The sequence below is a fragment of the Nyctereutes procyonoides genome, unplaced genomic scaffold (assembly GCF_905146905.1).
Source record: "Nyctereutes procyonoides isolate TBG_1078 unplaced genomic scaffold, NYPRO_anot_genome, whole genome shotgun sequence".
Taxonomy (NCBI): Eukaryota; Metazoa; Chordata; class Mammalia; order Carnivora; family Canidae; genus Nyctereutes; species Nyctereutes procyonoides.
The window spans coordinates 10,656,845-10,792,065 of record NW_026575025.1 but is presented as its reverse complement, the minus strand read 5'-3'; the positions used below and the strand labels follow the sequence as shown (position 1 = coordinate 10,792,065).

At 50.8% G+C, this 135,221-nt stretch overlaps 11 protein-coding genes, 1 long non-coding RNA gene and 1 pseudogene across 26 annotated transcripts; 7 read left to right on the top strand and 6 right to left on the bottom strand.

Annotated features, from left to right (window-relative positions):
- Positions 1–18,300: 18,300 nt before the first annotated feature.
- Positions 18,301–20,949, bottom strand: LOC129503108 (histone H2B type 2-K1-like). Its single transcript, XM_055315053.1, has one exon. It carries the CDS (start codon positions 19,372–19,374, stop codon positions 19,012–19,014), a length of 363 nt encoding a protein of 120 aa, XP_055171028.1. The 5' UTR covers positions 19,375–20,949; the 3' UTR covers positions 18,301–19,011.
- Positions 20,950–21,031: 82 nt separating this feature from the next.
- AP5B1 (adaptor related protein complex 5 subunit beta 1) lies at positions 21,032–25,484 on the bottom strand. 2 transcript variants are annotated; one of them, XM_055315051.1, is made up of 3 exons: positions 25,375–25,484; positions 23,729–23,896; positions 21,032–23,625 (listed from the first exon to the last, which is right to left on the bottom strand). In XM_055315051.1, the coding sequence occupies exons 1-3, from the start codon at positions 25,384–25,386 to the stop codon at positions 21,145–21,147; spliced, it is 2,661 nt and encodes an 886-aa protein (XP_055171026.1). In that variant the 5' UTR covers positions 25,387–25,484; the 3' UTR covers positions 21,032–21,144. The 2 variants fall into 2 exon arrangements, with proteins under 2 accessions (XP_055171026.1, XP_055171027.1); XM_055315052.1 differs by lacking the exon at positions 25,375–25,484 and adding an exon at positions 24,239–24,456.
- Positions 25,485–32,202: 6,718 nt separating this feature from the next.
- Positions 32,203–44,282, top strand: OVOL1 (ovo like transcriptional repressor 1). The gene is made up of 4 exons (XM_055314247.1): positions 32,203–32,622; positions 39,455–39,672; positions 41,826–42,015; positions 42,235–44,282. The coding sequence occupies exons 1-4, from the start codon at positions 32,523–32,525 to the stop codon at positions 42,528–42,530; spliced, it is 804 nt and encodes a 267-aa protein (XP_055170222.1). The 5' UTR covers positions 32,203–32,522; the 3' UTR covers positions 42,531–44,282.
- Positions 44,283–51,883: 7,601 nt separating this feature from the next.
- Positions 51,884–61,275, top strand: LOC129503134 (uncharacterized). Of its 3 annotated transcripts, none has more exons than XR_008663121.1 (3): positions 51,884–53,926; positions 58,515–58,919; positions 59,204–61,275. It is a non-coding gene; the product is annotated as an uncharacterized LOC129503134 (long non-coding RNA). The 3 variants fall into 3 exon arrangements; XR_008663120.1 differs by having other exon boundaries at positions 51,884–58,663; positions 58,784–58,919; XR_008663119.1 differs by having other exon boundaries at positions 51,884–58,919; positions 59,204–59,495; positions 59,901–61,275.
- Positions 61,276–74,276: 13,001 nt separating this feature from the next.
- Positions 74,277–89,831, top strand: SNX32 (sorting nexin 32). 8 transcript variants are annotated; one of them, XM_055314601.1, is made up of 13 exons: positions 74,277–74,673; positions 84,472–84,576; positions 85,015–85,101; positions 85,247–85,368; positions 85,553–85,676; positions 85,834–85,938; positions 86,131–86,236; positions 86,389–86,464; positions 86,712–86,751; positions 87,510–87,596; positions 87,711–87,870; positions 87,953–88,038; positions 88,336–88,720. In XM_055314601.1, the coding sequence occupies exons 1-13, from the start codon at positions 74,641–74,643 to the stop codon at positions 88,387–88,389; spliced, it is 1,185 nt and encodes a 394-aa protein (XP_055170576.1). In that variant the 5' UTR covers positions 74,277–74,640; the 3' UTR covers positions 88,390–88,720. The 8 variants fall into 8 exon arrangements, with proteins under 8 accessions (XP_055170576.1, XP_055170534.1, XP_055170567.1 ...); XM_055314559.1 differs by having other exon boundaries at positions 84,991–85,101; XM_055314592.1 differs by having other exon boundaries at positions 84,469–84,576.
- Positions 89,828–93,271, bottom strand: CFL1 (cofilin 1). Its single transcript, XM_055314613.1, has 4 exons — positions 93,129–93,271; positions 90,908–91,215; positions 90,564–90,640; positions 89,828–90,348 (listed from the first exon to the last, which is right to left on the bottom strand). The coding sequence occupies exons 1-4, from the start codon at positions 93,129–93,131 to the stop codon at positions 90,236–90,238; spliced, it is 501 nt and encodes a 166-aa protein (XP_055170588.1). The 5' UTR covers positions 93,132–93,271; the 3' UTR covers positions 89,828–90,235.
- A 2,139-nt stretch (positions 93,272–95,410) lies between these two features.
- MUS81 (MUS81 structure-specific endonuclease subunit) lies at positions 95,411–100,916 on the top strand. Of its 3 annotated transcripts, XM_055314957.1 has the most exons (16): positions 95,411–95,800; positions 95,890–96,019; positions 96,252–96,337; positions 96,875–96,973; positions 97,084–97,152; positions 97,315–97,400; positions 97,940–98,080; positions 98,266–98,361; positions 98,451–98,572; positions 98,669–98,766; positions 99,336–99,452; positions 99,551–99,646; positions 99,810–99,938; positions 100,018–100,121; positions 100,576–100,659; positions 100,753–100,916. In XM_055314957.1, exons 1-16 carry the CDS (start codon positions 95,666–95,668, stop codon positions 100,817–100,819), a joined length of 1,659 nt encoding a protein of 552 aa, XP_055170932.1. In that variant the 5' UTR covers positions 95,411–95,665; the 3' UTR covers positions 100,820–100,916. The 3 variants fall into 3 exon arrangements, with proteins under 3 accessions (XP_055170932.1, XP_055170934.1, XP_055170933.1); XM_055314959.1 differs by lacking the exon at positions 97,940–98,080; XM_055314958.1 differs by lacking the exon at positions 100,576–100,659.
- Positions 100,917–101,591: 675 nt separating this feature from the next.
- Positions 101,592–107,851, bottom strand: EFEMP2 (EGF containing fibulin extracellular matrix protein 2). Of its 2 annotated transcripts, none has more exons than XM_055314960.1 (11): positions 107,692–107,851; positions 107,245–107,363; positions 106,963–107,011; positions 106,112–106,318; positions 105,383–105,505; positions 105,036–105,152; positions 104,772–104,891; positions 103,444–103,563; positions 103,230–103,356; positions 102,778–102,973; positions 101,592–101,895 (listed from the first exon to the last, which is right to left on the bottom strand). In XM_055314960.1, the coding sequence occupies exons 2-11, from the start codon at positions 107,353–107,355 to the stop codon at positions 101,734–101,736; spliced, it is 1,332 nt and encodes a 443-aa protein (XP_055170935.1). In that variant the 5' UTR covers positions 107,356–107,363; positions 107,692–107,851; the 3' UTR covers positions 101,592–101,733. The 2 variants fall into 2 exon arrangements, with proteins under 2 accessions (XP_055170935.1, XP_055170936.1); XM_055314961.1 differs by lacking the exon at positions 107,692–107,851 and adding an exon at positions 107,487–107,630.
- A 3,400-nt stretch (positions 107,852–111,251) lies between these two features.
- Positions 111,252–115,461, top strand: CTSW (cathepsin W). Its single transcript, XM_055315215.1, has 10 exons — positions 111,252–111,478; positions 111,754–111,838; positions 112,880–112,993; positions 113,854–114,008; positions 114,103–114,199; positions 114,297–114,377; positions 114,477–114,602; positions 114,806–114,870; positions 114,951–115,154; positions 115,235–115,461. The coding sequence occupies exons 1-10, from the start codon at positions 111,392–111,394 to the stop codon at positions 115,343–115,345; spliced, it is 1,125 nt and encodes a 374-aa protein (XP_055171190.1). The 5' UTR covers positions 111,252–111,391; the 3' UTR covers positions 115,346–115,461.
- LOC129503226 (40S ribosomal protein S15a-like) lies at positions 113,076–113,684 on the top strand (annotated as a pseudogene).
- Positions 115,462–115,610: 149 nt separating the features above from the next.
- FIBP (FGF1 intracellular binding protein) lies at positions 115,611–119,721 on the bottom strand. Of its 2 annotated transcripts, none has more exons than XM_055315213.1 (10): positions 119,512–119,721; positions 119,115–119,313; positions 118,781–118,907; positions 117,832–117,932; positions 117,185–117,339; positions 116,763–116,871; positions 116,623–116,686; positions 116,275–116,361; positions 116,090–116,187; positions 115,611–115,752 (listed from the first exon to the last, which is right to left on the bottom strand). In XM_055315213.1, exons 1-10 carry the CDS (start codon positions 119,594–119,596, stop codon positions 115,683–115,685), a joined length of 1,095 nt encoding a protein of 364 aa, XP_055171188.1. In that variant the 5' UTR covers positions 119,597–119,721; the 3' UTR covers positions 115,611–115,682. The 2 variants fall into 2 exon arrangements, with proteins under 2 accessions (XP_055171188.1, XP_055171189.1); XM_055315214.1 differs by having other exon boundaries at positions 117,206–117,339; positions 119,512–119,720.
- Positions 119,722–121,065: 1,344 nt separating this feature from the next.
- Positions 121,066–122,511, top strand: CCDC85B (coiled-coil domain containing 85B). Its single transcript, XM_055315217.1, has one exon. The coding sequence runs from the start codon at positions 121,660–121,662 to the stop codon at positions 122,266–122,268; it is 609 nt and encodes a 202-aa protein (XP_055171192.1). The 5' UTR covers positions 121,066–121,659; the 3' UTR covers positions 122,269–122,511.
- A 127-nt stretch (positions 122,512–122,638) lies between these two features.
- FOSL1 (FOS like 1, AP-1 transcription factor subunit) lies at positions 122,639–129,675 on the bottom strand. Its single transcript, XM_055315216.1, has 4 exons — positions 129,306–129,675; positions 126,887–127,084; positions 124,620–124,727; positions 122,639–124,190 (listed from the first exon to the last, which is right to left on the bottom strand). The coding sequence occupies exons 1-4, from the start codon at positions 129,393–129,395 to the stop codon at positions 123,780–123,782; spliced, it is 807 nt and encodes a 268-aa protein (XP_055171191.1). The 5' UTR covers positions 129,396–129,675; the 3' UTR covers positions 122,639–123,779.
- Between the last annotated feature and the right edge of the window lie 5,546 nt (positions 129,676–135,221).

Sequence of the window (135,221 nt, the reverse complement as noted above, 5' to 3'; positions counted from 1 at the left end):
CATTCAGTCCAAGAACAGATTTCTATTCTTTTAAATTCATTAAGGTGTATTTTATGGCCCCAAATGTGATCTTTCCTGGTGAATATTCCATGTGCAATTGAGAAGAACATGTATTCTGCTGCTGTTGGATGCAATACTCTATCATCTATAAATATTCTATAATCTACAGAAGTATTATATAATTAAATCCAGTTGATTAGGGATGCCGGGGTGGCTCAGTATGATCATCTGCCTTTGGCTTGGGGCGTGATCCCGGGGTTCTGGAATGGAGTCCCACATCAGGCTCCCTGCGAGGAGCCTGCTTCTCCCTCTGCCTATGTCTCTGCCTCTCCCTCTCTGTGTGTGTCTATCATGAATAAATAAATACAATCTTAAAAAAAAAAAATCCAGTTGAGGGCAGCCCGGGTGGCTCAGCGGTTTAGCGCCACCTTCAGCCCAGGGTGTGTGTGGCCCTGGAGACCCAGATCCAGTCCCACGTCGGGCTCCCTGCATGGAGCCTGCTTCTCTCTCTCTCTCTCTCTCTCTCTCTCTCTCTCTCTCTCATGAATAAATAAAATCTTTAAAAAGTCCATTTGATTAATGGTACTGTTCAGTTCAACTACATAATTACTGATTTTCTGCTTGCTGGTCTGGCAGTTACAAAAGGGTATTGAAGTCTCCCACAAGCAGTGCATTTGTCTATCTCTCCTTTCAGTTTTGTCAAGTTTTTGCCTCACATGCCTCATCAGGGGCAGAGGAGAGGGAGAGAGAAACCCAAGCAGACTCCACACACAGCATGGATCCTGATGCAAGGCTCGATCTCACGACCCTGAAATCATGACCTGAGCTGAAATCAAGACCAGACCCTTAACTATCTTTGCCACCTAGGTGCTCCTGCCTCATATGTTTAGATGTTCTGTGGTTGGGTACATCGAATACACATTAAAGAGTGTTAGGTCTTCGTGGAAAATTGGCTCCTTTATCATTCTATAATGCCCCTCTTTATCCCTTATGAACGTCCTTGTTCTGAAGCCTGCTTTGTCTGAAATTAACATAGCTAGTCCAGCTCTCTTTGGATCAGTGTCAGCATGGTGTATCTGTCTTACTCTCCCTGTGTCTTTATATTTGAAGTGGGTCTCTTGTAGACAGCATATAGTTGGGTCTTTTTTTTTTTTAATTCATGCTGACAGTCTCTGTCTTTAAATTGGTGTACTCACGATGAAAGTGATTATTATTGATACAGTTGGATTAATATGAACCATGTTTTTACTATTTTATTTGTGGCACTTTAAAAAAATATTCCTCTTTCTGCCTTATCAGCCTTTATTTTATATTTATATTTATATTTTTTAAAAATTTTTATTTATTCATTCATGAGAGACACGCAGAGAGACAGAGGCAGAGACATAAGCTGAGGGAGAAGCAGGCTCCACGCAGGGAACCTGATGCGGGACTCCATCCCGGGACTCCAGAATCACTACCTGAGCCGAAGGCAGATGCTCAACCGCTGAGCCACCCAGGTGTCCCTAATCAACTGGATTTTTTAAAGATTTTATTCTTTGAGGCTACTGCATGACACAGTCAATTGGCTGTCAGATTTTTTCTTTCAGCTCAGATTGTGGACCCAGGGTTGTGGCATCAAACCCTGCATTGGGCTCCATACTGAGCACTGAGTATGCTCGGGTTTCTCTCTCCCTCTCCCGCTGCGCTTCCCCTCATGCACGCGCTCTCTCTCTCTCAAATAAATAAATAAATCTAATATATATATATATATATATATATATATATATATATATATATATAGTAATCTCTGTACCCATTGTGGGGCTTGAATTTACAACCCCAAGATCAAGTCACATGTTCTACTGATTGAGCCAGCCAGAAGCCCCTGCCTTCTCGGTCTTTTTTTTATTTATTTTATTTATTTATGATAGTCACAGAGAGAGAGAGAGAGAGAGAGAGAGAGAGAGAGAGAGAGAGGCAGAGACACAGGCAGAGGGAGAAGCATGCTCCATGCAGGGAGCCCGATGTGGGATTCAATCCCGGGTCTCCAGGATCGCTCCCTGGGCCAAAGGCAGGCGCCAAACTGCTGTGCCACCCAGGGATCCTGTCTTCTTGGTCTTTAATTGGCATTTTATATGACTCCACTTTCTCTCCCCTTTTAGTGTATCAATTACACTTTAAAAATATTTTTAGTAGTCACCTTTGAGTTTGCAATATATGTTTATAATTAATCTAAGTCTGCTTTCAAGTAACACTATACCACTTCTAGGGAAGTGCAGATACCTTGATCAGAGTATTCCCAGTTTCAGTTTGTAACATTCCCTTGTTACCCTGCTGTCATGAATGTTACATTGCTGTCTTGAGTTAATTGTTCATGACCCCAAGGGTCCCACTTCTGCTTTGCAGTCAAGTCTCTTAGTTACTATATATTTGACCTCATGGGTAGGTCCCCAATGACCAACTAAGTAAGGAATAAAAGTTCAAGATGGGCTTTTAGATGGTGTGCATCCTAAGTACCAACTGGACATAGAATGCTGTATCATTACAGACCACTGGTAGGAGTCCAGAAGGAGAAGTGGACATCTAGTTATCCACCTGGCCTAGAAAGAGGGTGGCCAGCAGCGTGGCTCTACATCAAGATTTCTCCACCTTGGGGGATCCCTGGGTGGCGCAGTGGTTTGGCGCCTGCCTTTGGCCCAGGGCGCGATCCTGGAGACCCGGGATCGAATCTCACGTCGGGCTCCCGGTGCATGGAGCCTGCTTCTCCCTCTGCCTATGTCTCTGCCTTGTCTCTGCCTCTCTCTCTCTCTGTATGACTATCATAAATAAATAATTTTAAAAAAATTAAAAAAAAAAAGATTTCTCCACCTTGGGATCCCTGGGTGGCGCAGCGGTTTAGCGCCTGCCTTTGGCCCAGGGCGCGATCCTGGAGACCCAGGATCAAATCCCATGTCGGGCTCCCGGTGCATGGAGCCTGCTTCTCCCTCTGCCTATGTCTCTGCCTCTCTCCCTCACTGTGTGCCTATCATAAATAAATAAAAATTAAAAAAAATAAAGTTGAAAAAAAAAAGATTTCTCCACCTTGACAGTACTGACATTTGGGGCTGGATAATTCTTGTTGTGGGAGCTGTCCTTTACATTGTAGGATGTTTAGCAACATCCCTGGCCTCTATATGCTAGATGCCATAGCAGTGCCCCTCCCCAAGTCCCCTACAGTTATGACAACCAAAAATGTCTCCCTCTATTGCTAGATGTCTCTTAGAAAATGAGACCACCCCCAGTTGATAACCACTGCTCTGCAGTGATTCATGGTGGAAGCTTAAGTTTAGGCAGATGTTCTGGGATATGGAAAGAATGTGATGAGAAAATTGGTGACTCAGATTACTATGTTGTACACCTGAAACTAATATAGTATTGTATGTCAGTAATACCTCAATACAATTTTGAAAAAAGAAACTTAGTGGCGCGCCTGGATGGCACAGTGTCAGCATACAAATCTTGTTGTCAGCTCAGGTCTGTGTGATCTCTGGGTCTTGAGATCAAGCCCCTATTGGGCTCCACACTCAGTGGGGAGTCCGCTTGGATTTATCTCTCCCTCATTCTCTGTCTCTCCCTGCTGTGTGCTCTCTCTCTCACTGAAATAAGTAAATAAGTCTTAAAAAGAAGGAGGAGGAGGAGGAGGAGGAGGAGGAGGAGGAGGAGGAGAAACTTAGTGGCAAAGAGGCCTAATAAAGAGGTATGTGCATAGACTTCTTGGAATGGGGTCTGAGTGTAATGTTTTATCTCCTGTACAAGGGCACCTTGTACAGGTGTGAAGTGACACATTAATTTCCCATTCATGCCTATTCTTGCCCAAAAGACTCATGAAAAAAGTCGTTATGGGTCAGGGATAGAGGCTGCATAATGAGCTCAACAACATGGATTTCTCTCCAGCAAAGCTGATCTTACCACTGCCACAAATAAATGCCCCACAGTCCACAAGGAGAGACCTGCACTGAACTCCTGATATAGCAGAATATGTTCCAAGAGGTTAGCCAAACCCTCAGTTTCAGTTTGATTACATTGGATTGCCTCTATTATGAAGGGGGCAGAAATTCCTCTCCAGAATTTGCTTACTCTGGAGATGGCTTTTCTTTCCTTGACCGGAGTGCCCCAACCAGTATTTTAATTGGCTATATCCCCCACAGCACCGCTTTCAAGCATGGAACCTCTTTTGGCTGGAAAAGAAGTGAGGCAATGGGACCAAACAGGTCTTCCTGCAAGCCGTCTCAGGACAGCAGGCTTTATAGAACAGGGGAACTTCCTGAAAAACAGTTACTCCGCCCACTGGGAGACAATCTGTTGCTAGTTTCAAGCAGCTGCCCTATAGGATATGGTATGTCCTTATCCTAATGTATCTGTGAATTTCAATCTAGAGTGGTGACTGAGTGACGACTTGGAGAGGTCAGTGCCATTGAAAGAAAATTCAATGTTACTTACAGTTCCCCTGAAAACAAGAGTCTTGGCATGTCACACAGGGCCTCACGGGGAAGCACCAGATTTGGTCGGAGGTGGAGAGGAGTGAAGGGAAGGCATAGGCCATTGCCTTGTTCAGGGCTTCTGTGGGAAAGTCAGGCAGGGCAGAGTAAACAGTTTAGGGGGATCCCTGGGTGGTGCAGCGGTTTGGCGCCTGCCTTTGGCCCAGGGCGCGATCCTGGAGACCCGGGATCGAGTCCCACGTCGGGCTCCCGGTGCATGGAGCCTGCTTCTCCCTCTGCCTGTGTGTCTGCCTCTCTCTCTCTCTCTCTCTCTGTGTGTGTGTGTGTGAGTATCATAAAAAAAAAAAAAAACAGTTTAGGATGGGCTAGTTTGAATAATTCTGGTGGACTTTGGGGCATAGGGACTGTCCCCAGGTATCTGGTACCTGGCCCTGGGCTGATTCAGGGCAAGGGAATATTGGCTTGGTATTTGAGAAATAAATAGAGGAGGTGGTTTTCAGAGTATGGGCTCTGGATTATAGGAGAAATGTAAACAAATTTGGCTGTTAGTTCAGTCCTGTAATTAACAGATGTCAAATAGACAAATACAGAATTTAAGAAAACAGAGAACCGTGCTCTGAATCAAGGACCTATGTGTGGTGTGGTGGGTTTTTTTTTTTTTCCACTTTTGATCAGAATATGAGAATCTGGGAACCAAGGGATAAAAGTAGGCTTCTCTTATATATAATGATTATCTCACAGTTTTTTTTTAATCTCAGTTTTTTAAAACTTTTATTTGAACTGGTTTTAGACTTACAGAATACAGAGAACTCGAAAGAGTTCCCAAATACTCTTCACTTGGCTTCTCTTAATGTTGACATTTTTTTTAAATTTTTTTAAAATTTTTTTTATTTATTTATGATAGTCACACACACAGAGAGAGAGAGAGAGAGAGAGAGAGGCAGAGACACAGGCAGAGGGAGAAGCAGGCTCCATGCACCAGGAGCCCGACGTGGGATTCGATCCCGGGTCTCCAGGATCGCGCCCTGGGCCAAAGGCAGGCGCCAAACCGCTGCGCCACCCAGGGATCCCTTAATGTTGACATTTTATGGAACCAGGGTGCAATGATCAAAATGAGGAAATTAGCACTGATACAATACTAAGAACTAATTTGCAGACAATATTCAAATTTTGCCAACTTTCCCATCAATGTACATTTTCTGGTCCAGGATCTGACCTAAGATTCCACATTACACCTAATTATCATGCTTTCTAAGCCTCTACTATATGTGGCAGTTCCTTAATCATTTTTTTTTTTCTTGTATGACCATGACACTTCTGAAGAGCACTGGCCAGTTATTTTGTAGAATATCCCTGTTTGGGTTTGCCTGATGTTTTCTCCCAACTGAATTGAAGATATTTAATTTTGGCAAAAATATCACAGAAGTGCTCCTATGCCCTTCTCTACCAACACATATCACTGCATTTTTTAAAAAAGATTTTATTTGGAAATAATCTCTACACCCAATGTGGAGCTCGAACCCACAACCCTGAGATCAAGAGTTGAACTCTCCTCAGACTGAGCCAGCCAGGCACCCCATCATTACCCTTATTACCAGTATGTTAACTCCAATCACTTGGTGAAGGTGGTGACTGCAGAGTCCTCTCCTTTAGAGTTACTATGTTTTATAAATAATAAGTGTCTTATATGGAAGTATTTTGAGACTATGCAAATAATCTGTCCCTTATCACACTTTTCCCACTATGTAAGAATTCTCTGATGATTGCCTGAAACTATTACTACTATGGTGTTTGCCTGGTGGTGATTTTCTATTTCAGACATTCCTTCTACATTGATTAATTGGAATTCTAGAGCTGTCCATTCTCATTTATTCATTCAGTTACTTATATCAACATGGGCTCAAGGATATTTACTCATTCTAATGGTTTTAATCTATTGTTATTATTTTCTTACTTAACTCATTCCAGAGAGAAGGAGAAGCAGAGTCCTCATTGAGCATGGAGCCTAACTCAAGGCTCTATCTCAGGACCCGGAGATCATGACCTGAGCCAAAGTCAGCTGCTTAGCCCATTGAGCCACCCAGGCACCCACCTTTGCACGTTTTTTTTATTGGGTTGTTTGTCTCTTTGTTGTTGAATTGTAATAGAACTTTAAAAAATATATTTTATTTATTTATTTGACAGAGAGGGAGAGAGAGGGAGGGAGGGAGGGAGGGAGCGGGAGCACAAGCGGGGGTGGGGGGGGGCAGAGAGAGAAGGAGAAACAGACTCCCCACCGAGCAGGGAGCTAGACACAGGGCTCCATCCCAGGATCCCAGGATCATGACCTGAGCCAAACACTTAACCAACTGAGTCACTCAGGCGCCCCATAATATAATTCTTAATATATGTTGCTATTATAACCTTATCAGATACATGATTTGCAAATATTTTCTGTTCTGTGGGTTATCTTTTCACTTTCCTGATAGTGTCTCTATCAATTGATGCACAAGTTTTAGAATTTTCAGTGAAGTTCAATTTACCTATGTTCCTGCTTATGTTTTTTAGTATCATATCTAAGAAACCATTGCCAAGGGACACCTGGGTGGCTCACACCTGGCCTTTGGCTCAGGGTGTGATCCCGGAGTCTCTGGATGGAGTCTCGCATCGGACTCCCCGCAGGCAGCCTGCTTCTCCCTCTGCCTCTCTTATGAATAAATAAATAAAATCCTTAAAAAATAATATTCAGTCTTTCAATCCATAAACGTGGATTGCCTTCCCATTATTTACATCTTCGTTCATTTCTTTCAGAAATGTGTTATATTTTCAATGTGCAACTCCTGCATTTTCTTTATCAGATTTATTTTGAAGTATTTTATTCTTTCTGATGCTACCATAAATGGAATTTTTTCTTAATTCCCTTTATGGAGTTCAACAGACATCCTTGAGATCTACTATACTGATTATTATGTTGTTTATGTCTTATTTTCATTCCTTATTTTTGGCCCTCTTCTTCATTTGTCTTACACCAAGTGTGATGAATTAAAATCTCCTGTAATTAGTGTATTTCCATCTATATTTATTTGCATCCTCTGTAGTTTTTATATCTTAAAAGTGTTTACTGGGTTGTCTGTCTGGCTCAGTTAGAAGAGTGTGTGAATTTGATTTTAGGTTTGTGAGTTTAAGCCCCACATTGGGTGGAGAGATTACTTAAAAAAAGAAAGTTTGCTGTGCTATTTGGTGCATAAATATTGACAAATGTCACAGCTTGATTGTAAATTATGGCTTATAATGTTTAAAATGTTTAAAAGTGCCTCTTTTGTCATGTCTAATACTTTGCAACTTGAATTCTACTTTGTTTTATATCAGGGGCATTACTTCTGATTTTTTATTGTTTCCATGTGCCTGTATACCTTTGTTCGTCCTCTTATCTTTATTTATTTATTTGTTTGTTTGTTTATTTATTTTAAAGATTTTATTTATTTATTCATGAGAAACACTGAAAGAGAGAGGCAGAGACACAGGCAGAGAGAGAAGCAGGCTCCATGCAGACAGCCTGATGTGGGACTCGATCCCGGGACCCCAGGATCACACCCTGGGCCAAAGGCAAGCACTAAACCACTGAGCCACCGAGGGATCCCCCGTGCTCTTATCTTTAGTTTCTCTGAATCATGTTGCTCTAAGTGTTTCTCTATAGATAACATGTTAACTTGCTATTTGAACCAAGTTAAGAACTTTTTAAGAATAGGTGAGTTAAGCCTTACATTTACATTTCTCAATATAATAGGCATGTTTGGTCTTAACTCTCTGTCATAATATTGTATATTATGTTTGTTATATTTGATTTTTTTTAATTTTTTTTATGATAGTCACACACACACAGAGAGAGAGAGAGAGAGAGAGAGAGAGAGGCAGAGACACAGGCACAGGGAGAAGCAGGCTCCATGCACCGGGAGCCCGACGTGGGATTCGATCCCGGGTCTCCAGGATCGCGCCCTGGGCCAAAGGCAGGCGCCAAACCGCTGCGCCACCCATGGATCCCCTCGCCAAGATTTTTTAAAACTCAAATTAGCATATGGTGTAGTATTAGTTTCAGGAGTAGAGTCTAGTGACTCATCACTTACATATAACTCCAGTGCTCATCACAAGTGCCCTCCTTTAATTCCCATCACCTTTAGCCCATCCCCCACCTATCTCCCCTCCAGCAACCTTCAGTTTATTTTCTACAGTTAAGAGTCTCTTGGGATTTGCCTCACTCTCTGTTTTTATCTTATTTTTCTTTCCCTTCCCCTGTGTTCATCTCTTTTGTTTCTTAAATTCCACATACGAGTGAAATTATATGGTATTTGACTTTCTCTGACTGACTTATTTCGCTTAGAATAACGTATTCTGGGCAGCCCCAGTGGCTCAGCGGTTTAGCGCCGCCTTCAGTCCAGGGCATGATCTTGGAGACCCAGGATCAGTCCACGTCAGGCTCCCTGCATGGAGCCTGCTTCTCCCTCTGCCTCTCTCTCTCTCTGTCTCTCATGAATAAATAAATAAAATCTTAAAAAAAAGGGAGTATTCTAGTTTCATCCACATCATGGATTTTTTTTCCTATACAAAAATCTTTAACATTTAAAAGAATCACATGTTCATCCTGATAGTTTTACCAGGCTTGGCCACCCAAGCCTGCTTTTGTGCCACCCAGTAAGTTACACACAAACATAGGTACTTGGAAGGTTATCACCTACCTGTTGCACTGATGTGGTCAAGGTGAAGTGGTCAATCTCCCCACAGTCACACCCCAACTTGCAAATGGCAATAGTTCATTTTTTAATGGCTGAGTAATATTTCATTGTATATATCCACCACATCTTCTTTATCCACTCCTCAGCCAGTGGACATTTCAGCTCTTTCCATACTTTGGCTATTATTGATAATGCTGCTATAAACATTGGGGTGCAGGTGCCTCTTCACATCAGTATTTATGTATCCTTTGGATAAATACCTGGAAGTGGAATTGCTGGGTCATAGGGTAGTTCCATTTTTAAAAAATTTATTTATTTATTTATTTATTTGAGAGAGAGTAGGAGGAGGGGCAAAGGGAGAGGGAGAGAGAGAATCTCAAGCAAACTCCCTGCTAAGCATGGAGTCTGATGTGGGGCTCAATTTCACAACCCTAAGATCATGACTTGAGCCAAAATCAAGAGTCGGACACTTAACTAACTGAGCCACCCAGGCACCCTGGATAGTTGTATTTTTAACTTTTTGGGGAACCACCATTCTGTTTTTCACAGTGACTGCACCAGCTTTCATTCTCACAAACAGTGCAGGAAGGTTCCTCTTTCTCCACATCCTTGCCAACATCTATTGTTTCCTGAGTTGTTAGTTTCAGCCATTCTAACTGGTAGGAGGTGGTATCTTATTGTGGTTTTGATTTGTATTTCCCTGATGCCAAGCGATGTGGAGCATTTTTTTATATGTCTGTTGGCCATCTGTATGTCTTCTTTTTTTAAAAAAAGATTTTATTTATTTATTCACGAGGGACACACACAGAGAGAGAGGCAGAGACATAGGCAGAGGGAGAAGCAGGCTTCCTGCGGGGAGCCCAATGTGGGACTTGATCCCAGGACCCTGGGATCATGACCTGAGCGGAAGGCAGATGCTCAACCACGGAACCATCGAGTTGCCCCATCTGTATGTCTTCTTTGGAGAAATGTCTTTTCATGTCTTCTGCCCATTTCTTAAGTGGACTATTTATTTTTTGGATGTTGAGTTTGATAAGTTCTTTACAGATTTTGTATACTAGCCATTTATCTGATGGTCATTTGCAAATGTATTCTCCCATTCTGTTGGTTGCCTTTTAGTCTTGTTGATTATTTCCATAACTGTGCAGAAGCTTTTTATCTTTTTAAATTTTATTTATTTATTTATTTATTTATTTATTTATTTATTTATTTATTTATTCATGAGAGACACACAGAGAGAGAGAGAGGCAGAGACAGAGGCAGAGGGAGAAGCAGGTTCCATGCAGGGAGCCTGATGCAGAACTTGATCCCAGGACTCCAGAATCACACCCTGGGCTAAAGGCAGGCACTAAAGTGCCAACCCACCCAGGGTTCCCCTTTTTATCTTGATGAAGTTCCAGTAGTTCAATTTTGCCTTTGTTTCCCTTGTCTCTGGAGATGTGTCTAGTAAAAAGTTGCTATGGCCAAGGTCAAAGAGGTTGCTGCCTGTGTTCTCCTCTAGGATTTTGACAGATTCCTCATATTTAGGTCTTTCATCCATTTTTAATTTATTTTAGTGTATGGTATAAGAAAGTGGTCCAGTTTCATTCTTTTGCATGTTTCTGTCCAATTTTCCCAACACCATTTGTTGAAGAGACTGTCCTTTATCCATTGAACATTCTTTCCTACTTTGTCAAAGATTACTTGACCTTACAGTTCTGGGGCCATTTCTGAGTTGTCTATTCTGTTCCACTGATCTATGTGTCTGCTTTTGTGCCAGTACCATACTGTCTTGATGACTGAAACTTTGTAATACAGCTTAAAGTATAGGATTATGATGCCTTCAGCTTTGGTTTTCTTTTTCAACATCACTTTGGCTATTCAGGATCTTTTCTGGTTCTGAAATTTCTCTATGATCTGTATATTCTTTGGTATATTTTTAAAAATATTTTATTTATTTATTCATGAGGGACAGAGAGAGAGAGAGAGAGAGAGGCAGAGACAGAGGCAGAGGGAGAAGCAGGCTCCATGCAGGGAGCCCGACGTGGGACTCGATCCCAGGACTCCAGGATCACGCCCTGGGCCAAAGAAGGCGCTAAACTGCTGAGCCACCCAGGGATCCCCTGATATATTTTTAAAAGAACTTATTTATATATTTATTTAGAGAGTGAAAGTGCAATTGGGGGGAAGGGGTAGAGGCAGAGGGGGAGAGAAAATCTCAAGTAGACTCCACACTGAGCATGGAGCCCACCGTGAAGCTTGCTCTCATGACCTTGAGATCATGACCTGAGCTGAAATCAAGAATTGAATGCTCAACCAACTGAGCCACCCAGGAACCTCTTCTTTGATCTTTATTTTATGGGCAGCCCCAGTGGCGCAGCAGTTTAGTGCTGCCTGCAGCCCAGGGCGTGATCCTGGAGACCCTGGATCGAGTCCTGCGTTGGGCTTTCTGCATGGAGCCTGCTTCTCTCTCTGCCTCTCTCTCTCTTTCTGCATCTGTATGAGTAAATAAATAAAAATCTTTAAAAAACAAAAATATTGTCTAATCTTTATTTTATAAGATAAATAGGAAGGCTTATATTTTTGTTCTAGTGTTTAGTGTTATATTTATACCTTTTTAAAAACCTTCAGTTTCAAAACTCTATGTGGCTTATCTGTTTTGAAAATGGTTTTGAGGGCAGCCCCAGTGGCGCAGCGGTTTAGCGCTGCCTGCAGCCCAGGATGTGATCCTGGAGACCCGGGATCGAGTCCCGCGTCGGGCTCTCTGCATGGAGCCTGCTTCTCCCTCTGCCTGTGTCTCTGCCTCTCTCTCTCACTCTCTCTCTCTCTGCATCTCTATGAATAAATAAATAAAAAATCTTAAAAAAAAAGAAAATGGTTTTGAAATTGAGGATTTTTAAAGGTATAAATAGAAAAGCAAACACTACAACAAAAATATAAGCCTTCCTATTTATCGGTCAGGGTCCAACCAGGAGAGAAATCACACAGTAATTTGAATAGGAGAAGTTTAATATAAAGAATTATCAACTTTAACAGGGGACTGAAGTACCAAGGCATTGCCCAGTAATAGGAAAAGAGAACTGCAAAGAGCATAGAAGAGTACAGAAATACCAGATATAAGAAGTAGCTCTCCTCACCCCCCATTTACGGCAACGCCGTACCTGGAGGAGCACCTCCCTTCCTAACCACAAGTCTGAGATCCAGATCCAGTTGGACAAAGCATGCCTGTGGTTCACAGTGTGAAGAGAAGTTTCTGTGGGCTGTGCTGGTAGAATTTTCTGGAAAACCATTCTGTAGGGGGCCAGGGAAGGCTGTTTATGGGGAGAGGTCTCACTGCAGATACTCTGCTGCAAAACTGTCCAAGGAAAGGTGCTGGGAAGCTGCTGGCTGCTGGCGGCTGCTGACTGTCATGCACTATAGGAGGCTGGTGCTGGCAAAACCTTGGGTGCTAGAGCTGCTTGATGCCTGGAGCCTTGGGTACTGGAGAAGCTTCAGGAGATTACCTAGTGAGTCCATCAAAGGTGGAAGGAAAACTCCCTTCAGCAGTGGCTCCTCTGCGCCCTCTGCTGACAAAGCTTAGTAATGAGCCAGAAGCAAAGCCCAATATTTAAAGGGCCCAGGTTTATTTTCACAGAGCAGCAAGAGTGAATCGAGAGCTGAGAGTCACTCATACAACCTTTAGCGAGCTTTACCCTATTTTCCTCCCTTCCTCTCTTCTTCTCCCATGCTTTTATTTATTTTTTTTTTAATTTTTTTATTTATTTACGATAGTCACAGAGAGAAAGAGAGAGAGGCAGAGACATAGGCAGAGGGAGAAGCAGGCTCCATGCACCGGGAGCCCGACGTGGGACTTGATCCTGGGTCTCCAGGATCGCGCCCTGGGCCAAAGGCAGGCGCCAAACCGCTGCGCCACCCAGGGATCCCTCCCATGCTTTTAATTACATTAATTATCGCAATATATAATATTTCTACTTATTTACCCTCATGCCACCTTTGTTTTAGCCTTAGGCCTTTTTTTTTTTTTAAGATTTTATTTCTTTATTCATGAGAGACAGAGAGAGAGAGAGAGGCAGAGACAGAGGCAGAGGGAAAAGCAGGCTCCATGCAGGGAGCCCGATGCAGGACTCGATCCTGGGACTCCAGGATCATACCCTGAGCCAAAGGCAGATACTCAACTGCTCAGCCACCCTGGCATTGAGCTATTTGTATAGTGCAGAGAAGTCTACCCCAGGATTGCCTAGACATTACCACTCTAGGTGTCTCTGGGCCTTCTCTTCCCATATTATCCTGTAGGGTCATCTCCTGGTGGGCCTTCCCATCCCATTCTGAGGGGAAGGTTTGCCCCTTGGCAAACATGACCCTAGAGATACTGAGGTCAGGGCAAAGGCGGGCAGGCCCCCAGGGGCAGGTGGGGTGCCATGGGTGTGGATTAAGGGCCATTGGGTGGTGTTGGCCATTGGGTGGGACATCCAACTGTGTCCCATCCTGAGGGTCTGAGAGAGGAGAGAAATGCCTATGAGAAGGTTCCCAGGAGAAGAGGAGATGGGGAAAGCATCTGGAATTATGAGTCCTCTGTTACTGACTGTGGCATGAACAGCTCACACAACAGCCCCAGGCTTCCCTATTTTTTTTTTAAGATTTAATTTATTTATTCATGAGAGACACGGGGAGAGAGAGAGAGAGAGAGAGAGAGAGAGAGAGAGAGAGGGGAGAGGGAGAAGCAGGCTCCATGCAGGGAGCCCGACGTGGGACTTGATCCCAGGTCTCCAGATTGACGCCCTGGGCCGAAGGCAGTGCCAAACCGCTGAGCCACCGGGCTGCCCACCTTAGGTCCTTTATATATATATTCTTCAGCTCTTGGTTGGATGAAGTGCATTTTCTATCAGATTGGCTCATCGGTGCAGAATTACAGAATTACTTGTTAAAAAACAGAAAACTGTTTCGTATGACCTTGATACTTGAAGGACAACTTTTTGAATATAAAATCCTTGGTTCACACTTTAGAAAATAGAATGTTAAAAAAAAAATGCTGTCCCATTGCTGTATTGTATGTCGGTTGGCTTTTTAAAATCTGATGCCATTATTTATTTTGCCTTTGTAAGTTATTTGTTCTTTCTTCCTGAAGATCTTGAGTTGTTTGTTTGAGAGAGAGAGAGGTCGCGGGAGCCAGCATGGGAGGGGGCAGAGGGAGAGAAAGAGAATTTTAAGCAGGCGCCATGCCCAGTCCAGAGCCTGACCTCACCGAGATCATGACCTGAGTTGAAATCAAGAGTTGGATGCTTAACCAATTGAGCCACCCAGGCATCCCTTTGAGAATTCTTTTTTTTTTTCTTTTTTTGAGAATTCTTTTTAAAAAATATTTTGAAATTGGGATGCCTGGGTGGCTCAGCGGTTAAGCATCTGCCTTCAGCTCAGGGTGTGATCCTGGGGTCCTGGGATTGAGTCATTGTCGGTCCCCCCCCCCCACCGCATTGGGGTCCCAGCAGGGAGCCTGCTTCTCCCTCCTCTGCCTGTGTCTCTCATGAATGAATAAATAAAATCTTTAAAAAATATTTTGAAATCTAATAGTTTTATGAGGATATGTCTCAACATTGGTTGTTATGGGTTAATTTTTCAAGGTTCCCAGCAGTTCCTTTCAATTTGCAAATCTGTTGCTCTTGGAAAGTTTTCTTATATGTTAAATATCAGCTCTGGTTCGTTGGTTCGTTGTTTGGTTTTTCTTCTGGGACTCCAATAATACAAATAGAATTTCTTCTTTGACAATCTTCTGCTACTATTATTTTGTTCTGACTTCTACTTCTTTGTCTCATTTTTATTCTCTTCATTGTTTTTCTGTCTTTCTTCAGTGCCCCTTATTATACATTTATTTGAGTCCATTTTCCCTTGGGCATCTTATAATGTAATCTGTATTTCTAGATAATAGTCTGTTTCTTCCGTTTCTCTCCTGAGTTCAATCAACCTCCTTCATTCTTTCCTAGGTCTTATCTATTTCTATTTAAAAATTTTCTCATCGTAGATTTTGTATATCTTCAAACAAACACTTGTTTTGAGTATATTTAGTTATGTTTAGAGTGCTGTGTTCAGCTTTTTTCTGCTTTGAGGCTGTTTATTCGGGGGTGTGGTAAAATTTCCTTGGTTGGTACATAATGAAATACATTTTTTGATATTTTGCAATAACTCCATATGAACTTGCTAATCTTTTCTTGCTCATTTCTGTGGTGCTGGGTGTTTTATCCTTACTCTACTGATCCCTCTTCTGCCAACACTGCAAAGTCCAGATGCTTTCATGGATTTGTTTGGAGAGTGGGGAAAGAGTTGTGTGTCCTTTGATTTGGTCCTTTGTCTTGCAGAGCCATGACATTTCTCCATTTGCTTCCCCTTTGACAGCCAAATATCTAAGACACTTCTCTCTTCCTTTTTGCCTGGTGCTCTCCCCAAATCTGTGTGTTTCAAAGACCACTGCTCAAATCACCGTGTACTTTGAAATCCATCCCTTGTAGTCAAAGCTCTGACCTCTCCAGACATGTTTTCACATTTTCAGACTTCAGGTGGACTCCGTCTTTCTATGAGGTCTTCCATCAAGCATAGGCCATCACTAGCTCCCCTCTTCTCTTCTGGTTTCTCTGCCAGTCTGCCCAGGGCCCTGCAGGGTGAGGCTGGGCAAGGATGTGGGAGATGGTGCGCTGTCACTTGTTTTCTGTTTGTTTTTACTTACTGGTACTTTTAAGTTTGAGCATTGTATCTTCAAGTTATACTAAGGGTTACTTGGTTTTATGTAAATGTATCTTGCTCTTCTCTTTAATCCATATTATTTTGGGGATGGGGAGAGATGGGAACCTGCACTGCTACCATTATTGTATCAAGCAATCTGAAGTCTCTCTCAAAATATCTGCTTCTCATCCCTCCAGCTCTGGCCCTTGTTAGTTTGGAGTCCTTGGTACCCAAGCATGAATGCTGATGGACACAGCAGTAGTTCTTTTGAACTGGAAGGGAAGACCGCTACCTTGTCGTTTTGCCCTCTTTGTGCCTTGGAAACAACAGCTCCAGAAGGATGATTGGTCCTGGTGATCAGTGAAGAAACTGTTGCTGCCACACAATGGAAGCAGAATCCCAGGACTGCCAGACCCAGTGATAACATTCACTCAACAAACTAAAGACACTCAATACAAGCAGACTTACCAAGGACTCACGTCTCTCAGGGATGAAGGCCACTTTACTAGATAAAGAGCCTTGAAGGTTAAAAAAAAATAGAGTGGATTGTAGGAGAAACAAGTTATAAATATGTCTAGGACTGAGAGATAAAATACAAGATGCCCAATTACATCTGAATTTCTTAGAAACTCTTTTCTTTTGGAAAAAGTTTGTCCTAATGTTTGGGACATACTGATAGTAAAAAATTATTTGTTGTTTCTTTGAAGTTAACGGGACATGCTGTACAATATTCTTATTTGCTAAAGCTGGAAGCCCCCATTATGGCCTTGTAGCTCATTCCACCATACTTTCTTCCTTGCAAGTAAAATATAGCTTAACCAATAAAGAATTCCCATGCCTTTCCCCAGTGTCATATAAAGTGCGTTATTGATGATTGCCTTCATAATCCAGTGTTTGTTACAGTAGATTGAGATGGGATTGTGACTCAACTATCCAGCACCTCCACATCAATGAACACTTCCACAACTGTCATGCCAGGGCGAGAGAGGGCCAGGAGGCTGAGTGCTAGCAGTGAGTGTTCTGCCCCAGAATCAACACTCTACATTCCATTAGCCAGAGCTGATCTCCTGGCCAGGCCTAACCTCAGGGAGGTGGGGAAGGGTATAGATGTACCTGCAAGTGGAGAACCAGTAACTGGTGAGCATTGGTGACATCCAGATGGGTGGCCAGTGGCTGATGGAATTTGGGGTTCTTCCCTCTTGGCAAAGAAGTCTTGGTTGTAAGAGGGGTTGGTGGAGGAGCATGTTGCTGTTGCTATGACCTTCAAGAAGTTTAAATATGAGCAGGGGTACATGGACACCGAGCATGCAAAGGGGTGGACTGTAGTGGATGTCATGGGCTGGCTCACTCATGTCTGTCCCTACCCTCCTAGGCATGCTGACAGGAGGCGAAACTAAACACTTGAATTATTTGGATATCTCTTAATCAAATTTAAGTTCATGCATGCCTTAGGATTCAATAATTCTGCTCCTAGTGTGTACCCCAGGGGAAGTGTCACACAGACACATGAGGGGGGAAATTTGTTTGCCATTTACTGAATTTTTTTTGAAGTTAATTTCTAACTTCTTTCACTGATAAATGAAGAAAAATATTGCACCTTTTGAAATACACCAAATGGATTGAGTACGTAATTAAAAAACATTTTTCCCGTCAGTCATTGTCTTATATGCTTAGCATAGATGTCCAGCTTAATAGTGTATGATAACAGTGTTCCTAGAACACAACTGAAGACCTGGTGAATCGAAGAAATGTGAGAGGTGGTGCTAGGAGATAGATGTCTATGGAATGATGCACATCCTCTTTTAAGTTGGGAGGATGGAGACCTGCTTCATGAAGAAGCTGGGGGTGGGGGTGGGGAGAACATTTAACAACACGGGGACCAGTCAGGGGAATCCCCTTATTTCTGTTTTGCATATGAGGAACCCTAGAGTAGCTCGTTAAGGCTCTCTGGTTTAATAAAAAAAATCATGGAGTCTTATGAAGACTCTTATGAAGTGTTAATAGGGATATTATCCACTTATTTTGGTCGTAGTTTCCAATTTTTAAAAATATTTAGGTAATCTTCTCCCCCTTCCCCAAATCCTAATTCTTGTAGATTCATTAGTCTTGAACCAATGCTTTCTCATGCCTCAATTCTTTGTTTTGTTTTTGTTTTTGTTTGTTTTTAAGATTTATTTATTCATTCATTCAGAGAGAGCGAGGAGAGAGGCAGAGGGAGAAGCAGGCTCCACGCAGGAAGCCCGATATGGGACTTGATCCCGGGTCTCCAGGATCACACCCCGGGCTGCAGGCGGCGCTAAACCGCTGCGCCACCAGGGCTGCCCTCAATTCTTTGTATATGCATTCTTTTCAGATGTATTAAACAAAAAACCCTTCAAAAAAAAAAACAGAAGTCGCACAGTCTCCTCTTGCTCAATTCCTTTATTCATCAGTTGGTTGAGACTAAAATGGAATCGACAGGGATCAAGCTTTTCTAATACTTAGAAGTGTTCTTATGACTCCAGGACAGCCTTCTTTGCCTGCAGACATGTGTGGCATAATTTTTAAATGAATTTAAATTATTTTACTTGGCATTCTGAGGATGTAATTTTACAGGACCTCCGGAGATATGTGGAGACACCCGGGGGTGTCACAAATCTAAGATTATAAATCATGGCTGTGAACAAAGAAGTCTGTTACGTTAGTCCAGACATCTTAGGGGAACTCAAAAATGTTTACACTTCAACTCCCAATAAAAGCCCAGGCTTGCCTTTCCAAATCCTGCATCTCAAATAAACTTTCCCTCTTCTGGTTTTTATACAAAAAAAAAAAAACAAAAACAAAAACTTGTCCATTTAAGCTTCATGCATAATTGGTGATATGCCCCCTGGAAGCACTAAAATTTGCTTTCATTTGCTTCTGGACTGGCCGAGAAGGGAGGAGATGGTTATTTAAAAGAGAATTCCCTATTTATTTGAAAAAAAAAAAAAACAGTGAATATATTAATGTGAAATAAACCCTGTTTGCACCTTTATTTGTTTGCTGAAAATGTGAAGTAGTTAAAATGAAGTGACTGGGGGGGGGGAGGTGGCTATGAAGACATACAGTACGATGTGGTTTGTTTTTGTTTTTGTTTTTGAGCAGCTCACTCTTTATTAATGGAAGGCCCTGGGTCACTTGGAGCTGGTGTACTTGGTGACGGCCTTGGTGCCCTCAGATACAGCATGCTTGGCCAGCTCTCCGGGCAGCAGCAGACGCACCGCTGTCTGGACCTCCCGGGATGTCAGTGTGGTCCGGCCCGAGTACTGGGCCAGCCGGGCAGCCTCGCCAGCCAGCCGTTCAAACACATAGTTCACAAATGAGTTCATGATGCTCATGGCCTTGGAAGAGATGCCGATGTCCGGGTGCACCTGCTTTAGCACCTTGTAGATATACACCGAGTAGGTTTCCTTGCGCCAGCTACGCTTTCTGGACTTCTTATCGCCAGAACCCCTGCGGCCCCCGGACTGCGGCTGCTGCCCATGCTCAGTGCCCATCCTCCTGCTCCTCCTAATATGAGGTCCACTGTGGCATATTTGTGGTGGGGGTGGGAGAGTCAGAGGCCATCTGGGGCCCTTACACAGCTCCTTTACCTCAAACTTACACTAAGGATTAACACTACCTCCTACATCTGAGGACATTTTCCAGACTTCCCTGTGCTTGAGGTCTGTGGGAGACATATGGCCCACTCACTGGATGCCCTCTGAATGATGTGGGCAGAGGAAACCAGGCCGGGGCCATTTGGCAGCTTTGGGAGCTCAGCCCTTCTGTAGCAGTGCCAGCACGCTCAGGTTTCGTGGGTGTCAAGGGGCGGTACTGGCAGGCTCACCCACGTTCCGGGGTCCAGGCCCAACATCTGGGCACTGAGAGGAACTGGACTGCAAGCAGGGTGGTCTGTTCTGGAACTTGGCAGTGCCGAGGCTGGCTCCCAGAGGCACCCCTTCTCTGGCCTTCCCAGACACCTTGGAAGTAGTCAATTATCTTAAATCCCTGTCTGCTGCAAACAGCTGGACAAGCTTGTTTCCTAGAACCAACCCCTTCCTGATTCACATGTGCCTCAGATCACATGAGTTACTGCCATACCTCAGCCCTTTGACAGACCTCCTGACCTGACCTGCACCAGCCCTGCTTGTCCCAGGCCTTACTTCCTGTTCCCATCCTGCCACCATCAAGAGGGGAAGGAATGGCCTCCAGGAACCTGTGGGCTGGGAGTCCGAGGCAGGGCCCACAGAACAGACCCTTCACCAGTAGAACAATTAGGCCCCAGCCCTTGGTCCTTTTCTGCCCAGCACTGCCAATGGCTGCTCCTGCAAGCTCCCGAGGGCTGGCCTAGGGCAGGGAGGCCTGGGGACTCGGTGGACCAGAGGTGGCCCTCTGGTCCGTACAGGTTGCGCTTTGACGATGTGGCAATAGAAACCTGGTCCGAGATGACAAAATACGATTGCTAACCAGCTGGGTGACCACAGGAAAATCATTCAACCCCTCTGGCCTACAGATTTCTTCATCTGTGGGGCCCTGCTAGCTGTTGCAAGCACGAAGAAAGGCAGTGAATGTGGAAAATACCAGCTCAGTGCCTGGCAGCAGAGTCGGCCTCAAAATACTTGAGCCCAAACTATCTGACATGTTTGGAAAGAGGATGAGGGGGACTCGTTTCTCACCAGGAAGATTCTTAGGTCTGCAGGTTGTGTTGGGGTGAGGAAATGTCAGCTCAGAGTTAGCCCACATCATGGGGCTACTCTCTCTTAGCTCCCAAACTCTACTGATGGGCCCTCCTAGATCTGGGTCCCGTCAACACAGTGTGGGGAGCCCCCACCAAGGAAAGGGGCTGCTGCCGTCCTAGCCAGCCTGAGCTCCTTGGGGCAGGGACCCTACAAGCCTCTGGAACTGAAAAGCACTGGCCACTTGGTGAAGAGGCCCAAGTCCAGGAGGCTCGAGTTCCTAAGCTACTGCAGGGCTTTGGGCCAAGGCCCGACTCTCTCAGGGAGGCAGAAATAAGGATATTTTTTCTCCTACCTGCTAGGCAGGAAGAAACTCTGGAACCCTGCAGTAGGGGGGTATGGAGGTTCCTAGTCTAGAAGTATTCCTGGAGCCTCTCCTCCCCCACCCCAGTGTGCATGCCCCCAACCAGGGCTCAAAAGAAAAGAAACCAGTGAATGTCATCAGTGAACTTAAGTTGTTTTTTTAGGAAAGAAGCCACAGGACTGTGTCCTGGGCCTCTGTGCCCTCCTTGGGCAAGCCCCTCTGAGGACCTGAGCTGGCATCCATGTTCAGACAGCGGCTGACAGCCCACGGAGGTAGTCCCCAGCTAAGGGCAGCACAGCCCAGTCATCTGTCCGCAGGGCCACCGGCACCCCGTCCACCTGGGCCGCCTCCAGTCGCAGCAGCAGTCTTGAGTTGGGGGGCAGGTGGATGGCCACATGGTAGCTGGTGGGGGGCTGAGCCACCACCACAAAGGGCTCCAGGTGGTGGGACACCAAGGCCTCCAGCCCCCGTGGCCCAAGAGGGCACCAGAGGCTACTCTCAGCGCCCTTGGGCAGGCAGGAATCCCAGAGCTCCTCAAAGAAGCCCTGCTTGTCCCCCTCAGGGGACTGAGGGAAAGGCAGAAAAAGGTCAGCAAAGGTCACAAGCAGAGGTGGCAGGTGGGCGTGGCGTGTGAGGCCGCTGGGTGTGGTGTACAGGGCACGCACATCCAGATGCGTGGGTGCCGGGCGCCGGGGCTGCAGAGGCAAGAGCAGGGGACGGCAAGGGCGGCCAGGGTACAGGCAGGGCACATGGACAGCCTCCAGGGGTGCGTAGAGCTGTCCTTCCACACGGAAGCGTAGCTCCAGAGAGTACACTGGCTCTAGCACTTCCACCTGGAGCTGTAGCACGGGGACTGGGCCCTCGGCTCTGCGGGGCCCCACGCTTAGCCGAATTGGGGCTGGGGCCTCCTGCACCATCAGTGCAGCAGCAAAGCCCTGGTTCTCAGCCACCAATGAGGAGGCCGCAGGTGCGGCCAGCGAGGGGCCCAGGGCCACCCCCAGCTTGGGCCCCGCAAGGTGGGCCAGGAGGATGTAGTAGAGGCGTGCACGGTCCCGCCCGTCAGGGTCCTCCAACTGCCTGGCCAATGCCTGCAGCAAATCGGCCAAGCCTTTCCCAACACCCGCCCGCAGCAAGGCCCGGCACACCTGTAGCAGGGCCTGCTGGAGGTCCCAGTCCGTGCAGCGAGCAGCCGCAGCTCGCAGGAAGCCTAGGGTGGCACTCTGAGCATTCCCATCTGCCACTTTTGCCAGTATCTGCAGGTGCCAACAAAGAGCCTCGTCCTTGCCTGGCCTGGCCACCACCTCCTGCCGTAATACCACTCTCAGGGGCTCCCCCAGCTCAGGGCCCACCCTGTCCAAGAGATCCACAAAATGGGGAGCCAGCGCAGGCCGGGACTGGTACAGCTGGGCCAGTCCACGGGTCAAGGGTGTCAGCACAGCAGGCTGCATGGCTAGGCAGCGAACAACCAGGTATGAGGCCTGGAAGCAGAGAGTGGCCAAGGCCCGAGGGCCCCCATCCAGGGCTGCCCTCTGCCGCAGGCCAGCCAGTAGCTCCTCCAGGTAATGCTGGGGGCTCCAATCTTGGGCTTTCTCCTCCTTTTCTTCATCGTCCGCACAGAGCAGGCAAAGCAGATGCAAGCGGGCCAGGAGGGCCATCGGGTTATGCAGGAGGCTGGGCAGGAGGCCACGGCATAGCCGGGGCCCGAGCAGCAGTGGAGCGGCCTCCTCACCTGTGGGGCCTAGAGGCCAGTTCTCCGGGAAGCTCAGCAGGCAGTGCAGGTAGAAGAGATGGGCGGACAGGGGCAGGGCTGGGTGCTGGGCAGCCAAGGTGAGCCGACGGAGCAGCAAGGCCTCGTCCTGGGCCGTGAACAGTGCTTCACCAAAGGCTGCCTTGAGTGCCAGAATGGCATGCAGCAGTGTCAACTGTGCCGTGCCCAGCAGCCGTACCAGCTGTGGCTTGAAGAGCACTGGAGGCTGTCCCCGAAGACCCCGCAGAGCCCAGCCCAGCAGCCACAGGAGCTGGGCCTGAGCCACAGGAGTGAGCAGGTAGGAGGTGTCCAGGAGCTGGGCCACAGCAGCGCGCAGCTCCCGGGCCTCCTCAGGACTGGGCTCCAGTACAGCAAGGCCACATTCCTGCACCTCAGTGGCCGGCCAGCCAGGTGCCTGGGGCTGCAGGTGGGCAGCCCCCTCCTCAGCTAATGCCCAGTTCCAGGGAATGCCCACAGTGGGAGCATCCCCGGCCATGAGCAGGCCCTGTAGGCCAGCCCTGGCTCTGGCCTGTATCACCAAGGCGTTGCGCAGGGCAAGCGCCAGCAGCAGGCTGAGCGGCTGGACCGGGCCTTCCTGCCCGAGCAGGCCCCGTAGCAGCCCCAGGCGGCCACCCAGCAGCCCAGGCTTGCAGCTCTCCAGCTCCCGCAGGCACTCACACGCTGTGGCCTGCAGGGAGCGCTGCTCCGAGGCGGGGCCAAAGCCTCGTCCCAGATCGCTGCCGGAGGCCAAGCCAAGAAGCAGGGGCAGGAGCCGGAGGGAGGCTGCAGAGGTGGGGCCCAGCGCATCTCCTGCCGCCAAGGCTGTGGTGGCCGCCAGCAGCAGGGGTCGCCGCAGGGCCGAGGGCCGTGGGGGCAGAAGGACCAGGGTGTCCAACAGGGAGGTGGCGGCTGCCTCGGCCGCAGCGGTGTCCGGCCAGAGCTGGGCTGGGTACTCCAGGCTCAGGGCCAGCAAGGAAACCTGGGGATGGGAGATTTGGGTGGGAATCACGGAAATGAGGCTCAGGGCGCGGTGGACGGAGCTGACCAGATGGGCCAGGGCAGGGGGTGCACGCAGAGCCTACCTTGGTCTGTTCGCTCAGCTTCTCACTCCTCAGTTCGCTCAGCAGGTCACAACCCAGATCTTCACCCTCGGGACCGGCCATGAAGGCGGACGGGCTGGCCCGGAAGGCGCCCAGCCGCTGGGCCCAGGTTTCCCGGCCCCGGGGTCCCATGGTCCCGCACCCAGATCCCTGCAAAGAAGCGAGGGAAGGTCAGGCCCGTGGCCGCCAGAGGGCGCCCGAGCACCTGCGCGCACCCCGAAGGGGCCACCGACACCCCAGGGCCGCTTCTCGAATCCCAGCTGCCCCCTGCCACGCGCAGACGCCAGGGGAACCCCGCGCCTGAACCCCAAGACGAAGCCGAGAGGTTTCGGGGGCGACTCCAGGGCGGGCAGCCAAGGGTCCCCGCGGGGCAGGGCCGCCGGCGCGGGGTGCGTGCCGAGAGCTCATTAGGCCGCCCGCCCGCTGCCGGCACCGAAACCACAGCGCCGCCCCGGCCCCCGGCGCCCGCGGTAACGGGCCCGTCGCTCTCACCGCGTCTGACTCAGCCGCCGCGGGCGCTCGGGCCGGCCGGCTCCTTCCGGGCGGCGGCGCGCGGCGGGGCGGGGCGCGCGGCGCGTGGGCGGCAGGGGCGGGGCCGTAACGGGGCCGCCTCCCCCTCCCGCCCCGCCAACAGGTGCCGACTCGCCGGTTTCGCTGGGGCTGAGTAACTGTCCCGCTGCGCGCAGCGCCCCTTCCCCGAAACTGCCGCAGGCCCGGGCAGAGGTGGTGGGGCTGGGTGGGCCCGCGCTCCCGGCTGCCGGGGTCGCTGCCGGGGTCGCTGCCGGGGTCGCTGCCGGGGTCGCGTCCGCGCGCGCCCTGCGATCCCAGGGCCTTCCACGGCTCGGCGCCCGCCAGGCCCGCGAGGATGACAACCAGCGCGCCCCCATCCCCGCGGGCGTCCGGGCGCAGCGCAGCGCACCCTGCGGGGGGAGTAGGGTGCGGGTCTTTGGGGCTCCCGGGGTGCCCGCTGCGGGGTGTGCCAGGTGCGGTCCCAGGGCGCCCGCAGGAAGTGCTGCTCCAGCCCGGGCAGAACCGGTCGGGCGGGCGCCTCAGGGTTTGGCTTCGCTTCTCTGACGCCAGCCCCCGTCCCCCACCGGCTGGGCTTGGGGGCGCGGAGCCGGCGGCGCCGGGGTCACGGCGGCGGAAGCTGGTGGCCTTTGCCTTAGGCCGCACCAGCAGCCGACGGTCGGCAAGGGTTGCGGCGGCCGCGCCAGGGTACAGCTGGGAGGGCAGCTGGGCAGGGCAAGGCCGTAATCCTGGATGAAGGCGGGAAGCAACGGGATGCAGACGGGATGCAGACGTGCAGAGTGGCAGGGCCCGGGAGGTCACGGGGCTCACGCCTGCGGAGCCCAGACCTGGAAACCGCGACCTCACCACTGAGGACCTAGGGCCAAGCAGGGAGGGCATCGACCCAGCATTCTTGAATTCCGGAGGGCTGGATCGGAGCTGTTTGGGGACCCTAAGGGGGACTTGCCTGGGGCTCCCCAAGCAGCGTCTCCTGAGCTCTGGACTGCGCCGCAGATGCCCCATTGACAGGCTTCCAGGACCCAGAACTGCGGGCGTGCAGGCCACACGGGCTACAGTAACACCTTTGGCTATAATTAGGCGGCTTTGAAGATGAAACAGACCTGAGCCTCCATGTTAGCGTTGCCAACCAGTTTCTCTCCTTTCTCCAGGCTTCGCGGGCCCCTCCCTACCCCATCCTGTTGTCCTCCAGATAGGAGGTGGTAGGGAGTGGTGGGGCAGAGAGAGCTGGAAATGAGGCTGTCTGGGTGCCCACAGTGCTGAGGATGCCAGGGGGATGGAGACAGGGATCCACCCCGAGGGACAAGTCCAGCTGGAAAGCCCAGTCCCAATTCCTCTGGGCCCTGGCTCCATAGTTGACTCACAGGCGGCAGCCCCAAACCACTTCCCTCTAGGTGCCTCAGTTTCCCCATCTATAAAATGGGAGTGATGACTCCCGCCCAAGGGACTTTGGGGTGGGGCAGCCTGGCTAATTAAACCTAAGATGAAAGAGGCCAGGATGAGAGCAGCCCTGGGAGGGAAGGCAGCTTGAGGGTAACAAGGAGCCTGTCTGGTTTCCCTGTCTGAGGCCCAGAGGGTGCTGATAACTACACACCCCTAGCCCTCACCACTCACAGGGAGGGAGGAATGATTATTAAACCTCTTTTACAGCTGAGGAGACAGGCTTCAAAGGGTCAGGAAATCTTCCATTGGCTTTGGCCCTCATTCAGCCTCTGACAAGTCGCCAGCCTTTCTGAGCCTTGGCTCCTTGGGGTCAGGGGTCTGGAGGGAGGGAACCTGTGTTTGGTTCCCAATGTGGTGGTGGGTGCATCCACATGGACTTCCAGGCTCAGAGCAACCTGGTGTACCCCAGGGATGGGTACCATGCACAGATGAGGCAACAAAGGTCCAGAGAAATGCAGTCACTTGCCCAGTCAAAGAGCTCCTAACTTCAACAAACAGCCCCCCAATGCCCCTGACTGGGCCGTCCTTCTTGCACCAGCTACCCTCATCCCTCTTGGGTGTCCAGGTACTGGGATAGGCCTTTCCCTTACCTGCCTGCCCCCATGTCCCTGTGCTGTTCTCCTGTGGGAGGGTGGCACTGGTCTGTCTCCAGCACAGGCCAGACAGAGTTAAGCTCAGCCCACCAGCACTGAGGGCATGAAGACTCCCTGAATCTGCAGTCAGTGAGCCTGCCCAGGAAAGTGACCTCCCAGCCCGAGAGGGCCCAAGTATGGGCTGCAGCCAGGTGGCTGAGCAGGGACCTCCCCACTCCATGTTCACACCTCATTTCTTCTCTTTCTGCTGAGTTTCCAGCTTCCCCAGTGTAGCCCAGCTCTGAGGAGGATACCAGACACCAGGCTTGAAAAAAAGGAAAATCAGTTTCCGGAGGGGTCTTGAGCCTCAGTTTTCTCATTTGTAAAATGGGGACATAACCAACCCATCTTCCCAGCACTGGTTGCTCACTGGAGATATAGGGATGGTTTAAAATGAACACATCAATAGGCAAGTCTAGAGAGAGAAAGCAGTCATGGATGCCAGGGGCGAGAGGAAGGGAGGGATGGGGAATGACTGCTGTGTACGGAGTTTCTTTTGGGTGATGAGAATGTTCTGGAAGACGGTGGTGATGGCTTCATGACTCCGTGAAGATATCGAACCCTTTAAATTGTATACCTTAAAAAGGTGAATTTTATAGTATGTGAATTATATCTAAATAAAGCTATTAAAATGGTGTTAAAAATAAAAATAAAACAAAATGGTGTTAAAAGAAAGAGGTCCTTTGTATACAGGATTTACACTGGGTGGGGGGGAGGGGGACAGGGGACAACAGACAACAAACAGGACCAACCAAAATTTCACAGACTAAAAGATGCTGCAAGGACAACAGAATAGGGTAATGGGCTAGAGGTGGCTGGGGACAAGGATTTAGCTGGGGTGCTCAGAGAGGCCTCTCAGAAGAAGGGACACTTGCCTGGAACCTGAATGACAAGAGGTAACCAGTTATCAAGTGGGGGAAAGCATTCTGTGTGGAAGCCACAATGGAGGAGAGGCCTGAGCAGGGCCAGGCTTTGTCAGGCTGGGTGGATGATGGGCAAGCGGCATGGCTACAACGCACAAACCAGCAGAAAGGGAGAGGAGTGCAGCCAGGAACTCAGTGGGGACCAGAGCGCACCAGGCCTCCAAGACCCTATTCCACCTGCCAGGGAGCCACTGCAGGGCTTCAGCTGAGGGGAGACAGCTGACTGGGAGTGTGGGAAGGGGGCTAAGGTTGCTCAGGAGGCTGCCTTGCAGCCAGGTGAAATGTGACGGGTCTTGGACCAGGGCAGCAGCTGCAGGGATGGAGGTGTGGGCAGAGGCCGGATGATTTGGGTGCTCCCAGGAGTTGGCAGTGGGTTGATGTGGAGGGTAAGGGAAGACGGGGACAGATGACTCTGGTCTTTGGCCCTGAGTACTTGGAAGCTGATGGTTCCAGTCTCTGCGAGGAGGATGGAATAAAGTCTGGTGGCCACTGTGGAGAGCCTCACCTGGCTCCTTGGCCTCCTCCAGCAGGAACCTTTGGCTTCTCCCTGCACTGACCCAGAGGCTCCAGATGGCCCTGGAAACTTCCTCCTCTGGCTACTGCCCCCCAGCTGCGCCTAAGGAGCCTTCTGCCCACCCTGACAGCGGGAGGGTTGGGAGGCCCAGAAGCCGAACTTAGCAAAGGTGGAGGAGTTGGTGTCCTCAGAGCACTCATGGTTTCTCAGGGGCTTTGCAGCTCCCGGAGGCAGTTGTTAAACAGGGCTGGAAGGGCCACTGTTAGAGCCACTCAGAGGCCTTGGTGGCCAGGGCACAATCAGCCTGCTTTAAGGCTGAATCCATTTTCAAAGGCTGCTAGACTTCCGGGCAAAAGCAAATCAACATCTCTGGACTGCTCTGAGGAACAGAGCTGGAACTAGGAGCCTGACTTTACAGATGCTTAAACTGAGGCCCTGATAGGTTAGATGGCTTGGCTTGAGTCCCCAGAGACTAAAAGTATGGGGCAGCCTTGCTTGTCCTCCCAGCACATCTCATGCCCAGAAGAACTTCTGCCTTCAGCCTCTCTAGCCTCCCTGCCACCCAGCCCCTGCTCCACCTTCACCCCCTCAGGGTTCCCCTACTAAGCTTTCTCTGAGAACAGGAAGGGGTTATTCCAAGCCTTCTCCATCTAACTTCTGCCCCAGCTCTCTCTGGGCTTCTCAGGCCAGAGTGCAGCACCACGGGTGGGAGTCGGCCACCACTCTTGGGGAGCGTGGTCCTGGCTCACTTGCTGGAGTTCCCTGTCCACTATGCCAACAAGAGAGGTCCACACAGAACACCTAGAATCAGAGCTCGTGGCTCTGTCTGCAGATGGCCCAGGCTACCATCACCTCCTGCTTGGACAGTTGCAGTAGCCTCCTTGCTGGTCTCTCTACTACTCTGTTCTACCAGAGCCGACCCCAAGGCTTCCCACCACACTGAGCCTCACATGACATGGCACACGGCCTCTTCAACCTCAGTTCCCACACCCTCCTATCTCCTCCCAATATCACCACCTCGTCTTTTGGTTCATCCCACATGCACAAGGCTCACTCTCACTCTGGCTCCTACCTTTTGTTCAGATCTCAGCATCCCCACCTGTCACCATCCCATCACCGAAGTCATGGATCACACTAAGAGTTTCCTTTTTTTTTTTTTTTTTAAGATTTTATTTATCTGACACACACAGAAAGAGGGCATGTTGCATAAGCAGGGGGAGCAGCAGGCAGAGGGAGAGGGAGAAGCAGATTCCCCACTGATCAGGGAGCTCCATGCAGGGCTCAACCCCAGGACCCTGGTATCATGACCTGAGCTGAAGCCAGATGCCTGACCAACTGAGCCACTTAGGTGCCCCTAAGAGTTTCCTTCTTTCTCTTTCTGCCTTGCATCACAGAATCATCAGTGCCAGGCAAATGGTAGGCTTTCGATATTTGTTGACAGAATTAAGGACCTAATGAATGATGTCTGACACTGTATGAACAGAGCAGAAGGTGCCTGCCCTCATCCATGAGGCTCACAGGTTAGCTTGGTGTTTATCCAAGTTCATGCACATTGTCTCGTTCCAGAGCTGCTAGTGAACCACAGACTACACACCAGCAGTCTATGGGGCAAATCTGACCCATAATGGTATTTTGACTCACCCACGGCCAAGTCCCGGGAGCTCCAAATCATCCAGCCTCTGCCCACACCTCCATTCCCGCAGATGCCGCCCTGGTCCAAGGCTTGTCACGTTTCACCTGGTCACAAGACAGCTTCCTTCCATGTTTGTTTGTTTTGATTTGAGCCAACTTTTAAAAATTGGTAGATTTCAGGGACGCCTGGGTGGCTCATTGGTTAAAACTTGGTAGATTTCACATACAAATCTGGATTTTTGGCTTCTTTTTGAAAATGGACAGATGTGGCCACATTGGGTTCCTGTGCTCAAATGACATGATTGTCACTGCCCCTTTAGATAGACACATTCTCCACCATCCCCACTACTCTCTATCTCTTCCTGACAGCCAGTGTCAGTTGCCTTTTATCACCAGCCCTGCCCCGTTGCTTTCCTTATAATAAATTTACTCTGTATCCATGCCTCTACCAAACAGTCAGAACAGAAAAGGCTGAATGGGTCACATGAGTCAAGAAAAAGAGATATTCATTCATGCAACAAATATTTATCGATAATCCACTAGTGCCAGGTATAGCTGTAGATACTGGAGACACAGCCTCTGGACAGCATGAGACTATCCCTCTCTCTGAACATTGTGTAACATTCTTTCCACAATTGGAGACATTTGAGTTGTTTCTCACCCACCTACTCCCCCAACAAGAAAGACTGCTTCTTGTGCAAGGTCATCTGTGAAGACTTAATTTCCACTAAGCACCCACTGTGTAACACGCCCCTGTCAGGGTCTGGTATAACTGAAACGTTCAATAAATATTTGTTGAATTGATTAACCAAATTTACCTTCTAGACAGACTGTTGGTCAATGTTGTTTCTCCAGGATTTATTCAAAATTCAAAAGGTAAGTACATAGTAGGTGCTCACTTCATGCCAGCTGAATAAAAGGGTGCAGGTAAGAATGGAGAACCGAGGGGATCCTGGGTGGCTTGGCGGTTTAGTGCCTGCCTTCAGCCCGGGGCGTGATCCTGGAGTCCCCGGGTAGAGTCCCACATCGGGCTTCCTGCATGGAGCCTGCCTCTCTCTCTCTCTCTCTCATGAGTAAATAAATAAAATCTTTAAGGAAAAAAAAATGGAGAACCGATAAAATACATTTGGGCCGCAGGAAGGTAGAGCCCTGGGAGAGGAAGAGGCAAGCAGCGCCACCGCCACCACTGTCACTGGAGCCCACAGTGACCCCAGGAGGTAGGTGACAGGATTCTTAGGTGCTAGACTAGGAAACAGGTTGGAGAGGAAAGCCCCTTAGCTAAACTCACAGGCCCCAGGAGGGAGTGTAGGAGGAGGCCCAACTGCCCCGGAAGTGCAGACTTTGCCCACCCACCCAGGGGGTGGTCCTGTGAGACCCCTGGGGGGGGGGGATGGCAAAGGCCTGCCCCAAAATCGGTCACCAGCCTTCTGCTCCTCTTTGACTCCTGACTTTGGAATTTTGTGAATTTTGTGAATAGGACTCATTTGCTCTTAATCGGTTCCAGGAAACATCTAACAGGTGGGAAAGGTATCTGTGTGGTGGAGATCCCGAAATGTTTATTTTATATGTGGGAAGGAGGAGAGCTAAAAAGAGGAAGGGGTCCCATTCCAGACTTCAGTAGGCCAGCTGGTAAGAGAAGCCCAGATGCCAAAGTGTCACAGTAATTTGGAAGGCAACAAGCCCTCCGACTGAGGTTGGGCCTCCCTCCAGCTAAGCCTGGGGGCTGGGCAGAGCATGCTGAAGGTCTGGGGGTAAGGGGGAGGGTGTGTGTGTACCAGGCTGAACCTCAGCCAAAGGTGGGCTGTGGGGGGGAGTTGCGGGGGGGGGGGGGAGCAGACGGGAGCCCTCTGCCTGCAGTGGCTCCAACCGGGCAAAGGAGGTTGGGCCTGACTTCAGAGCGCCTCGGCCTCGCCCGCACTTGAAATCTGGACTTTCGGAGCCAGGATGAGGGTGTTTGCGGATGTGTAGGACTAAGGCACTGCGGTCTTTCGGATCTCAGTGGACTCAGGTTTAAATGCCCCTTCCTCCACGAAGCCTTCCACACTTCCCTGGTCAGAGAGCGGCTCTGGGCAGTGATCAGGGATCAGCTCTCCGCTTTGTACTGTGGCCGCCTTGTCCCCGCGGGCCCGCCCACCGGCCTACGCGCCCCTGGAGCCTCGCGTGCCTTCCCGCACGGAGCCAGAGCCCAGGAAATACTTCTGGGCTGAACCACGAATTGCTCAGCCGGGCCTTCGGGATCCGGGCCGCCCGGGCCCAGGCCCGGTTCAACGAGTGTGGGCGGGCCGCCGGCTCCCGCCCGAGGGCTCCGCGCCTCCCCAGGCGCCCGGGACCCGCAGAATCGGGCCGGGTCCCGTCGGGCGAGTTTCATTTCATCACCTGCAGAGCGTGCGAGCGCGGGTGCACATAACGTTGCACCTGCCCCTCCTCGGTTCTCTGAAACTCCGAAGCTTCCGTTTGCGAACGCTACCGCTCCGGGTTGGGAGGTCCCGGGAGGGCGGTGGCCCGGCCGGCGGGGCAGCCGGGTGCTGGGTACCCCGCGCCCGCACCCACTCCCCCGTCCCCGCCCTCGCCCGGCCACCCCGCCCAGGCCGCGAGGCCACCTCACCCGCAGCGGAATGGAAACCGGTTCGACAGGTAACAAATAGGTGGGTTGTCACCGTTATTTCCCAACGCATGCGCCGTCGCTCCCCCGGACGCTCCAAGCTAATTAGCTCAGATCACCCCCCCACCCCGCCCCAGCCACCAACACACACCGCCGCGAGCCAATAAAGCGTGAACCCGTCCGTCCGGCTCGCACTTTAAGACTTCCCGAGCGGCCGCGGGGGACGCCAGTCGAGCCGGGAGACGCTTACCTGCCGCCTCCCCGCCGCCCGGTGCACCTGGCTGCAAGGCCTCGGCTCGCAGGGCGGGCGGCGACGGCCCCGCGGGGTTGCCAACCGGCGCGCGCCGTCCCGGGCACGGTCTCCCCGCAGAACGTGCGGGCACTTCGGCGACTCCTTCCCTGATCCGCACGCTCCCCTCCCCCGCCCCAGTCGGCCCGGGAAAGGTGGGACCGCTCCCGGCTCCAGTTACGGAAGCGGACGGTTCCGGGCCAGGAGGATTCGAAAATGCCGCGCGCGTTTCTGGTGAAGAAGCCGTGCGTCTCCACGTGCAAGAGGAACTGGAGCGAGCTCCCCGACGAGGAGCGCGGCGAGATCTACGTGCCAGGTGAGGCCAAGCCCGCGGCCGCGAGCCCTCCACTGCCTGGTCTGCGGCGCGGGAGGGGCGGGGGGCCGGTCCAGGCGGCGGGAGCGCAGAGCGCGGCGGCGCGAGTCAGGCGGCGAGCGCGGCCGGGGCGCCCGATTTAATGTTTAAGCGGCCGCGGCCCCGTTAGCCCGCGGCGCTGGAGGAGGGGAGCGGAGGGCCGGGCGGCGGAAGAGGCGCCGGGTGGGGGGCGGGGGCCGCCGGGAGGGGGCGAGAGCGGTTCCCAGGCCCCGCGGCGGGGCTGGGGGCAGGCGGGTCCGTGGCGCACCGGCCCGCGCGGTGCCGCCCTCCCCTGCACCGGCCGGAGCCGCGGCGCAGGGGAGGCAACGGGGTGTGTCACCGCTCAGGCGACCCTCCACTCTCACGTCGTAAATCCAGAAATCTGGGACTTTTATGAGGCGGGAGGAGGGCACTGGAGCGATGCCACTTGGGGGGGAGGCAGGGAGCGAGCTAAAGTTTCGGCCTCAATTGGTGCAAAATGTAAGAGAAGACTCATTTAAGTCACCTTCACTGATCTCTCCATTTTCCCACATTCTGGTGGCCAGAAGGTCGTGTTGGGGGGGAGGGGTGCCCGGCCAGCCGCCCCACAGAGTGCGCTGAGATAGTGGGGAAGGCGCCCGGCTCTACCCCGGCTTGTCCAGAGGACCGAGGTGGGATCAGGTCTCACCACTGTTAGAAACGCGCCTACTTGCGGAGGACGTGGTTGCAGAGGACACAGTTGAGTGGAAAGTGTTTTTAAGGAGCCCGGCCCACAGCCTGGGGACCAGGCCCCCGGGGCGGCTGGTGCACCCAGCTTGTTTTTGGAGGACGCCTTGACAGCGCCCGAGTCACCTTTGAATGAGTAACCCGAGTTGTTTCCCTCTCCAGTGGCATCTTTCCCTTTTTGTGCCTTCTGTCCCCCACCAACCAGAAAATCTTGAGTCAGGAGAAAGCCAGCTTCCCTCGGAACTCCCCCTCCCCTCGCCTTGGGGGTGGGGCGGGGGCTGCGCTGCACACCCTGCCCAGCGCCTCCAAGGGTGGGGGGGGGGAGGTTGTAATTAACCAACCGACTTTGACCCTTGATCCGCAGGCTCCGTGGCACCGCCCCAGGCCTTGTAGAAAAGTGGTGAAATGAGGGCAGTGAGGGGCCCTGTAAGGGCCCTTGCCTCAGTTTCTCCCCTGAATAAATTGGTGGAGACAGTGGATGTAGTGGTGAGATCTCTGTGGCCTGATCCGCCAGGATCCAATGGCCTGTGGAGCTGATGGGATGTTTCACAGCTTAACTTTATCTCAGGCGCCTTGGCGCTGCCTCTACAGCCTCCTTAAAACAAGGGGAAACTGAGACCAAAAGGCAGGTGAGCTGCCTGCTTACCTGAGGTGGATTAGGGTGTGGGCACAGGATTCTGTTTGTAGTTTCCTGCCTGACCAAGTTCCCTGGCAGGAGGGTTGGGGCTGATGGGTGTTCTACCTCCAGAAGCACCAGGAGAGGAGTGAGCCCCCCTCGGCTCCAGTCTCCTCCCTCACCTGTGTTTGTCTTGCTGCTTAGCTACTCCTTCGGATCTGATAAACTGAACTTGCACTGTGTGAAAGGTGAGCCGAGCCTTGCGGGAGACTCCGTGTGCTGTTATTTTTAGTTTTATTTCACATCCCAATCAGTAACAGATCATGTGTTGACTCTTACAAAGGACAAAGAAATTCCGTTTGTTCAAATCATTGACTTCCTTGCATCCCAACACAGTTCTGGTGGCAGCAGCTAGTGGGAGTGGTGGGGGAAGCCTACCCCCCAGGGGCTGTCTCATCAGGTGACCCAGAGGAGGGCTTCTGGGTGGTCTGTGCCCCCAGCTGCTGCTGTCCAAGTGACCGGAGCGGAGCGGAGCCGTGCCGGCCTCTCACTCCACAGGATGGGCCGGATGTCGGGGTTGGGGACAGCGGCGCAGGTGAGAATCTGCCCCCTCGTCATTCTGCAGAGGGATAGTCCTACGGAGTGAAGCAAAAGGTAGAAGACAAAGCACTAATTTAACCTCTCAAAGCCATGTGGCCCACTGGAGAGTTTTCCCACAGGTTTTGGAAGTGAGAAAGGGAATGTTCTCGGGCCACGCTTGGGTGCCTCAGATGGCTGGAGAGTGGGGAGTGTGTTTTGTGGTGGCTTGTCCCCTGACTGAGCCATTCCATCACTAGCCGACCATGACCCCAGGAGCTGGCTGGGCACGTTTCCTTCACCCCACCTCACAGACTCAGCACGTTGTGACCGGCTAAGCATTGACCTTGTTCCCACTGGGAGAAGCCCTGGGGGAGCTGGGGAACAGAGAAGCATTAGCAGTCTGACCTCCCTGGCAGGGCCCTCTGAGACCCTTAAAGCATCTGAGAGGCCCTGGAAGGAGACATTTTTACCGACTGAAGCTCAGGGCTCCAGTCTGATCAGCACTCCAGCCTCTCTCCCTGGGGCACAATTCAAGAAGTTCCCACCCCCAGGGCAGAACCTTTTCCTGGCCTCACTCTCCTTCCAAAGCCAAGGGAAAAGCCCAGAAGTGGGCACATGGGGCTGAAAGGTCATAGTGGAAGGGAGATTGCAGGCTATCCTGGGATATCCCATCTGGGCCCAAGAGCCTGGCCTGAGCCCTGCACTCCCCGCCCCTCATCTCCCAAGGCATTTCTCCTTTGTTATGTCAATATTAATGTGCAGGGAGTAATGCTGGCTTCTTGGGGAGGGGCCTAAGCACCTGGGCCCAGGGGCTAAATTCCATCTTTTGGACTGAAGGGGAGGCTGAAGAAACAGAGATGAAGCCCCACGCTCCCAAGCCCTTGGCTGAGCCACCACCAAAAGCCAGTAAGGTACTTGAGGGTAGAGGAGCCTGGGAGCAGCCTGGAAGCAGAAATGATGCACTTCCAGATGTGGACATCCCAGGGCCTCTTCCAGGCCCCCTGGCATTGGGGCCTCTGTAGCCTGTCCTCCCACTTCACGACCACCTGTCCACCCCGGGGAGGCAGCCAGGCCAAGGTATGGGACACTGGAGCTGCTCAGCCCGGCTCTGATTAGGCAGTGCAGGAGCAGGAGCTACTCTTGGGCCAGGCCGAGGTGGGACAGGCTCCTCAGTCAGCTCTGGGCCGCAGAGCACAGGTGTGCAGGTGGGAGGGAGTCGGTGCTGCTGCGGAGGATGAGGACTCCCCTGAGGGTCGCTCTTCTCATTCCTGGGAAGTGCTAGCAGCAAAGGACATGTCTGCCATACTCTCCAGGGAGCAAGGCTGGGAGCACAGAAAGCCAGACCATGGATGGGGACAGAAGAACAACTTGGGCCTGGGCAGTGGCCTGGATGGGGCTTCTGCCTATCCCATAGGGCTCTGTCCCAGAAGCTGCCAAGTGGTTCGCTCCAGACCGGGGTGCCCCTGGATGGACTCCCTGCAGACCATTGGTCCCAGAAAGAAAGCAGGAGAGGGCAAGCCCTCCGGGCACTGGGCAAGGCTAGAGCCAAGCATGGCCACTGCGGATGTCCACCTTCAGCAGGTCTGGGGTTGCACAGGGGTGCCCAGCCCTGTGCTGGCCGGAAACAGACACAAATGGAAGGGCAGGCTGCGGCTGGTCAGGGCCACCCGCTCTGGCACGAGGCTGAGGGCTGAGGAGCACGGCGTCGACTTCACATGGACCCACAGTGAAAGGCAGTCAGGAAAGGGAGACAAAGATGGCCTGAAAGAGAAACTTGGCATCCGCAGCACGGAAGCAACAGGCTGAGAAACAGGCCCGTTGTGTTTCCAGGGCTGCCCGCCTCCACCAGTCGGCTGGCACTAGCTGCCTTTCAGGTGTTGCTGGGTGACCTGCTGGGGCCAGGGAGGCAGGCGCAGGGGACCCCTGCCTTTCCTGATAAGGCGGCAAGGCCATCTAACAGCAGCGTGGGTCTCCACTGTGGCCCCCCCATTCAGAGCTGAGTTACACATACCCCCCACCAGGTCAGCACCAGCACCACCCCCATGTGGTCAGAGGTTAGGCGTCCTCCTGTCTGCTTCACCTGCTCCCCCTAGAGAGCCGGCACCAGGCCTTGTGCCCAGCCCTGACCTGAGGCCCTGCCTGGGGTAGCGGCCCTTGGGGAGAAAGCTGCCCTGGGCCCAGGCCTGCGTGTCCTCCAGTAGAGGTGAGCTGGACTGCCAGAAGGGGAACCCGGGAACCCCTGAGGGAGTAGGGAGAGGGCCAGGCTGGCGTGGCCTGGCCCTGTTCCACAGCCGTGGGCAGGTGATGAGTAGCCACAGCCACCCGCCTGGCCGGAAACATCTAATTAGGGGACAGAGAGCAGCACCAGCAGGACCCAACCAGTTCTGCTTCCTGCCTCCTACCACCCAGTGATACCCGGTGACAGGAGCGGCATGCCGAAGAGCAATCCCCCGTGCGTGCAGTGGCAGCAGGGGCATGCTCACGGGGTGGCAGGAAGACAGGTTTGGCGGGGTGGATGGGATGAGGCAAATATCCCCACCTTGGCACCCTGTGGCTGCCCATGCAACCTCACCCACCCCTGGCTCAGGGTAGAGGCAGCTCAGAGGCCAGACTGGGCAGGTCCCCGGCTCCTTGGCACCATCATGTCCAGGTTCCTGTGGAAGGGGAGAGCCAGGCGCAGGAAATAGGTCTTCTCTCAGACTGGCCTGGATCCTCAGAACCCTCACCGGGAACACAGCCACCCTTCAGTGGAGCATGGGAGCAAAGAGTGACAACTCATTTTGAGCACAAACTGGTTAGCCCTCACCTGCTGCCACTCTTCCCTCTGCTGCTCCCTGTGCTGGTGGTATGGCCAGGCTCCAGCTTTCAGGAGCTTCACTTACGCTACCCGAGCCTGAAAGACAGAAGAGGGTAGAGGTTTTTGTGTGTCCCGACCTGGATTGACAAATGGAAATTGTCACTCAGCTTTGAATTCTTGTCCAAGATCTCCAGTAGCTGGTAAACTGGCATCAGAAGCTGCCAACACTCTGACACACCCCTGCCCTCTCCCAGCCCCCGGCCTGTATGCACAGACAGCCGTCACTGCGGGAAGGCCAGAGGGACCCCGAGAGCTTGGGCCTGACGTCCAGCCTCCCAGGGTTTGGAGAAAGGCACCAAGCCAGCTCCAGCTCCAAGGCCGGGCCAGGGCCAGGCACTGGTGAATCAACTCCCAGAATGAGGTGGCTCATTAAAGTCCCCCGGACAGACGGACGCCAGTGCCAGCAGAACGGGTTCTGGGCGGCAGGCAGGCACATTCTTCCCTTGTCAGACCTTTGTTGTGTTTTGAGGGGGCGAGAGCCAGGGCCTCTCCCCAAAGGAAACTTCGAAACTTAGGTGCTTTCATATTCATGCTTCTTCCATTAGTAGTTCCTTCTGCCTCCAGCCTCACCTGGGGGGTCCCAGGAGCAGTCCTGGGGCCGCCCTTCCCTGGGTTCCAGACTCGGAGGCACAGGGTGCACAGGGCCTAGTTCACAGGTCTGAGACCTGTCTTCGGCCTCCTGAAGCACATTCATTCTTTCCTAGTCCCCTCTTGATTTTTCCTTTCAAAGCTTGAAAAATGTTCCTTTCTTATGGGTTTTAAGTATGGCTGACCCCTGAACAACAACACAAGTCCGCACACAGGTCCACTTACACGTGGGTTTTTTTTTTTTTTTGATAAATAAAGCATAATACTGTAAATGTACTTTCTTTTAGGATTTTCTTAATATATTTTCTAGCTTACTTTATTGTAATAATACACAGAACATGCAAAATATGTGTTATTCGACTGTTTCTGTCCTTGATAAGGCTTCTGGGTAACAGTAGGCTCTGAGTAGTTAAGTCTGGGGGGAGTCAAAAGTTATATTCGGATTTTTGACCTTGGCGGGGGGTGGTCAGCACCCTAACCCCAGCCTTGTTAAAGGGTCAACTGTATAGAGTTTAGCCTTTTGGGAAGAAAAATACCAATAAATTAAAACATTAGCTAGTTTGCCCAGCTTTGGTCAGCTTTGAGACCTCTCCCCTCTGTGTCACTCAGGCAGCTCTTCCTCTTCTCTACTCTGCAACTGGGACCAGGCTTTTCTGGCCCCGTTTAGTGTGAGGTGTCTGGTGTCTGTCGTGGGGAGCGGCTGCGTCAAGGGGCTGCCAGGTATCGGTGCTTTGGAGGGCGGAGGTTGGGAGCCCAGCCCTCACTGTGCCACATCGAGCAAGCGGTCCCTGCTGTGGGGGAGGGTTGCATAATAGCTGGGCACAATGCCCAGGAGACTGTTACACCGCATCCACCTGCTGCTCCCTGACCTCCTCCCTGCTCCACCTCACCTGGCCTGTTTGGCTGCCAAGCTTGGCCAGTGGGAGTGGGGAGCCTAGAACCCTGATGAGCTGCAGCCAAAGACGCCAGCCAGTGTGGAGGACCACCCAGTCCCCCTAAGGCCAGCAGCTAAATCGGCCTGAAGAAGCAGCCTAGGCTGGCGTAGGCCACCAGGGACCCTTCAGGAGCAGGGATGAATCCCTGGGCACAGGGCCTCCAATGCTGCCCCTTGTCTGTGCAGAAGCATGGATGAGGCCTGGAATCCAGAGGGACTGGCCCAGGTGGGGCAGGCAGACAGCTCCGGAGGGATAATTGGCAGGGCAGGTTCAGTCCTCCCAGTTCCGCTAAGACACAAATTACTCAGCGGGCAGGCCTGTGGGCTGTGGTGCTTGGCGGGCGTCACCTGTAATTACCTTAATGGGGCAGGAGGGAGGGGCAGCACATATGGGTGGGGGGCAGTCCTCTCTGCCATGTGCCTGCAAAGGGCGTGAAGGCTCCGGGGTCCAGGCAGCCCACTGAGTCCTGTTCTCCCCCCACCTAGCCCCTCACCTGGCTGTTTCTTTTCTCTGTAGTCAGTCTGGGCTTCTGTCCGCCTCAGCCCTACCAGGAGCCAGAGCCGTCAGTGGCTGAACCCTCAACTTGCCCCCTGGTTTTGGACATGAGCCTCCGGGACTCCAGCTATGGTGTGGCCCCTGGGCCCTGTGTGGTAGCCCAGCTGCCCTCTGAAGACATCAGTCGTTTGGCAGAGCCCCAGAGCAGAGACCATGGCTTCCTGCGAACCAAGATGAAGGTACTGAGCCTCATATTGTTTCTGGGGACTAGGAGCGTGTCTCTAGACCTGTGTCCAGCCCACAAGACCAGGCACAATGAGACCTAGGCAGAGGGCTAGCCTTGGATCGAGGTCCAGGCTTCTGCAGAGAAGTGACCCCAGCAGGGCACAGATAGGGGTAGAAAATAAGAGAAGTGGCTCTAAAGCAACAATGTCCTGCATTGGGAAGAAGCAGCAGGGTTCCAGAGACATTTCACCCTTTGGAGTCTATTTTAGGTCTTGTTTCCATTTGTTTCTGGCCTTAAGGGGAGCCACCTCTTTGCAAGTCCTAGAAAAGCAGGAGACATGAGCCCAGCTCAGCACCTTCTCCTGGGTTCCCATCCGTGCTGTATCCAGAGTGAATTCTGGAGTCCACTTGGGGTTAACCACCCATTGAGGCACATGCCTGGTGGTCTCCACCTAACCCAGGTGTGCCACTTCCAGCTGCATGGCATCTGAGGCTCTCGCATCTAGGGCAAAGTCTGGGGAGCTACCCACTGTATTCAGCCTCAGCAGTGGGAACAGTCCTGAGTGTCTGAGGCAAAGGAAACTTCCTGCTCTCGAGGAGCGTGCAGACAGCAAGGCTGTCCCTGGCTAGGCCTGCATTCCTAAAAGGTCTAGGATCTGGAAGCACCTGGCAGCAGTGATCTAGTGGAAGAGTTCTTGTAGTGCTCTTCTGTGTGCCAAAGGCCTGAAGAAAGCTGGCAGTGAACGCTGTTCCTTCCTCTCTGCCCTGTGTAGGCCAAGCATGTGTGGTAACTAGAGGGGAACCACTCAGACATGTGCTCATTGGTTGGCCGGAGAGCCAGCACATGCCCTTGATCCCCTGTGGCCTTCCTCTCATCCCTTAGACCCTGGTCCATAGGGAGGGCCTGGAGAGAGAGCAGAGGGCCCAGGATGGCAGATGTGCCTGAGGAGTGAGTCCTGACTCGAAAGGTCTTGACTAGTCAGCAACAAGGGGCATTCCCCAGGGGCCAGAAGCAGTAGAGGAGGAGGGGTGGTGTGACCTAGGAAGCCTAGGGAGCTCAAGAGGAGTTTCCAGGGATCCCTGCGTGGCGCAGCGGTTTGGCGCCTGCCTTTGGCCCAGGGCGTGATCCTGGAGACCCGGGATCGAATCCCACATCGGGCTCCCGGTGCATGGAGCCTGCTTCTCCCTCTGCCTGTGTCTCTGCCTCTCTCTCTCTCTCTCTGTGACTATCATAAATAAATTAAAAAATTAAAAAAAAAAGAGGAGTTTCCAGCAACAGGGCCACCCACAGAGCACCGGCAGCCTCTGGACGTTAATGGACATGGAGGGTCAGGACCATGTCTCCCTGTGTCGGCCAAACACCTGGCACTCTGAGCAGCGTCCTTCCTGAGGGGCAGAGGGTGGCCAGGATTTTCTTCCAAATGATCCAGGGCCAGGGGGAGGTTGGGAGAGAAAGATAAAACAAGATTGGCCCTTTAGGGGGTCTCAGTACTCGTGGTACTCATCTCTACATCTGAAAAGATTGGAGATTTTATGTAGTTAGAAAAGAAACGGAAGAAGGTATTTATAAGCAAGATGGTGGTGAGGATGGCAAGGGTCCTCACATCCTACCCTGTCACGCCTGGCTCAAGAAAAAGCAAGGGGCTGAGCTGGCCTGCACCGGGACTCCAGGCTCAGAGCACTGGCCTTGGCCTAGGAGGGCTGCCACAGAGGCCATGTCCCGGGCATCCCCCCTGTCCTACTGCATAGAATGAGAACAGACAGGGCGACAGCAGCAAGCTCATGTCCCGGGCATCCCCCCTGTCCTACTGCATAGAATGAGAACAGACAGGGCGACAGCAGCAAGCTCACTGCTCACTCAGTGAAGCGAGCCCTTTCTAACAGGTGATGTGACCCCGGCTGTTTCTACAGGTATAGTCAGTTGCCCATCTCTAGAGATTGTAAAGGAGCTGGCTGGCAGCCTTGAAAGGGGATTTGGGGACCACAGGAGGCTGGACGATGGACCCAAAGGTTCCTTCCAGCCCCAGTACCGCTGATCTGTGAGCCTGCAGTGCAGAGGTGTGGCCTCTGCAGGGCAAGCTCGGTTCTCCCCGGGGGGCTGGGGGCTGGGGTCTGTATACTCCCAGGATGCCCACCTGCAGCCACAGCTCCTCCTCCTCACTTGCAGGTGACCCTGGGGGATGGGCCCAGTGGAGACCTCTTCACCTGCCACATTTGCCAGAAGGCCTTCACCTACCAGCGCATGCTCAATCGCCACATGAAGTGTCACAATGATGTCAAGAGGCACCTGTGCACCTACTGTGGGAAGGGCTTCAATGACACATTCGACCTGAAGAGACACGTCCGCACCCACACCGGTAAGAGGGGCTCCAGCCTGGCTTCGTTAACAGGCAGCCTCAAGAGGCACCTTGGAGCTCAGGGCACAAGCCCTCCTCAGCTCATCAGTTCTGTCACTTAGGGAGCTGGACACAGGACACGGGAAAGGCCTCCTTCGTTCTTCTTTCCCCCTAGTCAGGAGGCCTGGCCTTTCAGTGTCAAGTCCCTGACACCCAGCCCCCTCCTCCTCCTCCCTGCAGGCGTGCGGCCCTACAAATGCAGCCTGTGTGACAAGGCCTTCACGCAGCGTTGCTCTCTGGAGTCACACCTCAAGAAGATCCACGGCGTGCAGCAGAAGTACGCGTACAAGGAGCGGCGGGCCAAGCTGTACGTGTGTGAAGAGTGTGGCTGTACATCCGAGAGCCAGGAGGGCCATGTCCTCCACCTGAAGGAGCACCACCCCGACAGCCCACTGCTGCGTAAGACCTCCAAGAAGGTGGCTGTGGCCTTGCAGAATACTGTCACCTCTCTGTTACAGAGCAACCACCATCTCTAAGTGGCCTGGCCCGGCCTGGCCCGATCCCCCCTCCTGCTGCCCCTCGCGGGATGTGGTGACCAGGACTGGAGCCCCAGGCACACTTGCTCACTCAGCCCCCGTGCTGAACTCTGCTCACGTTTGCATTTTTGTCTCGTGGGCAGGGGCCTCTCCAAGCCTGGGCCGATGTGTGTGAGTGTGTGGCAGGAGCTGGGCCCAGGCTGCCTTCAGTTTGAGGTGGCACACCTACAGAGACAGGCCTCCCTTCCCAGAGGAGGTACATGAGGATGCTCCTGTGGCCATCTTCCTCTGGAGCCCAGGGGTGGCGACCGCTGGTGCCCTGTGGACATCAGAGGAAAGGGCAGCCCAGCAAACCTAGGTGCTGGGGGAGCTGGCCCCTGCCTGCGCAGCGGTGTGTCTCACGTTCAGGGCTGCTGGGGCAGGGTCCACCCTTCCGACAGGGAGACACACATGGATGAGTGCGTGCACACAGGAGGCCTTTCCATACATCACCTCATTTTTAGGAAATCGACTACAAGGTGCCAAGAAGTCTTATTTCCTTTTTTTAAAGATGACAAATGTACAGATATTAATATATTTTTGGTGCCAATGGTGGCTACTTTTAAGAGAGGATGGAGCTGGCTTTTCTCCCTCTCCATGCAGTTCTATTTATCCTGGACATTTCATACTTTCTCTGTGCCTTGACTCTGGGGAGTAGGGGGGCTGCCCTGAGCCACCCCTACCCTTCATACCTCCTGAGATATTTAACTGAAGACCCTCCTCCAGCCCTGCCTGAGGGATATGCTGTGCTTTCTCTCCTTCCCCTTCCACTGGGGTCCATGCCACAGTGGCTCTTCCTTGACCCTCAGGGCTGCCTCCCTCCCACATCCTTTCAAGGCATGCCTGGGGGTTACCAAGAGCTTGCTTGCCTCCTAATAACAGACCTTTTGTGGAGCAACTCACCATTGTGGAGGCCAAGAGTTTGTCCAGCTGCAGCTGCAGGAGAAAGCCCATAGGGTGATGAGTCTGATACGTCCAGAGTCCACCATTTGAGACACTGAGAGGACAGGGCCAGGCTGCAAGGCCTGTCCTTTTCCTTCTTGAGTGGAAAACCCTAGGGCCGCAGCAAAAAATTGGGACAGAATAATAACCAGACCCATCAGAAGCCTCTCAGGAGGACGGTATTAGAGGGCTGACAAGTTCTATTTGTAGCCTATCTATCTGCGGACTGTTTTTCAAACAGCTAGGCTGGGTTGTGAGCCTTCAAGGAGAGCCACCCCGGGACTGGTTGGCTCCATCTGAGGAAATCGGCCAGGCTCTACTGGCTTGGCTGTATTTTCTGCTAAAAACAGGAAAGGGGTGTGGGTCAAAAGGGAGAGAGGGGCAGGGCTGGAGGCAGCCGGCTGAAGAATGAGAAGGTAAACTCTCAAAAGAGGTCCACAGGACACAGTGGGCTGGACTGGGCAGTGGAGCTGAGCCCGAGGCAGAACCAGCCCAGAGGCTGCTGCTGAGGAGGAATCGGGTCGCTTTCTCGGACAGCCCTCTGACGGTGTATAGATTGTTTTGGAAGACTCCTGTCTTATTTTACTTTAGAGTGTCTGGGAGCTGCTGTATTCTGGAAGTTCTATAACATTATCTGGAGGCTCTGTTTCGTTTACATTTCTGTATCCCTGTGTTATTGCAATCTGAGGGGGTTCTAACGCTCTGTGTTGTCTATTTTATTTTATAACTTTCCCCTCAACTATTAAAATCAAAGAATTATTGTTTTCTGCATTTCTGCTTTTTTGTCTCATAGACCTCTTTTTCCACCTGCAGGGAAATTAATCAAAACAGTTGTTGCATTCTAGTCAAAGCTTTACCCTTGTACGGTTACCAGTGAGCCTTGAGTCAAGACAAGAATCTGACCAGCAGAGATGAAGCAGCCTGCCCGTGGTCTCGGCAGTGAATGCCTGCTGACCCTTGGGCCATAGCTTTGCTGTGGCCATGGCAGCAGGGCCTCCCCTGAGCTTGCTTCATTGGCCCGAAGCTCTCATACCCAGACGTGGCTCTCTACCAGGCCAATGTAGTCACTTGGGCTCCAGTTTTAGTTTCTCTTCCTACCATCCTGCCAGGGCCATAGAAGGAAGACTGTGATTCCAAATGAGGACACAAAGATCTCATCACTTCCAAGTCAGACACCTAGCTCTAGGGATGGCCACATTTGCAGAGCACTTGTTCTGTGCCAGGGCACACTTGTTCACCCACATTAGCTCACTTGATCTTTCAGCCACCGTCTGGAAGATGCTGCCATCATTGCTGGCAGAGAGATATTAGGTAGTAGGCCCAAGGCCTCCTGACTGACTGGTGGAACTGGGATGTGAACCAGACAGCCTGGCTCGGGGACTATGCTCCAAGCACCTTGTGCTCTGTTGCTACAGAGACCAGGGGGCAGCATGTACCTCTAGGCAATTCAAACTAGACAAGAATTTAGAGATTTACTGGCCTTCACTATCACCTACCTAGGATCACCTGGGGAGATCTGATCACTCTGGGTACTGTGATACCCAAGGCTCAGCTCACTGTTCTTCCAATGTGCCCCTTCCAGATGGATGAGGAAGAGGTGGTTGCCAGGCTTGGGATGTGAGGTTCCAGGAGGTGTGAAAAGGGTTAGTGCCCCAGTGCTGTGAAGAGAAAGGAAAACACGAGTCTGACCTGTAAGGCTCCCTGTGAGAAGCCCAGATGATTGAAAAGGGCCACTACTCCTCCTTATGACTTGAAATAGGCAGGCATAGAGGATTTTTATCTCTAGTAGCCTCTCAATATGACAAGCCAACCAAATCCTATTTTTACCTGTCCCTAGGTGAGCAGAAACCATTGTTGGGAGCCCAAATGATTAACTGCTGTATAAATAGGAGGAGCTAGGAACCACAGAGAAGCTTCTAGAAAGGCGGGGGGGGGGGGAAGCAGGGGAATGTTCCTGGGGCTCCCTGGGAGCTTTTACTCTCTCTCCCACTCTTTAGAAGGACTCCAGCATGGGCCACCTCTCCAAGGAGCCCTTCTCTAGCAGCATCAGGCCAGACAGTGCCATTTCAAGGGCCCACGATGATCTCCAGCCCCTATAGCATGGGTGCCATGAGAGAAAAAGGAAAAGTAGAGATGCCTCCACTGACTGGGAAAATGCACCTGGGCCAGGCAGGGAGAAGAGAGGAATGGAAGTCAATATATAACCAAGGACACACCAGTGACCACACTACAACTGCGGTGGAACCCAAAAAGGAGTCTTTTGCATCTGAAAGAGTAAAGACTTCTTGGAAAAAGTGGAGCCCAAGCTGAGCCGGGTGAGAAAAACGGGGGATCTGAATAGAACAGAGCAGGGGGAAGGTGTTTTGGGGAGGAAGAGTGGGATCAGGCCCAGAGAGGAGGTATGGGCCGGGGGTCTCACTATTTCCATCAGCCATCTGGATGCTTGCTTGGTTCCCTCAGCACACCAGAGGCATGGTTTGAACCCTGCCCAGGTGCCAGTCAGAGCTGATGAGACAAGATTCTGACAAGAGAGCTGGTATCACCTCCTTGCATGGTGGGCTGGTCACCAGTCAATGGCTTTGAGCCCCAGCCCTGTCTCATGCTGTCCGCATGGCCTTGGGCAAATGACCTCACTTTCTGGTTACTTCAGCTATAAAATGAGATGGATTCCCGAGTTTGAAAGTCCCTCTCTGGTATCAAGACTTTAGGTCTCTAGGCCCCCATCTTGAGAAGGCCTTTGAAGAGACTCACTAACGCCTTGCAGGGGAGATGGGGAGGGGCCGAAGGCTGAGAAGCTGCTTGTGGGTGGCAAAGACCAACTACAGGGCTCCTGGCTTGAAGCAGAGGGAAAGGCTTAGCCCAGGTCATTCCCGCTGGTATAACCTGGGCCCAGAGGTGAGGATTAGACAGGAGCAGAGCCCACTGTGGGGAGTAGAAGACTCTAAGCTCCAGCATGGCTTACCCATGGGACGGCTACATGGGGGTGGGGGCGTGGAGGGGAGCCCAGGGCACTGTCACTAGAGAGCTAGGGCTGGAAAACCATATGTTGGCAATTTCTTTCTTTCAAAGATTTTATTTATTTACTTGAGAGACACAAAGAGAGAGGGAGAGGGCAGCCCCAGTGGCTCAGCAGTTTAACGCCGCCTTCAGCCCAGGGCGTGACCCTGGAGACCTGGGATCCAGTCCCGCATCGGACTCCCTGCATGGAGCCTGCTTCTTCCTCTGCCTGTGTCTCTACCTCTCTTTCTCTCTGTGTCTCTCATGAATAAATAAATAAAATCTTTAAAAAAAGAGAGAGAGAGAGAGAAAATGAGTGGAGTGAGGGGCAGGGGGAGAAGCAGAGTCCCCCACTGAGCAGGGAGCCTGATGCAGGACTCGATTCTGGAACTCTGGGATCTTGACCTGAGCCAAAGGCAGGTGCTCAACCAACTGAGCCACCCAGGTGCCCTGTTAGCAATTTCTAACAGGACTCTGTCATGGAACTAAAAGCTGGACAAAACAACCTTCAAGACTCTTTCTACTCACCTTTCTAAAATGTCAGGCCAAAGTGCAGTGGTTATGACTCCCAGGCCAGTTTACCATTCCCAACAAAGCAGAGCCAGAGTGAAATGTTACTGAACAGAACAAAATGGGAAAGACAACCCTGGAAAGAGACCAGCTGGGGGGCTGGATGGAGACCTGGATTTGCCAGGGGAAGCAGACCCCTTCTCCCTGCCTCTGGCCCTGGCCACATTGCCCTCGGGACCTGACCCAGGGTGTTCCACCCTCTTCATGTCCAGACCAATGCACCCTCCTCTGCTCCTTATGCCAGCCCCTTCCTGAGTTTCTAGAGCCTGCTTTTTTTTTTAAGATTTTATTTATTTATTCATGAGAGACACACACAGAGAGAGAGAGAGAGAGAGAGAGAGAGAGAGGCAGAGACACAGGCAGAGACAGAAACAGGCTCCATGCAGGGACCCTGATGTGGGACTCAATCCCGGGCCTCCAGGATCACACCCTGGGCCGAAGGCAGTCACCTAACTGCTGAGCCACCCAGGGATCCCTCTAGAGTCTGTTTTGATATTCCATCCCTCATCCTGCAGGCTAGCACCTGCTAGCCTTTTTGAGTTCCTGTAGCTAGGAGGTCCACTCCTCTTAGTGCTCCCCCTGAGACCACCCTACTTGTCTGGCAACTCTCCTCCTGGGTGGTGGGCTTGATGATGGCACGTGGTGCTCATGCCCTGCCCCCCACCCCCACCCCGAGGGGCCAGTGCTGGCAAGGAGGCCAGCAGATGTGCAGATTTGGGTCCTGGGCCAGGGCAGTGCATTGAGAATGAGATCTTCCGGGTTCTGTTTCCTGAATATAAAAGCTGGGTATCAAGTGACTGATTTCTTCTATTCCTCACTTATTCCTCACTTATTCTCTCTATATCAACTGGGTGAGAACTTCTACTTTGATCAATCTTTCAGAGTAGAGTAAAGCGCAGATTAGGTTTTCTTACAACGTGCTCACAGGAGAGAGGCAGGCAGCCAGTTGTGATGTATGTGACCTGCCTCAGTAGCAAATGGAGGGCACCACCAGCCCTCAGACTTCTCCTCAGACTTCAGACCCTAGGGTCAGTGCCCTCAACCCCTATGAAGAAGAAATCTGAGCCAGCAAGTGCTACCAGGTGAGCTATTCTGTGCCCAGGCTGCCAGGCCACATTGCCCACTGGCATCAATTGGTTCATCACTCCTGGGAGAAGGACCACGGCATTCTGGGTGGAAGACCAAACTGAGGGAGGCTCCCCAGGGCTCCGGTGTTACTCACTGCTAACCCCAGAACTCTCGAAGCGAGTTTGCTTCAGGCATACACGTCAACAGTCCTGTAATAGCAGCTAATCACTGCTTCCACTGAGTGAGCTCCTACTATGCACCAGGCAGCAACGAGCTTCGCTTCCATCTGACATCATCACTAATCCCCACAACGACCCTAGGAGGTAGCTATTACTGTTCTATTTTTAGACAAAGAAATTGAGGCTCAGGGGGAATAAATATCTTGCTCAAGGTCATGTGGATGGTGAGCGATGAGGCCAGGCTCCACCTGAGGTCTGCTGGACTTCTAGTTGAGCTCTTTCTTGTCTCTCTGATTCTCAATGATTATGAAATGGGAGATCCTTTCCTTTCAGTTCTTTATTCCTTCTCTGGATCCTGAGCACCTACTTTGTGTCAAGCACTGTGCTGATCCATTGGCTTTGCTAGGATGAGTGAGGCATGGGACCTGGGCTCCCGGGGTCAGCTTCTGCTGGGGGAAACGGAACTGGCAGGTAGGTCCGTGTAGGGGGAAGTGACAGGTGCAGGAGTGCGTGAGCACTGAGGACAGCAGGAAAGGAGCCAGGCTGCCCGAGGGTCTCATCCTCAAGCAGAGATCTCTGAAGCTCCCCAATGTCACCCACATCAGTAGGTTGAGAAAAGGGAAGGAGGGAGGAAACCTGACACAGTTGAGCACCCACCTACCACCCGTCTGGTGTACTAGGCACCAGCCCCAAGGCCAGCACTGTTGCTGTCTGTCCAGATGAGGAAAGTAAACCCTAAAGAGGTCATGTGCTGTCAAGGTCACCATGGCCACTGGACACCTGGCTAGAACCCCCAGCTTCCCATGCCGAGCATCACACTGTCTTCCCAGAAAGTGTGTGGAAATGTAAAATGAAGGAGGTCTGGAAACTCCTAAGCCCAGCTGCAGGGGGAAAAAGCCCAAGTCCTCTGCAGAGACCACAGAGGCCAAGGGTGTGAGAATCCAGCTCCTACCACAGACATGCCAGGTGTCTTGTTCCCGTTCAAGTCACAGCCACAGCCATCTCCCAAACATGCCAAACCAGGAGAAAGGGTTGGAGGGGAGACACTCAGGGGAGTGAGAGCAGGTCAGGGCGGTCCAAACCCAAGGGAGCTCTGATGTGAACTCCCAACATCTGCCCGCCCCCGTGTGTACCCTGACCTCCTCCCTACAGCCCCAGTTTTCCAAGGTACTGATCTCAGCAGAGAAGAAACTCCTCCTGTCCTCACCACCTGGGCTTGTCCTGATCAGCCGGCTCCTGCCTAGGGCCTCCCCCGCCTCTGCTCTCTCTGCTCTGGGTGGAGGGGGTACTCCAGGTAATAGGCCTGGGCCCCTCCTCCTCCCCAAGCAGGAGGCTGTGTGGCAGGACACCAGGAGAACTGGTAGGACTTGCGTCCCTGTTGCCAGAGGCACAAACAAACCTGCCAGCGGTAATAACAGGGCAAAGGAGCGGACCGCCTGGGACTCTGGAGGAGGACTGCAGGCTCCCTGCCAGGGCACCCCTGCCATGAGGGCCTTGCTCAGAAGCAAGAGGGGTCCTTGGAGAGTGGGTTTCTCTTCATTCTTGCCACAGCAGACCTACTAATACTTCCTCTCCCGCAAGACGATCCTCTTCTAGTACTAATACTCCCTAAGTGCTCTCTGTCACCATTTTCCCTGGGGGTTCTGAGAGGCCCGAGTCAGAGTTTTCGGAAGCAGTAAGCAACAGCGGAGGTGGGGGGGTTCACCACGACCCCCCAGCCAGAGGCCTGGGTAAGAGGAGGAGGCAGTAAGGTTTTGGAGGTCAGGGCAGGAGGTATGGGAGCCACCCTTACTGGTCCTACGCAGAGGAATGGCGGTGTGAGTGTGGGGGGGTGCTTGTGGGGATGAGCACAAGAAGAGGAGCCCTTTACCAAATATACTTTGGAAGGAACTTGTTAAAGAAAAAGTAGAGGAAAAAGAGCAAAGCCTCCATGGTCTGGTTGGGATTGTCAGGGAAAGTCAGTATGTACTCAAATTCAAAGTGGTGCATTGAAATATGATGTAAATGAGTTTTTAGCAGATACAATTTCAGCCTCAATATAAAGAGTTCTTACAAATCAGTAAAAAAGTAAAAAAATAAATAAATACACACCATTGAAACCTGTAAATAGTATGGATGGGCTATTCATGAATGAGCTTCAAATGATAAAAATCATATGAAAAAATTCAACTTCATTCATAATCAAAGAAATGAAAATTAAAATTAGATCCAGGAGTCTATCATAAAACTGGTCATAATAATGAAAAAATAGGAACAATCTAAATATATAACTCTAGAGTACCATTAAGAACTATAATGAGGGATCCCTGGGTGGCGCAGCGGTTTGGCGCCTGCCTTTGGCCTAGGGCGCGATCCTGGAGACCCGGGATCGAATCCCACGTCGGGCTCCCGGTGCGTGGAGCCTGCTTCTCCCTCTGCCTGTGTCTCTGCCTCTCTCTCTCTCTCTCTCTCTCTGTGACTATCATAAATAAATAAAAATTAAAAGAAAAAAAATTTAAAAAAGAACTATAATGAAATATTACATATCCATAAATATGTTATAAAAATATTTACTAACAGGAAAATGTTTGCAGTATATTAAGTTTAAAAAGCAGATTCCAAAACAGTGTTATGGGTAGGAGCATTTTACATTTTGGTAAACACAAGTCCACGTGTACATCATAAAATTTACAGAAGACTAAACAAAGCGTTCATAGTACTAAGTCATTACTCAAGGGTAGAATTATGATTTTATTGTCTTGTTTATTTTTCTATATTTTTTACTTTTCCTATGATGATCCCATTTTGATTTTGCAATGAAAATTTTTTGGAGGGATCCCTGGGTGGCGCAGCGGTTTGGCGCCTGCCTTTGGCCCAGAGCGCGATCCTGGAGACCTGGGATCGAGTCCCACATCGGGCTTCCGGTGCATGGAGCCTGCTTCTCCCTCTGCCTGTGTCTCTGCCTCTCTCTCTCTCTCTGTGACTATCCTAAGTAAATAAAAAATTAAAAAAAATTTTTTTTGGAAAAAAAATTTTTTGGTAACTTTAAAAGAGTCTTTGACAGAGGAAATGTATGAATCATTATGTTTGTATGAACTCTTCTCCAAGAAGTGGCAAGTCTCTCCCACCTGGTGATTGTGGAAATAGGGGTAGGATATGAATGGGTTTGAGGATGGCTGATGTTGGAGGTCACTCAGGCTGCAGAACTGGGGGGGGGGGGTGTTCTTTTTGATAGGAATTGCAATTTTGATGTTAACTCTGAAATCTCTAGGGGCCCAAGACCTTGTAGAGAGAGGCCAGAGGATTTGTAGTTAGAGAATGAGAAGGGATCTTAGGTCTACCAGTTGTCACTGAGGAAGATACTTTATCTTTCTGAGACTCAACGTCTATGAAGTGGAAGTAACAGTAACACAGGATTATTGTGTGGATTAAATAAGATAATTATTTGCTTTGTGAGGTATAAATCCCTAAACAAATGTTAGATGTTGTCCTTTTTTTTTTTTTTTTTTAGATGTTCTTAATAACATCCATCTCTCCCTCAATCTCAGCAGGAAAGCAGGCCAACTGCAAACCGGTCAAGTTCACGTGGGCTGTTGAGAATCCTGGATATGCAGGAGGTGAGGGCCAATTTTCCCTGTGTCTTAGGCAAACTGATGTCCTGGTCCATGGTAATAGAATACAAAAACAAAAAGAAGATAAACTTATTCTGAGCTCAGAGGAAGGTGTTTGGAGATCTTCTGACTACCCTCTAAGGAAAGAATACATAGCCTGTGATAAGAAATTCTTGGCTAGCATTGTGCTGGGCACTGGCAAAGAAGAGAAGCAGCCCAAAGTGGAGAGGTCTGTGACTCCCTTTACCTGTACTTGTTTACTCATGTTTTGGCAAGATGCTTGGGGGCTGAGTTGGGTGGACCAAGGATGCCACAGCTTGTCATCTAAGGAGACTGGGAGAGGCTGGGTGGTGATTCTGGTTAGATGAGTCCCCACCCTGCACGAGACGAGGGAAGTCATGGCTTCTGGGTGGAGGTGGTAGGCACGCTCATGAATCATAAACCCCTCTCATTCATAACTGAGTAGCTGGTACTTCTAGTGCCATGCATGTTTTTTACGCAGTATGGTGCTAAACATACACCCTCAAAGAGCACCACTTTCTTCATCCCACTAGATGAAAGGGATTTATTGATCAGATGACAAGCTTTCCAAGGGCTGATCACATTTGGTGACTCCATCTTGCCCGCACCACTCCAAGGCCTTAAGATGAGGAGCAGGATCTTCACTCTTCCTTTCTTGCTTCTTCTAGAATGCCCCTCCTACCTTTCCTTCTGTTTTTTTTTTTTTAAAGATTCTATTTATTTATCCACGAGAGACAGAATGAGAGAGAGAGGCAGAGAGACACAGGCAGAGGGAGGAGCAGGCCTCATGCAGGGAGCCCGACGTGGGATTCGATCCCGGGTCTCCAGGATCACGCCCTGGGCCAAAGGTGGCGCTAAATTGCTGAGCCACCTGGCCTGCCCTTTCCTTCTGTTTACCTCTTCTTCTTTGGAGTTGGTTTCATTGCTCTTCCTCTCCTTGTTTGTCAGGTTTCCCTCTCCTTCCTCCCATGGCCGCCTTATGTGGTTCTGGATCCAGGTGGCATCTTCTTCTGTGCTCTTCATGTCAGAAGCACCCACCACTTGAGCCACCCCGTCCTGGGGTATTCTGAGCTAGAGCCCATTGGTCCATGAGGTGAGGCTGCCCCTCCTGCAGGGCTTACTGAAGTTTGCGTTCACGAGCTTTTTTTTTTTACCCCTTGCTTTACCTAGTCCTCTCCTCAGTGACCCAACAAGCCTTTTCAAATCTTTCTGTAACTAAGTTTTTCTCTTTTTTTAAAAAATTTTTATTTATTTATGATAGTCAGAGAGAGAGAGAGAGAGAGAGAGGAGAGAGAGAGAGAGAGGCAGAGACATAGGCAGAGGGAGAAGCAGACTCCATGCACCGAGAGCCCGACGTGGGATTCGATCCAGGGTCTCCAGGATCACACCCTGGGCCAAAGGCAGGCACTAAACCACTGTGCCACCCAGGGATCCCCTAAGTTTTTCTCTTAATCCTCCTGCCAACTCTGCTCCTCTGCTCCCCAGGCCCCTGTCTCTTCTGTGGGGCCCTCTGATCTATCTGTACCTTGCTGGTGTTTACATGTCCTAGGCTGAACGTGTGTTCTAGTCAGTGGGGGGGAAGAGTGAAGGACGGCCATGTGTTCCTGTCCAGCTGGGCTTTTCTGTCCAGCTGGGCTTTTCCTGTCCAGCTCCCTTCCACTCTGGGCTTTTCTAGGCTCTTCTGTATTCCCGCTATCCAGCCAAGAGCCAGGATGGGAGTGTTCTCTGTCTCTTTTATTCCTTAGAACCTCACCCCACTGTTTTTTTTTTCCAGTCTAAATCTCATTTCGAAATCTCCTACCCAAAGGGTTTCCCAATGCCTCCCAGTTTTGAATCAACCTGCTGTTTACAGCACACCCAGATCAGGAATAGAGACGTCAGGGGGGACCAGATCTGATACTACGCCCTGAAGACACTCATGTGCCTGAATTCGTCATTGGACTGGTGGCACCTGGACAAACAAATCTATTTCCTCCTATCTCCCAAGAAGGTAAGAAACCAAGTAGGCTCCAAGCTGAGAACAAGGACTGGCCAGAAGGCAAATACCAACTTGGCCATATTCCTCCCCTGGGGAAGGTGTTTGAGGAAGGGCTGTCACTGCAAGTCCAGCCTGCACCAGGGGAGATCCTCTCTAAGCAGCCCACAGAATTCTCTGTCCCCCGACTGAAGTGCCCAGGCCCTCCCTGAGGGCCGTTTCTTAAGAATATGCATCCTACTTCCCCACTCACTTAATGGGGTGGATTCCTAGCCCTCAAGAACCTGAGCCAGGAGCAGCCTCTAGAACACAGAGAAGTAGGTCAGTGGTGTTTTTTGAACAAGCAAAGTGGGTTGTTCCCTACATACCCAGGGTACCAACCACTTGCCTCAGTAACCTGACAGCTCTCTGTCACCAGCAAGGAGGGCCCACCTGTGGTCTTTATTCTCCAAAAGAAGCTGAAGGATCAGCTTGGGGTGGAAATGGCAACCTGGATCTCTGCATCATCTTCTAGCCAACAAAACATCTCAACTTGACCTTTTTTATTTTATTTTTTTTAATTTAATTTTATTTTATGATAGTCACAGAGAGAGAGAGAGAGAGAGGCAGAGACACAGGCAGAGGGAGAAGCAGGCTCCATGCACCGGGAGCCCGATATGGGATTCGATCCCGGGTCTCCAGGATCGCGCCCTGGGCCAAAGGCAGGCGCCAAACCGCTGCGCCACCCAGGGATCCCTCAACTTGACTTTAAAAAAAAAAAATCGATTCAAAGCCTCAATTCTTTTTTTTTTTAATATTTATTTATTTATTTTAGAGAGACAGCATGAGCAGTGGGGAGGAGTAGGGGAGAGGGAGGAAACAGACTCTCTGCTGAGGAGGGAGCCTCACATGGGGCTCTATCCCAGGACGCTGAGATCATGACCTGAGATCATAACCTGAGCCAAAACCAAGCGTCCAATGCTCAACCACCTGAGCCACCCAGTTGCCCCCTCAAAGCCCCAATTCTGCATATAATTCCCTTTCATCTAAATGAACAGAGTGGAATATGGACATCAAACCAGCCTCTGAGGGCTCTTGTCACCCTCTATCTGAGATAAATGCTGCAGACAAGAACTAAGCCTTTCTGCTCCCATCATTTGAGGAGAGAAAACACCATCTGATGCCATAGCAAGCTCCTATTCTTGGCACTTGGTGTCACTCTTGCTTCACCTTGCCTCAGCTCGAAGCCTTCCACTGACTGGTGGCAACCACCACAGAGGGGCAGAACTCTCTCCTCCCTCTCCCTTCCCCACGGACGCACACACATGTACACATTTACAAAAGTCTGGGCAGGAGTCCAGCTCTCCTGAGGAAGGGCAAGTGTCCTGGCAGAAGGATGACAGGAGTGCCACATGGTGAAGGGTAGGAAGAAGGACCTCATCTTCCCTGAGAAGGCTGGGGTGGAACCTAGACTCCTGGAATTGTTGGTTGTTGACCTTGCCAATGTTTTCTTAAAACTCAAAATTGCTCAGAAGACAATCTAATAGCACAAACTTGCACATATAAACACTAAGAGTCACTTGATATCAAACTGGCAAATTTTGGTGACAGAAGCACAGAGATGACCCATCTATAGCTTGCTGTCTCTCTCCTTTTCAAGACCTTGGCTACTAAACCTTTGTCAATCCCCAAGGCAGAGTTGATACATTTGTTTCTGCTGAGAACACCTTTTGGCAACTAAATAAATGCCATATTTCCTTTTAGTTAATCTTTTAATTAGCAAAATCGAACTTCTCCACTTGCACATTCCATGGCCTCTGTTCCATTGTCTCAATCTCTCTTAACCTCTGCTGTTTCGCTTTCCTCCCTCCACCACTGCCAGGCTCCTCTCAACAAGAGTTATGTGCTCCCACTGGCTCTAGGCTCACTCCAGAGTCTCCTCTTGCAACACCCCCCCAACACACACACACACACACACACACACACACACACACACACACACAGTCTCTAGAAGATCCCTTTGTCCTTGAGGCTCTCCCATGGATGGATAGCCCTTAGAAGGAGAGTGGTTCCTCCTTCTCTGGGTCACACAGATCTAATATTCTTCTTACAAGAAATCTAACTCCTTTATGACCCATGAAGGAAGGTGATTCAGGGTAAAGGAGAGGCTGGAGCGTCCCTAAAGAGCACAGGCTAGTGAAGATCCACTACCCAAGAAGAGCCAGTCTGGAAAGGGCCACCTGCCCAAGCCAAAACTGAACTTCCACAACACTCCTATCTGCAGCAGGTCACACCATTATCGGCCTAAGAAGACAACAATAACTAGCTTACAGGGCTTGCAGTTACTTTGCTATTCCCTAATCCCAGGCTAACTGGCTGTTCTGAGCAAAAGCTCTCAGGGAAGGTAGGACTTCACTGTGCCCTCCCAGAAGAGTTCTGACATCTCAAGACACAAGGGAGCAGGGCTCACCATTTACCTGCTGCCTTTTATTTGAAAACATCTTGTGAGAGTGCATCCTAGGTTCCCAGGTTCCACCCAGATCATTCCACCTAGAGTCTACCTTTTAGTAGTTCCTGGAATAGGGGCAGGTAATATCTAGCCTGGCAAGTCACACTGGAGGTGACTGAAGGCCCCACGAGGAGGAGACACAGTGCCTGAACTACCATTTATCCTATTTCTAGAGATAAGAGTGTTGATGCCAAGGTCAGGAATGAGCAGCTCCCACCAATAGTACTATGTGGTGCTGAGACCTAGCCCCTCTTGCTTTTTCTTGGGCAGCACCCCCAGGGTAGCAGATGGAAGCCCTAGACTGTGGGGAATGTGAAGTGATCCAAGGGTAGTAGTGAGTCAGGTTGCACTCTTGGAGTAATTCAAAACACTTTATCACTTTTATTCCATGGATCTTATTCATATCCAAGGAAAGAAAGAAGGAAGGAAAAGGGTAGAGCCTTCTCATTTCATCAAAACAAAGTGAATGGGGCACCTACAGGTGGCTCAGTTGGTTGAGCATCTTACTCTTAGTTTCAGCTCAGGTCCTGATCTCAGGGTCATGGGATTGAGCCCCATGATGGGCTTCATGCTGGGTATGGAGCCTACTTTTCAAAAAATTAAATTTAATTAAAAAAAAAAGAAGTACATACAAACCTAAAAATGTGGACACTGGCCCTTGGTCATAGCAAATGAGACAGCTGATTGTGTGTGTGTGTGTGGGGGGGTCCTCTACTCTGGCGGTCTCTGGTAATCTGACAGTGCAGACTGACTTCAAAAGAAGGCTGAACTTGACCCCCTGTGTTAGAAAGCATACCAAAGCACAAATACTCCCTGCCCTGCGTTCCTCAAACTTTGTAAATAACAGAGACGCTTGCTAGAGTAATTAGAACAAAAATTCAGCTAAGTGGTTTGAGAAGGTGTGGCTGGAGCATTCTATGTGTTTTTTCTAAAGCCGGACATGTAGACAGTCCAAAATACAAGTTTAATGAGCTTATAAATTTGGAGTGACTCTTCATATCTTGTAGTGAGGTCAGGGGTTCAACTACTTCACTCTTGACATCAAAGAGGCTGGTATAGGTTGCTCAGTCCTGAAAATTTCCTCCAGAATTTTCTCCAAGGACGTCTTCCCCAGAGCTTCTTCATCCACCCATACAAGCAACTAACCTAAAGGATTCGGTCCCCAGGGTTTTGTAGAGGGAGATAACTCCTGGTGTTCAAAGGTGCTCTGTGACGTTTGATCCTTGGTCTGACTCTAGGTATCCGAAATACTGCTTAAATGGCCCCAAGATCCTTTGGAGACTTAGATGTTTCTCATAAGAGATGGTACCCATCCTGGTTAACTCCTACAAATTCACAACATCCTCTAATGCTCTAGTTCAAAGTATTTTAATTTCAGTAATCATTGTTTGCTACAGTGCTTTCTGGCCTTTTCTGCCTACAGTATTTCTAAACATTAATTTAATTGAACTTGAAAGAGATTGTGCATAATGTGCCACAATGTGGCAGACGAATCATATAAACAGTGTCCTGCTGACAAGGTAGGTCTAACACAGGAACAACCCTGTCAGCACTGCTGGCCCACATAGGACTACAAATCCAAAACAGCCATGGGTGCTCCCAAGAGGCACACATGGGTGACATCATTCATCTGGGGATGGCTACCCTGACTGAATCCAAGATGCTTGCCCTTTCCAGTCAGTTTGTTTTTTCAGAACCAATATTTGGGATGCTGCTTCAATATTTTACTCTATTTCTGATCCATGCCTGCCTGGAGGCTGAGATAAAATAAGCCTGAAGCTGAATACTTTGTCACCAATTTTCCAGAGCCCTAGGACAGCACTGCTAATATCCAGGGCTAACATGACCTTGCTAACCCACACCAGAGAACTATCTATTAATTAAACAGACAGCTAACCTTATAATTAGGTCAACTACATGTATTCCAACCCAAGCCCTTGATTCCACTCCTTTCTCTCCGAGATTATTTAGAGGAAATATCTCACTGATAACACAGAAATGTTCTCCTCACACCTCAAAATGGACTCCTTAGTCCACAGCCACCCCCAATGTCCCACAACTTCTGACATCTACCCCAATACATTAAGCCTCCTCCGTGAGTTTTGTATTTTTCAGATTCCATCATTCTCCTGAGTTTTCTGTGATCCTGAGGATATCACCAAGACAAAGGGAAAGCCTCAATCCTGTGGGTGCTAGTTGGATGAGTAAAAACCTTAAGACAAGGGAATCTTGGAAAAATCTTCATAACATCCTAAGAATTCATGGTACATAAGTCCCTGTTGCTACCCTGCCAGCCCCCACCAGTTGGAGACACAGACCCACCCTTCCCTGGGCTAATTTAGCTCCACCAGCTAGGCACCTACATCTGTGCTCTCTCCCAACAGAATCAGCACCCAACCAGTTACCTCCCAGGGCTCCTCAAGGAGAATCACCAAATAGAAGTCCTTTCTAGGGGGTGACAGCGCCATTCGGGAAGTCTAGCCTCCTCCTGAGAGTGCAACCCCAACACCTCTGCCTTTGGTAGGTACATGGGGAGGAATCAGGAAAGAGGGATGTGTCTTGGAATGTTGCAACCCAGGTTCAAATGAGTAACTGCACCCAGGGGACAGGGAGAGGGCCTGAGCAGGGAAGGAGGTTCCTGAGACACCGTGGCACAGGTCTGAGCTGGAGGCCGTGCTAGAAACTGAATGATGAAACAGAAACACCGTCATAGTGGTGATCAAAATCCCAGATTAGCTTGGATTTCTTTCTTCTCCCTTTTTATTTTCTTAAAATTTATATCCATATGAATTGTTTTCCTCTAGGCACGTGAAACTTGCACTTTTCCTCTTCAGTACCCTTCCAGAGGCGAGAGAAATGGGAAGCACCAGGTTCTGATGCTATGCCAGATTAGGTCACAAGTGGATGATCTTTTTCCTTACGTGCATCAAATCTAACCAATAAGTGTGCTGGTCTGACGTTCATGGTGTGTTGTGACCCAGTAAGCCCAGCAGCAAGGAGCTATGGAAGACACAGTCAGGAGGTTTTGTGGGACCAATCAGGCCAGTGTGGCTATTCCTGGCTTTCTGCACCTGCCCTTCAAAGAGTCTGCACAAGGTCAGATTTTTCTAAAGGGAAGCCTCAGCCCTTACTGACTCGCTGGGTAATCAGACCCTTTATTTCCATGTACAACTCATCTTCCACTGGTAACAGCTTGTGATAGTATCCAGTTTTTCCGTCCTCCCTCCTACTGAAGTGCTCCGGAAGACCTTCCCATTTAAATAAGTCTAAGCATGAATCTCTGCTGAAGATTCATTCTGTAAAATGAGGAAGTCATCCCAAATTTGTTTGCCTCAGCTGGCATAATCATTTTTTCTAGAATTGGTCTCCATTGTGTATCCCATATTCTTTTCATCTTTGATATTTTTTTAATTACCAAAAAAGAGGTTTGCTACCTAAACTGCAAAAATGGTTGGTAACCAATTTGTCTTTCTGCATCAAAATCTTTTTTTTTTTTTTAAGATTTTATCCATTTATTCATGAGAGAGAGAGGCACAGACACAGGCAGAGGGAGGAGTAGGCTCCATGCAGGGAGCCCGACGTGGGACTCGATCCCGGGTCTCCAGGATCACGCCCTGGATCGAAGGCAGGCACTAAACTGCTCAGCCACCCAGGGATCCCCTGCATCAAAATCTTTAATGTCCTACAAATACAGGTAATTATTACCAAAGGACCTGCATTGTAGGTTAAAAAGGAATCAGTGGTATCCCCACCAGTGCAGGGAGTTCTGGGGATCCCAGCTCTGCTTCACTGCCTGGGTAAGGTCATTGCTAAGGAGATAACGCCTGTCACTGCTCACAGACCTGTCTGGTGACCACATTTTCAGAAGTGAGAAGTGGTGGCAGTCTGATGCATGACTGGCAAAGGGCCAGTTTATCTTCTCTCTCAGAAACTGAGATTGTCCCAGAAAACTGAGGCCACATGGCTGCCCATAGGATAGCTCTGAAAAAGTCATTCTCTGCTGCATTCAGCGTAGGGCCTCACTTGGGGCCTCTAAATCATCTTGTCCCTCAGTGCTCGACTCAGCCCACTCTCCTTGGACACCTGGTGTTTATAAGATTGATTAAAGCAGACATTCAAATATTCCTTCAAACTGCCCTATCCACAATTTTCATTTCCCTTTTATCCCACCAAACCAGTCCCCTTTTAAAAAGAGAGAGGTTAGCAGTACATGACCAAAACTGTGTCTATTCATTCCCGGGCAGGAGATGTTACTGCTCTGTATCAGACTGGCTCTTTCAAGATTAAAAAGTAATTATTCTAAAAGAAGAGTGTATGGTTAAAATTAAACCATAGACCCAAAGCTATCAGAACCTGGACTTTGGACAAATGCCAAAGAGGACAGTCATAGGCATCTTGCTGAGAATACGGGGAAGAGATCCACTAAGAGGAAGAGATCTCAAACAAATGGCCATATTAAAAAACTAAGTAAAAAGTTAGAACCTGTTCAACCACCCTACTTCAGTTAGAAGGCACTTTTTAACAACATTAGGAAAGCGAAACTAGCTGTGGGTGGGGTGGAAATGCTGCCAGGTCACCTTGCCTAAAGAAATCCGACGATTGCGCCTACATGACAGACGTGCAGTGTTGGCACCGCCATGGCACTGCTGGACCACGTGGCTAACGAGGACCAGGCTAGCAGTTTTTGTGGCTCCCTGCTCCAGCGGGCTGTACCTAGGTTTTGGTGATCACTAGCTCATCACTCAAGGTGACTTGGGTTCCCAGCTGTGATTTGTTATTTCATAGTGTGATTAAGAAACAATCATCTAGGAAAACACAGATGTACGCATCAGTGTGCAAGAAAGGCCTGAGGGTGCTGAGAGCTTCCTGGGTCATGAGTCAGGGTGGGGGTGGGGTGGGGTAGGGGGAGAGAAGTGGGGGGGGGTTGCTGCAGGAGGGCAGGACCCAGGAAGTCTGGTGAGGCAACTCCAAGGCCAGCCTAGCAGCGCCTTCTCCTGGAAGGCTGGGAGCACACCAAGTAGGCTGGGTGGATACAAACCAACCCTGTCTTCTTCCAACCATTACTGACCCCTACTGGGCAAAATGCTTTTCAGCTTTACCAGACAGGGCTAAAGCAAAATAAAATCCCCACCAGGTGGCATGTGGCAAGGCACAGTGTTCCAAGTCTCCATTTCCACATCATAAAATGGGAGCAGTGTTAACAATAGCTAAAAAATAAATAAATAAAAATAAAAAATTAAAAAAAACAATAGCTATCCTTGCATATCTCAATAGATTGATATCAGGAGGAAATGAATGAAGGTACCACTGCTTTTACCTTAACCTACCTCCCGGCTCTTTGCCCTAATATAAACCAGATCACTTCCCTGAGGTGATCTTTCTTTCCATTGTCTCTGAACTAAGGGCACAATTATAAAAACAATATGGTCACATTAGCCTAAGCATTACTAGCTAGTGGCATCTCACTGCTGGTAGCTTTAATAATTCCACAAATATTGGGGCTCCTGGGTGGCTCATTTGATTTCAGTCAGGTCATGATCTCAGGAACCTGAGATTGAGCCCGGCATCAGGTTCTGAGCTCAATGTGGAGTCTGCTTGCCCTTCTCCATCCCCCCTGCTTGCTCTTACACACTTGTTCTTTCTCTCTCTCTCAAATAATAAATAAAATATTTTTAAATTTTTTAAAAATTCCACAAATGTTTTAAACACAATTTTCAAAGCATTTTTTCATTTAAGCATCTAATTTAATTTCCTAGTAATTGTACCCTCAATGTCTAAATCCCCACTAGATTTTGAGTCCCCTAAATGCAAGAACCTGTATGTCCTTTGTCACTGTTGTAGCCTCAGTAGTACCTACCTAGCATACCTACTGCATTGTAGATGCTCCATAAATATCTGTTGAATAAACACACGGATGAGTCATAGGAACCGGTGAACACCAGCCAGAAACAGGAAGGACAAAGTCAGATATTGGTGGTGGTGGTGGGGGGGATCTTTTCTCAAGAGTGGTAACATAAATATGAAAAACATAAGAGCGGGGTGATGAAAAAGTTTGAAACTAGATAGGGGTGGTAGTTGCACAAGAGTGTGAATGTATTAAATATCACTGGATTGTACACTTTAAAATGGATAATTATATGTTATATAAATTTCATCACAATAATAGAAAAATGAAAGGGCAGAGTTGTAATATAATAATTATAATCCTGATGATTTAGACACTCTACAAAAAATGTGATAAAGTCAATACAAAGAGAACTTTGACACAGTGCTTGATGGTTGATATAATTATTTCTATAAATGATTTCATCTGTTCCTCCCAACAAGCCCATGGACTTGCAGACGAGAAAACAGTGGAGTCCAGGAGTTCAGTTGGTGACTTCTTATTATTTCTCAAATAGGCCAGGCCACTCGCCACTTGAAGGATCTGTCCCCTGCTCACCTCTGCCCCCACTCCAAACCACACCCCCCACCCCAGGGAAGGACTTCCTTCAAACTACTCTTCTTCATCTTTTGGGCTCTGCTACAAGAGTCACCTCATCAGAAAGGCCTTCCTAGCCACCCTATCTCAAATAGCAGGCCCCCCACCCCCGCCTTGGATCATTCTCTCTCCCTATCCTGCTTGGTTTTTCTTCAAAATTCTTAGCTCAAATTACATATTGACACACTTTTCCTGTCTCCTTCTGTCACAGCATAAGCTCCAAGAGAACAGGGATATTTATGAGTTTTGTCCTCTGTTTAATCCTGACATCTGGCATGGTGCCTAACAAATAATAGATGTCTAATACATATCTGTTAAATGAATAAGTAGAATTTTACCATGCATTTGGCTGATCTTTGGGGGAGCCTGAGGTTTTTAAGCCACACTACAAAAATGAGATTATAATGTGACTGAGAGAAAATACCAGTCTATCTAGTACTGTAACAAAGTGCCACCTTGTTCACAAATGAATCCCATGGTGTTAAATACCTAGTACTGGGCACTTGTCTATATGATATAAATAAGAAACAATGGATGCTGAGTGTTACAGACAAGAATGAACTTAAGAACTGTCCCCAACACACACTGGGGTCCCACCCTGGGTGTGTATGTTGGGGGCAGGGAGTGTCTGAGGAGGAGGGAAAGGAGGAAGGATATTGTGCTGGGTAGGGGTCAAAGTCCAAGGAACAGCAGTGTGGCCTGACAAGTCCAGTATAACTGTGTACAAATGGCTCCACAGACTGAATTGATATGCAGTATGATTCTTGTACAGTTATGTCTAGGTCCCAGGGAAAAGCTTGCAGGGCTGGCTTATTGAGCGTTGGGTCATTGTGGTTTGATTACACAGATGACCCTTTAAGATGGACAGTGAACCTCTGAGACCCAATGGCCATCCCAGATTGGTACCTCAGTGGCCTCTGAAAAGTTCATTCCCAGCAGCAACAGCTGCCTTTCCCTAGTTCCTGAATCAGGTGGCCAGGCATGAAGGAAATTTGTCTGGTAACACACAAAGAACAGGGATTAGGAGTCAAACTCCTGCGGGTGCCTGGGTGGCTCAGTGGTTGAGTGTCTGCCTTTGGCTAGGTCATGATCCTGGGTTCCTGTGATCAAGTTCTGCATCAGGTTCCCCATAGGGAGCCTGCTTCTCCCTCTGCCTATGTCTCTGCCTCACTCTCTGAGTCTCTCATGAATAAATAAATAAAATCTTAAAAAAAAAGAGGGAGTCAAACTCCTGAAGCTCTGCTGTCAGCTCTTTTTTTTACACTTGTTTGAAGCTGTGTCTCTAAGTGTAGTTTACAAATGGAAGACAAACACACAAGCATAAAGTCCGTCATTTGTCCAACCATGACCACCATGTCATGACCACTGTCACTGGGTTACTACATCCTAGACATAACAAAATATTTAATATGGAAAAATACCTGTTTGCCAACCTGTGACTCATGTTAATTTTACAGAAACATGTTTTCAAATCTGTAATAAATCATTAAACTTAAAAAATAATATTTTGAAATTGAACTTCTGCAGAGAATTCCAAGCTATGGAATGTAAGCTATGGCCCACCCACAGCCCACACACATGCATATGTGCACACGTATTTTCCCAAAAGCTTCCTTATAATATGTCTAAAGTACACAGTTCAAAATTCAAGCAAATAATTAATTACTGAACAAATTCAGCAGAAAAAAAATCACAGCATGATTTGTATAGCTGCCATTATGTCTGCCATTTGCCATGGTATGCTTGATATTTCCTTTTATCTGGTGCTAGTTTCAGGAACTCTGACCATTCACCTTTGTCCTGTACTACCTGTATGTAACCCGCCTCCTGTGGGCACTCAAGTGTGAGTGGGTAATTATTTTTTTCTCAGTTCCCACAGTATGAAGGGAAAAAAAAACCCACAAAACATGTTATTTTTATATTGTATTCTTTAAAGTTCATAGGAGAGTATTTAACCATTAGTGAAGCCTGGGCTTGACACAGGATTAAATGCACAAACACAGCCTATCATCAAGCTGGACCAGCTTGTGGCTGAGAGATACAAACTCAAGCACCTTCGGAGGTGGGCATGGACCCCAGGCTGGTGGGTGCTGGCCAAATGGGGAGCATAGGTCGCAGCTGAAAGAAACACAGAATAGGCAGCAAGAGTTGCTATATGGGCACAATATGGTCAGATCTTCTCACTTTTTTAAAAAAGATTTTATTTATATATTCATGAGAGACACAGAAAGAGAGATAAGCAGAGACACAGGCAGAGGGAGAAGCAGGCTCCATGCAGGCAGCCCAATGTGGGACTAGATCACAGACTCTAGGATCACACCCTGGGCCGAAGGCAGATGCTCAACTGCTGAGCCACCCAGGCGTCCCAGATCTTCTCATTTTTTAAGATAATCCAGCAGGTTCTAATGTGAATCTCTAGATTTTTTAATGTTCTAAAATTAGCAATTAGGTTTTGCATCAATTAGTTCTAAAATTAAAAATATTCAATATATCAAACACAACACGGCTTTGGCTTCATATGGTGCTCAGTAGCCTATAAACTGTGGGGGGCAGAAGGTGATTCCAGTGGGTTCTAGGCCCTAATCTGCTACTCATTAACTGCTTCCTGAAGTGGTCACTTTACTTTCCAATCACTTAGTACCAAAATCCAGTCAGCTGCTGATGCTACTGTATAGTAGCTAAAGGTGCTGATTCTTTTGAGTTCAAATCCTAACTACTACCACACTATACATGTCTTGTCACTTTGATTGACCACTCTAGGCTCCAACTTCTTCTCCTATAAAATGCAGAGAGTAATACAACCTCTTTCATAGGGCTATTATGGGATTAAATGAGATACTGCATGCAAAGTGCCTAACTACGTAGTAAGCAGTGGATGATACAGGTCAGCTATTGTTATCTGTAAGCTTGGCGCCTCCATCCTCATCATCTATTCATAATTAATGAGCAATCTTGTTCAATAAAACTTATCAACCCCTCACCAACCTATCCCCTGATTTTGTCCCTACTGTCTCTGCCTTAATTCATAGCCTTGACCTCTTTATCTTGAACTGTTCATTCTAATGATCTAATGATCATATCTCCTGCTATACTGAGCACCTACTCACCGCCCCACTCTGACCCACCCTGCAGCCAGTTGCACTCTCAGCTTGGTAAACTATGTAAGCAAAGATCTCATGGTGTCATTCTCCTTGTCACCTATAGAATAAAGGCTAACTTCCTTAGTCCTGAATTTAAGGCTGTCCTCAAGGCTCTCCAAGCTCACATTCCACCAGTCTCTATAATACTCTCTCTGCTCCAGTTGTACCAAATTACTGTTCTTGCCCTGAACCTAGCGAGTCATGTAGGCCCAGGTCACTGTATCTCAGCAATCTTCTTCTTTCTGCTGAGAATGTTTGTTTGTCCTCTCCTAATCCAGTGTTGACCCCATTCTCTCACTATTGTTCTCACTAGTCCAGCCCCAAGTGGTCACCTCCATGAGGAAGCCCCCCTGAGCAATTTTATGGCCAGGTCCTCCCTCTTCTGCAGTTCCACCACACTTAGTACCTAGCACTTTCCTAGCCCACCTCGCAACGCACGGACATCTACTTGTAGAGATGTTTGTCTCAACAAGAGGAATGAGGCCAAAGGCAAGAACCTGGTCTTATACATTTGTTACATTCCTTACTGGCACATAGTAAGTGTTCAGTGTTTGTTAAATAAATCAATGGGACTAGCAAAGGGAACATTTGAACTAAATCCAAACAATAATGTCATTTTTAGCACATCTTGTTGCAAGGCACAGGAATCTCTGGGAATATCCAAAGAAAGACTAGAATACTGGAGACACAGGAGCACCCGGGTGGCTCAATTGGTTAAGCATCTGCCTTTCGCTCAGGTCATGAGGCCCCATGTTGGGCTGTCTGTTCAGGGGGGTGCCTATTTCTCCCTCTCCTGCTCCCACAGCTTGTGCTCTCTCTCTGTGTGTGTCAAATAAATAAATAAAATCTTTAAAAAAAAAAAGAATACTGGAGATACATAGAATCACTCAGAAGCCCTCAATTATCTCAAATTTGTTCATTTTGGTTAATTTTAGTAAAAAAGGATATTATATATATAAAGTTCTAGTTACCTAGATGACTGAAAACATCTGCACTTACAAGGTGGTGGTGTTGTGGTGTCTTGATCTTCATTTTTTCTTTCTGTGGCCTCAGTGGAATGCATCTGATAGCCCAGGAGAAAAATGTAATCCAGCCAAAGAACAAGTCTGGTTATTTGGTTCATAATTTACATACCGTGCAATGCAATCTGAGAGACCCACACAACTGTCCTGACCTTGTGCCTGCATAGGCTTCCTATAAGAGAAGCAACAATTTCTTGGTCCTCAGAGAATCACCGGAGGAGGCTAGGAGTAGACTATCTTGGGAACGTAGAGATCTGGGAAAGAAAATAAACATCATTGCTTTTTGGCATTTATGTTCTTAAAAACTTGCCATGAAGTATTCATTCAACAAGCTTTACTGAATAGATGGAAGGGTTATTACCCAGCCTCATTCCTCATCCCCTAGGCAGGACTGCAGGCCTTGCTTTGGCAGGCTGGGAAACTGAGTAGTGGGGCTTGTCTAGTAGGCACAGAGGGGGCAGTTCGTGAGAGTGGTTTCCAGTGAAACTCTGAAATCAGGCTGCCTGGGCTCAGGGCATGGCCCTGGCAGTTTCTAGCTGGTAGAGTTGACGGAGTAATAGTTCCCATTTCAGAGAGTTGTTGGAAGGATTAAATGATAGCATGTAAAGTGCTTAGCATGGTGCCTATGAAGCTATTTAGATTATTATAAGTATTTAGTGAGTGTTAGCTGTTATCACTTGCCAAAAAGATTCTACTACTAGGTTTGCGCCTTCTGTAGCTTATCTTTACAACTCTGCCCACACCCAGTATCTCTACTTTATTGTTCAACTATGGGATCAGAGTTCCTAGAGAATGGAAGAAAGAGTAACCTATAAACTTCTGATCAATAAATAAGCAGAAATAACAAAGGCAAGGAGAAGAAAGCAGACTACATATACAAATCAGCTGGTCATGTGCAATGACTCAAGCATAAAAATGGAGGTGGACTCTCAATGGCCATGCATGAAGGGAGAAAACAAAGGGACATGTCTTCAAACTACTGAGGGAAAATTCTATATACCTAGACAAACCTCAAGAATGAAATAAAGACATTTTCAGGCATTTGAGGCTTCAAAAAATATATTAAGGAACAGGGTAAAGTAGTACAGCAATTTCTACTAGATGTGAAATAGTATTGACACAGGTAAAGTTACTGAATGTGACTTTAATTCATACCACAAATACATGCTGAATGTCTACTATGTGTTGGTTAGACAGCAGATTAGTACAGATAACCCAACAGGTACATATTGATTTCCCCATGGAGCTCACATTCTAGAGGGGAGAGATAATTAACAATGACAGAAAGCAGGATGCCTGGGTGGCTCAGTGGTTAAGCATCTGCCTTTGGCTCAGGGTATGATCCCAGAGTCCAGGGATTGAGTCCCAAGTCAGGCTCCTTGAAAAAAGCCTGCTTCTCCCTCTGCCTCTCTCATGAGTAAGATTTTATTCATTTATTCATGAGAGACACACAAAGAGAGGCAGAGACATAGGCAGAAGGAGAAGCAAGCTCCATGCAGGAAGCCCAATATGGGACTCCAGGATCACGCCCTGAGCCAAAGGCAGACGCTCAACTGCTGAGCCACCCAGGTGTCCCAATAAATAAAATCTTTAAAAAAATTTAAAGGTAAAAAAAAGAAACAACGACAGAAGGTAAACTCTGAGTCAGTAGGTGATAAGTGCTACAGAGAAAGAAACCAGGGCCTATAGCTCCAACTTCAAGTACATAAGAACTACAGTGGATAGAATAATGAACTAAATGACACCATCTGGACACAATCAGATAAATAAAAAAATGCTGGACATCTATAAGCAAATAGGTTTGAATTCTTTTAAAAGTCAAAGTTGTTGGGCAGCCCGGGTGGCTCAGCGGTTTAGCACCGCTGTCAGCTCAGGGCATGATCCTGGAGTCCTGGAATTGAGTCCCATGTCAGGCTCCCTGCATGGAGCCTGCTTCTCCCTCTGCCTGTGTCTCTGCCTCTCTTTCTCTCTCTGTGTCTCTCATGAATAAATAAATAAAATCTTAAAAAAAAAGTTGGATAAAAAGGAATGAGAAGATTAGAAAAAGTAAGCATAGACCACTTTTTAGAGAAATTCTGCTATAAAAGTAATGTATTCATTTCCTAGAGCTGTTATAACAAATTACTACAAACTGCATGGCTTAAAAAAAAAACAGAAATGTATTCTCTCTGGAGAATAGAGTTCTGGAAACCAAAAGTCCAAAATCAAGGTGTTGGCAAAGGCTACACACAGTCTCTACAAGTCTCTAAGGAAGAATCCATTATTTAACCCTTCCAACTTCCAGTGGTTCCAGAATACTGCTTGACTTGTAGCTGAATCTGCGCAGCCTCTGCCTTTGGGGTCACATGGCTTCCTCCTCTTCTGTGTGTCTGATCTTCTTTATCTCTCTCTTATAAGGACACTTGTGATAGCATTTAGGGTTCATCCAGATTATCCAGAATAATCTCTTTCTCTCAAGATCTTTTACTTAATCGCATATTTTGCCATTTAAGGTAATCACTCTTCTGCCATATGAAGCAATATGCAGAGGCTCCTGGGACTAGAAAGTGAGTATATCTTTGGGAGGTCACTTTTGTGCCTACCACAGGGAGCAAGGAAAATAGGACAGTAGGTAAAGGGGAATGTGGAGTCAAGAGAGGTTTTGTGCTTTTTCAAAGATGAGAGCAATTACAGCATGATTATAACTGATGTAGCAGTTTGCTGTATGCCGAGGTTTATTTGTTCATTGTGCTAGTCACTTTCACCTAGGAAAATTCATAAAGGAAATATCAAGTTACCTTCAAGATGAAAATCAGGGCTACCCTTGAGAAATCAATTAAGAACAATCAAAATGTAATGGAGACTTTTTTGTCAAACTTGGCAGACTGAACACACACATACATTTATCTCCAAACCCCACCAAGATGAAAATAAGGGATAAATACAGTATAAAACAATAAAGAATGAAGACCATCAATTAACAAGTCCTATCAGTGCACACGGAGTAAGATCAAACATTTGAGGAAAACCTCCAACACACACACACACACACACACACACATACACACACACGAGAAAAGGGGGAGGAGAATTCAGGGGAAATAATATGAAAAGCAGATCACTTAGAAACAAAAAAAGAGAACATGTACACAAAACAAAAACAGAAATGCCATATAGAAAAAGAGAAGCGATCAATGAACAAGGGAGTTGAAATTAAAAAACAAAAAACAAAAACAAAAAATTCTGGGATCCCTGGGTGGCTCAGCTGTTGAGCATCTGCCTTTGACTCAGGTTGTGATCCCTGGGTCCTGGGATCGAATCCCACATCAGGCTCCCTGCAGGGAGCCTGCTTCTCCCTCTGCCTATGTCTCTGCCAATCTGTGTGTCTCTCAGGAATAAATAAAATATTTAGAAAAATAAAAATAAAAAGAACAAAACTGCAATTATAAACAGCAACATTCAGAAGTTAGAAGAGAGTGGGGCAATGACTTTACATTTTCTAAGGGGAAAATATTTCCAACCTAGAGTCCCATAACAGCTAACCCTAGTAGCTCTTCATCCCATTCCCTCCTCACAGATTCAGATGCTTTCCCTTCCTCTCATATTTACCCATTCAACATCAATATGTTATGCTTGGCTCTAATTGCTCCTCTTTGTCTTGCAATAAATCGATCAAATATGAGAAAAGAATCAATATTTCAGGCAGATAAGGTATCACAAAGTTTACCTCCCATGGTCACTTTCTCTGTGAGCTCTTAGCTAATGTGGTTGGCCAAAATGAGGCTGTAAAACATGAAAGAGGGAGAAGATCTAAGATCCAGGCAGTAAGAGATCAGATCCAACACAGAGGAACAGAGAAAAGTGTTAAAGGCCCAGGAAAGCAGCTATGGAGCAAGCCTAGAACACAGTCACTCTACATCAGACCCAGAGGACAAAGGACTCAAAGAAAAAAAAATTGCCAAGGAACAAATGAAATCAATGAATTATCATTAGGTTTCACTACATGAACAAAAATATGGCATCAGGTTCACAGATCTGTTGGAGACTGTAGGGAAAATCAGCAAAGTGTATGTAGAAAACTTAAAAAACATGACCCTATTATAAATTTGTGTCATGACATTTATGATATAATGAAGTTTCTACTCAGAAATATTATAGAGGGGCAGCCCGGGTGGCTCAGTGGTTTAGCGCTGCCTTCAGCCCAGGCCCTGATCCTGGAGACCTGGGATCGAGTCCCATGTCAGGCAGAGTCCCTCTCTCTCTCTCTCTCATTAATAAATTAATAAAATCTTTAAAAAATAAAGAAATATTATAGACTTTAAAAGTACATGGAGGGGCAGCTGGATGGCTCGGTAGATTGAGTGTCCAACTCTTGGTTTCAGCTCAGCTCATGATCTTAGGGTCATGAGATGGAGTCCCAAAACGGGTTCCATCCTGGGAGTGGAGCTGCTTAAGATTCTCTCCCTCTGCTCCCCACCCATACTCTCTCTCTCCCCACTTAAAAAAAAAAAGTATATGGAGGGAAAACGGTGAAATATTTATTTCATCCGAATTATCTATGGCTGCTTTTTGTCATTTCTTACATCCCCATCCAAGAGACAAACAGGATCTAAGAGCCTAAGTTTTGGGATGCCTGGGTGGCTCAGCGGTTGGGCGCCTGCCTCCGGCTCAGGTTGTGATCCCGGGATCCCGGATCGAGTCCTGCATCGGGCTCCCTGCAAGGAGCCTGCTTCTCTCTCTACCTATGTCTCTGCCTTTCTCTCTCAGTCTGTATCTCTCATGAATAAATAAATAAATCTTAAAAAAAAAAGCTTAAGTTTTGACATTGATGTCTTGACAGTAGGCACTTAGGGAGTCTTCTCTGTTCCCTGGGATGAAAGTGGATGATGGATGGCATGTGAAAGTCATAGGAGAAAGCTCCAAAAGAAACTTACACAAGGGGGATAGTCCATGTGATTAGATGAATAACTAAGTCAAAGATGGAAACAATAATAACACAAACTATTGAGGTAACTTCAAATCGAGTATGAGCAACTCAGATTTGATGTGTGGAGGTAAAGGAAACCCATGGAAATAGTGATCATGGTGAGGCAAGCCCAGCAATTATTCTGGCTACAGAATAATCTGGAATATTCTGGTCCAGATATACAGGGCCCTGTGAGAGTCCTGTCCCATTCAATTGTAAAATTGACTTACAGGGGAAGAAGGGCAAACAAAGAGTAAAGGAAAGAACTTTAAAACACAACTACATAAATCATTATGGTAGGACTTGACTTCTTACTTTTTTTCTTCATTTCTTTCTCTTCTCTTGCTTGGGTCACTTTGGAGCCCCTCATCCCTTTTCAGGATCCTCTCAGAAGTGTTCTTTGCTCACTATAGCTTGCATCTTCTTTCACAACCTTATCTACTCTTTATCCTGCTATAATTCCCCATTTTTCTCACTATATTTTCTCTATCTTATAAACCCAATCACACTTTTTAAACTAAATCCTCTAGCCCCTCCCAAACCCATTTCTCAAATATTTCAAAATAAGCCTTTCAGTCACAGCTCTTCTCCAAAATAATCTCTACCTTTCCTTGACGTAGCAACACATTAGATCTTTTCATTCTCCTCAAAATGTTTCCATTTCTCTCTCACTCTTCTTCATTTCCTTTGGTCCTAGCCTCCACCTTCATCCTGAAAAGTTCTTCATTCCCATGTTCTCCTTTCCTCTCTTATATTTACTTATTCAGGGCCATAATTCTCTGTTTGGCTCTAATTTCTCCTCTTTGACTTACAACACTTCCTCTATCTGCCTCTCTTTTCTTCCTTAGCTTCAATCTTTCATCTAACTCATTCACTATCACCTTCATCTATAACCTCTCTCTCTTCCATAGAAACAGATTCATCAGCTGTATCATTCACTCTACCCAAGACATCCTCCTCAACCACCACTGCCCCCTTGGTCCCTTCTAGCTCTTCATCACTCCCTTCCACCTTTTCCAAAGGAATTTCCATCTCTGCATCAGTAACTTTAATCAATTTTTCATCACCAGCAACTTCTACTACTCTTTCATCTGTCTCTTTGTTTATGCTTCCCATCCCTGAATCCTCCAACTTCTCCGCACTTGACTGCAGTTTATCTCCAGTGGATCTCAAATCGTTTCCACTACTTTCCAGCTTCTCTCCCCTGGATCCCTGCTTCTCTCCACTTGACCTCAGGTTCTCTTCACTCAGACTCAGCTTCTCACCACTTGATCTCAGCTTCTCTCCATTTGACCTCAGCTTCTCTCCACTTGACCTCAGCTTCTCTCCACTTGACCTCAGCTTCCCTCCACTTGACCTCAGCATCTCTCCACTTGACCTCAGCTTCTCTCCACTTGACCTCAGCTTCTCTCTGCTTGACCTCAGCTTCTCTCGACTCAGCTTCTCTCCACTGGACCTCAGCTCCTCCTCATTCTGTCGGAGTGTATGCGGTCTGGATCTCAAGTCCCCTCCTTTGGTCCCCACCCCAGTAAACTTCAACCTCTCTTTAAACCCAGACCCCCTCCTAGACCCTTCGGTAGTCCCTGCTATCTCAGATTCATCGTCTATTTTGCCTCTAACGTCTTCCTTTCCCCACAACTCCTTTGCGGTATTTTTCCGCAAACCTGCTGAAGCCTGTAATGCACTTGCTACACTGTGCAGTAGCTTCACATCCATCCTTTCCTGATTCTGGCCTAACTTCGCTTTCAAGACCATCTTTTCCACATCTTCCAGACCCCAATATTCAGAGTCAAGCTTTGGGTCCCACATTCTGGGCTTTTGTGTATTTCTACCCAGGAGCTCCATTCTCTTCCCGATCACAATGAGCCCGTTCCAGGGCACCCACAATTTTTCTCGCAGCATCTGCGCCCCTCTGCTTCTTGGCTCCAGGTACCACCACCCGTGGACCCGGGCCTGGCATCGGGCGCCCTGGCCGCCGGCCTTGCCGCGTCTCTTCACGGCTCTGTGCGGCTTACCCCGCAGGTCTCGCATGCCCCAGAGCGAAAATTCTAACGGAACCCCCTTCTCCCAGACATTAACCCTCACCCTAGTCCCTGGTCCACTAACCCCCCCTCCTCCCCACCCCCGCCCCACCGTCCCACCCTGCCCACCCTGCCCACCCTGCCCACCGACCCGCCGCCTCGCCCACCGCCTGGAGGGCGCGCCACTGGGCTGGTGCGCACGCGCAGCTCGCGCGAGGCGGTTGGCGCCGCCGGGAGACGCCGTCCGCGGCCGGCTGCCAGCCGGGGGGCGGGGGCTGACGTGGCTCGCGACCTCCGTAACCCCAGGGCCCCCGACCCCAGCCCTTTGCGCTCTCGGGTTCCCGGCCCTAGGTTCCGCGCTTCCTCCTAAAAGCTGGGGCCAAACACAGGAACGAGAGGTGCTGCAGCCAATGGTGTCGCTCACGGCGAACCTGATACCCAATCAAAAGGCGTGGCTGCGAAGGACCGGCGGGAGCCACGCCTGACTCCAGGTGACTCCAGGCGGGGAGGGGAGAGTGGCTCCGTCAGCTGGTAGGGTCCGAGCCTCGGGCCCGCTCCCGGGGACGAAACTGCCGGAGCGGGCCGGCACTGGCCAGCCGCGGAATACTTGCGTGCTGCAGCCGAGAAGGGTGATGGAAGGGCGTCAGGCTGGGAAGGAGAGCAAGGTAAAGAAAGGATGCAAACCCTCTCTCTCCCAACCTCCATCTCACTCCATGATACCCAGTGATGGCCCCACCAGGGAGTGGGGCGTGTGTGCGTGTGTTCGCGCGCACGCGTTGAGCTGGAAGAGACCTGAGCAAGGGGATACGGGGGTGCGGCGCCTCTGTGGCACCTGCGTGGGGGCTGGCGAGGATGCCAAAGGAGGCAGGGTTTGCCTTTGCCCTGACAGATGTTTTTTTTTTAATATTTTATTTATTTATTCATGAGAGACACACACACAGAGAGAGAAAGAGGCAGAGTCACAGGCAGAGGGAGAAGCAGGCTCCACGCAGGGAGCCCGACGTGGGACTCGATCCCGGGTCTCCAGAATCAGGCCCTGGACTGAAGGTGGTGCTAAACCGCTGAGCCACCCGGGCTGCCCTGCCCTGACAGATGTAAAGGGACCTGTCACTGCCACTCCTTTCCTCGCCAGGACCAATTAACTCATGATTCTGGCTTAATGGGGAAGAAGAGGGGAGAAGGAGAGAGACTGAGAAGGGGATGGAGTAAGTTTCTCCTTTGCCAAGGTAGGAGGAATCCAGTTCAGCACTAATGGCTTCACTTGTGTATCTGTGTTCATTTAATCATAAGATCATTAATTCTTCACTTTTTCCTCTTGATTTCATTCAACAAATACTTATCGAGCATCCTTGGGTTCACAGAGGTCCACACTTTTGAGAGTTGGAGGCACGTGCAAAGTAGGCTGTGGCTGAGGATAAGAATGGAGTAGCTGTGGTCCATACTTAAAGTCCCATCTCCCTCAAGCAGTTACCAAACAGTACAGGTTAGAGTAGAGATACTAAGGTGGCAGGAGGGAGACAAGGGACTTAGGGGCCCATTTACCAATGAGTCAGATTGTGTGTATAAGGGGTGATTTGCAGTTAGACAAAAGGGGAGACTGCCCTGAGGATGTCAGAGAAGCCAAGTGAGGAGTGGGGTTCAAGTGGAGTTTGGAGAGGTGAGAGGGGCTGAGCGACACAAAGTATGGAGTAGGAAATATCAGTTTCAATGTTTATATTCATATTCCTGGTTAATATATGTAAAATGCTTAGATCAGGGCCTGGCATATAGGAAGCTCAAGTATAAGTGTTAGCTATTATATCTGACTATTTAGACAAGTCATTGTTGTTGTTGTTGTTACTGTTGTCATATGAGATGTGTACTGGGCTTTCAAACTGATGGTTGCATCCCCAAACTCTGTAGGTTAGATCTTGTCCTCTAGAGTAATCATTGCCTTCTTTAAGACTCTCCTTTAAATAGAGAGAAATGGAAAGAATACTATGAAGATGTAAACAAAAATAGAAGAGAAAATGAAATAATATAAAAAACATTTGAAAAAAAATTTGACTAACAGAACACAAGGAAAAAAGAGTAAAGAAACAACAACAACAACAAAAAAAAAACAGATGAGGCAAAGAAAAACAAAAAGCAAGATGGTAGGTTTATAGCTTATGTCAGTAGTTACAGTAATTATGAATAGACCAAACACTCCAATTAAAAACATATTCAGGCGGCGCCTGGCTGGCTTAGTTGGTAGAACATGCAACTCTTGATCTTGGGGTTGAGAGTTTGAGCCATACCTTGAATGTAAGGTTACTTAAAAAAAAAGTTCGACTGGATTTTTTTCAGATTGGATTTTTTTTTTTTTTTTAAGTAGGCCTCATGCCCAGTGCGGAGCATGGTGTGGAGCCCATCGTGGGGCTTGAACTCACAACCCCAGATCAAGACCTGAGCTGATGGGCAGCCGAGGTGGCTTAGCGGTTTAGCACTGCCTTCAGCCCAGGGCTTGATCCTGAAGACCTGGGATTGAGTCCCACGTCGGGCTCCTTGCATGGAGCCTGCTTCTCCCTCTGCCTGTGTCTCTGCCTCTCTCTCTCTCTCTCTGTGTCTTTCATGAATAAATAAATAAAATCTTAAAAAAAAAAAAGATCTGATCTGAGACCAAGATTCTGACACCTAACCAACTGAGCCACACAGGCACCCCTCAGATTGGATTTTTTTTTTCAGATTGGATTTTTTTTTAAATATTTATTTATTTATTTATTTATTTATTTATTTATTTATTTATTTATTTATTATAGTCACAGAGAGAGAGAGAGAGAGAGAGACAGAGAGAGGCAGAGACACAGGCAGAGGGAGAAGCAGGCTCCATGCACCGGGAGCCCGACGTGGGATTCGATCCCGGGTCTCCAGGATCGCGCCCTGGGCCAAAGGCAGGCACCAAACCACTGTACCACCCAGGGATCCCCAGATTGGATTTTTAAAGGACAACTTTATTCTTTTAAAAGACACATACTTTAGGGGCGCCTGAGTGGCTCAGTTGGTTAAACATCTGACTCTTGATTTTGGCTCTGGTCATGATCTTGGGGGATTGTGGGATTGACCCTCTTACTAGGCTCTGTGTTCAGCAGGGAGTCAGCTTGAGATTCTCTCTCTCTCTTCTCCCTATACAACCCCCTGCTTGTGCATGCACATGTGCACACACTCTCTCTTACATAAATAAGTATTTTTTAAAAATAAGTATTTTTAAGAGACATACTTTAACTATAAGGACACAGAAAGAATGCTAACCAAAAGAATGCTGGCATGGCTATATTAATTTCAGACAAAGTAGACTAAGACAAAAAGTATTAGAAATAAAGAGGGACATTTTATAATGATTAAAGAGTCAACTCAACAGGAAGATAAAAATCCTAAATTTGTATGCAACTTATAGCATTGTTTCAAAATATGCAGAGTAAAAGATTACAGAATTAAAAGGAGAAATAGACAAACACACAATTACAATTAGAGGTTTAACACAACTCTTTCCATTGTTAGAACAAGCAGACCAAAAACCAAAAGAAAAAATCAGTAAGGATTTTGAATCCTTAAAATTTTTAGAATACCATGTTTAATTAACTTGATCTAATTGGTTTAATTAGAGCTCTGTACCCAACAACTGCAGGAAACACATCCTTTTCAAGTGCACTGGAAACATTTACCAAAATACATTATATGTTAGGTTATAAAGCAACTACCAACAAGTTTTGAAACCAGACAGGATGAAATCTCTGTCCCAGTAAAATTAATAAGGAATCAAAACAAAAAGATAGATAGATTACAAAATATTCAGAAAGTAAGCAGTGTGCTTCTAAGTAATTCATAGGTCAAAGAAGAAATTATAATGAAAATTAGAAAAATTTTAAAAAGATTTATTTATTTATTTATTTATTTATTTATTTATTTATTTATTTATTTGAGAGAGAGAGCACAAGCAGGGGGAGCAGGAGAGGGAGAAGCAGACTCCCCACTGAGCAGGGAACCTGATGTGGGACTTGATCCCAGGACCCTGGGATTATGACCTGAGCCAAAGGCAGACTCTAAACCAACTAAGCCACCCAGGAGCCCCTAAAATTAGAAAAATTTTTAAAGAAATGAATTTGAGGGATGCCTGGGTAGCTCAGCGATTGAGTGTCTGCTTGAGAGTCTGCTCAGGGTGTGATCCCGGAATCCCGGGACCAAGTCCCACATCGGGCTTCCTGCATGGAGCCTGCTTTTCCCTCTGCTTATGTCTTTGCCTCTCTCTCTCTCTATGTCTCTCATGAATAAATAAATAAATAATCTTTTTAAAAAATGATTTTGAAAATATGATAAACCTGGAGATGTAGCTAAAGAAGTATCCAGAGGGAAATTTATACCTTCAAACGCATTTTTTAGAGAAGTTGAAAAATCAGTGATCTACATTTCAATCTCAAGAAACTAGAAAAAGAAGAACAATTTAAATCCCAAGAAAGTAAAAGGAAGGAAATAATAAAGAGCAGAAATCAATAGAAGATAAATATACAAATATAGAAAATCAATAATGCCAAAAATAGTTTGTTTAAAATACTAATAAAAATTGATAAGCATCTAGCTAGACTGATAAAAGTGAGAGAAAGGGAGAGAGAAAGAGAGAGAACAGGAGGGAGACTGAGAGGGAGGAAGGGAGAAAATGTTAATTACCAGTATCAGGAATGATCAAGTGCACATTGGTAGCGATGTTTCAGCCCTTATAAAGATAAGAGTATTTAAGAACAAGTTTATGCCAACAAATGAGAGAACTTTGATAAAATGGACGAACTACTTGAAAAATGCAACTTACCAAACCTGAAATAAGAAACCGAAAATCTGAATAGTCATGTATCTATTATAGGAAGTAAATCTATAATTAAGAACTTTTCCAAAAATACCTTTCTGAGCAATAAATTTCACATGTGAATTCTTTGAAGCATTAAAGGATGACTAATACCATTCTCATATAAATTATCCCCAAAACAAAGAGAAGGCACAACTCCAACTTATTTTAGGAGGACAACATAACCTTGATACAAAAACCTGTCAAGAGGAGGTGGACAATGATGGATAACTGAATATACTTAATACCAATATATTGTATACTTTAAAATGGCTAAAATGGTAAATTTTGTGTTATGTATATTTTACCACAAAAAATCCTGTCAAAAACATTAAAAGAGGGGCCTGGGTGGCTCTCAATTAAGCAACTGGCTTTGGCACAGGTCATGATCCCAGGGTCTTGGGATCAAGCCCTACATTGGGCTCCTTGCTCAGCAAGAAACCTGCTTCTCCCTCTCCTGCCTGCCATTCCCCCTGCTTGTGCTCTCTTTTTCTCTGTTAGATAAATAAATGAAATCTTTAAAAAATAAATAAATAAAAATACAGGTTAATCTCTCTTGTGAACATAAATGGAAAATCGCAAACAATATTATCAAGTTGAATAAGAAGTATGTAAAAAGATAATACTTTGGAGTACCTGGGTGGCTCAGTTGGTCCAGCTCTTGAGTTCTGATCAGGTCATGATCTCAGGGTTGTGGAATTAAGTCCTGCATTGGGCTTCATGCTCAATGCAGAGTCTGCTTGTCTCTCTCCCTCTGCTCCTCTCCTTAATCAAACACTCACGCTCTCTCTCTCTCAAATAAATAAATAAATAAATAAATAAATAAATAAATAAAATATTTTAAAAATTAAAACTAAAAAACAGAAAGATAATACTTCATGATGAAGGCCTTATTCCAGGAATGCAGGGTAGTTCAATATTTGAAAATCATTAAATGAAATTTGGGACATATACAGAAAAACCCATTTGATATTTCAATAAAGGAAGGAAACATTGATAAAAATCAATGTTCTTACCAAACTAGGCATAGAAGGTGGTCTCATTAATCTAATTCAGGTTTAATCATCTTCAGGATTACATTTTGTTTTGTTTTGTTTTTTTTAATTTTATTTATTTATTCATGAGGGACACAGAGACAGAGAGGCAGAGACACAGGCAGAGGGAGAAGCAGGCTCCATGTAGGGAGCCCAACATGGGACTCGACTCCAGGTCTCCAGGATCACACCCTAGGCTGAAGGTGGCGCTAAACTGCTGAGCCACCGGGGCTGCCCCAGGATTACATTTTGAATGCATTCTCTCTGAGATAAAGACAAGTCAGGGATTTCCTTTTTCACCATGTCACCATTTCTGCATTGTACTAGAGGTTCTAGCAAGTGCAATAAGGCAAGAAAAAGAAATAAGGTATACGGCTGGAAAGGAAAAACTAAAACTGTCATTATTTTATAGTATAGGATTGTATACGGAGGAAATCCAAAATAATCTACAAACTATTAAAAGCAGTAAGAAAATATAGCAAGGTTCTTGGACACAAAGGTGGTATATAAAGATCAATTGTGTGTTTCTACATACTAGCAACAAATAACCAGGGGATGAAATTTTTAAAAATGTTATTTCAAATAGCAACAATAATTTTTAAAAAATCATAAAATACCTAGGAGTAAATCTAACAAAAGATATGCAAAACCTTTACAGAGAATACAACAAAACATTACTGAGAAACATTAAAGAATATCTAAATAATTGGGGAGATATTTCATATTGATTGATTGGAAGATTCAAAATTGTAAAAATGTCTATCCTTCCCAAATTGATCTGTAGATTCAATTTAATCTCAATCAAAATCTCAGTAAGAAAAAAAAAAGAAAATCTCAGTAAGTTTTGGGGATCCCTGGGTGGCTCAGCAGTTTAGAGCCTGCCTTTGGCCCAGGGAGCGATCCTGGAGTCCCGGGATTGAGTCCCACATCGGGTGCCCGGCGTGGAGCCTGCTTCTCCCTCCTCCTGTGTCTCTGCCTCTCTCTCTCTTTCTCTCTCTCTCTCTCTCATAAATAAATAAATAAATAAATAAATCTTAAAAAATATTTTTAAAAATCTCAGTAAGTTTTTTTTGGTTGGAAATTAACAAGCTGAGTCTATAATTTTTAAAAAGATTTTATTAATTTTTGAATGAGAGCGAGAACACAAGTGGGGGTGTGGGCAGAGGGAGAAGAAGATTCCCCACTGAGCAGGGATCCTGATGTGGGACTTGATTCCAGGACCCTGGGATCATAACCTGAGTCAAAGGCAAACCCTTAACTGACTGAGCCCACCCAGGCACCCCTGAGTCTACAATTTTTTTAAAAAGATTTTATTTATTTATTAGAGACAGAAAAAGAAAGAGAGAGCGAGAGAGAGAGAGAGACAGGCAGAGGGAGAAGCAGGCTCCATACAGGGAGCCGGATTAGAACCCGATCCTTGGTCTCCAGGATAACGCCCCAGGCTGAAGGCGGCACCAAACCGCTAAGCCACCAGGGCTGCCCAGGAGTCTACAATTTTTTTTAACATTTTTTTTAAATTTATTTATGATAGTCACAGAGAGAGAGAGAGAGAGGCAGAGACACAGGCAGAGGGAGAAGCAGGCTCCATGCAGGGAGCCCGACGTGGGACTCCATCCCAGGTCCCCAGGATCACGCCCTGAGCTGCAGGCGGCGCTAAACCTCTGAGCCACCGGGGCTGCCCCAGGAGTCTACAATTTATACAGAAATTCAAAGACCTATAATAGCCAAAATGATTTTGAAAAAGAACAAAATTAATTCTATCTGATTTCAAGTTTGTCAATTACAGGAATCAAGAGTGTGATATATCAAAAGTGCAGACATATGATCAGTGGAACAGAATAGATACAGAACTGATAACATTTATGAAATCAGTTTATTTTCTTTTTTTAAAGATTTTATTTATTTATTCATGAGACAGAGAGAGAGACAGAGACAGAGACAGAGATACAGACACAGGTAGAGGGAGAAGCAGGCTCCATGCAGGGAACCTGACATGGGACTCTATCCTGGAACCACGCGGGATCATGCCCTGGGCTGGAGGAGGCGCCAAACCGCTGAGCCACCCAGGCTGCCCTGAAGTCAGTTTATTTTCTAGCAAGCTGTCTACCAAAGCAAATAAATACTCAAAAGATTTTTTTTAACATATCAGTGCTAAAATGACTGGCTATTATATGGCAAAAATGAGTCATAACCTATACCTGACACTGTATACAAAATGAAATGAAAGTGGATCTAAATATAGACCTAAATATAAAAGCTAAAATTATTAAATGTAGAGGAAAAGAAAATAAATTATCTTCATGACCTGAGGGTAGGCAAAAGTTTCTTCGAGAGTACACAAATATCCTTAATCATAAAAGAAAAGACTGATATACTGGAGCTTGTAAAACTGTAAGCAATTAAGAGAGTGAAAAGGCAATGGAAAGAGTAGGAGATAATGGCAACACATATAACTGAGAAAGGACTTGTCTCCAGGGTATATAAAGAGTTCCTACAAATCAAAAAGAAAAAGACGATCTTATTTTTGAAACGGGGGAGAGGAGGATCAAAAGACTTGAATAGGCACTTTATAAAAGATCTCCAAATGGGCAATAGATACATAAAATGGTGTTCAATGTCATTTCTCACCAGGAAATACAAGTTAAAGCCACAATGGGCAATTACTATACCCCCATCAGTATGGTTAACATAAAAAGGACTAACAATTCTAAGTATTGGTGTTGGCAAAGATATGGTACAACTGGAATTTTCATACAATGCTGGCAGGAATATAAATTTGTACAATCACCTTGAAAAACTGGCAGTTTAAAGCATTTAAACACATGCCTACCCTATAAAAGGCGTATGCAAAAATGTTCATGGCAGCTTTATTCATAACAGGCCAATCTTGAAATAATCTAAATGACTACCAACAGTAGAACAGATACATAAGTTATGACATTCATATGAATACAATACAGCAATGAAAGAGAATTACTGCTGCACTCAATTATGTGGATGGAGCTCCCTAAAGACCATGGATACAAGAGTGTATACTGTATAATTGCACTCACATGAAGTTTAAGTTGAGGCAAAAATAATCTGTGATGAGAGAAGTCAGAATAGTTGTCCATAGTGTGTGCCAAATCTGTGCCAAAGCCTGTGAGAGGAGAGACTGAGGGGATGGGAGAGGGGCGCAGGTGCCAGTTTATATATTGGGAGCTACACTTGAAGGGAGAATGGCTTCTTCCTTTCACTTGGCACAGTGGTATAGACATCGTAGGTGTTCAATAAATGTGTGTTGAAAAGCTCAATGCAAGGGACACGTGGGTGGCTCAGTGGTTGAGCATCTGCCTTTGACTCAGGTAGTGACCCTGGGTCCTGGGATCGAGTTCCGCATCGGACTCCCTGTGGGGAGCCTGCTTCTCCCTCTGCCTGTGTCTCTGCCTCTCTGTGTGTGTCTCTCATGAATAAATAAATAAAATCTTGAAAGAAAGAAAGAAAAGAAAAGAAAAGAAAAGAAAGAAAAGAGGGGATCCCTGGGTGGCGCAGCGATTTGGCGCCCGCCTTTGGCCCAGGGCGCGATCCTGGAGACCCGGGATCGAGTCCCACGTCGGGCTCCCGGTGCATGGAGCCTGCTTCTCCCTCCACCTGTGTCTCTGCCTCTCTGCCTCTCTCTTTCTGTGACTATCATAAATAAATAAGAAAGAAAGAAAGAAAGAAAGAAAGAAAGAAAGAAAGAAAGAAAGAAAGAAAGAAAGAAAGAAAGAAAGAAGGAAGAAAGAAAAGGAGAGAAAAAAAGGAAAAGGAAAGGAAAGCTCGGGATCCCTGGCTGCCTCAGCAGTTAGAGCGTCTGCCTTCGGCTCCTGAGTGATCCTGGAGTCTTGGGATGGAGTCCCACATCAGGCTCCCTGTGAGGTGCCTGCTTCCTCCTCTGCTTGTGTGCCTGTGCCTTTCTCTCTCTGTGCCTCTCATGAATAAGTAAAATCTTAAAAAGAAGGAGGAGGAGGAGGAGGAGGAGAGCTCAATCCAAGAATGATCTAGTAGTAGTTTGGTGCCTCATGGATCTTTTCTCTTTTAGAGAAATCCATGTGTTTTGTTGACAAGCCAATGCCTCTTGGCACTAAAAGCAGCGAATGGAGTGGTCTCAGGATCCCCTCAAAAGGGGTGAGAACTTGTTACTGAACTCACGTTAGGCCCTGGTGAAAGGGTACCAGCTTCTACCAGTAACCAGTTGGGGAAAAGGTGAACGGGTAGTTGAGAAAGTAGTTGGGGTTTGGAATTTGAGAACCTGGGTTCAAATCTCGCCCTGCCACTTTGCAGCTGTGTGATTTGGGGCAACATTTCACTTTTGGAGGTGTCAGTTTCCATATCTGTAAAGCAGGCAGAATTCTGCCTCCTTCTAAGGATGAAAGTGTGGAGTAACTGGAAAGCCCTGAGCAGTGACTTACCAGGATCCTTCCAGGGGTGGCCACCCCAGGGCATTGAAGAAGCAATGATGCTGAGCTGGGCTTGGCAGGAGGATGTGACATCTGCGGTGAGGATGCGGTAAGGGGCTGTGGTCAGCCATGTCAGAGGCCTCCCCTCCCCAGCAGCCCTCCTCCGTGTCAGTGGACCTGCAGGGAGACAGCTCCTTACAGGTGGAGATCTCTGATGCAGTGAGTGAGCGGGACAAGGTGAAGTTCACCGTTCAAACCAAGGTGAGGCTGCCAGGGGAGTGAGAGGGCAGTTCGGACAGCTGCCTCAGGAGGCTTCAAGAGCTGGAGAAGCCTACTTCCCCCAGCCTTGCTAGCCTGGGGTGGGGGGTGGGGGGGGCAGATGCCAACTTGGACTTTGGGCCCTGTTCCTCAACCTAGCTCCTGCTCCCTGCCCCTTGGAGAAAACAAGCATCTTGTCTAGTCTGCAACTGCCTTTTGCCTCCAACACCAAGTCCTAAGCATCCCCCATCCTTCGTCCTGATGGAAATCACCAACACCTGCACCACCCAGGCCCACCTTGGGCCTCACCTGGGATGTGGGGTTGGGGAAGCCCCACAGTGGGTGCTCAGGATGCCTGATGAGTGCAGGGTTTGGAAGGGGAGGACAGACACCTCAGACAGGCTTCCTGGCTTCCAGAGCTGCCTCCCTCACTTCACCCAGATGGAGTTCTCAGTTGTGCGACAGCATGAGGAGTTCATCTGGCTACATGATGCCTATGTGGAAAATGAGGAGTACGCCGGTCTCATTGTGAGAAAGGGCTAGGTGGGCTGGGGCAGGGAGGGGCAGCCCTGGGTGCTTGGGTGGGGGTGGAAGACTGGGCCACACTTCCGGGTGTGGGTGATGGCCTTCTCAGCAATGAGAGAACTGCCAGCTCTGTCCTTCCTTTGAGCAGATCCCCCCAGCCCCTCCAAGGCCAGACTTTGAGGCTTCAAGGGAAAAGCTGCAAAAGTTGGGTGAGGGGGACAGCTCCATCACGAGGGAAGAGTTTGCCAAAATGAAGCAGGAGCTGGAAGCGTGAGTGCTACTTTCTTTCCTTGTCTATGATGAAGCTCCAGGTCCACTCCCCCCTCCTGGGAATCCCTAGATTTCATCACCTATGGTTAGAGACCCTGACCTCTGACTCCTGGGCTTCTGAGGGGAAGGGAGCAGGATAATCAGAGGCAAGGAAGGCCCTTCAACTGCTTGCCATTTTCTGCAGGGAGTATCTCGCCATCTTTAAGAAGACAGTTGCAATGCATGAGGTCTTTCTGCAGCGCCTGGCAGCCCACCCTACCCTGCGCCGAGACCACAACTTCTTTGTCTTTTTGGAATATGGCCAGGATGTGAGCTGGGCCAGAGCACTGGGGTCACTCTTGGGGGTAGGGGGCTGGGTGCTAGATGGGTTCAAGCCTCTGTCTCATCAGCACCATAAGTGGCATGAGCCTGGGGTGAGAAGTGCAAATGCCTACCCCAACATCCTACTCTCTGTGTGTGCGTCAGCTGAGTGTCCGAGGAAAGAACAGGAAGGAGCTCCTTGGGGGATTTCTGAGGAATATTGTTAAATCTGCAGATGAAGCCCTCATCACCAGGATGTCAGGGCTCAAGGTAATCACTGGGACCCCTCTGTGGATTCAACCCAGGGCCTCAATCTGCAGCAAAGATGGAGGCCCAGGGTGGTTGTGGGAGGGAAACCACTGGTGGGGCATGGCCTAGAGGAAAGTTGTGCCACCCCTTCGTGTCCATGGCTTCCATGTTCCTGCTGACTCAATATAAGTGGCTCCTGTCTGGCTCCCTTAGGAGGTGGATGACTTCTTTGAGCATGAGAGGACCTTCCTGCTGGAGTACCACACCCGCATCCGGGACACCTGCCTGCGGGCAGACCGTGTCATGTACTCCCACAAGTGTACGCAGAGCCCAGGGGGCCCTGGGTTCTCTGTCCCTTCTCCTGGGCATTCCTACTTCCTGCAGGGAGAGAAAAGAGCAGGACACAAATACCACAGGTGGGGCTTGATGTCCAGACCAAGAGGGGTCTGATGGAGGGCTGTTCCCCAACAGGCTTGGCAGACGATTATATTCCTATCTCTGCTGCACTGAATAGTCTGGGAGTACAAGAAGTCAACCAACTGAAGATGTGAGGATTCCCTCTCACTCCTCCTGTCCTCTCCCTATGCCTGTAATACTGTGTCTGCCCGTGAGGGGTCACTGTGGAGATGTACTATCAGCTGTAGGTGGGAGGTGCAGAAGTTCCTGCTGGGATTTGGGAAAGGGAAAATTTCCCCACTGCAGGCCATTGGGAGGGGGAAAGCGCTAGAGAGAGGGAGGCTTTAAGCAACACCCCTTCAAGACCCCTGCCCTAACTCTTCCCCACTGCCTCCTAGGAGCTTCCTCAAATTGGCAGAATTCTTCGAAAGGCTAAGGGTGAGTCCTGCCTTCTGTATTGGAAGGGGACCCAATCAGTGATCCTTTGCATAAATGAAAATTTCTCCTCCTGAAAGAGGAGAAAGCTCCAGGATCATTTTGGAATGTTTGGTGAAAAGTTGGGCCCAGTGATACCCTGGACTCACCTTCAGTTTAACCCTAGTTTAAGATGGGAGTGGGGATAGAGATACAGCTTCAGGTGTGTGTATGTGTGGGGGGGTAATGGGGGCAGGGGTGGGAACCAGGCCTGGCACGGCATTTACAAGGATGTGCCACGTGCCTCTGGCAAGCTGCACCGCATTGTCAACATCCCACCCGAGACACACACTTCCTAAACTCTTCTGAGAGTCACTACAGTGTGCCAATCTTTCTCAGCTGTCTATTGGATCACATCTCTTCTCTGCTCAAGGCCCTTCAGTGACCCTGCCAGTCCCAGAAACTGCCCTTAGCTTACATTTTACATTTGGGATCCAACCACTGCCATCCAAGTGCTCCCATTGATTTCATGGTTCCCTGAACACTTACAAGGTTTGCACACCTGCACAGCCTTTGGCTGTTGTCTGATTCCTACTCAACCCCCGAGATCCAGATCAGAAGCCATTCCTCTGTGAAGTTTTCCTTGGCCTGGTCTCCTGAACATCAGGGTTTGACCTCAGTGGTTATCAGTGACTCTCGGATATTGAGAGGAGCAGCAGCACCCCAGCCCTTAGTTTCTCCTCTGCAAGCTCCCTCCCTAGCCTCCAAACTTCCTGATTCAGAAGCTGGAAGGCCGAGTGGCATCTGATGAGGATCTTAAGCTGTCAGACATGCTGAGATACTACATGCGAGACTCACAGGCAGCCAAGGTGAGATGTGGCCCCAGAGCAAACCTCAGGCTGGAGAACAAGACTGAAGCAGCAGGGGAGGGCAGGTAGATGAGGCCTCAGGCAACAGTGATACTGTGCCTCTGCTGACCCTAGGACTTGCTGTACCGGCGGCTCCGAGCACTGGCTGACTATGAGAACGCCAACAAGGCACTGGACAAAGCACGCACCAGGAACCGAGAAGTGCGGACTGCTGAGAGCCACCAGCAACGGTGCTGCCAACGCTTCGAGCGTCTCTCTGACTCAGCCAAGCAGGGTAAGTCCCATGGCCCCAGAGCCTCAGCAACTGGGTTGCCTACCCTGCCAGGGTCCCCATTTCTCCTCCCTCCTCTTTCCAGAGCTCATGGATTTCAAGTCCCGCCGTGTCATCTCCTTCCGCAAGAACCTCGTAGAGTTGGCAGAGCTGGAGCTCAAACACGCAAAGGTGAGCCCTCCACCCTCACTATGGCCTCTCACTGCCTTTCTGCCACCCAGTCCCAGACCCCTAGGTTCTTACCAAGTGTTGGCAAGCAGGTGTTGGGGAAGGTCTGGCAGCCGTGAGCAGCCATTGACTTTTCAGGGCTGTTTCATCTTGGAGCAGGACCCTTCCCTCCTCATTACTAAGCCCTGAATAAATGGCAGCTATTATTGCTGAGGATAGGAATGTAAGGAAGGGGGTGGTGACAAGAGCTAGAAATATGGAAAGAACAGCACTCTATCAAGGACCTCTCCTCCTGTGCAGGCCAGCACCCTGCTTCTCTGGAACACCCTTCTCACCCTCAAGGGGGAGCCTTAGAGCTGCCAGAGCCTGCTGTGGGGCCTTTGGAGACAAAAGTCCCCCAAATTTCCCACAAGATGCCACCTTCCCCACCACAGCAGCCACTAGCCATGCCCCATCATCTCCCAGGGCAAGCCCAAGCCCCACCCCCAACCCCACCCAAAGGTGCCAGGTCTTTCAAGAGGAAGATAGGGCAACATGGGTATCAGACTTGGCCACAGGTAAGAACCCCAGCCTAGGGGAGGCCAGGGGCCTGGACCTTCCTCTTCTCCTAGAGTCTGAGGGGCAGCCCTGGCCCACCCTATCATCCCCCTACCCCCTGGAGTTTGTCCCCAGCCTGTTCAAATAAAAAGCCTGGTTTATATAGCAAACAGGCCTCTTTGTCCTGACTTCCCTCAGCACCAGGGCCCACCATTTACCTTTACACACTTTACCAGGGCACCACTCCTGCAGTATCAAAATACCCCTTCCTGCTTTCCTCTTAAGAGGTACTGGCAAGCTCCAAAAAACTTAGGAACCAGCTTTAACAGGATGCCTTTTTTTCCCCCAATTCAGGTGAGAGGGTGGGGGAAGATAATAAATCCTGCATTCACACCCTTAGGGTGAGAATTCTAGAATACCTTTAACCTCCTAAGCATGTGAAAACCGAAAGTACAGGTTGGAGAGAACCTGCAGCTATGCTGGTAAAAGGCTTGTGGCTCCAGCCAACACACCCTCTTGGTTAAATACAGGGAGGTGGAACCCAAGACACTTGGGTCTGAAGTCCTGGGCTCCACCTGACTCAGCCCCACCCTGGACTCCAGTCACATCTGCAGAAGGCCAAAGGCTCAACTTGGCTTCTGACTCATAGAAGCAACTGGACCCGGCCCTCTTAGAGGAGTCAGTCATCCATGAAAGCAAGCAGACGAAAACCAGAGAGAACCCCAAAGACAGAAGAGTTCAAAAGGAACTCTGTAACTTGCAGTCTCACAGCCTACCATTAGGCAGGCCTGAGCATGGGGTCGGAGAATAGCCCTCACTGCCCAGCTGTCCACCTGGGTAAGAAGTTACAGGGGAAAGAGTTCAGACAAAACAACACTTCTGCCCAAAGGGCTCTTGCAGCCAGCAGCAGACACACCCTCATTCAGCTACCTCCTAAACAGTTTGGCCCCAACTGAGGCACCACCTATGAGTGGTGACCATCAGAAGGAGACTCAGCCCATCTCTGGGGCCCAATGAAGGGGGTGGATGGAGGCCAGGTGTAGAGGAGATAGATGCTGCTCATTACCTCAGCAGACCTTCCCCCGCAAGATCCCTTGGGCCCCAACCCTGAAACAAACATCCCATTAGTGAGCCTTTTTATTGTTGTGTGTGTTGTTTTTTTTTTAATTGAAGGTCCCTTACTGGTCCTGTTTCCATGAGTGCCAAGACCAGGGGAAAAGGGGAGGGGAACCAGGTGGCGCAAGGAAGGGTCATCTCCACAACATTCCATTTATACACAGAACTAAACAGACAAGCACAGAGTCACTATTGCGGTTAGAAGTTGGCAGCATGGGAAAAGGGAGGAACAGGTGAGGAACTGGGGTGTCGTTAAAAAAAATACAGGCCCCCCCCAAACTGGGGTGCCTGGGGGGAACTTGGTCTGCTTCAACCCAAGAGGAATCAGAAGATCAAAAGCGGTTTGGGAAAGCCAGAACCGTCAGGGATAGAGGGAGGAGGAAGGTCCAGGGGGTGAGGGGGCTGTTTGGCAACTGGGGTGAAGGGATTGCCCTCCCCCTGCTGGGATCCCCCCAGCCCCTCCGGTCTGGCAGGAAGGGGGCAGCCTGCAACCCCCATGGGCAGGTCTGGGGCTGCCAGATGCTCCAGGCAGGGGGCTGGAGGGGGCTCACAAAGGCTTGCCCTCCAGAGAGATGACGGCACTGCCCCCCAGTTTCTCTGCCAGGGTGCAGCGATCCTTGACCTCCTCGTAGCAGTTTGCTTGTAACTCATGCTTGATCCCTGTGAGGAAGAAGGGGAGCATCTGTGAGCAGGACGCATTGGGGGAGGGGAAGTCAGGGCTGGGAAGGAGCCAATCAGAACAGATGGAAGGGACAAGGTTACCTTCTAGCAGGCAGGGAAGAGGAGGGGGAGAAATCTCATATACCACGACATTCATCCCACCCTGCAGCCAAAGCCTGAGTGAAAAGGTGCATGGCACCAATGCTGGCCCTTACCAGTCAGCTTTTTCTTGATGGCATCCTTGGAGCTGGCATAAATCATTTTGCTCTTAAGGGGTGCAGACTCAGGTGCCCTGAAGGAAAACAACAGAGAATATGCAACAAAGTTCCCTCTCCAAGTCTAGCAAGTGTCGTCAAGTAATAGAGGACTTCAAGAAACCCTTGAGCTGGTCTCCAGCATTCAAGCTTTTATCAAGTTCCTCACTGACAAGTGTTTTTGTTACAATACCCTCCCTCAGAATTCCATTAACTGGGAACCACAGAGGTTCCCATCCTAAGAAAGTAGGATGGGGCAGAGCCAGAGCAGGTAACAGGAAGTAAGTGCCTGCAGAGAAGCTCACCAGAAGATAAACACCAGGTCCTCCTTCTTGCTCTCCTTGGTCTCATAGGTTGCGTCATAGAGGGCATAGCGGCAGTCCTTGTCTGGTAGCATCTTGACAAAGGTGGCGTAGGGGTCATCTACAGTCTGGCCCACATCACCTACCAGGATCTCCTTGCCCTCCTCGAGGATGATGTTCTTCTTGTCCTCGCTCAGGCAGAAAAGAACTGCCTTCTTGCGCTTCTTCACCTCCTCGGGTGTTGAAGACTTACGCACCTTCATGTCATTGAACACTTTGATGACGCCATCAGAAACCGCCACGCCAGAGGCCTGGGGGACAAGCCACATATTTTTCATGAAAGAAAGACTTCTGGACCCCCCCTGAAGTCCCTCCTTTGCAATCCTAAGAAATATACCTCGGATGCCAACAAGTTCTCAACCCGAGGAGATCATTAATCCCCTTCCCAAGACAAGAGTCACTATTTTCCCACCCAAACCACTGTCCAAGGACCAAGTGAGACACAACTCCAGAATGGCAGCCACAGAAGAAACCTCTTATCTAATTTAACATAATTCCTCCTCATCTGACACTTTACAATCTAGAAACTGAAGATCTCTGAGAGGCAGAACCTTGGCTTTGATGTGAGCCCAGAATCAAAAGAATCCATAGGCTATTGACTCCTTACAGTACTCAATCTCAGCTTTAGGGTAACAGTGCCGACTTAAAACTTCACGGATAGGAAAAGGAGACCCAGGCACCCAGGGAATAGACACCTCTTCTGGAAACAGAACCAGAACGCCACAATGGTAGGGCACAGAGAAATTTAACGGTTCTCGTTAAATCTGTCATAACTATTCAGTATAGTTGTTCACAAACCATCCTTTTTCCTGGGTTTTCTTCAAACAAAGCAAAAATCACAATCCCCAATTAAGACCATAACCCATTAACTCCCAGTTTTCGGGAAAAATGTAGGACCTAAAGGTGGCTGACAGAAGTTAGCAGGTCAAACCCAAATGCGCACCGTCCTCAAGAGCTCTTTTAACGTCTATTTTGGGTCGTGTTGGGTGGGGACACGAGAGCCAAGAGAGGGGCTACTGACCAAAGCGAAATATGCCGCGCCCCCCACTCCCGGAACTGCAGAGGAAGCCGGCCACGTGACTCTGCCGCTTCCGGAGTAGGCGGGAGAAAACGTTCGCCTGGGCCCGACTAGGACCCGGAGAGAAAGCAGTACCTGGAGGCAGTAGCACCCCCAGGGCCTCAAGACCGAAGAATCGCTTTACCGACTGGCGTATCCGTCCCCTCCGCTGCCGGTCGGAGGATGGACAAATTACACAACCTTCAGTTCTCGTAGCCCTGGGGCTGAACACAGGGGGCGGGGTGGTTTCCGGGCGGTGCCCGCCTGGGTCACTTCCCTAAACTCGGCTCCACCCTCAGGCCCCATCCGGGAAAGCCGAAGGCCCCGCTTGTCCAGGGCTTCGGGCCCAGTAGTGGGGCCAGTGCGTGTGCGCAGGCGCCGGCCGACGGTGCCTTTCCAGCCTTTGCCGGATGTACAGAGCGGAGAACCCAGATCGCTTTGTGGGCTCCCTCGCAGGGCCGTGATACCTCCGCGGTGCAAACCTGCGGCTCCGGTGGCGTGGTGCAGGCTTCTAATCCCCAGCGTTAGCACGCAGACCCCTCCGCCCCCGCATCCCCCCTCGGCCCTCTGCCCCCGCCCCTCCTGGGCGCAGACATCCCTGCCACCTGCTCTCGACAGACCCGCCAGCCGAGGGAGGGTGACGCGGAAACAGGAACAGCCCTTGGGTGGGGCGCGCACGCCGAGACCGCTCGCGCGCTTTTCCTTCGACACCCCCGGGAAGGGTTCGGATGCCGCGTGCTCCGCCGAACGCGCGCCCCCGTGAACCGACTTGCCTCAGCGCGCGCCACCGGCGGCTCCGCGAAGGGCGGGCACGCGCGCGCGCACCACGGACCCCTCCCCCACCGCCGGTATCCGCGCGGGCGCACCAGCGCGGTGGGGGAGGGGAAAGGAGCCCAGGGGGCGCGCGAGCGACGGCCGAGCTAGCCCTCCCCAGCGCCCTCGGGCGCGCACGCGCGTCCCAACGCTACCCGCCCCTCAGCCCGAGACCCTTATCCCGCCCGGGGCGCTGGGGGAGGGGGTGCAGATGTCGCTCCCCCGTTCCTTCCCCCGCGCGCAGACGAGCGACTTGCAGACGCCTCCCCTCAGTCGCCATGGCCTGCTGCTCACCATGTTTCCGGAAGCGAAAGGGAGATAGCAAAAAAGGTCAGAAAAGATGAGAGCCGCTGCAGCTGCCGCCGGGATCCGACTGAACGCGGCCTCTCCCGGCCCCTTCCGTTTAGTAGGAGCCGCACAATGAGGGGCGGGGCGGGCTTCCGGTGCTCACCCCACGGGGCGACGGGAAATGAAGTCCAAGGGTCCTGCGCCGTCTTTTTGGCCAGCCGGCCTCTCAGGGCCCTATTACATGCTGGGTAACGTAGTTCGAGACAGCCGGGGGGGGCGGTGCTGTGGCGCGGAGAGCACGCCCATTGGTCCACTTTTCCAGGAAACGCTCAGGGGGGCAGAGGCCCCTAGCTCTAGGTAATGTGACCCGAAAATGAGCCCTCGACCTCGCCGCTCTTTAACCGCCGCGAAACTGTTTCTTAAGATCCATCTTGGCACCTTCTGGCCTGAAAATTTTGAGTTTAGTATTTTGCTTTTCTGAACCGAAGTAACTATTTATTGGCCTGGAATCCAGGCCTGGAGCAAGAGGAATCGCAAGTGTAAAGCGTGTTCAACCCGATAAACAATTCTTTGGGCACCCTTCATATGCAGAGCCACTCGTTTCCTGAGAAAGACCATATGCAACTTCAATAAAATTAAGACACAAGAGAGACTCTACAAGGAAGTCTTTAAGAATATAGCTTTGTTCTTGTTTTAAAGATAGATGGCAAATTCACGAAACGGGTTTATGTCAATTTAAAGACTGCACCTTTTACTAGACACGGTGAAAAGAATAGATATTAAGCCAGACTCGAATCACGTCCTCAAGTTAACAGCCGTGCATACGGTTAACTTAAAACTCGGAAAAATTAAGACACAGCTGTGTTAGCTTAAGTTTCTGAAAAAGAAGCCGGTGGGGACTACGGAAAGTTTTCCTTGGCCTCGAACAACGACCATGCCTTAGTCTTTGCCGAAAGGGTCGCAAATCAGGGAACTGAGGGCCTAGATCCCATCAGCGGAATAAAGAGTGTAAATGAAGAGCTGGAAGCCCGGTCTTCACGACCCGGAGTGGGGGACTTCGCAGGGCATGCTGGGGATTGTAGTCAAGGACGTCCCGCTGCTCGCTCACCCCCCGAGTTCCCGGAAGCCCCAGGTGGAGGCCGCCGCTCGACCCACAGCCCTGTAAACGACCCTGCCAGAAAAGGAGACTGGCTCCACTTTTTTTCAAGCCTCGGAGTTTCCAAGAGCAACGAGGAGGGGCAGAGAGACTTCGAAGTTACCCTGGAGACACGCTCCCGCCCGCCCCTAGCCACGGGATGCCCTAGATGCCCTTATTAGGACAAGAGACTAGAGGGGGTGGGGCCAACGCGCACACTCGATGGAGGCTCCTTATAAGGCAGCCTCGGGAGGGAGGCGGGAGTTCGGAGCTGGCTTGGGCGCGCGCGGGGCGGGGGCTGGGGCGGGGGCGGGGGGGGGCGTTCGCGGCTGGGCGGAGTCTAGAGGGGCGGGCCTAGAGCTAGGGTGCCAGCCTCCGTACTCCTCGAAGGCCGCAGACCACCTCCTCGCGACTTCAGTATAACAGCTGGGTGGAGGCTGTAACTCTCTGGTGACATCTTCAAGCCGAACTCAGCTGTACGTGTCCCTCAACCTGGGACCCTTTTGCAAAAGCCTAAACCTAAACTTCCTTGAGAGTCTCCCACCTCCAATGAGTTACAAAAATGACTGTGTTCTCCCCTTCCACCTTCGTCCGGGCTTTTACCTTCAGTCGGCTCCCCTGAATCTAACCACGTGCCCATCTCAGACCCCCACCTCGGGCTGAGGCCCAGCACCTCCCATTTGCCCCCCTTCTATTTGCCCTCTGTTCCCCTCTGTTCTCCTAGCTTTAACCTTCCCTGAAAGTCCCAGACTTCGTGCCCTCCCCCACTGCTGGATCTCCACATCTCCCCGCCCCTCACCCAGCTCGGAATCACCATTTCTTCAGAGTCCTTGAGCTCCTCCTACATTACCTTTGTATCTTCATCCCTTATACGTCTTTCTAGATGTCCTTCCTACAAATATGCCTGCACTTACTTGCCCCACCCTCCACCTCTTGGGCTTTTCAGAAGCCCAGCGTCTCTCCAGCATCCTCAGCAACGGTGAGACAAACTGACAACCTCAGGTTCCTCGGTTAAGGATCACTGCCATCCAGCCCTCCTATCCACACGGGGGCGCTGTCTGTCTGTCTGTCCGCACAAAGAGTACCCCGCTCTCCTATCTGGGCTAGGAGGAAGGGGCGGGTCAAGGCTCCGGGGGTTTGGGTGGGGCCGATCCAAAAGACTGGCCTGGGCCGGGAGGGGCGAGGGGGCGAGAGGCCGTAGGGAAAGCGCTTGGTATCAACCACTTAAAGCAGCGCAGGAGCGGGGAGGGCAGCTGGAGGCTGTTCTCTAGTAATTGCCCCGCGTGGGGCCACGTGATTGGAGAGGTGCCGCCCTCACTCTCGAGCCAGGTGTTCGAATCCCGTCTCCAGAACTGGCGGCGCCCCAGCCTGGTCGGCGCGAAGCGCCAGAGGACCCGCCCTGGGGCTCATGGCAGCGTCGGTCCGCCTGGGCCGGAAACGCCCGCTGCCCGTTTGCCCCAACCCACTCTTCGTTCGCTGGCTAACCGAATGGCGGGACGAGGCAGCCAGCAGGGGGCGCCGCACGCAATTCGTATTTCAGAAGGTGGGTCTCGGCTCGACGCGGACTGGTAGGGGTGGAGCCGGACAACCAGGCCTGCCCTGACCCCAGTACGGTACCCCTGCCCCCGCCAGGCGCTGCGCTCCCTCCGGCGGTACCCACTGCCCCTGCGCAGCGGCAAGGAAGCTAAGATCTTGCAGCACTTCGGAGACAGGCTGTGCCGTATGCTGGACCAGCGGCTGCAGCAGCACAAAGCATCGGGGGGTGAGCGCTGGAGTCAGGGTCGGTGGTCCCCTGAACCTCCCCCAGGCGCAGCCTCCGAAACCACCTGGGATACCTTAGCTTCAGGCTCCCCCCTCATGTCCTAGTTTTGTTTGACCGCAGGCTAGTGGCTGGCTTGCAAAACGTCACCCCTCACCTACCACATGAACTGGCAGCGTCCCAGACCTTCCTGCCTGCTGGATTCCGTGGGATTGACTCTCTTCTGCTCCCGCAGGTGACCATGCCCGGAGTTCACCTTCTGGAGAGAAGAGTTCAACCCCAGAAGGGCCACCTGCGAGAGTCCGAGACTCTTCCATGCCAGTGAGAACTGGGCGAGGGGAGTGAGAAGGAAAGTGGGAGAAGGAGCAGTAAGATTTTCTGGCTTGTGGGGACTTAGCAGCCCTGAGTCCAGATCTGCCACCAGTGACGCTTGGCCTTGGGCAAATGACTTATTCTGGTACTTAGTTTTCTTCTCTGTAGGTGGAGATATTGTATAATAATAGTTGAGAGTTCTGTGATTGGGCTATTCAGGGAGCCAAGACCAGTAAGCCCCGAAGATTGCTGTTATCGGCTTTTGTTGCCTTAGCGCTTCTGTAGCGAATGGGAGAACTGAGGCTGGGTCAGGCAGATGAGACCCCTCGGCCCACTCCCATCCCGGCAACCATCCACCGTCTCATCCCAGCCTGACAGGCCGTCCCATCATCCCACCCATCTTACAGACAGGGAATCTGAGAGGCGGCTGAGTGACTTGTTCGGGGCCATGTAGCCTGCTGAGATACAACCTGAACCTCAGCCCTTCCAGGGATTCAGTCCACGATGGCTGATTGGTTTTCATGTTCAAAACGTCTTGTCTTTCAGATTCCAGCCCAGCCCAAAGCAGGAGGCTCTGGCAGCTACTGGCCAGCTCGGCACTCGGGAGCACGAGCAGTACTGCTGCTGCTTTACAGGGAACGCTTGGTGAGCACTTGGCTGTCCCAGGAGTTAGGAGAAGCCAGGTGGTGAGGCTCCTGGAGGAGACTGGCCCCTGCGCCGAACCTGCCTTGACTACATTTCTGTCCTGGTTACAGAATCCTAGTGGCCATAGTTTCCTAACAAAGGAGGAGCTGCTGCAGAGATGTGCCCAGAAAGCTCCCAGGGTGAGTGCTGAGATGGGAAAGGATAGAGCCGAGTGGCTTTGAAACAGAACCTAAGTCCACCAGAGATTTCTCTTCTTGGGAGCAAGCAGTGGTATGGGGCCCAGCGAGTTGGACATGTGGTAGCACCAGGAGGTTTCTAAGGGTCTCCTCTCCTATGGACAGGTGGCTCTTGGGAGTACTCGACCCTGGCCAGCCCTCCGCTCCCTCCTCCACAGGAACCTGGTTCTCAGGACACACCAGCCAGCCAGGTGGGGTCAACTACAGGGGGATACAGGAGGTGTGTGTGTGTGTGTGTAGGGCGAGGGGAGAATGTGTGTGATGTTCTGACCCAGCAAATCTCAGGCCTCATGCTATTGAGATAGGGGTAGAAAGGGAGGCCTTACTCCTAGGAGCCCACATTGGTGGAGTACCATGAGGATCTGAGAGACCAAGCAGTAGATGAGAGGAGGAGGAGGTGTCACAGGTTATTGAAAGAGCAGAAAGGCTTTGCTGAGGACACAGCGTTTTGACGTGTCTTAGAATTTATCGAGGAGAGATGTAGGAACAGCACTCCAGAGAGAAGGAAGAAGTTTGTCTGAAATGTGCTTGTTGCAGACTAGGAAACATTCCTGGGCAGGTCCAAAAGAAGCTGATCTGAGGAGCAAGAGCACAGCCTGGCAGTGGGGGTGGAAGCCACTGGACTTGTTTATGCAGGGTCGCCAAGGCTGGTGAGACCAGCTTAGCTGGGGGCAAGCAGGAGAGCCTGCCAGGTCTGAGTGAAAAAGGGAGATCTGTGTTCATCTACCAGGTACTCGCTGACTCCGGAGGGTCTGGAGCTGGCCCAGAAGCTGGCTGAGTCAGAGGGCCTGAGCTCACTGGATGTGGGCTTCAGGCCAGAGGAGCCCCCTGGGAAGGAGCCAGAAGTGCCAGGAGCGGCCTCTGCTGAGCTGTGAGGAGGAGGGGGAGGGGACAGAGAGGAGCCAGAAGGGTCCCAGAAATGAGGCCCAATCCTATCTCCATCATCTCTAGCTAAGCTGCCCCACCCAGTGTGGGTTGCAGGGGGGAGAGGGGGTACTGCCTGGCACTGGCGTTCTGGCCTTAAAACACACCAACACCTCCCTCCCCTCCTTGTAGTGGTGCTAGTGAAGGGAGTGTCCAGCAGCTGCCACTGGAGCTTGGGCCTGGAGAGTACAGGGTGCTGTTGTGTGTGGACGTTGGCGAAGCCAAGGGGTGAGTAGGGTGAGAGAAGCAAGAGAGAGGATGCTGGGGCGGGTGGCAGGGGCCTGCCCTGATCTAGGCCTCCTGTCTCACCATTCTAGGGCAGGGCACAGGCCAAAATTGCTCCTGGAGCTACAGCGGCTGCATGTGACCCATGTAGTGCGCAAGTTGCACGTCGGGGACTTTGTGTGGGTGGCTCAGGAGACCAGGCCCAGAGACCCAGGTAAGGGGTGTAGACACAGGGGCAGATATAACAGGCAGGGCCTGGTGGGGGGAGGGGGGGCACAAGCCAATAGAACCCTTCTTGGTCTCCTGACAGCAAGACCTGGGGAGCTCGTCCTGGACCACATCGTGGAGCGCAAGCGGCTAGATGATCTGTGTAGCAGCATCATAGATGGCCGCTTCCGAGAGCAGAAGGTTCCTAGACTGGCCTCACCGTGCTCCCCATTTCCTGTCCACTTTAGGGCCCCTCCACAGCCCAGAGGTGTCCTCAAGGCAGAGCTCCCATAGCTCCAGCCACACCTCCATTAGAGCTACACCCAGGCAGCCCCAACATCAGACCCCTTGCGCTCCTACAGGTGCATGGTAGGTGTGCAGGGTGACTGAACTGGTTGAGGAGCATATTCAAGACCCCTTGGGCAGCCAGCCCCTACAAACTAGGATAAATAAGACCCAGACCTCCAGGAGTGGGACCACACAGCTCAGGTTAGGTACTGGCTGCTGGGCTGACTGCATAGTCACAGAGGCTATGTGTAGGCCAAGAGAGGTTTGAAGAATGGACATCATTCTGAGATGGTGGAAGGCTTTTCCAGGCAATGGTAACAGTGTGAGCAAAGGTGGGGGCCCTTTGAGACAGGCAGAGAAGCTAGGGAAGATGAGGAGGTGGATTGGTGAGACCAGGGTCCCGTGATGATTTTGAGTGACATGCTAGACAGCCAGCATATGGGCATCCAGGCCTGACCTTCCCTGCCTCTCTACCTCCCCAGTTCCGGCTGAAGCGCTGTGGTCTGGGGCACAGAGTATACCTGGTGGAGGAGCATGGCTCTGCACACCACCTTAGCCTTCCTGAGAGCACGCTGCTGCAGGCTGTCACGAACACTCAGGTGAGCCAAGAGGACAAGGCAAGGCTTGCAGGAACCCCATGGTCCACAGCTCTGGCCAAGAATTCCCATCATCTCTTGGGTGGGTTCCTCTTCTCCAGGTCATCGATGGCTTCTTTGTGAAGCGCACAGCAGACATCAAGGAGTCAGCTGCCTACCTAGCCCTCTTGACGCTGGGCTTGCAGAGGCTCTACCAGGTGAGCAAGTGATTTGTCCTTGGGTCCTATGCTCCCCCAAGGAAGTGAAGTGAGCAAGATCCCAATTTTTCAGACTGGCCTCCTGAGGCCGAGGATTAGGCAAGGAATGGCAGGGAGTTGTCCCCTAGAGCTCTGTCCTGGCCTCAGTTCCCTCTTCCTTCAGGGCCATACCCTACGCAGTCGCCCCTGGGGAACCTCAGGGGATCCTGAATCAAGGCCTGGGCCCTCCCCACATCCTCTCTGCTCACTCCTCACCTTCAGTGACTTCAACGCGGGAGCCATGAAGAACAAGGTACAGCCTGTACCCCGTGCCTCCTTACTCGGGCCAGCCCCAGGCCACGCCTGACACCATTCCCCTCGCCCAATCCCAGGCCCAGTGTGTGCAGGAGGTGTTCGCCAGGCAGCTGATGCAGGTGCGGGGAGTGAGTGGGGAGAAGGCAGCAGCCATAGTGGGCCAGTACAGCACCCCTGCCAGGTGAGTGCTTTGCGGAGGGGTCTGGCTCTGCCAGGGTGCATGGACCTGACTGAGTGGACAGAGGGGAGTTGGTGGAGGTCAGGTGATAAGGAAGACAGGTTCAGCTAGGAGTAGACAGTATCTCAGGGTCAGCTAGGAGTAGACCGTATCTCAGCGGCCAGGGGAGCCAACAGGAGGGAGCGAGCGCTTCTGCCTGGTGCAGCGGAGAAGGCTCCTGGATGAGGGGGTTGGGCCATGAAGACTAGGCCAAGAATAGTCACACTTGGAGAACATTTGCAGCTGCATGAAGGGAGGGTGAGCTGGATGGAAGGCTCAGGAAGTACAGCAGCAGTCCTGACTCCTGTCCTCCACGCTGACCCCTTCTGCCTGTAATGGTGGCCTAGCCACTCAAGAGTGGGCCAGCTGTCCGCTGTTGCCAAGCTTTAGAAACTCAAACACCCCACCCCACCCCCAGCCTCCTGGCCGCCTATGACGCGTGTGTCACCCCCAAGGAACAGGAGATGCTGCTGAGCACCATCAAGTGTGGTCGACTGCAGAGGTGATGGCAAGGAAAAAGGACCTACAGGAAGTGGCTGGGGCAGGGTTGCTCTGGCTCATGGTCTGACCCTCACCTGCATTTCTCTTTGTGCAGGAATCTGGGGCCTGCTCTGAGCAGAATCTTTTCCCAGCTCTACTGCTGCTACAGCCCTCTGACCTGAGCCATCCCGTGAGGCCAACTACACCACCACCCCCCGCCTTCATGGGCTAGCCAGCCTTTTAAGCCACTGGGCTACAATAAAAATATAAGTATTTGCAGCTTGATGTATTATGGAGGTGATGCCAGGGACTTTGTGAAGTATCCAGGCAGAAATTGGGGAGACCAACAGATCCAGTGGTTTTTAAACTGAGCTCTAAGGACCCTGGGGTTCCCTGGGAGAGCACTGAGACCACCAAGGAGATGGAGTCAGTGAGGCGTTACAACTTTGAATCTAGTTTATATCATCAGAGTTCCCTGATAGGATCAAATATCCTTCCATAATAAGTTCTGTGTTTTGGAAAAGAAATATGTGGAAAGCACTAATCCTAATTGCCTCATTTCATGGATTGGAAAACTGATGCCCAGGAAGAATCTACTAGGGTTTAGTCAAATTGATAGTTTGAGGCCAAACCGGGATTAGAACCCAAGGCCTCCAATGTCTACAGTAGAATTTCCCAGGTCTCTTATAAACCAAACTCCAGTTCCTGGGCTGGGTCCCTGGAGTCTGTAGCCTTATTATCTCCTTCATTCTCAGAGAAACCAATTCTGATGTGCATGGTACATGGATCAATCCCGGTCTTGGGGACACAGTTCCCAACTTCTATCTATGGGGCACCCTGAGCCCGAATGGAGATACCCCCCCTTTAGGTGATTGGCCTGCCTCCCACAGCCTAGCCACTTCCCCAGTCCAGGGGTTCACTACAGTGTTACCCACCCACCTCAGCCACCAGGACTCCTTCTTTCTCCCTTTATTGCCTTTCTCTTTCTACTCTTCACAACAGCATCTGCCCTTGCAGCCGAGCACAGTCATCCCTGAGCCCCAGGCTCTTGGGCCACAGGAAGCCTCTCCCTCCCTGAGGGCTCCCCACCCCCACCTCAGAAAGTATAGGCCCCCACGAAGACGGTGAGTCTCAGTACAGAACTGGCCCGGTAGCTCATGAGGGAATTCATGGTGACCATCTCCAGATCCAGCACGTACTCCCGGGGGCCTGTCACAGGCCGGGCGAGGACCAGCATGGCGCTGACATTGTTGATTTGCTGCAGGGCATAGTGGGTGGGGGACATGTAGATTGTGTCAACCTACATGCCAAGACCCCTGCCCCAGCCTCACCTCCCCATCCCATATCTTGAGCCCACAATCAGTTGGCTGTGAAATGGAGAGTCCTAGCAGGCTGTGACCCCAGGCTCTCATCCAGCTCTGATACCCTTGACATCTTGTCACTGATGCACCCAGGCTCCTGCCCTCAGAAATTTCCCACTGGTGCCTTCCCACACTTTCCATCTAGTTCTTTTGTCTAATCAGGGTCAACTGATGATGCAAGGCCAGGTGGGAAACTTGGGAGTGGTGGGGTCTTTGGTGACCTGGAGCTGGCTGACTTCCCTTCAGAGCATCCAATTGCAGAAAGAGAAAACAAGGACTAATATCAGATAAACCCTTGGCCCCCTCTCATCGTGAGTCATGCCTGGACCTCTCCTTCCTAATAGCTCCACCAGCAGCGAGCTGGATTCTTGGATGCCAGACCCCTGCACCAACTCCTGCTGCCTCTCTCTCCAAGGCCCAGCTCCATCTGCTTGTGTTCCCCAGACCCTGTTGTGTCCTGTTACCTGGGCAGGCTTCTCATGCCAGTGCCTTGTTCTAAGAGTGAACAAATCAGAGGCCAGATATGGAAACCAGTGCCAGGACTCAAACCCCAGTGTCCAAGTGCCTCATTGGAACTGCATTTAACAACCTGTAGTTTGTAGCAAGGGAATTTAGGATACCCCTACCTTTCTGCGGAAATTCCACCTCCTGGGGGGACAGGGCTTTGAGAAAAGGGGCGGGACATGGTGGTAGAGCCAAATCTCCCACTTAAGGTTTCCTGGAATTCAGTTTTGGATTATGCATGTCACTTGAGGGGTGCAATTAGGGGAAAGCCTTACCCTAATGTAGAAATCCCCTTGCGAGTTTCCCGCACGGATCTGAAAGGCATTGTAGGCGCCAGGGTAGACAGAGGTCGCTTGGATCTGGAACACATCGGCGGGCACACTCCGCTCTGAGGTGATGCTCATGTAGCGGTGCACAATAGACGAGGGCTGCTCCCGGCACAGGGGGTTGGAGGCCGGACAGAGGCAGCGACTAGAAACCCCAAAATGGGGACACAAATGAGGTCCTGGCCTATACCCCAAGTTTGGTCCCATTCCTAAAACTAGGTATCCCCAAAGGATTCTCCCACTCCTTCTAGAACTGTTTGCATGGTTTAGTCATGAAAGACTACAATTCCCATAGGCCCTGGAGCACTAGACAGCCTGCATAGCAGCCAGTCAGCCACAGAGCCCTCTGGGAGTTGCAGTTTCTGCGGCGGGGGGGGGGGTCTGGTGTCCCATGGACTCACTTGTCAGACACCTGGACGTAGGGTTCCACGCAACGGTTGGTATCCACGCAGCGGTAGCCTCCATGGAAGTTGACACAAGTTTGGGCCTCAGAGCACTGGTGCGCGCCTGACTCACACTCATCAATGTCTGCGTCAGGGGAAAGGGGCTGGAACCCAGATGTCAGGCCACCAGCCCCTGATACCACCCTACCTGCTCCACTGGGGCAACCTGTACCTTGGCAGAGGCGTGTGGCCAGCAGCTGGTAGCCCTGTGGGCAATGGCAGGAGAAGCGGCCAGGTTCGTTGACACAGCGGTACTGGCAGAGGTAACTGGAGTAGCTGCACTCATCAATATCTAAGGAAGAGTAGGGATGAGGGCCCTGGGCCAAGGGCAAGCCTCTCAATTCATTCCCACAAAGCTTTACGGAGAGAGCCTGGCCATATGTTAGGCTCAGTATGGAAAGATGGGGATGCAAAGCTCAGTAAGGAGACAGGATTCAAATAAAGGTCTGCTCAGACTGCCCAGCTCCCAGACCTCTGCCCCAGCTCTGCAATACAAGACCTCATGGAAGCACTGTGAATCTAGAGGCTTGGGTGTAAGTCCTGATTGAATTTGGAACCTTGATTTCCCTGTCAATAAAATGAGCAGGTTGGACTAGATGAGACTTTAAGGCCCAGCCTGTTAAAGCTTTCGGTAACTTGCCCAATTCCTGCAACCCACAACCAGCCTCAGTGTACAGTCCCCTCCTGCCAACAGGTAGTTTATAGGCAAGAGCCAGGGTTTCTGCTCTGGTTAGCCTCATGCTGTCTAGCGCTGAGCCAGGTACCAATGGGGCCATACAACCCCAAAGCACAACATAAACAAGGTACCTGGCCAGCTGACAAGGAATGAGTGATCCAGAGTGGAACCCTGGTACGACCTCACCCTAGCTGTATGACCTTGGGCAAGTCACTTAACCTCTTTGCTGAAGGGCTTTGTGCTTATTATTTTCTTTAACAATCGTCGCCAAAAACCTCGAGGGAGAGATTACCATCCTCGTTTTGCAGAGGAAAGAAAAATTCATACTTACAGCCTAGGATTGTTGGCAGGATTAAATGAGGCCAAGTATGTAGGGGAAATTAATGCCCTGCACAGGGAAGGCGCTCAATAAATGATAGTTCACTTTAAAACGTCGTGGCTTGGGACTTGACGAAGCCTGTCTTGTCATTTTCCCACTTCATCCTCAAGACGATCCATTTTACAGAAGAAATGGGCTCAAAAGAGTGGCTGGCCCTTGTCCAGGATGCAGGTCCACCTAACTCCCAAGAGGGGAGCAGCCGCATCCTTTGTCAGTCTCCCCACTGAGCTTCAATGCTCCCTACTGAGTCCTCCCTACTGTGCCTTCCCCTCCATCCCAGACTGGAAGTTCTGTAGGTGCCCTGCAATCAACCTGGGGTGGAACACAGAGGATGTACACGGGTGCAGAATGGATGGGATGGGAAGGCATCAAATGGAGGACTGTGTGGCAGGAACAGGGCCTGGGAGACTCACAGAGGAGCACAGCAGAGAGAGGGAGCTCTCACCATTGCAGGAGAAGCCATCCCGATGCAGCTCATAGCCCTGGTGGCAGCGACACAGGAAGGTCCCATAGGAATTGAAGCAGCGCTGCTCACATGGAGCCCCCATGTCACATTCGTTCACGTCTGAGGGTTCAGGGAAAAACAGGAAGGGTGAAAGCCAAGGAGCAGCCCAGAGCGCCCACCTTCCCCAGGTGGGTCAGAAAGAGAACTCCTGCGCCCCACACCACCCTGCCCAGGATCCAGGAGCCTGGCCTGGCCCAGCCTCACCTACACAGGAGCGGTTGTTGGGCCCCAGCTGGAAGCCTGGTTCACATTGGCAGCGAAAGGAGCCAGGCAGGTTGACACAGCGGTGCTGGCAGTAGCGGTAGCGGCACTCGTCTATATCTGGGAGGGAGTCAAGGGAAAGGGGCAGAGGGCATGGATTGGCTGGGACTCAAGGCCTCACCACCGGGGGTCTGAGCTCGGTCAGGTGAGCCAGGACTCACACACAGATGCTCACAGTTCTGTGACTGGTGACAGGAAGGCAGAGGTGGCAGGGGGGTTGTCAGGTGCTAGGGGGAGAGCTGGGCCAAGGGCACAGAGCAGAGACTAGAGAGGCTGTCCTCCAGACTTACCCACACACTCAGGCCCAATCTTGCGGTAGCCATCTGGGCAGGTGCACTGGTAGGAACCGGGCAGGTTATGGCAGTCCTGGCTGGGGCGGCAGTCATGCAGGGCCTGGGCACACTCGTCCACGTCTGCAGGAGACACCACTCAGCCCCTACCTGGGAGCCCACGCACCACCCATCATGCCAGATGCCTCAGCACAGGAGGATACAGGTCAGGTACCGTGCACGTCAGTTACGTGGATAACTGGCACCGCCTCCCCCCAGAAAGGAGCACATGGATTAGACCCTCCCAACAGCACAATAACAGCCCATCAGCCTGGGAGCCAACAGGATGGGCATCTTTGATCTGTGAGATACCCTACCAGAGATGCATAGGAAATAAGGCCCTGCCCAGACTTCCAGAAACACCGATTCCAGGGCCTTCCTCCAAGGACCGTGGCACCCACGGGTGGGAAGTGGGTAGAGGGCAGAAGCTAAGAGGCAGAGCTCTTGCCTGCCCTTGCAGTGTGTCTCTAGCAGTTGAGAGGGGGATCCAGATGCTGGCTAGAGCACTGAGACAAGAGCTGGGGCCACCTGTGGCAGGCACCTCACAGAGTGAGGATCTGGATGGCAATCCCAATAGCTCTAAAGAGGCTTTTGAGCAAGAGAGCCATTGAGGTCTGAGTTTTTAAGTTGCAGTGATAGATGCTTAGTAGGTGGACTGAAAGCCCTAGTGCCAAGGTGACCCTCACTCACCCACACAGCGCTCTTGCTCATCAGGTTCATAGCCTGGTAGGCAGGGGTTGGGGTATTCAGCAGGGGGCACTGGTGGTGGTGGTCCCTCGCCATGCAGATCATTGATGACAGCGGCTGAGCGGGGCAGGCACAAGTAGCCCCCATAGTGGTTGATGCATTTCATCTCTCCCTTGCAGGCCTCGGGGATGGTCAGGCACTCGTTGACATCTGCAGAGAGGGGTCTGCTGGGCACAGCCAGTCTCCTGGGCTGGCTGTGAAGTGGGTGGCAGGTGGGAGCCCAGCCCGGCCTTCTATAAGCTGTGTGACCCAGGCAGGGCCTTCTCTCTCGACTCAACAAGCTAAGGTTCCCTGCTCAGAACCCCTCCTCAAGGCCTGCCTGGGCAAATGGTGGGGCAGGGGGCTATTCCCATAGTCACCCCCATTCTCTTGTCCCCAAGAGGCTCTCTACCCCTCCCCATAGCCTGGGCCCTGGCTCAGCCCAAGAGTGACGGGCAGGCCTCCCTACCCACCCCGCAGACACTGTCCTCCCAGGACGTGATGGGGCAAAGCCAGATGGGAGAGTAGTTCGAGGTATCCAAGACCCAGCTCCTCTGGGCAGTGCCCTGCTGCTCTCCTGCCCACTGAGTGGTGGGGACAGGATGTCCTGGGCTTCTCTGAGAGGGAGGGGCCTGCATGGCTTCTCCACCCCTAGCTGAGCTGGTCCCCAGAGAATCAGAGCTGGCCTCCGCCAAGCCAAGCTGGGCAGAGGACAGGTCATCAGGCTCCCCAGTGCTGCTCTTGGAGCTGAGCTTGCAATCCCTTTCCCAGTTCCTGGGGGTGGGTCAGTTCCCCAGTTTCCTGGGCACACTCACCCCGGCAGTGCTGGCTGTCGGGGTCCCACTCATAGCCATCTGTGCATTCCTACAAAGGGACCAGAGATGACCAGTAGTCATCCCCAGTCCCCTTCAGATGACCAGGCCAAGATCAGGGCCTGAGTCTGGCCACCCTCCCAGCCTGCTCCAAACAATGGCCCCCAGCTGCTTCCTACACCAATCAGGGGAGGGGACAATCTTCCCCAGCAGCAGCCACCCCAGGATCCTGATCTCTGTGTCCCAACCCAGCCCGGCCCAGGCCAGTGGCCCCACTGTCCCCACCGTGTAGCTGTCGGGCTCCTCCGAATCCTGGGGAGACGCTGCTCCCAAAAGCAACAGCAGCAGCGCCCAGAGCAGTAGAGACCCGGGGAGGCAGGAGGCGAAGGGGAGCATCCTGGGGGCTGGGAGGTGGTGGAGGGGTAGTGGAGGGAAGGGGGGTCAGGGCGCTTCCGCCACGCACCCCCACCCCCCATTCCCTGTACCAGAACTCAGAACCCTGGCCCCAGCCGCCCCCCGCTCCGTACCGTGCCTGGGGCCCCGGAGCTTCCCAGGACCCAGGGCCCACTCCACCCTCAGGCCGGGGTTCGGGGCCCACCCGCTCGGGGCCGCCCCGCCCCCGCCCGGTCCCCCAGTGGCGCGGGCGGAGGAGCGCGGGCCTCTCGGCTCTGCGCTGACGCCGACTCGGCCGAGACTCCGGCTCGCGCCCTCCCCACACCGACAGCCACTCACTTGAGCCCGTGACGCCCCCGCGGCCCGCGTCTCCGGCGGCTCGGCTGGTTCGGGCAGTGCCTGCGGGCAGACGGACGAGCGGACGGCGCAGCTCCCTGGACGCGCGGCCCCAGGAAGCGCCCCCCGCTCGCCCGCCCGCCGCGGCGCGGCCCACCCCGGCGCCTCCGCCCGCCCCTCGGCGGATTCCTGAGCCCGCGCCAGGGGGAGGGACCCCGACCCCCCGCTTCTCCGCCCCCGGCCAGCCACAGGCCCCCACCCGGTCCCCCGCGGCGCTGCCCGGAGCCGCCTCCTGGCGCAGGGCCAGGGTCCCCCTAGATCCCCATCCCGGGTGTATGGCCTTGATGTCAGGCCCCCAAACTCACCCGAGAGCCTCTGGGCCCTCACTTTGTCACCCTGCGCACCTGGACCCTACAAATCTGGGCTCCTGGAATTCCGCCCTGCGCACCCACAAATGAATGCCTGGGCCTTCACACTCTGCGCCTCCCAGAATGTCATCCTCGGTTCCTGGACCCCATCTAATCCTTGGGCTCCCAGACCCTCGCTCTATGCCCTGCAGACCTTTACTCTGTGCACCTTGTACAGTCATACTGGGAACACCAAAATTTCATTCAGGGGCCCCAGACCCTCGCCCGAGGAAGAGACGCTCCCAGGCCCAGAACTGCTCAGGTGCGTCCCTTCTCTCCTCCATCTGTAGGGCTGTCAGCCGCAGGTGGTCCCTTCACTCCTGGACGGCCTCCTCCCAACAATCGTTCTGCGAAACCACAACGGTTTGGGAGCGGGGTCTGCAGTTGCCTTTTGGCCCAGAATGAAGGGAAGCCCCTGAGAAGGCTGGTAGGACTGAACTGGCACGTACAGGACGCCAGGGTCGGGTGCCAGTGCCTCAGCGGCTCTCCTTCCCAACGCGTCCCCACCCCCAACCTCGGGGTTTCTGCCTTCTTTCAAGAGCCGAGGGCGAGGGCGCGCCTTTCGGGGAGGAGACTGGGCGGAGTTGGCTCCCAGGAAGGGGCGGGGCCTCCTCCTGCCCACGTTTCAGGGCGGGACCAGACGGGAAAAGGCCGCGTGTCCAGGGATCTCCCGCCGGGGGGCAGACGAAGTGCGGGAATCGTTGAGCCCTCCCTTCCCCTTCCCACCCGGGGTTTAGCCTCACGGTCGCCCCCAGTGCAGCCCCGCCCAGGGGGAGGGTGTGCTGACGGGGGCAAATGGGTCCGGAGGTCAGCCCTTGGGGTTCAAGGTGACTTGGAGAGTGCACCCCTCCACCCCCCAGATCCTTCACATCCACGGGGGCGAGGATGCTAAAAAGAATAGCTCTTCTAAACCAAAAAGACAGGCATTAACAAGTGTTGGTGAGGAAATGGAGAAATTGGAATCTTCCTTCACTGCAGGTGGGAATTTAAGATGGTCCTCTTTGGGAAACGGTTTGGCAGGACCTCAGAATGTTACATGACCCAGAAATTTCACCCCCATGTACATGCCCAAGGGAATTGAAAACATGTCCATACAAAAAGATCTATACACAACATTCATAGCAATGCTATTCATAAGATCCAAAATGTAGAAACAATCTAATGTTCATTAATTGATGAATGGATAAACAAAATGTGGTAATATGATGAAATGTCACTCAGTCATAAAAAGGAAGTACTGATGTGTGTGCTAAAACCAAGGAAGAATCTTGAAAGTATTACCCTAAGTGAAAGAAGCCAGACATACATCCTCATATTCCACTAATACGACACATCTAGAATTAGACAAATCTAGGAGACAAATTCACGTTTGCCAAGGGAAGGGGGGACTGCTGACATGGTTTCTTTTGGGGGTATGAAAATACTCTGAAATCAAATGGTGGTGATGATTACACAGTTAAGCAAGTACACTAAAACCATTGAATTATATAAAGTTTTTTTAAAATTTATTTATTCAAGTAATCTCTACACCCAGTATAGGGCTCAAACTTATAACCTCAAGATCAAGAGTCCTGTGCTCTTCTGACTGAACCAGCCAGGCATCCAGTGAATTGTATATATATTTTTTTAAGATTTTATTTATTTGAGAGAGAGAGGCAGAGACACAGGCAGAGGGAGAAGCAGGTTCCATGCAGGGAGCCGGACGTGGGACTCTATCCTGGGAATCCAGGATCACGCCCTGGGCCAAAGGCAGGCGCTAAACTGCTGAACCACCCAGGGATCCCCTGAATTAAATACTTTAAAAGGCTGAATTTTATGGAATGTGAACTATGACTCAATAAAGTTGTTTTTAAAAATAATAAGAGTTCTTAATCTTCAAGATATAAACTTTCCAGCCACCAGCATGCACTTCGTGCAATCCTCCTGCCAGGGAAGGGGTACTTGTATCATCCTATTTCACTGATGAGAGTGTGCCTGAGATTTGTCCAGGCACAGCCAGAGTGGTAAGGAAAGGATGTGGACTTAAGTCATTGTGATTCCAAGACTCTCTGGGCTCTTTGCCTCCCAAGTGGAGTATTAAGGACCTACCATTTGAACATCATTCTGTGCCAGCCAGGGTCATGGGTGCCCATAGTCACTCCACTCAAAGGAATTGTTGCCACTTAGAGATGAGGATCTGAGGTCCAGAGGGGAATGGCTGGGTGCATAGCCAGTTACTCAGTTTTGAGACTTTGTACTATTGGATGTGGGTGTAGCTGCCATTTGCAATTGTCTCCTTGCAACACTTCTCCTGACCTCTGGGATTGACTTTCCCTGCTCTCATCTCTTCAGCAGTCAATCTGGCCCCTCAAGCCCACCCAACCCCCATATCCCCATCCCCAGACTGTGATAAGAATGAGGAACAGGGGGATCCCTGGGTGGCTCAGCGGTTTAGCGCCTGCCTTTGGCCCAGGGTACAATCCTGGAGTCCTGGGATTGAGTCCCACGTCGGGCTCCTGGCATGGAGCCTGCTTCTCCCTCCTCCTGTGTCTCTGCCTCTCTCTCTCTATCATAAATAAATAGATAAATCTTAAAAAAAAAAAGAATGAGGTACAGAATGAGGCAGTAGCTGCCACTTACTGTACCCCAGACCCTGAACTTTCCTATTTAAAACCCAGGACAACCAATTGTTAGGTCTACAAACACCCAGCGAGCCTGCTCCCTGCCTAGCCCCATCCTGGGTGCTGAGGACACAGGCACATCAGATGCTTCTGGTGTGAGTGGGAGTCAGATACCAAGTGGGCACAGGCACAGCAGGATGCCAGAGAGCTGCCCCCGACACCAGGGGATGCCCCTGACACCAGGGAAAGCTTCTTGGAGGGTGACCCTTCAGCTGTCTCATTTTTCCAGGACAAGCAAGAGTGCTTCCCCGGGGAGCAATGACCACCCTCCATCCCCACCCAGAGCCTCCTGGCCTTCCCTGTCATGACACCAATGGCCATACACGGTAACTGCTCACTTAGGATCTCTCTATTCCTATTTCCTTAAGGAAAAGTCCATCTCTTTATCCCTAGAATCTTCCAGAACGGAGTGGGCAGAGGGTCTCTGCTAAAGAAAGAAAAAGGGTAGAGGGGAAACAGGCAGGCTGAAGGCTGTATAGGACAGAAGACTGAAGGCCTGAGCCAGCCCCTGTGCTCAAGGGGTCCACCTCCCCCTCCCAACATGGTTTCCACTTTGTGGTTTCTCTAGCTCCACCCTCTCAGCCCCTCCAGTGTGGTTTGCTCAGCTTCCTGCTACCCACTCTTGCCTGCAACACCATGGCACTAACTATCTACCTTTCCTGCCTCCTGGCCCTGTCGGTGGCAAGCCTGGCCCATGGCATCAAGAGATCCCTCAAGAATCAGGTAAGTGTCTCTCCTTTGCTTTCCATGCTCTTCCTCCACAAGTTTCATGCCTGGGGCTCACCCTTTCAGAAACAACTGCCTTATTCCATTTCTCAGAGCAACTGAAGCTGTAGAGGTGATTGACATATGCCTAAGCTAACATAGGGAGACAGAACAGGCTAAGCAGCTGATCCCTTAGCCTGATCCGTAGCCTGATCCGTTTCGGGGGAAGGCAAGGTGTGGTTCCAGCAATGACCCTTCACCTGCTCTTCCCCACCCCCTCGATTTCTTGCCAGGACCCAGCTCCCCAGCCACTGGAGCTGAAACAGGTCTTTGCGTTGTTCCAGATCCAGTACAACCGGAGTTACTCAAACCCAGAAGGTATCATGGGGCATGTGCATCTCTGGTCCCACTCCCCCTTCTCCCATTTAATAGATGAGGAAATTAAGATTCAGGGTGGGGAGTGGCCTTGGCCAAAGCCACTCAGCATAACTGACAGGGCTGTGGGTATACTCCCTGGTTTCCTAAGTGCATAAGTGGGGACAGGATCATTCTTTGCTATGAACTCAGAAGGCAGGCAGCAGCTGCATTGGGGTAGGGGTGGGGACTACCTAGTCTCAGGGTATCGTTTCCATAGCCATTTTCTTGTCACTCCACACAGAAGGTAGACTAGCATCTAGACAGGAGTTCATTCAGAAACACCAAGGATACTTATTTTGCGCTCAAGCTGGGACTCTCTCTCCATGCCCATGAGGTCCGAGCCCTGCTCCTGCCCTCTCTCTGGGTCTTATCCTCTGTACCATAGGGGGATCATCTGAGGGGACCTTTCAGCCCAGGCTGCCCAAGCCATGGATCCATATCCCCCCACCCCCCATCCTTCCCCACCTTCATGTTCCAGCTCTGAAGCTACAGTTAGAGGTGTAAAATGGAGGCAGAGAGGGACGCCTGGGTAGCTCAGTGGTTGAGTGTCTGCCTTTAGCTCAGGGCGTGATCCTGGAGATCCGGGATCGAGTCCCACATCAGGCTCCCTGCATGGAGCCTGCTTCTCCCTCTGCCTCATCTCTCTCATGAATAAATAAATAAAATCTTAAAAAAAAAAATGGAGGCAGAGAAAGTAACCCAGCAGGAAACCAGTCTCCTCTGATTACGCCCCTTTCTGAGTCACTCTGCCTTCAGACCCTTTACTTGTCTTCTCTGTGGGTGGGTAGAGATGTCCCCCTTACTGCTTCTGGGGGAATCCCAGCCCTAGAGAGGCTGAGGAGCCACTTCCTTGGCCCAGACGTCTGCAGTGTGGCCTGCAAGGGCCACAGGAAAGGAAGCAATGCTCACCTGGGTGGGTGTGGGTGGGGATGCCCTGGCAGTGGCCACTTCCTGCCTCTGGGGTCTTAGGAGGTAACTTTGGACAACCCCCTTCTGGTACAGAATATGCTCGTCGTCTGGACATCTTTGCACACAACCTGGCCCAGGCTCAGCAGCTGGAGGAGGAAGATTTGGGCACAGCCGAGTTTGGGGTGACTCCATTCAGTGACCTCACAGGTACTGGACCCTTCCTGGGCCCTAGGTAGTAGGAGGGGAAACAGAGACTTCTCCAGGGATACTGGCAGATGGGCAGGGCAGACCTTTAGCTTTCATTCTCCAGAGAGACCCTGAGGACCAGAGGCCTGGTTGCTCGCCCCAAGTCACAAAAACAGGGACAGGTCTAGGTCCCAGTCTAGCTCAGGGGTGAGGCAGCAAGTACAAGGGAACGCATCCCAAGAAGAAACTTGGCGCTCTTTCCGCCATCTCTCTGAACCGCCACAATGGTGCGCATGAACGTCCTGGCAGATGCTCTCAAGAGCATCAACAACGCTGAAAAGAGAGGCAAGTGCCAGGTTATCAGGCCATGCTCCAAAGTCATCGTCTGATTTCTCACTGTGATGATGAAGCATGGTTACATTGGCGAATTTGAAATCGATGATCACAGAGCTGGGAAAATTGTTGTGAACCTCACAGGCAGGTTAAACAAGTGTGAGTGATCAGCCCCAGATTTGATGCACAGCTGAAAGATCTAGAAATGGCAGAATAACCTGCTCCCATCCCGCCAGTTTGGTTTCATTGTACTGACAACCTCAGCTGGCATCATGGACCACGAAGAAGCAAGATGAAAACACACAGGAGGGAAAATCCTGGGATTCTTTTCCTAGGGATGTAATTCATATGTGCAAATAAAATGCCTCAATGGAAAAAAAGAAAAAAAAAAGAAAAAGAAACTTGGCTTTTCTCTGGGTCTCCGTATCTGTGCGTCTCCCAGGGTATCATGGGGATTTAACAGGATGTGGATGGTTGGAGTGGGAGAAGCAGAATATGGGGAAGAAGTGGTCAAACCTGTGACTCTGGTGGCCCCATCTACCCTCCAGAGGAGGAGTTTGGCCAGTTCTATGGGCATCAGAGGATGGCTGGAGAGGCTCCCAGCGTGGGCAGAAAGGTAGGGTCTGAAAAGTGGGGGGAGCCAGTGCCTCCCACCTGTGACTGGAGGAAGTTGCCCGGCATCATCTCACCCATCAAGCAGCAGGTATCTGCCCCCAGCTGGCCCAATCTAACTTGGGTGGTGGTGGTGGGGGGTGGCAATGGCCAGACATCTGCTCACTAACCCCCTTCCCTGCTAGGGAAACTGCCGCTGCTGCTGGGCCATGGCAGCGGCGGGCAACATCGAGGCTCTGTGGGGCATCAGATACCACCAGCCTGTGGAAGTCTCTGTGCAGGGTATGGCTCAAAGAGGGGTGCATGTGAAGGGGTAGAGGGGAAGCACAGGGCAGGGGGGCAGGGTGCAGTCAACCCACATCGTTCCTTCTCACACCAGAGCTGCTTGACTGCGGCCGCTGTGGGGATGGCTGCAAGGGCGGCTTCACCTGGGACGCATTCATAACTGTCCTCAACAACAGTGAGTGCACTGCCTCTCTGGGCAGCTTTTGGGGGGTAGGGGGTGAGGGGCTGGGGTGGGGTGTTCAGGAGCTGAGCCTCTGTCCTGTTTTATCTCCAGGTGGGTTGGCCAGCGCAAAGGACTACCCATTCTTGGGGAACACCAAACCCCACAGGTGCCTGGCCAAAAAGTATAAGAAGGTGGCCTGGATCCAGGACTTCATCATGCTGCAGGGCAATGAGCAGGGTGCGGGCAGAGTGGAGACATGGGCAGGCCTAGGGTTGGGGGGTGGGGGTGTGAATGACAGGGAGAGACAGACCAGCATAGAGGACAGACGAGACTGGGTTACAGACAGATGGAGGAACACAGAGGTGGGGGGTGGGGTGAAGGTAGAGCTAAAAGCAGGGGGCACAGAGCAAACGGGGCCTAATGGCACTTTCCACCCCCAGCAATCGCCTGGTACCTGGCCACCGAAGGCCCCATCACTGTGACCATCAACATGAAGCTACTGCAGGTGGGACAGGGTCAGGCCTTGGGGGGGGGACCCCTGGAGGAGGGGGGAGGGCCCCAGACTCAGCCCCTCTGCCCCTGCAGCATTACCAGAGGGGTGTGATCCAGGCCACGCATACCACCTGTGACCCCCGGCGTGTGGACCACTCTGTCCTGCTTGTGGGTTTTGGGAAGAGCAAGTCAGTAGCAGGGAGGCAGGCAGAGGGAGGCTCATCCCGGCCTCGTCCTCACCACCCAATTCCGTACTGGATCCTGAAGAACTCCTGGGGTGCTGAATGGGGTGAGGAGGTGAGTGTGATCTACTCAGGGGACAGGGAAGGACAGGCCCCTCCCCACCTTCTGGCCCTGATGTCCCCTTGACTTCCTAGGGCTACTTCCGGCTGCACCGTGGGAACAATACGTGTGGCATCACTAAGTACCCAGTCACGGCCCGTGTGGACCTGCGGGTGAAGAAGCGCCTGGTGTCCTGTCCACCCTGAGCCTGTGAGGCAGGCCCTCAGCTCTCTCCTGCTATGCCCAGGGCCTCCTTGCTGCCTCCACCCATGGCTTTTACCTGTTCTCCTAATCTTGCTATGGCTTGAATAAACCAAGATGAGCTCTCCTGTCTTGTATGTGAACTCAGGTGGGGTGGGGAGAGCACAGACACCCCATACTCTGACAAGTCTCCATGGGGTGCCCCCCAAGCACATACATCCCTATACATGTTCACCGTGATGCTCAGAGACAGATTCGTGGGCTCCTGTGTGACCGTGCACAGGTTCCTCCAAAGTCACAGCAGCTTTATTGTCAATGTGGGTAGGGTGGCGGGAGCAGACCTCAATCATGATAGAGGCGCAAGAGGCAGCCACGGAGGGTGCCCATGTAGCGGTCCCAGAGGGCCTGGTGCCTGCAACAGAAAGTGACAGCAACCATTGCCTTAATTTTCACCACATCAGACACACTGCTCTAAAAGCTTCATATACCCAAGGCTGCTTCACTCCTCACACTGTTCTTATGATCATTATCACCATTATCCTCCGGTTCTACAGGGGAAACTGAGGTGTGAAGAGGTTCAGGAACCTATCCAAGGTCAGGTCACAGCCTCTAATGGGGGTGGGGGACACACAGAAAGACTCCCCCCACCAGGGTACAACGGAGAACCCAGAGTTTGCAGGAGGGCTAGGCTCTGGCAGAAGACTGGCTACAGCAAGGCCAAGCTGCAGGGGAAGCCTGGGATCTCTCACCGGAAGCCATCTAGGGAGTGGACAGATGCTGAATACTGATTCAAGAAGAGCCGCACATCATTCAGTGGCCAGTGGTCAGAACGGCACGGTTCCACGAACTGTGGGCCCAAGGAAACATCTAGCACTGGTACAGCCCAGGGACGGGCTGGGTTGGGGATCAGAGGGCAATGGGCAGGCCAGCTCACCTTCTCCACAAGGTCCACAAACAGGTCTCGGACATCCTTATTGTGGGTCAGCTTGGCAGCCACATTCACCAGCCCCCGGGACAGGTTCTATGAAGCAGAGAGCCTGGAAGGTCTGTCTTCTGTCCCAGAGGCTAGAGGCTGAGCCCAGGGGCTGCAGGAGGGGCAGGCCCTTCCCCAGATCTATCTACCTCCCTCAATCAAATAGCTCCCCAATGTTCCTCCAGCAGGTGGGTAGGAGCAACAGGGCTACCTGCTGGTCAATCCCCAGCATGAGCAAAGGTGCCCAGTGGGGACAATGCAGGGAGGGTGAAGATGCCCAAGGAACAGAGGCTGGATTGGATCACAGACCTTGAAGTTGGCTTCCATTTCCGAGAAGACACCAAGCTTTCCCCGAAGAGCAGTACACACCAGGCTACAGGGAGACAGGGTAAGCCCAGAGGTGCCTGGGCCCCGACTCAGGCCCCATCCTGTGGCCTCCCCAGGATCACCTCTTGTGCAGGTCCAGAAGGTCCTTGTCAGCCACAAGCATTTTGAGCTCCTTCAAGTCCTGGAGAAACTCCTTGTCTAGATCCACGTCCATGTCATCCACTTGGGAGTCTGGGGGAGGCCCAGCAAGGTAATTGGGGTGGGATAAAAACCCCTCCAGTGATATCCGGAGCCTTACACACCCACCACCTCAACAAACCCCCACAAGACAGAAAAGGAAGTATCAGAAAGGTGAAGTGACACCCCAGGCCACAGACCAGCAGCAGGTTCTTTGTGCACAGACAAGCTGGGTGTGGGACACTGGGTTATGAGCAGTGGCGGCTGTGGTGTGGGCACTGAAGAAAGGATGCCCGAAAATGGGGCCCGCAGGATAAAGTGCTGGTGGGGAACTAGGCTCTGAGAGCGTGGAGAGGCATCCGGGCACCTGGGTGAGTGGGGGCCTCACCGACGGCTCCGAGGGTCCAGTTCTGGATCATGAGCTCAGCACAGAAAGCAAAGTCACCAAAGCTCAGATACTGCAGCTTTTTCTTCCCTGTCTCGAAGCGGTTGTTGGCAAAGAAGACAATGGCTGCGTAGTCCCTGCAGGAAGGGGAAAGTGGGCCTGTCAGGGTTTCAAATTCCTTTTTAGCAAGCAGCTTGCACCTGCGACATTGGCCAGACATCCGACATCTAGCCTGTCTCTGCCCCAGCTCACTACATGACATGCTTCAGGCCACTTTTCTCTGGGCCTCCTTGTTTGTGTACAGAGGTTTCAGCCCAGGTCTCCTAAGGGGTACAGAAGAAGACCTGAGGATAACAGTTACCATTTACTGAGCACTTCCTAAGCCCCAGGGGTTATACCATGGGCTTTATGTGTGGCATCTCACAACAGTTCCATTGGTAAATGGCCAGGCTGGGATCTGAAGCCAGGCCAGCTTGATCCAAAGTGCAGGCCAGGCGTAGGATAGCCATCCCCCCAATGCAGCAGGGAGGTCAAGTGGGTTGGGGTGGGGAAGGTGGTCCTGCTTCACGGCCCAAGGAAGGAGGGTGCAGGAAGGGGAGATGGCTGGCTCCTTGCCCGACCCCCCTCACCTGGCCAACCGGTCAGACAGGAGGAAGTGTTGCTGAATGTTATCCACCAGCGAACCCCGCATTTCCTCCACCACCTTGAAGACTCGCTTAAAGTTGTCAAACTGTAGGGCAGTTAGGGGAGGAGGGAGGACTGTCAGAGATTGGTTATCCAATAAACTGATTATTAAACATCCCTCCCCTTACCTAGCCATCTATCCAGTCAACAGACTTAGCATGTGGTATTCTTCAATAAACTATTAACTGTTAATACCTGTTACCAATTCAACCATTTTGCCTTGGATAAATGTTTACTCATTTCTATCTCTGAATTCCCCTATTTTAGCATCATGCTCTCCAGTTCTTCGCAACCTTGTGCTGAAACTGATCCTCCTGGCTAAGGTCCAGGAAGTAAAAAATGAGCAAATGCTAAACTGTAAAGAAAGAGTGCACAAAAGACACAGAAAAAATACTATAGGCCCAGAAGGGTTACTTCTTCTTGGGCCACCAGAAAGGTTTGCGTAGGTGGCATCTGGCTCCCTGCTTTGTATTTCAAGGGGTAGATAAGGCCAAGAATAGTACCCTCCAGGGAAGAGTAGCTGGAGCAAAAAGAAAGGCAGGGGCGCTGGAGAAATATAAGCTGAGAAAGGCTGGCAGAGACCAGACCATGGATGAGTATGAAGGTCAAGGCCAAGGAATGTGGCTACTATCCAGGATGGAGTGGGAGAGCCAATTAAAGTTTCTGAGGAGGGAAAAGCTATGGTCAGATCTGAGCTTCTGAAAGAGTAGCTCCCACAGGAGAGTAGGAGATGCTTTGGAGGAGCAAAAGAAGGGACAGGAGACTGGGTATGAAGCCCCCCCACAATCAGAGGTGAGGGAGGAGAATGGAGCTGGGGCAGTGACCAAAGGGATGGAGTGAAGGGGCAGACTGGACATGGGATGTTGCATTGGGGAGCAGGGGTGCAGTGCCCACTTGTCTCCGGCAGCTCTTGAGGGTGATGCCTGTTTTGGTGCTGATGTCATCCAGGTCTTTCTTGGTGCCCTTGGACAGCTTCTTGCCCAGGACCTCCCGCACAAAGGCCTCGTCAAAGGCATAGTACCTGCGTGGAGGCAGAGGACACCACTGACTTTCCACATAGGAGGGGAAAGGGAGTCCGGCAGGGCCCAGGTTTGGTCCCTCCTGAGACCATCTCAGTTGAGAAGGTCTCAACTTTCTTAGACCTTGTGTAAGTCCCATCCCATCCCATCCCGGGCCTCAGTTTCGGCCTGCAAAATGGGTATATGGTCAGTTCGGTTGGCATCCCCACCTCTCAATGAGCAGTGCCTGTCGAGAGGGCGGGATCTGGAAGATTAGCTGGTGCAACAGCTTGGGCGGTGCGTGCAGTAGGCGCTCGAGCATGTGGAAAGTACGGTAGTGGTCCATGGTGTCGCTCTGCAGCACCGCTGCCGTGGCGCCTGTCTGCTCCAGGATTCCCGAGCGCACCCTCAGGGCCACTGCGTCACTTACTGGGGAGTGGGCGATAGCATTAGGCCCCGCTCCGCGAACCCACAGGCCCTCCGGGGATCCCAACTCCAAGTCCAACTCCTAAACATCCCTCACTCCCTCTGCCCAGTTCCCCACAGGACGGAATTCCCGGCCCCGCTCCGTCTCCCATCCCAAACAATCGCTCTTCTAACCCGCTCCGCAGACGGCCCCCCACACACCCGAGTAACCATCCAGCCAGAGGCGATACACGTCCTCGTCGATGAGGGTCGTGTTCCCCACGAAGATGTCCAGCTCGCTGGTCATGGCGACGCCCGGACCCGGGCGCAGCCGCAGCGCCCCAGCTGGAGCGAGCACTCCCCGGGTCCGGCGCGCCGCCGGCAGGCTACTTCCGGGAGCGCGGGGCTTCGGCTCCCGGCACCCGGAGCCAGAGAAGGACCACTTCCGGGACAGAGAGGGTGGGGCAGACGCGGCGAAGGGGGAGGAGTAGCCCCTCCTCCCAGCGGGAGGGGTAACCCCCGGGTCCCCGCCCCCCGTCCTCACCCCCGCGCGTCTTCTGGCCGGGGTTGCAGGAAGGCGCAGGGGAGTCGAGGCCAACAGCTAGTGGCCCCAGCGCCGGCCACCTTCCCCCATCTTCCCCTTTCTCTGCCCTTTTCTGGGCCTCCCTACTTTGACTTGTGTCTTAAATGTAGGAGTTTCACAGATCTCTGTCCTGAATCTTTTCTCTGCAAAAAGTATGTCTGACCTAATGTCCAAGGGCCATTGCTGGGAGCTCCTCAGTCCATCCTGCGGGTGAGACCTCTTCTGGGCATGGGGCCTCTGCTCCTTTGGTTTTAACCCTCGTCGCCCACATCCCACCCCGCCCCGCACTAATGACTTCTCTTACTCGGAGCTCGGAGCTCTGCCTGGGAAGTCCACATCAGGAGGGCTTGTTTTTCTACGCTGTTTCCCTACAGGCCCTTCAAAAGCTAGACAGCCTTTTTTTCCAATTGGTTTCTTTCCTGCGTTCCTATCTCAGTGATAGTCCCAACATTTACCCAGTTCTCATGCCAGAACCCTGGGTTTTCTCCCAGAGTCCTCTTTCTTCACATTCAGTTCTGCTGATTTGCTTCCTGAATATTTCTAGGATGTTTCGTCCTCTCCACCCCTACGGGCACTGTTCCAGCCCAGTCCTGCATAGCTCTACCTTGCCCATTGACACAGTGTTTTTTACTAATCTCCCTGCCTACATCTCTTCCCCATGGTGCATCCCACACAGAACAGCCTGAATAATTTTTTTAGTGTATATTTTAAAATGTTACTCCCCTGCTTAAAATCCTACTTGCCTGTGGCAACGTTCCTGCCAACTACCTTTGTGGCTTCTCTCCCTCAGGTTACCATTTTCTCCACACACCCATCTTTTGAAAACAATGAGCTACTCTCAGGGTTCCTAAAGCAGCTAGGCCCCAGGGTGTTTCACCATGCTATTCCTGCTTGCTGAAATAGCTCTTTACTCATCAAAGTCCTACACATCTTTCAGGGCCCCTCAGATTACCACCACCTCTTCGGGGACACCTTTCTGGACCATGTCTCTCCCCGCGTTTACTTCTTGTTTAACACAGCCTGTCTCCCCCACTAAATTATGACCTCTTTGAGGACAGGATCAGAATCTCAGTCAAGTTTATTTCTGCCCGAGCTTTGCACACAATAAAAGTTTATTGAATAGATGAATCCCAGTATGTGCTTCCCCACCCTCCGCCCCCACCCTGGACAGGAAACCATCCTTAAGAGGGTAGCCTGATGGTGAGCCAGGCACGTTTGGACTCCGGGTTCCGAAGAGCTGGAAGTGATGTTCAATGAGCCGAGACTCTCGAGCATGAATTAAGCTAGAAAAGTTGGAGACGACACCCCTCTGGGTTCCGTCAGGGGTGGGCTTGAGAGTTGGTGGCCGACACCGGAGTCTAAGTTCTCAGAAAGAGTCAGGAGGCCTAGGCTAGAGCTTGAGGAAGTCTGGAACTGGGAAGTACGAAGCGCCTAGTTTAGGGTTACCTGTCGCGGAGAGTGGTGGCGCTGGCACCCAGCGTATGGAAGGGTCACTCCTCGGTCTGGAGTGGGCGGGGAAGGGGCTAGCTCTTTCTGTGTTCCGTGCTCAAGCCCCGCCCCTTTCAGGAGAGCCTTCTCTGGATTGGCTGTCGTTCCTTAACGTCATACGGCCCCGCCCCAGCGCGCGCCCCGCCGCGTGCCCACGCCCGGGCGGCTGCTGCAGCCTACGCTACCCCGCCACAGCCTGCCGCCCGCGGAGCGGGAGCCCGACCCGGAGCGCGCAGAGCTCGACGTGGGCTCCTGGGCCGCGGCGGCGGACAGGCGATGCTCCAGAGGCCTGAGCAGCCATGGAGGCCGAGGCGGGCGGCCTGGAGGAGCTGACGGACGAGGAGATGGCGGCTCTAGGCAAGGAAGAGCTGGTGCGGCGCCTGCGGCGGGAGGAGGCGGCACGCCTGGCGGCTCTGGTGCAGCGCGGCCGCCTCATGCAGGAGGTGAATCGGCAGCTGCAGGGTCACCTGGGCGAGATCCGCGAGCTCAAGCAGCTCAACCGGCGCTTACAGGCGGAGAACCGCGAGCTGCGCGACCTCTGCTGCTTCCTGGACTCGGAGCGCCAGCGCGGGCGGCGCGCCGCGCGCCAGTGGCAGCTCTTCGGGACCCAAGCATCCCGAGCCGTGCGCGAGGACTTGGGCGGTTGTTGGCAGAAGCTGGCCGAGCTGGAGGGCCGCCAGGAGGAGCTGCTGCGGGAGAACCTGGCGCTTAAGGAGCTCTGCCTGGCTCTGGGTGAGGAGTGGGGCCCCCGGGGCGGCCCCGGCGGCGCTGGCGGCTCAAGCTCCGGGCCGACACCCGAGCTCGCCTTGCCCCCCTGCGGGCCCCGCGACCTGGGCGATGGAAGCTCCAGCACCGGCAGCGTGGGCAGTCCAGATCAGTTGCCCCTGGCCTGCTCCCCGGATGACTGAGGCTCATCTTCCTTCACGTCGACGCCCGACCAGACTGCTTCCCAAGCGCCGGGACTGCGGTGGACCTCCGGACCTGGACGCCGTCCCGCCTGTGCACGAGGGGCCGCTGGCATGGATTTGGAAACTCTGGCACTGAGGAGGGCCCCTTGCTTTCTCTTGGTGGGGCAGCAGGGAGACTGGAGGCTGGAGCGGAGGGACGTGCTGGGAGCGGGGTGGGGGCTAATAAACTGGAACGGAAGCAGAGCCCCTGGCCTGGGCTGCGTCTGTTTGGGACTCCCCGGGGTGGGACGAGGGCGGGGACGTTGAGACGGGGTACCATTACCGTCCGGAGGGGCTGCAAAACTAAGGTGGCTGACTCCCCCACTCCCTCAAGCCTGGGGCAGGATGTGGGACGGTGGTAAGCCCCTAGCTCCCCCCATTAGACCTCCGGAGGGGCCGTAATCCGGCCCCTGAAGTGGCTCCAGCTCCCTTCCCGGCTCCTTCCTGTCCAAGACAATGGGGCAGGAAGCAGGTGTTGGGGGCCTAGAACCCACTCAGCGGCCACCCCCGAGGCTGAAAAGGGCATAAGAGCGCCCTCCTGTGGCCCACGCAGGCAAGCTGTGGGCCCCCATCAGGAGAAAGATAATCCTTTTAGTTTGCACCCAGCAGCACTCCATTCCTCCTTTCAATCCTGGAGATGAGGCATAGCAGATGTAACAATTCCTCAGATAAGACAACTGAGGTCCAGATATCAAATAATTTTCCAAAGTCATGCAGTAAGTCTGTAGAACTGAGACCAGAGCCTAGGGCTTCTGGTTCGAAATGTTCTCCCTTTTGCTTCTGGGTTCAGTGAGACCAGGACAGAGCTTCGAGCCTTTTATTCCATTTTGGCAGGTTTGTATAAAAATACTCTCTGTAGGAAAATAAATAGCAGCTGCCTTCGTTGTGGAGGCTTGGATTCCCTGGAGCTAAAGTCTTCTCAGAGCTGGTGGGGGGAGGGGGGGCTGCAGTTCAGCTCGTCACAGAAGCCTCTGGCACTCTCCTACCATTCAGGAGGGGCCAGCAGAATGCCCTGGTTCAATCACTTGGTGCTGCTGGCAGTGTGGGGCTGGGCGAGTTAGTGTTCTAGGCTGGTAGAATACCACCTTCTGTCAGAGTAGGATTGGGTGGATCACAGGAAGAGGGTGATGAAGACTATAGGTGTGGTGGTCTGAAGGGGGTTAGGGCTCTAGAGGACCCTGAGGGATCTACAAAGTCCTTTTTGGTTGCCAGGAGTTTTCTCGCACAAATGGGAAATATTTTGTCTCTGATTTAGTGCAAATTGTGCTAAAGAAGCCAGCTCTGGAAAAACAGTGGGCAATTACATGACCCCAAGCTGGCTCTACTAGGAAGCAAAATATGCTCAGTGTCATCTGGAGGAATGGAGAAGAACCTGCTGAAGAGGGCATGGGATTATGGTCCAGACCAGCTGGACCAATGGGTGGGGAGACATTGGCTAGAGTGGCATCCCCGGGTACCGGGGCTGAGGTGCCTCATAAGGCAAGGAGGGTGGGGGAGCCGAGAGGGTCAGAGGATGGGTCCCCGCTGCTGCTGCTGCTCCTGCGATGGGCTGAGGCGCAGGGCTCAGGGGTGCTAGGGTAAGTGAAGACCGGACTAGGGGTGAAAGGAGTCAGGGAGGGTGTGGTCATGAGTGTGGGGGTGTGCAATGCTTCGGGTTCCAGCACAGGCCCCGAGGAAAGAGAGATACAAGGTACAGGGCCGGAGGTGGCTGGTGGGCTGCTAGGACCGCCTGCGCGGCCAGTGTCGCTCTCCGTGGCCCTTTCCGGGATTTTGCAGATGGGGCGGTGGGCTTCAAGCACGAGCTCCAGGCGCTCCTTCTGCTTCTGCAGCTCCTCAATCTCTCGCTGCAGACCGGATTTCTCGTCCTCCAGTTTGTCGGTCTCCTGCAGAGGGTTAGGAGAGGAGTTAGAAGATGAGGGCTGAGTACCGCGTAGCCTCAGGAGGTGGTGGTAATTGGGGGAGTGGGGGGTGGGGGTGAGGGGGGTCTCCAGCGAGTCTGGACTACAACTCCCATGAGCCCTTGGAAGAAAATGGGCACGACTCCCTTCGGGCCCGGGAGCATCTTAGAAGGAGATTGTCCGCGGAAACTTTGACTCTCCTCTGCTTTTCTGGGAGTGAGACGCGCGGTAACTAATTTCTAATCGCATTTTTCTCGTCGTTTTCTCCGAAGGACTGCTCCTCCAGCGGGGACTGGGGGAAGGGGACTTAATATACCGGCGCCCCTCTGGGGCCCTGCAAGCTCAGGGGAGCCGCGCCCGTCCGAGGTTCGGTGGGCCGCGGCCTGGACACCCTCCGCACCGGTGGGTGCTCACCGCCTGCAGGAAGTCGGTCAGTTCCTTCCTTCGGTTCCTGCACTTGGCCGCGGCCAGCTTGTTCCGCTCGCGCCTCACTCGACGGCGCTCCTCCTCCTCGGGGCTGATCTGGACGGGTAGAGGGAATAGTGAGGTAGACCCTGGGCCTCTGGTTGCCCGGCACTCGCCTTGTGCAGTGGCCCCGTGCTAGGACCCTGCGGTGGGCATGGCAGTGCCGGGGACCCGCGAGCCTGCGCTTCAGGGATCACAGCGCCGCGACTGGTTCTCCGCACTCACGCTTTAGTAAGATTGAATTAATCAGATTTCTTCCTCCTCGCACCCAGCTTTTGCCTCCTTTGGTTCCTCTTTCAGAAGCAACCCCCCCCCCCATCGCCACCACACACTCCGTAAACCTTTACCCCCGTCATCTCTCAGGACTCAACTAAGATACCCCCACTCTTACAGAGAGCTTCCTCTCGTTGCCCAGCCAGAAGTAGCCTTTATTACTCAGCCTCTGGGACCCAGCTGCTCTTTCTCGAAGGACCCTCATTCTCCACCCCCCCCCTTAAAAAAAAAAGATTTTATTTGTTCATGAGAGACTCACAGAGAGTCAGAGACATAGGCAGAGGGAGAAGCAGGCTCCCCGCGGGGCGCCTGATGCGGAACTCAATCCCAGGACCCTGGGATCACCAGCAAGCCCAAGGCAGACACTCAACCACTGAGCCACCCAAGTGTCCTCTTCCCCAGGGGTTTGTAAGCACTAAGAGGAGTTAATGAGTGTTGCTGCTGAGTAAGTTTTTTATTTTTTAGATCTTATTTATTTATTTATTTAGTAAGTTGTTTTTTATTAGGAACCTATTACATGCCGGCTAAGAGCTTTACACAGATTCTTTACCCAACTTTCCATATAAGGAACTGAAGCCCAGAGAGGATAGATAACTCCTTTATGGTCCCAGAGCAGAAATTAAAATCTACTCACTCTATTCAATATTGAGAGCCCTGCTGATGGGGACCAGCCCCCCACAAAGAACCCCACTTAGAGCTCATAGCCCCTGTCTAGGAGTCCCAGAAACAAATAGCCACCCTCAGGTCAGGGCTAAAGAAGTCCAGGAGCCTGCCTCTGGGACCTCACAGCATGGTCCTCTTCTCCAGTTGGTCACACTGCCAATCCTGCTGTTTCTGGGAAAGCCACTCCTGTCTAACTGTTCATCTTTGCAACATCCTGACTTCTCATCTACCCTGCTGTCTGGGCAAGCTCCTAAATGAGTAAGTCTCACTCCAGTATAGTCTCATAAACCAAAATGAAAGAGGAGCAACTCCCTTAAAGACCCTCTATCTCTTATTTATGTTGGTAAAGATTTTTTTTTTTTTTTTTTTTTTTTTTTAGCATTGTGAAGGCAGGAGCCCTGGTTGGGGAGTCAAGAGTTCCCAACTCACTCTGCTTCGAGCCTTTGTTAGCTCTGGATGAGATAGTGTGGCTTGATGGTTAGGATCTCACTTTAGAATTGAAAAGACCTGTCTCATTACTCACTACTTGTGTAATCTGGGCAAGTGACTACCTCTGTGCCTTCATTTCCCAGCTGTAAAGTGGAGAAAACCAGAGTGCATCCCTAGAGGCTATTTGTAAAGATTAAATGAGATAGGGAAACAGCCCCAGAGAGTAGCTACAGGGAACCCTCCCCTTTCTGTTCCCTCCCCAGCACATAGACAGCATACATCTCAGCAGGTGGAGACCCTCTACCATCCACACACCTTTCCACATGTACACCTTACACATCCTCACCTCTACCTCCATTCTTGTTCCTGCCATCCTCGCTCCCTGAAATGTCTTTTCTTTCATCTCTATCTATGAAGATCCTACCCATCCTTCTGGGCTAATATACCTCCAGCTTCAGAAAGCTTTCCCTAGCCTAGAATCACCTCTTGCCCTCTGGATCACCCCAAGGGCTCATTACTCTCGGCCTTGGCCAGGAGTCATCAGTGGCTCTTCTTCCCCAGCACTCCCTTTCTAAGCCTGTGTTTTTTTGTTTTGTTTTAGATTTTATTTACTTATTCATGAGAAAGAGAGAGAGGCAGAGACACAGGCAGAGGGAGAAGCAGGCTCCATGCAGGGAGCCCGACATGGGACTCGATCATGGGTCTCCAGGATCATGCCCTGGGCTGAAGGCGGTGCTAAACTGCTGAGCCACCCAGGCTGCCTTGCCTGTGTTCTTTTGGCCAAGAACTTGTCCTCTGCACCTCAGCACCCCTATGGGCATCAGAACCAGTGCAATGCCTTTGCTACTTACCTGTTCACAGGGTCGGCGACGTACCCCTGGAGGTGGCCCTAGGGCCCGGATGACTCCTGGCCGGGGCTGTGGGGGGCTGTACTGGGGGTAGGTCAGAGGCCTGGGGTAGCTGCTGGGTCCCAGGAAGTGGGGTTGCACCATCCACTGCAGGTCCTGGCTGCCACTCACAGCATTGATGCTTGGCACGAGGTGGAACTTCTGAGGCATAAGAAACAGAAAGCCAAGGATGAAGTCTGTGTAGATTGAGGTGCTTCAACAGGACAGAAGCCACAATTTCATCCACCGTCAATGCAGCTGCTCGTTCCGTATGACCAGAAAGAGTACAACTTGACAGAGAGACTAACTTGGTGACAAATCCCTGCTTGGGAGCTGTGTGACTTTGGGCAAGTCTCATAACCTTGCTGTGCCTTCATTTCCCTGTCAGAACTAATACATATAACATATGAATTCCAGGCACTGTCCCAACCACTTTACAAATACTGACTCATAATTTGCACAACAGTGTCTTCATTTTCAGACAGAAAAACAGTTGTCCATAGATCCATAGCCAGTAAGTAGGAAGTGGAGTTTCGCCCTGGCACCTAGGCTCTCAGCTACTCCTGTACTCTGCCTGAGTCCCATCTGCATAGAAAAATTCCAGCTCATGGGATCCCTGGGTGGCGCAGCTGTTTGGCGCCTGCCTTTGGCTCAGGGCGCGATCCTGGAGACCCGGGATCGAATCCCATATCGGGCTCCCGGTGCATGGAGCCTGCTTCTCCCTCTGCCTGTGTCTCTGCCTCTCTCTCTCTCTCTCTGTGTGTGTGACTATCATAAATAAATAAATTTAAAAAAAAGAAAAAAAGAAAAATTCCAGCTCCTAACTCCAGGGGTGGCTGTGAAAATCCAGTGAGAGAATGTGTGTGACAGTGCCTGGTAAGTGGCAGGTGTCCAATGCACAGAGGCTGTGGTGGCAAGAACCACTGCCCTGGGTTTAGGCTGTCCCAGTTAGCTCTTAGCTCAGCCACTTACTGGCCATGACTCTGGGCAAGTTATTTAACCTCAATGTGCCTGGGTTTCCTTGTTTTTAATATTGGTGTAAGTGAGGATTATGGCATTTCATTGATGCTAAGAAATGCCTTTTAATAGCTCTAAATCATAGTTGGATTGGCAACTTTAGGAAAATTTAGTGACATAAAACAATGGTGTGGGTTTTCAAATCAATGAATTCTTCGATTCTGTGAAATACAATACGGTTAATGAGGTAGAAACCTCCCCGAACCATGCAAGCTGCACTGTATGTACTCTATGTATTACCTGCCAAGATTTTCTTTTAGCCAGAAATCTGAGGAAAGAGTTGAGATGGGGGATCAGTGTTCCGGGAAGAGAACTGGGTTCAAGCCTTGGGGCTGGGCCCTGGCGCCCAAGCGTCCCGGAAGTGTGCCACAAGCCCAGGCAAGTCCAGGCAGCGGTGTCCCAAGCCCGGCGCTGCGGGCCCAGTGGCCCAGTGACCCCAGTTCCGGGACGAAGTCACCCCTGGCGGCACCTCTCGCTCCCGATGTAGCCCGGGCCAGGGCCGCTCCGGGCCAGGAAGGGAGGGGCGCCCCGGGTGAGTCAGCCACCGTGACTCGGCCGCTGTGACTCGGCAGAACGGACGCCGCTCCTTCCCTCCCCTAGCGACACGTGCGCGCTGCCCCTCGACAGGAAATGGGCACCTGCAACCACCCGAGTCCCCCCAGCCTGCAGCAGGGCGCCGTTCGATGCCGAGAGGCGGGGGCGCGGGAGCTGCCTGGTGCAAGACCACGCGCACGTCGCGGCATCTCGCAGTCTCCCCTGGCCCCAGCCTGTAAAGGTGTGGAGCACCAGTTTCCCCGGAGCCCACCGGGCTGCACTGCGCCGAGAAGGGGATAGGGCCTTGGCGACAGGGTAGAGAGGGACAGACAAGTGGACACACACGGACTCCCAGACAGTGCTGAGGATTCCCAGGCTGTGGGAGCCCGCCTGCCGCTGGATCCCGCCTCCCTTCGGTGTGGGGACTTCTCGGCCTCGGCCCAGGTACGGGATCCCGAGAATTTAGTCCGAGATGGATCAGACCCTCTGATCCCGTCCGAGCCGGGACTAATCTCAGACTAAGGGGCGCCCTTCTGACGCAGACAGAACAAAGAAATTAGGCGTGGACGAGAGGAAAGAAGGTGACAGAGACGGCGGGACAGATGACAGCAGACAGCGAAGGAAAAAGGGGCGAGCGAGAGGAGACGGTCGCAGATCCTGGCTCCAGACGGTGGAGAACGAGCAGCATCCGCGGCCACAGCCACGGCCACTGCCGCGGACCCAGGTCCAGACCCTTCTCCTGCTCCCGGCCCCATCCCAGAGCGTGCGGGAGCTGACCGCAGCGTCCCAGGCGCTGTCCACCCGGGAAGCCCAGGCGGTGGGGCCCTCTCACCTGCTGGCCTGAAGTGGGGGTCTGCGCCGGGCCGCCGTACGCACCGCCGGCCCCGGAGCTCGGTCCGGGTTCCCCGAAGTCTCGGAACATGCCCTGGCTGGCTGCTCTGTGGGGTCCGTGTCGGCTGCTTGGGTTCTGACTCACTTGCTCCTCTTTTCTTTTTATGAATGAAAAGTTCTCGGGCTGAACCACTTGGATGGGGGGGAGGAGCGGGCGATTTTCAACGGCGCTGGACACCTCGCGGCTCCACCTCCCCAGACGCACCGCCCTCTGCCAGTCCGCGCTGAACTTCTCTACGCCTCCCGCAGTCCGGTAGCCGCCTTTTGGTAGGGAAGGGGACGGACCTGGCGTCCCCTACAACAGCGGCAGGTCTGCCCCCTCTGACGTAGTTGCCCATACATGGTGCAATTTCCTCGCCGCGCCCAGGTGGAGCCGAGGATTCCCCCGCGGATTTACGCACCTGCCTGCAGCTGGGCGCCCCGCCGCGTCCCGCCCGCCAGCCCAGACTCTGGGCCGCGGTCCCACTCCCGGGAGCCCATTCACCGCCTGGTCTCGCCTTAGTTTTTGCCTCCTTCAGATGGGACGAAATAATTACGCCTTGCAGCACGTGGGAGGTTGGAATGAAGAATGAGGAAAGGGTCTGGAAACAGTAAAGTGGATTATAAATGTGCTTGTTGTGGTTATTCTTTTATTTACTAGATGCTTACTTCATGCTAGGGACCAGGCTACTGCCATCCAAGGCTTCACAGTGGTGGCGTGAGGCCCTTTTGCTGGCATTGTTTTAAGGTTCAGGCATACTAAAAGTGGACAAATGATAAACTAGGGTTACCAACGGGGTAGTATATTTTAGATGTTTACAATGAGCCAGTTAATGGTTTGAACTACCCACAAATACAAGGCAACCTGATTGTGCTACTCATAACTTAATTTTGGAAGCTGTAACAAGATTTAGTTCAGAGCCCCTATAAGCAGTAAGAGCCTGCAGTGGGACACAGTTGTCCTGTGGGCTGATAAATGCCATCTTCTTTAAATACTGCCACTGGTCTTTAAACACTGCCAGGTAAGGCTTGGAAGCCTTATTTGGAGATTATGTCAAATGTTTGAATGTGAGGCCAGGGCCAAATTTTGACAACCAAGGCCAACCGCCCTGGGGAGTAGTAGGTACTGTCATCATCCCTATTTTACAGATGGGAAAACTAAGGCTGGGAGATGTTGAAATGAAGTGCCTAATATCACTAAGTGAGTAGCTGAAGGAGGTTGTCAAATAAGGGCTGTGGGTCCAAGCCCAGGCTCAGGCAAGATTTCTCAAAGACCCTCTCAATAACTTTCTCATGGGTGCAGAACATCAGTGCTGAGAGGACCATCCCAAAGCTTCTCTACTTCCTCCCACTCTGCAGATGGGAAAACTAAGGCCCAGCAAGACTAAAGAGCTGCCAATGTCACACAACTATAGAAAGAGAGCTGGGCTCTCCTGCTTTCCACTGCTACCTCCATTTGATCAGCTCCAGTTTTGTCCACAGGGAAGAAAGAGTTCAGGGAAGGAGGGTCTGGGCTGCCTTCCTTGGGGACTCAGGCCAGGAGTCTGTGGGTGCATTCAGGACTCAGAGACAGGCCAGCTTGGCCCTGGGCTTCCAGTCCCAGAGCTACTACCATTTTCTGTGTTTGTGGCCCTGGCTGGGTTAACTTCCCTATGAGTCCCAGTCCCAATGGGAATAATTGGGCCTCCTGCTGACCTCATGGTGTTGCTATAGGATCAAATGAGATCATAAATGTGAAAGTGCTTTGTAAGCTATAAAGTGCTGTGTACTCACAAGGCGGTTACCAGCTTGGTGCCTCTCCCTTGTCCTTGTTCTATTCAATGCCTGTCTTTTTCTAAAAAGAAAATAAACCAACAGCAGTTTACCAGCATAAGAAAAATAGAGATGAGATAGATAGATAGATAGATAGATAGATAGATAGATAGAGAGAGAGAGAGATTTGAGGCAGTGTGATCCATGGAAAAGAATGTGCATGCCAGAATCAGACAACTCTGGGTTCTGAAGTTTGAATTCTGGTTGGGCTGCTTGCCAGCTGTGAGATCTAGATGACACACACAATCTCTCAGAGCCTCTGTGTCCTGTTCTGTATAATGGAAGCATAAAGGTAATTACGTCTCAGGGCTGTTAGAGAATAGAAATAAAATTATATCACATGTTTAGCCCAGTGGATAGTAAGAACTTGACAAATGGCAAAAATAAATAGACATGTTAGTAAAAACTTCAGAAATGGGGGGATCCCTGGGTGGCGCAGCGGTTTAGCGCCTGCCTTTGGCCCAGGGCGGGATCCTGGAGACCTGGGATCGAATCCCATGTCAGGCTCCCGGTGCATGGAGCCTGCTTCTCCCTCTGCCTGTGTCTCTGCCTCTCTCTCTCTCTGTGTGACTATCATAAATAAAAAAAAATTAAAAAAAAAAACGTCAGAAATGGGAGCCCTTGGGGTTCTGATCACATGCTAGGGCAACCATGCAGTGCACTCACACTGACTGATGTTCGAACTCTTTGGCTGAGATGGGTTGAGGTGAGGAAGGTGGCCAGATGGTGGCACATGTGAGGACTGACAGGTCAGCCTTGACTGCATATACATGCCAGATCCAGAACCACCACGCTGTCCCACTCCCCCAGCATCCTGGGGCAGTGACTGAGCAGGGGCTCAGGTCTCAAATCTGTGTGTGTGATTACATGGTTCTGAAAGTCCCTTCCTGCTCTAACCGTTGGTGGAGCCACAAGGAGGTCCTTTCAGAGGCAGCACATTCCAAGCTCCTCAATCACTAACTCCTGCTTCGTGGCTGCAGAAACGTTCCTGGTCCCTGACCTCACCAGCTCCCACTCAGGGAGGCCAGGCAAGAATCCCAAGGGATTGCCAAGGGGCCACCATGATTATAGGAGTCTGGAGTCTGAGAAACCAGGGCACTGTCCCTTGGCACCCTGTGTGAGCTTGGCTCAGTCACTTCCCTCTCTGAGCCCCAAAGGATGCCCACTTCTATGGGGCTGCAAGGAGACAATTAGTGAGGCAAAAGGAGATGATGGATGAGTGTGCTTGGCACCCAGCAAGTTCTGTCAATGTCCCCAGGATGTTGGAGGTGATGCTTATGTGTTTCATTTTCCATTCATTTCTTATTTTTTATTTTTAAAATATTTATTTATGTATGAGAGAGAGAGAGAGAGAGAGAGAGAGAGAGAGAGAGAAATAGAGAGGAGGGATAGGGGTGGGGCAGAGGGAGCTGGGGAGAAATCCTTAAGCCAACTTCCCACTGAGCGTGGAGCCAGACTTGGGGCTCCATCCTAGGATCCTGAGATCATGATGTAAACCAAGATCAAGAGTCGATACTTAACCCACTAAGCCACCCAGACACCGATTTGCTCTTTAAATTAAAGTCTAGGGGGATCCCTGGGTGGCGCAGCGGTTTAGCGCCTGCCTTTGGCCCAGGGTGCGATCCTGGGGACCCGGGATCGAGTCCCACGTCGGGCTCCCGGTGCATGGAGCCTGCTTCTCCCTCTGCCTGTGTCTCTGCCTCTCTCTCTCTCTCTCTCTCTCTCTCTCTCTCTCTCTCTCTCACTGTGTGCCTATCATAAATTAAAACAATAAAAATAAATAATTTAAAGTCTATTTTATAAATGAGGGTGAAATTTACATAACATGCAATTAACCATTTTATTTATTTTTTTTAAATTTTTATTTATTTATGATAGTCACAGAGAGAGAGAGAGAGACAGAGACATAGGCAGAGGGAGAAGCAGGCTCCATGCACCGGGAGCCCGATGTGGGATTCGATCCTGGGTCTCCAGGATCGCGCCCTGGGGCCAAAGGCAGGCGCCAAACCGCTGCGCCACCCAGGGATCCCCAATTAACCATTTTATTTTTTTTATTTTTTTTATTTTTATTTTATTATTATTATTTTTTTTTACTTATTTATGATAGGCACACAGTTAGAGAGAGAGAGGCAGAGACACAGGCAGAGGGAGAAGCAGGCTCCATACACCGGGAGCCCGACGTGGGATTCGATTCAGGGTCTCCAGGATCGCGCCCTGGGCCAAAGGCAGGCGCCAAACCTCTGCGCCACCCAGGGATCCCCCCAATTAACCATTTTAAAGTGTTGACTGCAATAGGATTTTATGCATTCACAATGTTGTGCAACCACCACTTCTCTCTAGGTTTTTTTTTCTCTCTAGTTTTCAAAACTTTTTATTATCCCAGAAAATCATCCCATCCCCATGAAGAAATCACTCCCAATCCCATCTCCTGGGAACCACAAATTCTCCTTCTATCTCTATGAATTTGCCTATTTCATATAAATGGGATCATACAATATGTGACCTTCTGCATCTGGTTTCCTTCACTTACTGGAATCTTTTCGAGGCTCATTTATGTCATAGCATGTATCAATACTCTGTTCTTTTTTATTGCTGAATAATATTCTATTGTATGGATATACCACTATTTATTTATTCTTAAGCTGATGAATATTTGAATGTTTCTCCTTCTGGGGTGTTATGACTAATGCTACAAATTTTTATGTGGACATATGTTTCTATTTATCTTGGGTATGAGAATTGCTGGCTCATATGGTAATTCTGTTTAACCTTGTGAAGAACTGCCAGACTGTTTTACCATTTTACATTCCTACTAGCAGTGTATAAGTGTTTTAATTTGCCCACATCCTTGCCAACATTTATTATTTCTGTTGTTGAAATGAAAGACATCCTAGAGGGTCTGACATGGTATCTCATTATCTTAATTTGTATTTCCTTAATAGCCTATCATGTTCCTTAATGATGATTATCTTTTCATGTGCTTGTTTGCTATTTCTACATATTTTAGGGACAAATATCTATTCATGTTCTTCATCTATTTTTTTTAAAAAAATGTTTTTTAAGGCTCCATATTCAACATGGGGGTTGAACTCATAATCCTGAGATCAAGAGTCCCATGCTCTACTGACTAAGCCAGCCAGGCACTCCTAATTGTTTTTTTTTTTTGTGTGTGTGTGGTTGTTGAATTAAAAGAGTTCTTTATATATTCTGGCTATCAAACCCTTATCAAAAATATGATTTGCAAATATTTCCTCCCATCTTGTAGATTGTCTTTTCACATTTTCCAGAACGTCCTTTGATGTGCAAAAGTTTTTATAATTTTTATGAAGTCCAATTTGTTTTTACTTTTTTTATTTTTATTTTTTTAAATTTTTATTTATTTATGATAATCACACACACACACACACAGAGAGAGAGAGAGAGAGAGAGAGAGAGAGGCAGAGACACAGGCAGAGGGAGAAGCAGGCTCCATGCCCCGGGAGCCCGACGTGGGATTCGATCCTGGATCTCCAGGATCGCGCCCTGGGACAAAGGCAGATGCTAAACTGCTGCGCCACCCAGGGATCCCTGTTTTTACTTTTTTTTTAAAAAAAGATTTTATTCATTTATTCATGAGAGACACAGAGAAAAGCAGAGACATAGGCAGAGGGAAAAACAGTCTCCCTGCTGAGAGCCTGATGCAGGAGTCCATCCCAGGACCTCGGCCTCAGGACCTGAGCCAAAGGCAGATGCTCAACCACTGGGCCACCCACGTGTCCCTGTTTTTACTTTTATTGCTCATTCTTCCAGTGTCAGATCTAAGAATGTTCCAATTTGAACATTTACCCCTATGTTTTCTTCTAATTATTTTATAATTTTGGTTTTTATATTTAGGTTCCTGGCTAAATTGAAGTTTATTTTTTTGAAGATTTTATTTTTTTTGATAGAAAGCATGAGCAGAGGAAGGAAGAGGGAGAAGCAGGCTCCCCTCTGAGCAGGGAGCCCAACTTGGGGCTCGATCCTAGGACCCCAGGATCATGACCTGAGCCGAAGGCAGATGCTTAACTTAGTGAGCCACCCAGGTGCC

Excerpts from the sequence above, each read along its gene's own strand:
- LOC129503108 (XM_055315053.1), bottom strand. The coding sequence starts at position 19,374 with ATGGGCACTGAGCATGGGCAGCAGCCGCAGTCCGGGGGCCGCAGGGGT.
- AP5B1 (XM_055315051.1), bottom strand. Across the intron at positions 23,626-23,728 it reads AGCTGAGCGAACAGACCAAG|GTTTCCTTGCTGGCCCTGAG; the intron begins GTAGGCTCTGCG and ends TCCCATCCCCAG.
- OVOL1 (XM_055314247.1), top strand. The coding sequence starts at position 32,523 with ATGCCGCGCGCGTTTCTGGTGAAGAAGCCGTGCGTCTCCACGTGCAAG. Across the intron at positions 32,623-39,454 it reads CGGCGAGATCTACGTGCCAG|TCAGTCTGGGCTTCTGTCCG; the intron begins GTGAGGCCAAGC and ends TTTTCTCTGTAG. Across the intron at positions 42,016-42,234 it reads ACACGTCCGCACCCACACCG|GCGTGCGGCCCTACAAATGC; the intron begins GTAAGAGGGGCT and ends TCCTCCCTGCAG.
- SNX32 (XM_055314543.1), top strand. The coding sequence starts at position 84,835 with ATGGAAATCACCAACACCTGCACCACCCAGGCCCACCTTGGGCCTCAC. Across the intron at positions 85,369-85,552 it reads ATGAAGCAGGAGCTGGAAGC|GGAGTATCTCGCCATCTTTA; the intron begins GTGAGTGCTACT and ends CATTTTCTGCAG. Across the intron at positions 86,465-86,711 it reads GAAGTCAACCAACTGAAGAT|GAGCTTCCTCAAATTGGCAG; the intron begins GTGAGGATTCCC and ends ACTGCCTCCTAG.
- CFL1 (XM_055314613.1), bottom strand. Across the intron at positions 90,641-90,907 it reads GACCTGGTGTTTATCTTCTG|GGCACCTGAGTCTGCACCCC; the intron begins GTGAGCTTCTCT and ends GTTTTCCTTCAG. Across the intron at positions 90,349-90,563 it reads CATCAAGAAAAAGCTGACTG|GGATCAAGCATGAGTTACAA; the intron begins GTAAGGGCCAGC and ends TCTTCCTCACAG.
- MUS81 (XM_055314957.1), top strand. The coding sequence starts at position 95,666 with ATGGCAGCGTCGGTCCGCCTGGGCCGGAAACGCCCGCTGCCCGTTTGC. Across the intron at positions 95,801-95,889 it reads CGCAATTCGTATTTCAGAAG|GCGCTGCGCTCCCTCCGGCG; the intron begins GTGGGTCTCGGC and ends TGCCCCCGCCAG. Across the intron at positions 97,153-97,314 it reads GTGCCCAGAAAGCTCCCAGG|GTGGCTCTTGGGAGTACTCG; the intron begins GTGAGTGCTGAG and ends TCCTATGGACAG.
- EFEMP2 (XM_055314960.1), bottom strand. The coding sequence starts at position 107,355 with ATGCTCCCCTTCGCCTCCTGCCTCCCCGGGTCTCTACTGCTCTGGGCG. Across the intron at positions 106,319-106,962 it reads CGACAGCCAGCACTGCCGGG|ATGTCAACGAGTGCCTGACC; the intron begins GTGAGTGTGCCC and ends CCCTCTCTGCAG. Across the intron at positions 105,153-105,382 it reads GATTGGGCCTGAGTGTGTGG|ATATAGACGAGTGCCGCTAC; the intron begins GTAAGTCTGGAG and ends ACTCCCTCCCAG.
- CTSW (XM_055315215.1), top strand. The coding sequence starts at position 111,392 with ATGGCACTAACTATCTACCTTTCCTGCCTCCTGGCCCTGTCGGTGGCA. Across the intron at positions 111,839-112,879 it reads GAGTTACTCAAACCCAGAAG|AATATGCTCGTCGTCTGGAC; the intron begins GTATCATGGGGC and ends CTTCTGGTACAG. Across the intron at positions 114,871-114,950 it reads TCAACATGAAGCTACTGCAG|CATTACCAGAGGGGTGTGAT; the intron begins GTGGGACAGGGT and ends CTGCCCCTGCAG.
- FIBP (XM_055315213.1), bottom strand. The coding sequence starts at position 119,596 with ATGACCAGCGAGCTGGACATCTTCGTGGGGAACACGACCCTCATCGAC. Across the intron at positions 116,188-116,274 it reads TTGTGGACCTTGTGGAGAAG|TTCGTGGAACCGTGCCGTTC; the intron begins GTGAGCTGGCCT and ends TTGGGCCCACAG. Across the intron at positions 115,753-116,089 it reads CACTCCCTAGATGGCTTCCG|GCACCAGGCCCTCTGGGACC; the intron begins GTGAGAGATCCC and ends TTTCTGTTGCAG.
- CCDC85B (XM_055315217.1), top strand. The coding sequence starts at position 121,660 with ATGGAGGCCGAGGCGGGCGGCCTGGAGGAGCTGACGGACGAGGAGATG.
- FOSL1 (XM_055315216.1), bottom strand. The coding sequence starts at position 129,395 with ATGTTCCGAGACTTCGGGGAACCCGGACCGAGCTCCGGGGCCGGCGGT. Across the intron at positions 127,085-129,305 it reads CCCCCACTTCAGGCCAGCAG|AAGTTCCACCTCGTGCCAAG; the intron begins GTGAGAGGGCCC and ends CTTATGCCTCAG. Across the intron at positions 124,728-126,886 it reads GTCGCCGACCCTGTGAACAG|ATCAGCCCCGAGGAGGAGGA; the intron begins GTAAGTAGCAAA and ends CTACCCGTCCAG.